This window comes from Gymnodraco acuticeps, unplaced genomic scaffold, assembly GCF_902827175.1.
Source record: "Gymnodraco acuticeps unplaced genomic scaffold, fGymAcu1.1, whole genome shotgun sequence".
NCBI classification, from domain to species: Eukaryota; Metazoa; Chordata; class Actinopteri; order Perciformes; family Bathydraconidae; genus Gymnodraco; species Gymnodraco acuticeps.
In genome coordinates, this window is record NW_022991993.1 from 63,829 (window position 1) to 172,129 (window position 108,301).

Below are 108,301 nucleotides of genomic sequence, written 5' to 3' on the forward strand. Positions count from 1 at the left end.
GTTTGTGCTCAATAATAGAGTCCTTCATGTTATCGAAAGATAAGTTATGAAGAAGACCTTTTTTGAAGTACTATACATTGATAGCGCAGAATAAGTCATGTTATCTAAGATATGTTTAGTACCTAAAGCATAGTCTCTTAATGATGATACTGCTATTATACAACGGTTAAAGGATTTAGATATATCCTAAGAGGAGTACAAAAAGTAGTCTTAATGAAAATTGCCACCTTCACAACAGTATAGGCAATATTATACTACTGGATGCATTACATTAATTTATTATTGCCTCCAGCAGATGTGGGGTTAATTTGTATGTCTCTATGAACAGCTGAAGATCTAAACCCATATTATGACATGGTAATTTAGCCTATTAACAGAATTCAGACTTTTTTCTCAGAACAAACAAAAAAAATTCTTCACATCCCCACGTTTCCCCCCGCAAGGTTATTAGTATCCACAACTGGCCTAGGGTATATTTTAGAGACATAATCTAATGATCTCTCTCTGTTTGCAGACGCACCGCCTCCTCCCCAGGCGCTCACCTGAGCAGAGAGACCGGAGAGAGAGAGACAGACGGAGAGAGAGAGAGAGAGAGAGAGAGAGAGAGAGAGGAGAGAGAGAGAGAGAGAGAGAGAGAGAGAGAGAGAGAGAGAGAGAGAGAGAGATGAGAGAGAGAGAGAGAGAGAGAGAGAGAGAGAGAGAGAGAGAGAGAGAGATGAGAGAGAGACGGGAGAGAGAGACCGGGGAGAGAGCGACAGACAGACCGGGGAGAGAGCGACAGACAGACCGGAGAGAGAGCGACAGACAGCCAGACAGACAGCATGGAGGCCATCTGGCTGTACCAGTTCCGGTTGATCGTGATCGGGGACTCCACGGTGGGGAAGTCGTGTCTGATCCGCCGCTTCACGGAGGGTCGCTTCGCCCAGGTCTCAGACCCCACGGTCGGCGTGGACTTCTTCTCCCGCCTGGTGGAGATCGAGCCGGGCAAGAGGATCAAGCTGCAGATCTGGGACACCGCGGGGCAGGAGCGATTCAGGTTTGGAAATACATATATCATTATACTGGGTTTATTACAAGGTGTTACTCGGTTTTAAATCATGATGTTGCTTTAATATGCCATTAGTTGCACGCACCTGTTTGCCCCTTGAGCTTCATTTATTGTTATGTAAAACATGGCAGCAAAAGTGAAAGTAACAATACTACACTGCAAAAAGTACTACATTTTTTGTTAAGCATTCTACCATTTTATCAAATATATACTCAAAGTATAGGTAAAGGTATTATTATGTTATTAGGTTCCTATAGCTCTTAGAAAGAAGCGTATCCGCATATCTTAATAAGATATGAAGCATAACTCAGTTTTAAGAAAAATATAGTGCATTCTACCATCGTATTTTTTAACTAAATGTACCTAAAGTACGAAAAGTAATGACTCTTTATATTAAAGTTCTTAACATGTTTTGTCAGATTATAAGACCTTTTAAGAGGGTTTATTAGAAACGTATAGGTGGGTGTTCTGAGAATGTAAATCAAAACCATTTGACTTAATGATGATAATTGTTGCGCAACAGGAAGTCAAGCATTACATGTTATTTTCTGGATTTAACACAGAAAGAAGAGCTGACGAATAAAACTGAAACTCAGAACTAAACTAACTTAGTACACAATTCACAGAAATCAGGTCAAGAGAATTCAAAGTGCACAAGTGATTTCTGGGAAATGTAGTTCAGAATCACAGCTAAAAACACAGGTGTCCCAAATAAGGAAATTGTGGTACACAACTTTAATTCTGCTTTTTGGATATTTAATAGTAAAACAGCTGCTTTTAAAGAACTGAAAAGTAGATGAGCTTCTTCTTTGGAAAGACCCGTGGCTGACCTCTGACCTCTCTGCTGAAGTACAAAGATGTATAGAGATTTAAAAGAAAATCCAACTTTACACAGGTTAGATTGTGGACTAGCAACACCATTTTAGTAGATTTCTATATCAGGACTCGCATTTAAAATATCAATCAATAGAAAATGAATTGTATATTCCTCATTCTTCAAAGACATAAAAGGAACTGGTAGTTTGTATCCAAGTATAAGAGATACACCCTAAGTTTTAAAAGAATGGACGTTAATGATATTAAACGCTTCATATTTGAATGATGTAGCCTCGAGGTCTTAAAACTTGAAAAGCTACCTGTGCCTAAATTGTTTGCCCATAAAAAGAGAGAGCAGTTATTCAAACAAGCTTTTAGGTGATACTGGCAGAGAAAACTGCTGGAGGGGTTGATTCTAATTCATAAACACATGACAGTGCTCCTAATAGCCGAAATTAAGAGTGTAAATGGCACCCTACTACTTGCTTTTTTTCACACTGTTAAAAGTATTTTCATATGGTGTTAACGAGATGTTAGGAGACACCTGGAAGGACACCATAATGTCATGATCTCAGCGCTTATATTTAATATTAGTACAGTATTTATAATACAATATATTAATATACTGAATAGGGGCTCTGCACACCCTTGCAGATGTTCCAACTTATAAAAGCTGACTAAATATTTGCTTAAATTGAAAGTAGGCAGAGCTCAAATTGAAATGATCCACATACTGTATGCACCTGCCAAGCACTAAGGACAGTATTGTGATACAAAAGTAGTTTATCCCACTATAAAAGGTGCAGAATGTGTCCAAAATAATTCCTGTTTACTAGGGCTGCACGGTATTGAAAAAAACTGACATTGCGGTTTTTTCCCCCCCTGCGGTATATATTGCGTTTTTTTTAACCTGTTAAACCCCAAAGTCCCGGCGGGTACTTTACTTTTTTTTTCACGACAGTGTCTCAGGGGATCGTAATATTTAAGAACCTATTAATGTGTTATACCAGATTAACGGAAATAATCTCAGCTAACTGACGATACAAACCATTTTTTACCAAAACAAAACACAAGTCTCATAAGAAGCATCTAAATGACCCCTGAGCGAAAAATGCTAACGCACTTTGTCACAGAACTCAAGATAAAAGTACCCTTATTACTTATCGTAGCTGCACATACAAGATATCCAATTAAAGCTGAGGTTCCACAGATTATTTAGGTATATAGTATCATCACTGAGTGATCTGAACTCGGACAGGGGAAGCAAACACAGACATCACAACACGTACCTTTACGTAGCTTCTAGGGGAGATGTCTCACCGTAGCTGTCAATCTGATCAAAAGACAACACGTCTGGCATTAAAACGAGAAAGAAAAAACGCGGCTGAATCGGTTAATCCATAGGTTTTTTCCATAGGCCAAAATAGTTCCAGATGGCAGATGTTTCTTTTCTTCTTGGAAGTAAATATTAATTCACTCCGGTATTGTCCTCCTGTGCCTCGCTCATTTTTTTACCAGTGTTTTGATGGTCTGCAAACTAGCGGGGCGGGGCCTGCTGTGATCTGATCAAGGCAAGGCAAGGCAAGGCAAGGCAAGTTTATTTATATAGCACTTTTCAACACAAGGCAATTCAAAGTGCTTTACAAAAAATGAAAGAGATTAAGAAAATGGCATTTAAAATCAGTCATTAAAAAGAAAAGCTAATAAAATAAACATTAAAAGAAAAAATACATGGATAAAAGTTACAGTGCAGTTTAAGATGTAAATAGTTCAATTAAAAGCAGCGACAAAAAGAAAAGTCTTCAGCCTGGATTTAAAAGTAGTCAGAGTTGCAGCGGACCTGCAGGTTTCTGGGAGTTTGTTCCAGATATTTGGAGCATAATAACTGAACGCTGCTTCTCCATGTTTAGTTCTGACTCTGGGGACAGAAAGCTGACCAGTCCCTGAAGACCTGAGAGATCTGGATGGTTCATAATTTAGCAGGAGGTCAGAAATGTATTTTGGGCCTAAACCATTCAGTGTTTTATAAACCAGCAGCAGTATTTTGAAATCTATTCTTTGACACACAGGAAGCCAGTGTAAAGACTTCAGAACTGGAGTGATGTGATCCACTTTCTTATTGTTAGTGAGGACTCGAGCAGCGGCGTTCTGAATTAGCTGCAGCTTCCTAATAGATTTTTTCAAGAATGATTGTGATTGGTGGTTTGCTGTGCATGCAGGGGAAGTTCTACACACACCAACACATGAACAAATAAGGAGTGAGAGTGACGCGTAGCCAAAACCGGAAGCTGCATACACTCTGGTGGCTACCATTAGCAGCTAACTTTTGTGCTCCGATTTTTACATAAAAATGGAATTATGGATTATAAACAATTGCTTCAAAGCCACAGATACATTATCAACCTATGGATCAACCGATTCAGCCGCATTTTTTCTTTCTCGTTTTAATGCCATTGAACACGTCTTTTGATCAGATTGACAGCTACGGTGAGACGATCTCCCGTAAAAGCTCCGTAAAAGGTACGTGTTGTGATGTCTGTGTTTGCTTCCCCTGTTGCGAGATCGGATCGCTTAGATACTATACTTAAATAATCTGTGGAGTCTCAGCTTTAATCGGATATATTGTATGTGCAGTTTCGATAAGTATCTTTATTTTGAATTCTGTGCTAAAATGCGTTAGCATCATTTTTTTTAAATGAATAAAACCGCACGTCCCTGCGGTGTGAATACCGCGCATGCGCATACCGCGGTTATCGCCATGACACGGTATATCGTTCAGCCCTACTGTTTACACATCATTTTATTTGAGGTATAATAATAATAGCTTGGTTTTATATAGCGCCTTTCAAGGGACCCAAGGTCGCTCGTATGCTTTTTTAGTACCCTCTACGATTCAAATTCAATGATTATGTTAACATTTAAGCCTGTATGATTTGTAGGCAGATATATCTCTGCAGCACCACAATATGTCTTTCAAAATAGTATTACACACGCGTAATTTGCATTTGTCAATGTCAGTGCTGTCAAATGAAGCATCAGAAGAACTGGAAAAATATATCACTTTAGTCAATCTACTCATGAGGCTGTTTTTAATAAAACATCTTTACGCCATTTAAAGGATCCCTAATCCCTAAAACCAAGAGTAAAATATACATAGCGATGTCTTATCATCTAAAATGCAACTTCACACATTCTTGCACACACACTCTCTCACAAACACACACACACACACACACACACACACACACACACACACACACACACTCATCACGCTGACAGAAGGGAACTGGTCTCACCTGTCAGTGTGATTAGTGTCTCCATGGCAACACTGACACACCCCCCCCCCCCCCCCCCCCATCAGATATAAATGTTCCCCCAGAAATGATTTAAACGCGGTATATAAACATGCACCGTTTAAATATGAATGGTGACGGGCAGAGGATGTAATGGATGTATCGCTCGGTGTGAGTTGGAAGGGGAACTGTATGGGTAGAAAGGGAGAGGGAGGGTGGGTTGAAAGGATGGAGACAAGCAGTGGCCGGAAGTGTTGCCGGATATAAATAGGGGTGGCCGTGGTTCGAGGTGGAGTTTTAGGCGTGGCCATGCTCCTGAACCTATGTTAACATTTTAACCTCATTTATTATTATATGTTTGCTTAGAGATGTGAAATATATCAGTAAATACCACACTAGAGGATTCCTGAAGCTGTTACATGGCTTAAAAAAGCGGCTTGCTAACAGGTGGCTAACTGAAATTGCTACACATCGTCCTGTCGAACATTAGCCACCTTTAGCTTAGCGACCTTCATTGATTGATAGCACTATGCTAGCTATTTACTTCTGGCAATTGCACTTTACTTCAGCTATTATAAAAGTGGTTTTAGTATGCGGGCATTATCCTGCTGAACAAAACGTGTAAGTATTATAAACCTGTGTTTGCTACAGAGCTTATTCACTGCAAAAATACGTCATCACTGAACCACTCTATAATAGCACAGACAAGGGTTTTAACTTAAATGTGTCATACATCGTCCCTTCTGCGTCTCTTCTCTTCTGTAATGTAGTTTTAGTTTGGATTTAAGCTTCAAGACAATATACTTTCATGACTGCATTCAAGTTGCCATTGTGACAAAAAAATAACTTATCCAGTAGTGATGTTTCTGTTGGGACTGCTGTAGTTGATGTCTGCCATTTTCTTCCTTCTCCTACACATAACTGCAAAGCCTCTGATCTGAATCCAGCTCATCCCAATATCATCTTAGTCATTGTTTTTCTTTCTGTGTGTTTCTTTCCTTGCATAAATATATATATATATGCGTTTCAGCATTTTTGGATCAAATGAATCACTCGCTGTTTCTGAAATCTTTCCACCTACTCTGCGTCTCTTGCTGTATTTTTCTCCGTCGACTAATCCCCCCCTCTTCGTCTTTCATGACACGTCTGTCCTTCCTGTCTGCTGTGGGAAGATAGATGCATCATGGGGGGGTTGGGGTGCGTTTGTTTGCATGCAGGGTGTCACATCTTGTCAAAATCTAACAGCTATTCTCCTCCCAGTTGGGCTGCAGTGTTGTTTCTGTAAAATCAAACACTTTCATCCCACAGCTCAACGGATAGCAGATTTTTAAAGGTCGATATTGATATTGTTGCAAGTTAACAATGCCTGTACAGTTATTTATTATAGATTAATTGGCAGTGCTGATACAGGGTGTCCGCGGGGTCTTAAAAAGTAAGGCTTAAATGAAGGCTATTAAAAAGTATTAAACGGCATTTTCCAAGGTATCACATTTTGTAGCTTGTTTTCAATAAGTATATAAATGGTCCAAAGAGGTTGTATTCTAGTCTGCCTGAATGTAATCATTGCGTAGGTGTGTAGTGTGATTCTGTGTAGTTTATTGATGGCATCCCGTTGGGTTTGACGTCATCTGAACAGGACATCGCACGCTCACTGCTTGATAGCTTGCGAAGGTCCGTTTACGCCGGTTGCTAAGCAACATCGTTATGAGGAAATGCAAGTCTGCGTCCAAATAGTTGGAAGATAAGGAGGAAGCACAATCAATACTGTGTAGAGTCAATGTGAGGTAAAGTGTGTCGCCAAGGTAACCAGTTAGAACTCCAAGTGGCGATGAGGTCTTAAAATGTGTGGAAAGGGTCTTAAAAAAGGTCTTAAAAGGTGTTACATTTGACTTCAGGATTCCTGCATAGACCCTGTGATATACCATTTCACATTTAGTTCAATTTAGTCAATGCTAGTAGTAGACACAAAAAGTGCATTAAAAATTGAATACATTTAAATTCGTCACAGGAAATTGTCCTTTGAATGAACTGTCAAAGGGCTAGTAATCAGAGTGTAAGTATTATACACATTTAAACTGTGTTATTTCATTTTATTTTGTTCTCCAAAAACATATTTTACACTTTCTTTGGTCCGAAATATACAGTATAATAAACTGACCATTCGTTCCTACATTAAAACCATCTGTTTTCTTTTTTAAATCATCGCAACAAATCAAAACTTGTCTCCACAGTTAGCTAAACGATCATTTAAAGTGTGATCCTTCACACTCCACTGTCAACATAATGTATTCCTAACTTCTCAGCTCCTCCACCCGACACCTCTGCTTCTTTTTCTGTCTTTCACACCTCCTGACATCAGTGTTTCGCTGTGAGAAGCTTTTCCCTTTATCCTGTCCGACTAACCATTTCACTGGATGTCCTTTATCTCTTGTTATCTTCATCCTAAAAACTAATAGCCTACCTACTGTAAGAGAAAAAGTCTAAGAAGCGTATTCATCCGCGTGTTTTTCCTGCTGTAACCTGCAAACGTTAGCATGCATGGCTAGCTAGTTTGCTAACCTAATAGGTTGAAAACACGTAATGAGGTAGCATTACATTTGTCAAAATCATTAGTTGTTCATCATCCATTTCTCCTTAAAATTGAATACATTACATACAAATACAAACACTACAAGCCTAGATCTAACAACTGTCTTTTGTGTCAAAATATAAACGAAATAGGGTTCAATTAAAGTAAAGTTCATCCTACATTTCAGTCCTTTTACTAAATACTAGGACACCTTACGCTGCAATAAGTTGATTTGGTGTACTTGTGACAGGCTTTTCGCTATGTATCAAGTATCCTGTGTTGCCTCTACTTTTGGTCTTTGCCTTCCTCCTCCTTTTTGCACCCCTTCAGGTCCATCACCAGGGCTAAATAAACTAATACCTAAAAGAAAAAGTCTAAGAAGCGTATTCATCTGCGTGACTGTCTGCAAAACCTGCATACGTTAGCATGCACGGCTAACTAGTTTGCTAACTCAATATGTTTGAAAAATGTAATGAGATGGCATTACATTTTTCAAAATCATTAGTGGTTCCTCATTAATTTCTCTTAAAATACAAAATACAAACACTAGCATAAATCTAACAACTTTCTTCTGGGTCAAAGTATAGGCCAAGAAGTCAATTTGATTTGAAGTTGATCCTACATTTTAGACCTAATACTAAATACTAGGACACATCTACGCTGCAATAATTGATTTCATGTATATCTTGTACCGAGTTCATCCCTATGTGTCCAGTGTCTTTACCTTCCTTCCCCTTTTTGCACCCCTTCAGGTCCATCACCAGGGCGTATTACCGTAACTCTGTGGGCGGGCTCCTCCTATTCGACATCACAAACCGTCGCTCCTTCCAGAACGTCCATGATTGGCTGGAGGAAGCTCGCAGCCACGTCCAGCCGCACAACATCGTCTTCCTATTGGTCGGCCACAAGTGTGACCTGGAGGCACAGCGCCAGGTGTGTAAAGTATAAAAGTGAACAAAACAAAGCTTTGTTGAGTTGCTGGGGAAAGTGGCTGTTTTGGATGTTGTGTAATACAGAGTGTTTAAGAAAGTGTGCAGCAGTAAAAATAACCTTGTGTTCACATTTAGATCAAAGGCATTTGTTTGTCGTCTTTGTTTGTTTAATTCTCTTGGGGCAGCTGGCAGACAGAAAGCAAAAATATCACTATGGAAATTAAGACTTGGATGATACTGCAAAACGCTCTGAAGAACAGTGAGTCTAAACTCAAAATGCAATGTTTCAGCAGGGTTCAAAATGTCCAAACTAAGCCACTTCATTCTTATCAGCAAAGTGAACAAGTCTTCATCCAACTAGGAGGGATATTCTGCAAGTTCGAGACAAAAAAAGCTCCTATACCAAGGTGCACTTTGCCTGACATGCACCTTAGCTAACTAAAGAGTTCTGATGAACTAAGTTCTCATGAACCTTTGTGGGAAAAGTACTGCGGTGTGAATGCCATTTTCCTGTGTGTCACAATGACGCATTTCGAGTTTCTTTAATTTGTTGTGAGAAAAGTGCTATATAAATAAACTTGCCTTGCCTTCAGAGGTTTGGTACTAGCTATTCACTGCCCTACCACATTGGGAAGTTTCATCTCATCTCCTTTGGTCTTCTAGGTAACTCGGCAGGAAGCAGAGAAGCTGGCGGGGGCGTACGGGATGCGCTACGTCGAGACGTCGGCCCGTGACGCCATCAACGTGGAGCACGCCTTCACCGAGCTGACCAGAGACATCTTCGCTCTGGTGCGGACCGGAGACATCACGATCCAGGAGGGATGGGAGGGCGTGAAGAGTGGGTTCGTCCCCAATGTGGTTCACTCCTCGGAGGAAGTGACCAAGAGCGACCGCCGCTGTCTGTGTTGATATGGCAAGAGTTTTGGGAACTGAAGATGAAAAGAGGGAAGGGATCCAGGAAGGATTCAGAGGAGAGTGGGCTGAGATGTCAGCCCTCTTGACTTTAACCCTCTGTGGTTCAGACTGGATACGAAAGGAGAGGTTTGAGGACTTTTAATAAAAGGTAAAAACCAGACAAGAACACCTTGAACGTGGGTGGACACAAAAGGGTTGTGCCCATATCTGTTTTATTTCCCAGAGAGGAAGGATAACAGATGCTCATTTACTCACGAGGGCTCAAATTATTTGTTTTGGTTTGGGCATTTTGCTTGAAAATCTCACCCTTAGCATCTTAGAAAGGCCTTAGGAAGAGGATCCATTTGGGTTTTTCGCCAAAATCAATGAGACTAATCTTTCTTTCACATTCACCTCGCCTTCCACTAATCTCTCCTCCAATATGCAATTACATGATCACTTAGGAAATGATCACTTTACGTTGGGGTGCAACATCCTCAGAGCACATATTATTTTAAAAAAGTCAAGTGGGCACCCTTAGATCCCTCGTTAACAAGAGTCTTGTTTATCTTGTGCTGACATTTTGCTCCACATTCCACTATCAGGGGTCAATGGAGGAGTCCTGGAGGGCCTGCGTTTAATGAGGGATTTCCTTTCCTGGAGCTGGGAACACTATTTCAGCAATTAAGGCATCCTGTGAGCTCAATGACATTGACTTCATGGTAATATCCAGTATCATTCTGCTAAATACCGCACTATAATAAAACGTTGTCATCCATCCAGTTCCTAATGGACTCCTTTAGCAGGTTAAGACAACGTGTACAGCTAAACGGACCGAGGTGGACTAACTTACGACACCTCATTGTATGCCTTGAACTGGGGAATTGTTAAGATTGACTAATAGGAGTGTTGGAGCCAGAAAGCACTTTAACAGCCAAGTTTAACTTAACTGTGGAGCCTCGTTTGGGACTACAGACGAACACAGAGATAATGTATTCCTTGAAAGCAAAGAGACGGACCAGACCATGGACTCCAAACAACAAGGGCCACAATATCCACAATGCACGCATACAGGCAATATAATCATGCAAAGAATGTCCAATTGGCGGGCGTTAAATCAACCCAACACAGATACAGGCAGACGGAAAATTACAAGGTTAAACTTTGTCCTGATTCAGTGGTTTACATGCCTTTATGTTTGTGCGCAAGTCAATATCACAAACATTTATTTTCATTTTTAAAATACTTAAATGCAGCAGGTTGATGGTTCATGGTTACTTGGGATTTTGATTTGCCTATCCTTGCTATGATGTCTGTTCTATTTCTTTCTTTCTTTTTGAAATCCATTTATCCACTGTCTTTCCCCCTGCAGCTCATAATTACAGTTACATTTTCCCACACTGTATGCCTTCTTTTTACACGTCTCCAAAGCCTTCTGCTTTATATTTTTACATGAATGTATCAGCAGGGGAAAAGGCGAGGTTTTTACACAAAGAAATGTGTGAACGAGTCAATGCAAAACACTTGGAGAAAAGCGCCGCGCAATATCTTAGAGTGAAATACTTCCAGACATAAGAAAAATGTAATTCAAGTAATGATCTTTAAATTCATTCCAGAAATAATAACACATAAAAGATTTGTGTTTTTGACATTGAATATTGTTTTTTCCTTATAAACAGTTTGCTGTATTATCACCAGTACTGAATACTTAAATACTTTTATCCACAACCACCCACTCGTTTAAAATACCTGCAATAAAATACTCTTGTGTCCTCTATACATCTCTAACAAATATTGTGTTATCCTTATTAATTTGTTTCCCAGTCAATAATGATGTTTGCCTTCTCATATAATATTGTTTTGGGTTCTCATTTCATTTATGAGTCTTTAAATTAACAGTCATAATGCAAAGAAAAGTGCAAGCTGAAAATTAATAGATCAACACAAAAAATAATTAATTATTAATGCAAATATTAAGGTGAGGTGAAGAAATGCTTGATTGAGTTACATTTCCTAATCCGTCTCATGTTTCATGCCAGATTGTAATATCAGACTCCATGACGTAACAATGTATTTTTAACTGTTGTTGAAAACATTGAAATCTTGTCGATTCTGAAAGATTAAATGTTTTTGGCTTTTTCTCTTGGTTCACTGTTAAACGATTGTAATTAACACATCTTAAGTGACAGATTTGAATTATTTCTTGCTGTCATACTGTCTATTTTGTGACATATTGACTGGATAAAGGAAGAGAACAGAGAGAAGTCAGGTTAACCCCAGACAGCTGATTCTAGTAAAACCCAATTCGATCAGTGTGTGAAACATTGAGCCAGCAATTAAACGCTTAAAGACCTCCTTTAATTGAGAGGCCTCTTCTCTCCCAGAAGCTGCTAACTGTCTGCAAGAGGCTGTTAATGTTTTGGCCTCACATGACACAAATACAGTATGTTTCCTTTCAGTAAATCACATGAGGTTTCTGAACTTGAAAGCAGCACTCGTTTCCAGAGGAACTAACTGCACAGGGTGACTTACTGGCACTGCACTGTTCTCAAGAAGGATCTAACTGAGGCTTTCATACACAGAATACATATTACTGCCTAATTTACTGAACATGTCAAGTTAACAGGTCTTTATCAACACACACACAAGCTGAAAATAGGGTGCTGCTGTAACTCTAGTCAAATGTATGTAGAGATTCAGATTGAAAGTCTCATAAGGATTTAGCATTTATTATTTTGTTTAATCTGTACAACAAAACAAGATGTAAAAATGGCATATCTTACTTTTGAAGGGGAATTATGTGCTGGAATATTAAATGAAGTCTTGTCATAGGTAGAGAGTTTCAGATTTTGGACAGAAAATCGCAGTTTACCCGTTTCCAGTCGTCATGCTAAACTAAGCTAACAAGCTGCTAGCTGTAGCTTTATTTGTATCACACACAGTTAGCCCCAAGTTGAGTCCATCATGAAATATTGTTAGATTTCATTTAAAAGGCTTAGCTAGGGTTATTTATGTGACTTAAGTTTATGTTATCTGTAATGCGTGGGGCACAAACTGGGGCTAATTTGTGTTGAAAATTAAGCTAACACTATCAGACAGCTAGCCTAGCAATACAAGTGAAAACAGGGTAAAACGGCGAGTTTCACTCATCCAAACATAGTAAAACAATCCAACTAGAAGCGCCCTGACACTCACTTTTTAAGACTGCTTTAAATTACTGCTTGTGGACCAGCACACTTTTTGCTACCTAGTTTGTGTGCTAATCTAATCTAGCAGACTGCTGTTTGTTGCTTCATATTTACCAACATGCCATTGGTGTCATTTTTTCATATAGAAGCTCATGTGCATTGTCAAATCCTTTAAAGCCTCGTCATTATTTAAAATGTTTTGCCATGTCCATGATGTAAAAGGAAACGTATCTGTAAAGCCTACGGGGGATGGGAAATGAATGTCCATGTTTGTGTGTAATTTCTGGGAGTTGTTAACATTTTGCACATGAAACGCCTCATGACTTTCCAAATTACTCTTTAATTTGACTTTGCACATAGATATGTTTAAAGGGGAGGAAGGGAACATACAGCTGTCTTTTCTACCCTGCCTCTCTGACATCAAAAGCATGAATCTGTTGGGTGACAACAGCTATTCCCTGCCCTCAGTGTAACCCTTCTTCTCACATGAGCCGTGGTACGACAACAACTCATTTATTTTCAACCCTCGGAGATGTACAGACAATATCACTGTCCTCAATCCTGCTGGGTTACATCGGACAGTCTCTTGCTCCGCTCCAGTTATCTCTCAACACACTGAAATGTACTAAAAATAAATAAAATGTGACTTAACTTGTTGTCATTGTGAGTTTTTACACACAAGGTTGTGGCTTTTACCGTTGAGTATTTGAGAGGAAATGTGTTTCATGTAATTTTAAGCCGTTTAAATTAGTCATTTAAGATTTAAAAGTGCTTGACATTAAATAGGAATATCTTACAAGCACACATTTCCAAATGTGCTTGACTTAAAGGAGAGGTGTGATGGCCATTTCCACTGATCATAATTCCATTGTTGAGGTATACTAAAATAGAAAAATACTGTGCAATTTTCCAAACTCACATTGGTTTCGCATATAGCATCTCTTTAAAGCAGGGGTGGGGAACCTTATTCCTCTCAAGGGCCATTTCAATTTTTTCAAGATCCTCCGAGGGCCGTACAAATTATTGACCTCTGCTTAAAAATACTAAAATCACAGCCCATTCATTTGGCCTTTCTTTCATTCTGTACAAAGAAAAAGCAACCTCTCAATCCAGATATTTTACTATGACTCGCGCATGCATGCACGTGCACGGCGTGGCATGACCACCAAAACAGAAAGATATGGACACAAGATGTGTGCAAATGTATTTAGTTTCCTATGCATGGACATGATTTAAGTGGGGGGGGGGACCTAACCTCCTCTAGGGGGGTCCAGGGGCATGCTCCCCCGGGGAGATTTTTTTGTAAATGTTGAAGTTAAAAGCATCAATCTGGTTCACTTTGAGAGCAACATTAGGAGATCTATGGAAACATCTCTCAACACCCAGATGAAACAGAACTGTAAGCAGATTTCTTTTTCTTTATGAATATTTTACAAATCACTCCTTTTAAACTGTATTCTTCTTTATTAATAACAACTTTTTTTTACTGTCATATAGTATTTTATACCTGTTTACTTTATTCTCTTATTTTTGTATAACTATAATGATCATATAAAGATGCGCCTTTAACTCAGTGGTTGTAGAAAAAGCTTCTTATATTCGTTAGCATAGCTAGCTAACCAGATGCTAATAACAACAAAGTTATTGACTGTATGATCAGTATGTCAGATGAACAGATCGCCACTGGGCTTTCAGCTAAAGACACAGCCACGCAACAACTGCGGCATGTGTCCGGCTCCTTATGGGTACTGCAATTTGTGGAAGACCCGGAGCGACGATCTGGTGCTCTCCGTCAGAACTGCACCCCTGTCAGACGAGACATATACCACGTGATGACACATAAGGCTCGTGTTGTGTTCAAGGACCCTGACCTTGGCCAGGAAAAACAGGCACTCGCTTGTTTAATTTTTTTTGCGGTCTAGATTTCTTTAATTTTTTTCTTTTTTGCGTGTGTTTATAAATTACCTCGAGGGCCTTACCAAATGGTCTCGCGGGCCGTATGCGGCCCGGGGGCCGGAGGTTCCCCACCCCTGCTTTAAAGTATGTGTATTCAGCAGTATTCACTTTCTCCACTAAACGGCTCGCTGCCCCCCTTCCCTGTGAGCACAGTGTGCTCCGATTGGTCGGGACCAGTCGGGACATTGTGAATCGCGCTGAGCTCCGTGGAGGTGTAATTTCCTTGTTTAGCGTTACACAGCGAAACACAGCCAAACTCAACCTGAACACACACAAAGTCACAGCCGAAGTAAAAACAATAAGTGTGGCTTGATATTGAGAAAGAAAAAAGTTGATAAACGCTGTGAGAATGGGTCTGCAGAGAGAATGGGTCTGCAGAGAGAATTTCTCCGCGATCCCAACTGTCTGTTATCAGCCTGCAGCCAGGGAGGAGAAATCAGCAGAGCTGCCTGCACTGAGGCTCCGCGGACGTAACGACCCATTTGGTTCCGGCTACCGCATGACCGTATCGCGTCATAGTTCTGGGCGTGGCTACTTGGTGCTTCTACGACACAGCACCCAGGAAGTAAAAAATGGACAATGACGTTTCACCAACGAGGCGTTTTGGGGAGGTATTTTCTGTTTTAGAGTTTTACTCGCTACAGGGTGTACTTTGAGGGTTTTGACTCTGCAGACCGCTTAGATGCATAAAAACCTTCATCACACACAAGGGGACGGGTAATAACCGGAAAAGCATGACATGTCTCCTTTAACTCATTGGTGTTAAAGGATGATACATCAATTAAAATCAATACATAAACAGATATGATTGAAGATAGAATTGTAAAAAAAGTGTTATCTTGTCATGTCACTTTCACGAGAAGGTGGTGGTTCTCTTTTGATCATTAGGATGCAATTACAATTAGCTCCCTCAGTCTTTATCTTTAAACATACTTAGAACAAATGCTTGCTGTGCATTAGTTCTGCACATTACCACTGGGTGGAAGCACTGAGGCATACACTTTGACAACACCATCTGATATCCTAAAAAACTGTCAGAGAAGCAGGTTTCTGCACATTTGTGTTCTGTTAAAATGCTTTCAAATGTTTCCTCTACTAGAAGCTTATTTTGGATTCTCCATCTTAAGTAAGAATCTGCAAAAGGACAAGATGCATGAAAGGAAAATGGTTGATTTTTAGGGGAAGAAGGAAAAGTTATGGAGCTAGAGGAGGAAGCAAAGTACATTTGACTTAATGGAAGAGTACAACAAGCAAATATTTCATTGATATTTTTAGTTTCCATGAGTGAACGTAGATTTAAAATCAGATTTGCAACCCTGTTACTATAATTAAGAGTAATTACAGTAACGTTGTTGCATTTCCTGCAGCTCAATTTATTATCTTTAGTGTTTAAGTAAGCATTATCTACATTGGTGTTAAATATATTACTGTTTAAACCCAGAAGATTGCAACATTATAGTTAGATCAAGAAGTTAATAGACATTATTTAAATTCATTTCTACTAAAGGTCCACCATTGATCGCTGTTAAAAAAGGAACAAATAAAACATCTAATAACATAAGTACGATTGATTCCCGAGCTGGAGGAATACATTTTGTTATGGTTTCCTTCCCGTGTTTCTCAAATACATCAAAGAAAATGTGAAAATAAAGGGTTCATAAAGTGTCCTTAATTTCTTGTATGACCCTTAAATGAAGAATTTGCCAAAATGTCAAGACTTCTTATGAAACCTGAGGAATATACCGTACATATTTAATTGTACGTAAGTTGCTGTAAATAAATGTTGCACTTAAGTACTGATCATGCTTAAATACCACAGGGTTAAAAACCATGTTCTAACCCATCTGTTCAAATCAGAGGAATAAACACACCAGGTGAAGGAGTTTTCTCTTTGCCCAAATGTTCTTCTTTTACTTCATTCATCGTATAGTGAATACAGTGAGACAAATAAATACAGACAGAACAGCGGCTGAGGAGGAGGAGGAGGAAGAGATGGCGGAGTGAAAACTGAACCACTTTGTCATCATCCTATAAGTCTGAATCTACCGAGTATAATGGCAACTGGATGTGTTTCAATAATCAACTCGGGTACAAACAAGTGAGAAAAGGGACAACAACAATAAGCGCAGGTCGGTAAGGAGGGAAAAAGCAGGAGCAGGAAGACGATGCAAGAAAACCCTCATACATACATCTGCCAAAGATAGGAGTAACATACTTAAATCAATCAAAAGAATACAAAAAAATTGCCTTTGTTTTTGTTATTTTTTACTTGAAAAAAATACTTTAAAAAGTAACAAATCAACTGAAAACAGCAGTGGTGGAAGCTTGACGTAACGGAGGGCATATTTCAAATGAAGAGTGATTTAATCTCGATGAGTTAAATCAAACACAACTTTGATATTTGAAATATGCCCTCTGTCCACCGAGCTCTGGGGTGAACACACATGACTTGAAGGGGACTGGGTCTTTATGCGAGTAGAACATAGTTAGCAGACGGGATGTGGACGCTGTCGGTATTAAGACTTTTCTGCAGATTTGAGGAGGTTCTCTTTGCTCCTTCTCTTCACGTCCCAGTTGTAAACTCGTGCCATGTCTGAGGGAGCGGGAGTTGAGGAACGACAGCAGCAGGATGTGGCAGAATCATTCATAATAAAAAACAGTGTTTTACATTTTTATTTTAGAATGTATTGTAGGCAGGATTATGTAAACTGTAAGATCTACAAATACAAAGGCCAGGGTTCATACACTTTTTCACCAATGATTTTCAATGACTTCTCCAGGACCTTTACCTAATTTTCCATGACCAAAAATAATTACTCTTTCTCAGCGTTCCACTGAAAATGGTTTATTTTAACATGGAACAGGAAAATAAGGTCTGCATATGAAACATGTCGTGCCTATCTAAAACAAATCCAATAGTAGCTTACTAGCTACACGCTAACGCAACTCAAATCTCTCACCAGCAAAACACCTCGACAGTTAAATGCCATTTTACGTTTCATTACGATACAGCATTTATCATTATAGTATTACTATTTCGGCGATTGGATAAAATATAAATTATATTTGATGCAACTTTAGTGACATTTCCATGACATTTCCAAAACTTTGGGAAAAATATTGTTTTCCAAAACTTTTCCAGGGCCTGGAATTAGCTTTTTGAATTTCCATGACTTTTCCAGGTTTTTAATGACCGTAAGAATCCTGCAAGACTACATTTTTTTATTTAAGAGGGTTAGGGTTACATTTGGGCTGAAACACTTCATGAGATGCATTGATCAAAGATAATAAAACCACCAGAAATGTTTCAGAAAAAAACAACTGGTTCCAGGTCATTAAAATGTGACGATTGGCTGTTTTTATACATTTTAATATCGACATTGTTTGAGAAAATTGTGATGGTTATTCACTCTGGCATTCATTAATTGACTCTTGAAAATGGGCTGATATTTAAGACAAATTTAAAATCACCTTTAAAAAAGGTTCATTAAAACTGATATTTGTTCCCTTACCTCAAGTATCTAGCCGTGTAGTGTGTACATGTGGGTAACCTGACTCAATTGAGATTTGTTTTACCTAACCTTTAATATATGTTAAACCTTTATGGGGCTTAATGCTTCTGGAACATTTGTGTGTTTTTTTTTACCAAAATAGGAAGACAGTAACTGGGTCCCCCTTACCAGCTGATTGTATCCATCCATCATTGAAGTTTAGCCAGCAGATGTCACCGTTCTCTAAATCAAAAGCTCCTCAACAATGCACCATTTCAACACAAATGCACACCCACCTTCATGGAAATCAATATTAAAACATGAGTTTGTGTTGAAAAATACCTGTAAAAAAAACCACCTCCACAGAACTTAGAATCTGCGGTAAGCCCAACCTGAGTGGACTACATCGTGGAAGGATACTGACTTCGGTGGTGGTGAACTGGTCTCGCAGGAAGTCCAGATCGTCCTCGAGTGTCTCGCAGTTACGAGACGCCGTGGACAGGTTCTTCTCCAGCAGAGCCTGGGCTTCATCGATGTCGTACTCTAACATCACGTTAGCCTTCGGAGGGAAATGTCGGGGTGGGAAGGAGTGAAAGACGAAGAGAGGATTTCAGTTATGGCGTTCTTCGACTTCCCCTCTCCTTTGTCTCAGTAACACAGCTCTCATGCAGGGTCTCAGACCACACATAAGCGCTACTCACCCCTAACCATAGGCACACTTTATCGGTGGGCGGCACTGAAGCCTTGCAGTAAACATTGTCGGCCAACAGGAAGTGCGTGTCCATGGGAGTTTTGGTGTCCTGAGAACAAAACATTATAACAAACGGTCAGAAGGCTGCATTTATAAACACATTTTAATTATTTAGCTGAGCCTGTTTTTGAGAAATGTTTCATTCTAACACAGTGCTTCTCAAAGTGTGGTCCGCGGACCACTGGTGGTCCGTGAGCACCCCCTAGTGGTCCGTGAGTATATTGGTAACATTTCACATTTGAAATAAATACATTTATTTAAGTTTTTCGCACTCTCGCGGGAATATCTCCGCAATGGAACGAGCTTAAGTTTCACTTTCGATTGCATGATATAGCCCAGATAAGCACCTTCATCACACATGTGGCCACTTGTTTGTACAATTTTCAGGCGATTTATAAAAAACGATGTGTTTTTGGATATTTGTGGAGTTAGGTGGTCCGCGAGTGTTTTTTTATTGGTTAAGTGGTCCTTGGTATGAAAAAGTTTGAGAAACACTGTTCTAACACAATGCTCAGATTGATTTACGCTGACACTTGTATCTAATTGACAGCCTTGCAAATGTTTATAAAGAAATATACAAGATCTAAAAAAATACCATTTATATTTAGGTTGTTTTTGCAGCTTATAAATATTTTCTTTTGTTACATTTTAAAGAATGTGAAGCTGAAAAACTAAGAATTTTAAGATAAATATTGGGAAAATTTTGACATTTATCAATCTGGGTTTTTTGGGTCATATAATCCAAACACAGTTTTTAAATAGTAAAAAAAAGAAATACAATTAAATGAAATGCAAGGCAGATACAATATAAAAACATGATTAAATAATTAAAAAATAGCATCAGTTAGGATACTGAGTTTGCTATATTAATGTTAGTTTATAAAAGCAATACACACCTTTTTCTTCTGCATGTGTCGCAGGATTTCTAGCGTCTGTGAGATTTGTGGGATCTGGCTTTTCAACCTGCACATCAAGAAGTAAAACATTTCAGTAAGACGGTCTAGTTTTTTCAGTTATCAAACACTAGTTCCAACTTATTTTATGCGAGTAGGTGAAGTCTCTTTTTGTTGGTGTTACCTGAGTTTCTTCTGGGACAGGTTGAGCTCCATGTATTTGTATTTCTGGTGCTGCTCGTCCAGCTTCCTCAGCGCAGAGTCTGCCGTCTCGTTGCCAGGCTTTTTCATAAAGGAGTCCACATCCTCCTGTAGGACACATCAGAAGAGACGGGACATTAAAACCTAGCCGAGAAATCATCTAGCATAGATTTTAAGTTGGGTCACTTTGAGTTGCCTTAAAACATTTGTCAAAGAGCAGCAAAGGTAGAACGGACCAGGCTCTGTTGGGTACTTCCGATGATATAGCAAAACCATTTTAAAACGACCTCAAACGTTAACATATCATTATAATTTCTATACTGAAAATTGTGCACCTTGGTTAAACAATTCACCAATAAAAAAACTCTTATTTTATATGGGTAAATGTTAAGTCTATATATGAACACTTCAAACGTCATTGTGTCACCAGATCAGGAGGTACATGCTGTATACAGAAAGGGAATGATTAACTGAGGTACTTACAATACAGTACATACAATTTGAGTGAATGTTATTACTTGATACATTATTTTCATGCTTCTTTATACTTTTAGTCTACTACAATGGTGAAACATCTACAGATATAGTGCAATACATTAATGATGCTATCCTAATATCAATCCAAAAACGTCATATATATATATTAGGAAAACACTGACACATTCTACTGTCTCAGTAATTTCACATAATGTTGATAAGTTACTTCTTAATGCATGACGTTAATCTGTAGTGGAGAATTGAAAGTATACTTTTACTTCAGTAACTAATGTCAATGATCCTTCCACAGGATTGATATTTCCTGAAAAAGGGAAGAGGTTGGAGGCAGCTAATGCTAATTGAGTCAGACTGTCATTAGCAGAGCATGTTATTAGGCTAACATGTAGCTAACTACAGTTGTTTAAAAGCTTAGAGGAAAAGAGGTGCAGTAAAATGCAGAAGCAGCTCGCACACAGACTCTGGGATGATGTCCATAGATGGACGTGAGGAGCCGCCCTGCACACACTGCAGGGTTAGCATCAAGCTAACTAGCTCATAGCCAGCATGACGCGCCCACACACAAACCACAACAATAACACTTGTGTTTTCACCCTTCAGACGTGAATGTGGAGTTCTGACAACCTAAAGCAGTACATGCCAGTTTTACGCACCACAAAAATAGCTTCGGGGATCCCGAGATGCTTTTTCTTTGTAGCCTGAACGGCATTGCTGGTATCTATGGTCGCCGCCATGTTGGAGAGAGGCTACACCTTCCTCCTTCTTTACGTACAAGTCTATGCGTCATTGCGTCATTACGTCAAATGCGTAAAACAGCGTAAAGGCAGACCGCAGACTGCTACTATGGTGCTAAAAACCAGAACCAAATGTGGTCCTTCACGACCTATGCTATGTGTAGAATAAAGTGGTGTTTATTGGCAGAGATTTCATGTAATATGAAGTTGAACTATGCTCATTAGTGTATATATAATCACTTAAAACGAATGGCTCACCACTACTACTCAACTTACTATATTATCCATTCATAAAAGTTGCGAATGCTAACTAACTTGTCTTTCATGTCGTGCAAAGAAAAAGCAAGTTTGGTTTTATCTTCGGTGATTCGGAGGTTGATCTGCAGGTAATAATAACAAAGTATATCAACATTCAGGGCATCAAGTAATTACAACGGACTCCAATTCTAGTTAACGACTACAATTGCAGAGGTCCAATGAGATAGATTTTAGTTTAAATTACTATATATTCTCCCCTAAAAGCAGCCTGATCTTTGATTTTAACTATATTTAAATTATTCCAGCATCATGATTGATATATTAAAAAAACTCTAAGGCTTGAGCACCAGGATGCAAAGACAAATGGAAATGTACTGTCTCTGATCCGGATGCAAAGCAGATAGTAAGATTTAAATTTAAAATGTGTTCTCACTGCTTGGACAAATAAAACACATCTGTCTTCAAGCGTTTTGTAAAACTTTATTAATGTCATCACTGAAAACGGTCCTTACATTTGACACTCTTTCAGGGGAAAGGTTGGAGATGCAAACATTATACAATATGTTTGCATCTACTTTCTGGATATTGTACATCTGTTATATAAACTAGCATTACTTAAATATGAAGACACTAATTGAAAGTAGCATACATTTTACAATAATTCTGTTATTTTCTAATGTTTAAATATGTTTTTTTTCAGATATAACATCACCCTAAAAGCACATGTGTCAAACTCAAGGCCCGGGGGCCAAATCAGGCCCTTGGTGGATTTAATTTCGGCCCACAGGATAATTTTTAATTACTATTAGATCTGGCCCGCCGGTATATTGCACGCACACCTTCACTCCATCCTGAGGGTTTCCTCAGCTCAGAGCCCGAGCCCAAACATTGATGACCTTGCACCCAAGATGAGATGCCAAGTATCTGCTTGAGCTAGCATCACAGAGCAGCACACTGAGTTTACATGGATGCTTCCTTCTGCACTTTTCTTCTTGAGACAACAGGGCATGTTTGGTTTTCTCTTTGAGGGAAATAGTTTTTTTGAAGCTGTTGTTGGCCTGTGGGAAAATGTAATCATAAGAAATGACTCGGGGAAAAGCTGCAGATAGAGCCATAAGAAATGAATGCAACTGATTATTTAATGTTGTTTTTATACGTAATAATTTAAGCTTTGTTAGTTCCAGGTTTAATATGTGCAATAAGTTCATTTCAATAAGTTTTGCAATAAACATTGAACCAGTCCGGCCCTCGACTAGTACCCATTTTTTAATGTTGGCCCACTGTGTATTTGAGTTTGACCCCCCTGCCCTACAGGAATATGACCCAAAATCAAACTAAATGTGTGTTTTATGGAACACATTGTAAATCAGGTGTTTCAGTCTGCTCTTGTTTTGAGTTTTCTTCCATCTCTGGAAGCTTCTTCCAGCGCAGTTGAACATCTGTAGTGGCGCCCAGTTTAGTTTCCACCTAGGCATAAAAAGAAAGAGGTATAAAATGCTATATTGAACATATGATCATTGATTTAAAGGGGTTTTGTCAGGGAGGATTTGTGATTTTACGAACAATTGAATGACTCCGTACAAGTTGTCAGGTATTCGTCAAAGGTTAAAATGTGAACAGTCACCGTTTTCAAGATTGAATCCAACACAGCTTGATCCGTCATGTCCACAGAGTCGTCAGCCGTCAGCTTCACTTCAACCAAATACTTTTTCCTTGGCTCTTTAAAAAAGAAAAAAGGGACAATATATTTGCCTATTTAAAGGAATAGTAAAACATTTTCGGGAAGTATGCTCATCTTTACCAAGAGTAGGAGAGTCTATATATATCCTATCGGTTTTGTCTAAAAGTATTTATGCTGCTTTTTATATATGTATTGATGTACAGCACTTTGGTCTATAAATAAAGTTGGATTGGATATGTAAAATATGATATAATGGAAAAATAATGTCCCTATTCCCCTTTAAAAAATCTTAATTTTGTCATATACAATGCATCAGTAGCATTTCTCATCACTACACATATTGAGATGTACCATATCATCATGATATCTTCAAGTCTTCATTAAAAACTCACTTGTTCAACATGGCCTTTGACCCCTAACCCGTCACCGTGCCCCTGCTTCCACTCCTACTGCTTTTTCTATTTGTTTTACCTTATTATTTGCCCTTTTGTTTGTTTGTTCACTATGTAAAGCGGCCTTGGGTCCCTTGAAAGGCGCTATACACAAATGTAATCTATTATTATTATTATATCATACAGTAGGGTTTGATGGCAGAAACGTATTACCAGTGTAGCAGAAGAAGGGCAGTTTTTCAGCACAATCCTTGTCTACTATTCCCAGAGGTTTGCTGTTGACATCTAGTGCGGCACAATCAGCGACTCCCAAGAGTTCCTGAGGTCTCCAGGGTATGAAGGATGGTTCCCTCCCATCGGACCACGCCCAGGACTCTGCATTCAGCCCGATCCATGTCCAGAAGCTAATCGGTAAACCCTGCAGCGCCTCGTTGTCCAGCTGGTTTCTAACTCTGGCCAGGTCTGTGTGCCGCTCCCTGCAGTACGCCTGAGCCGACGCCCAGTCCATGAAGTTGTCATTTAAAACAATCCTCTCAGAGAGATCGGTTGTGGATTCTGCAAATAATAATAATAATAATAATAATAAAGCTTTATTTATATGGCACTTTTCATACAACACATGCAGCTCAAAGTGCTTTACAAAATGACAAATCACAAGTTCAAAACAAACTACAAGAAATTCCCCTCAGATTATTTGTTAAGAACTTTAAAAAGGTACATGCTGCAACATATAAAATGTTATAGACACAAGGAGGTAAAAGGTAGGATAATACAAATTCAATAAAATAAAATAAATAATGGTTTCTTTGGTTTATTTTAAGTGGGTTTTTTAATTTTTCAATGAAATTTAACTTTTTAAACCACTGTGTAATTGTGTTTGGACCAAAGAGCATACTTACCGTTGTAGCAGATGAATTGTCTACGAGTGTTGCATTTGGTAGCAAACCACTCTCCAGTGAATTTTATGACCCCACAATGTGTGGCTCCTTTAGGTTCATCACTCGCCCAGTTCCAGTAGGACGGTTCTCCCTCTTTGTGGTTGTCAGCGTCAGACACTGACCACTCCCAACTTCTCTGCAAACCTATGAAGACGTGTGAGAATTCAGAATCCACGAGACTACCTAGATCCATGAGGTCCTGCTCATCGTTGACGGCGGCCAAATCGGTGTGATATTCCCTGCAGTGCTGACGGGCCTCGAGCCACGTTTTGGACTTGTTGATGAAGTTGTACCGAGGACGATGAAGAGGGAACGCAACGTGGAACAAACCTGTGGACAGGGGTGGAAGAAGTTTTAGGATATTCCTTTAAAGGTCCCATGTCATGCTTTTCTGGTTATTACCCGTCCCCTTGTGTGTTATGTAGCTTGTTCTGCATGTAAACGGTCTGCAGAGTCACAAACCCTCAAAGTACACCCTGTAGCGAGTAAAACTCTAACACAGAAAATACCTGTCTATGCTGCCCCAGAACGCCTCGTTGGACATTTCTCTTTTTACATTGTTTACTTCTTGGGTATAGTGACGTATTTGGGTATAGTGACGTAACGTAACGGCTCCGCAGATTGGTCCAAATTGACCAATCCACGGAGCCGTTACGTTACGTCCGCGGAGCCGTTACGTTTGGACCAATCCGCGGACTTCCTCACACACACACACACACTCGGCGGGACGTTGCGAGGCTCGCTGCTGCGAGGAGTGGGACATTGTGAGCTGTCTCACTGTTGTGGGGTCGGCGAGACAGCGAGGCACCGCGGAACTCAGCCTGGGCACACACACAAACTCCAAGCCAGGGTGTGTGTGTGTGTGTGTGTGTGTGTGTGTGTGTGTGTGTGTGTGTGTGTGTGTGTGTGTGTGTGTGTGTGTGTGTGTGTGTTTAGCTGTGTCTCGCTGTTTGCAGACGGCCACTGGGCTCACAGGGAGGGGGGGGGCAGGAGCTCCAACAAGCCGTTTAGGACAGAGTGAATATACTATACAGAGATGCTGTATGAGAAACCAATGTGAGTTTGGAAAATTGCACAATATACATTTATTTTAGTAGACCTCAACAATGGAATTATGATCAGTATAAATGGGCATGACATGGGACCTTTAATAATATAATAATAATAATAATAAAGATAAGGAAATTGTTGTTCCGGAGTTACAAAAATATAATAAACACAGCAGCATAATAGTAAAACTGTACACTAACAGTGCAGTAAAAAGAGCCATTAAATATCTACAGGAAACATAGACGTCATATAATTATGTAAATATGTAATTATTACCAATATTTAGTAGAAAAAAACGTATTGGCAGATATGTAATTGCACGTTATCATAGTACATTATTAATAATAATAATATTGCACATAGCAGCATTATATAGCAGCGAGTGTTTTGGGTACCACTTTACATTAAGACTACCCTTATAAAGGGTTTATAATTAGGTTATGAATTAGGTTGTAAAAACTTTAATAATTAAGAACCATTTGTAAACCAGTTCTAACATAGTTAGAGCCATACATCAACACAGGCTCACTATTTGGCAAGATGACTAAGCCTTATATTCGCTACTGAGCGAGAATCAACTCGGTGAACAACAGATACCAAGGATGCTAGCTGATGAAGAAGACGAAGTAAGCTAAGTAGCCAATATAAGGCTTAGCAGTACAGATAAATGTGGGCTCACTATTTGGCAAGCAACCGGTCACAGTTGCCCTGTTTATCTCATGTCTTATAAAAGCTTATTAATGATTTATTAAGTGTTCACAACCTAATTAATACATTAATTACAAACTATTCGTAAGGTATGATCCGCAAGCGCATTTTTGGTCGACAAATACAAAATGGATTCACAAATGCCTGATCGAAAGTTGTAAATGTTAAAGAGATATTCACAGATCTTTTTTTTATTTGTGAAAATATTTAGCGTATTTGCAGATCCATTTTACACTTGCAAATTTATTTGTGAGTTTGCAAATCTTTTAAATGCATTTGTGGATGGTGTTTTGCATTTACAAATCACATATTTACACACCAATTATTTTTATGTTCACACAAATAATTATGAGACATATCTATGCCCATAGTCAGGGTAGTCTTATTGTAAAGTGGTACCGTGTTTTGTAATGATGGTAATGGTATTTATATTGCACATAGTGGTGGTGTGGAAGTTCTCAGTTCCCTTTACTGAAGGGTGAAGAGTTATAGCTTGATGGCCAGTACAATTAAGCAATAGCTCACGACAGGCCGTGGTATATCACAGCTAAGGTGTGGTTCGGCCCGACGCAAAACGACCGGACTTCTCTCTGCAGATGTGAGCGTCCTTAACAACGGTCAATAAGTCCTTGCTGCACATTATCCCTACATGTTTCCATCTTAAGTTTTGTTAGTTAGTTAGTTTCGTAACGGACGTAATGTAACAGTTGTAACGGTTGTAGCTTTTCTCAGATGCTGACTTGTTGTGAAAAGTAACTACAATTCTACCCTCATTATATCACGGCTAAGAACCAATCAGATTGCTTGATTTGACTTGTCCGTTTTATAACAATGTATAAACAATGTTTCCCTGCCAATGCTTTTTTTAAGAACATGTATGTCCTAGAAAAGTAGAAAAATATAAGTTCCAGTTATATTTTTACTTTGGACTTTTCTTATTTTTTGAGAGATATTGGAATCAATTGTTTAGCCTTCAACAAGTATTTAATTGAAGCAATGTTAGAAGTAAAGAGGGCAAGACTACCTTCAGAGAAACTGCAATTCATGGTCGCAAACCAATATGTTGGAAACTCCTGGTTGAATCTTTAACAGATTATTGTATTTTATAAACTCATCATGTGTTTTTTTATTTGAAATCTTAGTTTTAAAAGTATCTTGAGTCAAAGTACAAGTACCCAATAAATGAACTTGAATATATATATATATAGATATTCCCTTAATAAGTACAACAATGTATAGACAATGTTTCCCTGCCAATGTCTTTTTAAGAACATGTATGGCCTAGAAAAGTAGAAAAAGTAGAAAAAAGTTCTGCTTGATACATTTTATTTTTACTTTGGACTTCTCTTATTTTTCTAGAGATATTGGATTATTTAGCTTTTGAGGCTTAAGCAGGTGTTTAATTGAATCAATGTTAGAAGTAAAGAGGGCAAGACTACCTTCAGAGAATTCATGGTCGCAAACCAAATGTTGGAAACTCCTGGTTTAATCTTTAACAGATTATTGTATTTTATAAACTCATCATGTGTTCTTTTATTTGAAATCTTAGTTTTTAAGGTATCGTTATCTGTTAAGTCAAAGTACAAGTACGCAATAAATCTATAATGCAGAATGGAAAAGTATGGTAAAGGTCGATAAAAGACTATCTCTAGGCCGTTAATAATCATGCGTTACAGCAAGATGTTCTTCACTACCTCACCTGAGAAGAGCAAAATGCCAAACATTCTTCTATCCATGGTTTTCAATTTCTAAAGGAAAATAAAACACACAAAGAAAATTCAAGACTGATTATCTTCAAAACAAATGAATGGATGATTAACTATGACATCATATAATTGTGATGATAAAACGTACCTGTGATGAAGAAATCAGACGGTCTTTACAAGAGAGAAAGCTGTGAGAGCTGCACAGACACTGACTTAGTAAAAGAGTACTGCGCTCTTTATTTGTATGTAATAAATGCGTGTTACTTAATCCTCCTTGCAAGAGGCGTATGTCCTCTAGCAATGCAAAGCACATGGAAACAGGGTCGCTCTGTCGGGACGGATGCAAAGGTTTTGCAAAACATAAAAGGTTTCTGGGACACGATTTAAATTAGTTTTTTTATTTCAAAAACGAATCACCAGGTGAGACACACAAAACAAACAAGACACAAACGAATATGCTAGCCAAACATGCTAGCTGTAGCATTATTATCATTACATTTGTTATCTTAAATTGTAATCAGCATCCCCAATAGTCTTTGTAATGTCAATGAATGTAATGTAAAGAATTCACTCAAAAGGCTGCAGTGAAACAACAATGCTATGCTAAGCCTGTAGAGTCCACAACCTTTATTATATGTTTATATTCAAGCACAAGTTTGATGATTAGTTTAGGTTTGGCATTTGGCAACATGGCGCACAATTGTCCTGGATTGGAATATTATTTTTCCTTCATTTGAGATCTATCTTCTCTCCAACTAGGACATAGTTTGTCTATAGTTCGGTAGCAACAGTTAAACATTTCTCATTAGGCCTTAAAGGTTCAAATGTCCTTGTATTGAGGTTGTGGTTCATAACGATCTTAATTGAAACTGTTGGTGTACGTACAGTAGAAACCCAGATACCAATACAACTAGACCAAATGTTGAATTCTTAATCCGTTCAGTTGGTTTCTTGAAGCACCAGAAAGCAGTCAAAGCCTCAATATTAAGTCTCATGATTTACCGCTTTGATAACCAATGGCACTGTATTCTTCCCATCATCAAAAACACCCGGGCTGAAGAAGGGGAAGACCCTCTCGGAGAACATACACCCGGTGAAGGTGTAGATGTGAGACCCGGCCTCCACGTTGAAGAACGACACGGTTCCCTCTTCGTAATCCGTGAACACTCCCACCGTCTGAGGCTTCCTCTTCAGGGAGAGAAGCACCGAGGGGGAGTCCAAAGCTCGGTACTCTTCTCTGTTCCTCAGACGCACCGTCCAATAGCCGTTCTCCGGTTTGGAAGTGATCATCCCCTTCCTGTTGATCGACTCTTTGACCACGCCAAGGTCCCAGAAGGTCTTTGGCCCAACTGCAACCTGATGGTCAAAGCAAGACTGTTGAACACCTGAACTTTTGAAAGAACATCCATAACATTCATCTGTCTGCAACTTGTATATAACAATATTCCAATTACTTGAATATAGACTCTCCTTGCACTATTTCTATTGACATATCTACACTGTAGTACAAATGACAATAACAGCCTTGAATCTAGTAATACAAAATGCTTTAATAAGTGCCCTAAACAGACCACGTGTATAATGTTGGAAAGGTCGCTGGTTAGATTCTTCGTTCCCTTCTCTCGAGTTTTATCCAAACTTGTATCTCATGTGATTAATGGAGGGAATGAAAGAAGGAACTATTGGAGGAGCCTGTGACCTAAGATTGTCCTTGACATATCTACACTGTAGCTATGTACACATGACAATAAAAGCCTTGAATCCTTGAATCACATTCGATGGACAATCTTGCACTAATGTACATTCTCAAAATATTGAAGTGACTGTTATTTATATTGATTGTTGTGTTTTTATTTAGGTCTTAATATGTAAAATGTGTCTTTGACTGTGTATGTACACATATTTGCACACATGTTTTTTTTAAATGTTATATACATTTGTATAAATAAACGGAATTTCAATCTCTCTGTCTGTACACACAAACTGGAAGATTGACAATAAAGTTGACTTTGACTTTGAATCCTTGAGAGAAGATTCTGAAGGTTCATTCAACAATTGATCCATCAACCAAAAGGTTCCTGACCTCGAAGTAGAACCTCCCGGACAGGTAGCCTCTCTTGCTCACAACGCAGATAACGGGGTCGAAACGTTTGTGGTTGTCGGGGACGATGTGCAGAAGCTCGCCCCGACCCGCCTGCTTCCCGTCAGCTGACAGGACGATGTTTGGATGGGCGGTTTCTGGGTCTAAAACCACATCAACTAAGGAGATAAGACGGAGAAACGTTTAATTAATAGAAAGGGAACTGCAAAAAACATCACTTCTGCATCCACTTCCTGCTACTGATTAAGTCTTTTTCTGTAGAGTGCAGTTACTCTAACACGGACTGATCAAACTTTTTACAACAATAGTACAGATTTTAATCATAAATAATCGGAGAATTTCTGACTTCACTCCCATAATGCTATTTCTCTTAAGTTGAATATAGAGTTCTAAACCAAATATTATGCATGTTATGGTGGCAAATATACCTTTGAGCAGCCAATCAAGAACTGACCTTCGCATTGGGGGGAAATAACCAATAGGATAGTACCATTGCCACTGCGATCACTTCTACACTACGAGTCATTTACCACTTTTCTCCATGCTTGTATACGTTCAGACGTTTAAGGCAATTAAAGTATCTTTGAAATTATTCAGCTGCCATAATGGTTAGTTTGTAGAAAAATGGGACTGTTTCAGTGATTGCTTTCAGCCCTTATCTCGGTTTCCTCAGGTTTCTGTGACACAACCACAAGTGGGCAGCAAAGTCCTGCCATATTACTTTACCTACTGTATAGCAATCCAATATGTGCATTTCACCTAAACATGGCAATCAAACATCGATTAAAGTGAGGTCCTACCTGCATATCTGTGCATCTTCTTCATCTCTGCCAAGAAGATAATGAGACATTTTAGATATGGAATTGAAACAAAACTTTAGAGAGGCTAAATGAAGACATAAGAAGGATGATGTTTAGTTTCAGTGAGGACATTTTCTACACTTTACCTTCTTTCTTCAGACTATTCAGTTCTTTACTCAGAGTGTTGTCCAGTTTAGACATGGCTCCCCTCACCGTACCCAAACAGAGTTCGGGGTGAATGCCGATCTCCATCCACGCTTTGGTGGGAGGAGAGGACATAAGAGAGGGTGACCTCTATATGAGGGAAACACAGTGAAGAAATGTATACGTTATCATGGTGAAAAAGGTGTTTATGAAGCCTAAACTGGAACCTAAAGATCCAGTAATAACCGTTTATTTGGGAGGATGTTAACCTGTAAGATGTGCAGATGGTCCTCAGAGTCCCTCAGCTCCTCCAGCTCAGTGTTTCTCCTCTGCAGTTCAGAGACTTCCTGTTTCAGATCACCAACGAGCTCCTCTGCTCTCCTCTCGGCTGCTTTCTGCTTCTCTGAGATCTCGGTGTTGACTTCAGTATGTCTCTCGTGGACGCAGCGAATCAGAGAGGTGAAGAGACGGTCGCTCTCCTTCAGCTCCTTTTCTGCGCTCGTCTGGACCGGCATAAGAAATGTAAACCTTAATATGTTACATTTGAAAAAAAGTGTTATTGTGCAATGACAAAGCCTCTCTGCTGGTAAAGACAAGTTGTACCTGCTTCCTTGAGTTTGTTTAAGTGAAATCAATGGCAGATATGAGTTATTTTATTCTAACAAATACAAATATGTAGGCATTTAACTTGATTAGGACTCACGTTGCTGAGCTTCAGACAGTTTTTGATCTCCTCCACTTTCCTCATGTGCTCCTGGATCATCTGTTGAAAATCTGCTTCTGTATTCTTTATTTTTACCTGTTTTTCGGAAGAACAGAAATTGAAACTTTCAGTCGACAGAAAGTACGTTTTTCACCAGCAGAACTAGCAAATGAGACCATTGGACAAACATGTAAAACAGAAATAGGTAAATATGAATCATTTAATTTCCTATCACCAAGGATAAAGGTCCTGACTGACTGTTTGAACACGTTTCAGTACCACAGTTAGATGCCTTTAAAAATATTTGTAGGGTCACCATTCCCCCAAAACAGGTGTAATGCTAGAGCCAATGCTGAAAGGCCTCAAAGCGTCACTCTCCTTTATCTCCATCAGGGGGATGAAGTCCAATTGTATAAAAGTCTATGAGCAACTGACTCTACTTCTCACTTGATTTATTACCACAGTAAAGATTTTCCTAATGACTTTATAGTCTTAATAGCTTGTTCTAACAGTTCTTCTAAACAGTCAATTTTTAGAGAAGTAAGAGTCCTAGTCACAGTTTAGAGTAAAATAGACAATACAGTCACCTCTGCTTATGGTCAGGATAACCTTTGCCTGTATTGTCATGGTTTGCGTCTTTGCATTGACTTTCTATAACTTGATCAATAACACATAGTCTACGTTGAACAGTTTACCTTCCTCTCCGCACTCTCGTCCTCTATCGTGACGGCCTGGTGACCTTTGTGCTCGGTCTCGGTGCAGAACTGGCACACACACTTCTGTTCGTCCCTGCAGAACATCTCCAGCAGCCTCTCGTGTTTCTTGCACATCCTCTCCTGCAGGTTCTTCACCGGATCGATCAGCTTGTGGATCTTCAAGGTGGCGACTCTCTGATGAGGCTCCAGGTGGGTTTCACAGTACGACGTCAGACACACCAGGCAGGATTTCAGCGCCTTCACCTGCATGGAGGTGGCCGCGCAGACATCACACAACACCTCACCTGGTTTGGCTGCACACAGCGGGGCAGCAGACTTACACACTATGAGGTTTCTCAATGTGTCCGCCAGCTCTTTGAAGGCTGTGTTGATGCTTGTTTCAGGACGGGAGATGAAGGTTTTGTTACAGGTGGGACACTGGCAGACATCACTGCTGTCCCAAACATTCTCGATGCAGGTTTGGCAGAAGTTGTGTCCGCAGGGAGTGGTGATGGGGTCGGTGAACACCTGCTGACAGATGGTACACTGGAACTGCTTTTCTGGTAACATGTCACCTGAGGACAGAGATGGCAAAAGTACACACATCCTTTACTCAAGTAGAAGTACAGATACTCGTGTTCAAAGACACTAAGTAGAAGTACTGACTAAACTTCTTTACTCAAGTAAAAGTAAAGAAGTATGGGCTTCGAGTAAAAAGTACCCATAACTAGCAGCTGTTTTAAAGAGTACCTGACCTCCCTTATATTAATAGAACAATAATGTCATTGTTAGCTAATGAATGTTTCCATGCTGAACAACGGCAACATGACAACGTTTCCATTGGTCCCTCTTCTTTAGAGAAGACCAGGAAATGATGGATACACGGATCGTGTTCAAATCAATAGGCACGCAATGACTCTAAAGAATAATGATCACGCACCAAACACACATTCAGACTAAAGGAACCAGCTGTTTGGAAAATGAGAGAAGTAGAAAGTACAGGTATTTGAGTTCAACATGTAAGAAGTAGAAAGTACAGGTATTTGTGTTCAACATGTAAGAAGTAGAAAGTACAGGTATTTGTGTTCAACATGTAAGAAGTAGAAAGTACAGGTATTTGTGTTCAACATGTAAGAAGTAGAAAGTACAGGTATTTGTGTTCAACATGTAAGAAGTAGAAAGTACAGGTATTTGAGTTAAAAATGTAAGAAGTAAAAGTAAAAAGTCGTCAGAAAAATATAGTGGAGTAAAGTACTGATACCAGACAAATGTACTTAGGTACAGTAACAAAGTATTTGTACTATATTGTGAATAGGAAGTTAGGTGCACAGGAACAGATAGAGAGGAAGTACATGCAACGATTGCAGAACAAACACAAAAGTATAGGCTACTGTGTATAATTAACAAGTCGTTTATCTTGAATCTAAATAGGCCTATTCCCTTAGTGCACACATATTTAAAACAAAGTAAGGCTTTATTTACACAGACCTGAGTCATCAAACCTAAAAAGCAGCGCCTCCTCTCATCCTTCAATCCCACAATAATCAGGAAATAGGAAATGAATTAACTATTGGTTCAAAACTGTCATTGTGGATCATTTAAACATTTTGAAGGCAACCACGACAAAGCACACACCTTACATAACAACCAATTTCCATGGTGAACATATATAGTGGCATATTTGTCAGTTTTCAGACTATAAAAGTGCTGGTCCCCCTCTAAACCATTCATCTCTTACCTAAGTAACTTTTATTCACCTGCCAAGTATTTTTAGTTATTTTTTTTCTTTTTTCGAGCGTGTAAAACCAAAGAAAATACAAATGAAGCAAAAGGTGATACAGACATGATACAGTACAATACAAATGAATGCAATAACAAAACGAAATATTTAATTAATAATTGAATAATCTGTAGTATCATTGTCTGATATCAATAAACAACAAAGCTTTAGCTAAGTACACGTCCGAAAAGGGGTCGGAAGAAGTTTACACTTATTTAATCTGAACCCTTCTCCCTTTTTTCTTTTTACATCTTAATATATGTTAACATACAATATAAATGTATACTTATAATCTTGAATAATTTATATAATCATTCATATAATATATACAGGCAAGTTAGGAGAATGGTCTATATATATATATATATATATATATACATATGTACATACACAAATTCATCCAAACACAAATTCATAAATTGAATACAAAACAAGAATATAAACAGTTATGGTTTAGTACCTTGTGAGAATTGTGTCTTTATACCTCTTTTTGAATAGTTTGATGTTTGGACATCCCTTTAGCTCCTCACTCAAATTGTTCCAGATCTTCACCCCACAAACACAAACACAAACACTTCTCTTTGTTGTGTGCACCCTAACATTAGTGAATATAAATGAACCACTAAGTATTTTTAACAACCAAACAGATCTAGTATTTCATATCTCTCATACTTACAGCTGCTTTTCTCCCGTGAAGATGGTCAGTCTCACTCTTGTCCTCTGTGACGGAGCAGGTGACACTCCTGCTTCACGAATGAGTATGAATACAGCTGGAAAATCTAACGTCAACACAGTTATTCATCAGCCCCAACCCTCCCTCTGCCGAGCAAAACACTGGTTTCTCTCTCAGTTCACTACCTAATCTTTAAATAGCAGCATTTATGGCACAACCTTCCATTAGTTAGTGCATTTTACAACGCTCCCATGTTGTGGAAGACATCAGTGTGTGTATATACGATCATGGAAATACAGTAATAGCAGCTCTCACACAGGGAAGTTGTGTGTTTGCCTCATGGGTGTGGTGTTTGAGTCCAATGGTTAACATTTTCCACGTTATGACACACCTGAAACACAGTTTACACCACAGCCTGAACTGAGGAATGCTGTAAGTCGGCCGGTTACTCGTAAAATTCTCCCTTATTTACGCCTGAATCAACACCAAGAAGAAAAGCAGATTAGGTTACAGTTAAGGCCTCTAAACACAACATTACATGTAAAAAACAAAGCAGGAGTGTTACTATAAGGAAACACTTGGAAACAGTTGCTCATTGACAGATTAGAGATCATGTGACAGGTGTGTGATGGGACCTTTAAAAAGTCCATAACGTTCAAACAAGATCTGCTTTAAGTGACATAAGTAGGAGATAGAAATACACAATAAGCTACAAAATGTGCTTAATTAAGTCATGCATTACCTTTGTTGATGTTTATTATGTTGTGGGTCGATTTAAGCTTTTAAGTTAAAGAATAACTTATTTCTTACTTACTTTAATTCAATATATTTTCATAGTTTAGGGTTCCTGGCAATAACAGATCATTTGGAGACACATATCATGAAATTCAAGTGCATGTTCTGTAAATGATCGACTCATTTTGATGAGGAATTTCATGAGAAAGAACCACAAGTGAATCCAAATGAAAGTATGAGAAGTATCAGCTGCACAAAGTATTTATTTTAACAATAATAATCATTTCAAAATGACTACTGGATCAGAAGTTAATTGAATAAATGAATGCATTCGATAGATATTTGAGCACTTCCTGACAGCTCTACTCGGTGGCAATAAAGTACTACTTCTTCATTTCATTCTCTACTTCTTCATTTCATTCTCTCTACCCCTTTCCAAACATAACAAACTAATCTCTTCTCATCCTGCACCTGTCCGCCGTAACCTTCGTTCCCTCTCTCCCTCTACCTTTGCCTCATCGGTGCTCTCAGCCCTCCCTTCCTCGGACTCGTTCCAACTACTACCTCCAAACTCTGCTGCAGAAACTCTCCTCTCTACTCTCTCATCCACTCTGGACTCTCTCTGTCCTCTCACATCTCGGCAGGCTCGTCAGTCCCCTCCTGTTCCCTGGCTAAATGACGCACTGCGTGCTAATAGAACCGTCCTTAGGGCAGCAGAGCGGAAATGGTGGAAATCCAAACACCGTGACGACCTCCTAACCTATCAGGCTCTCCTCTCCTCTTTCTCTGCTTCGATCTCTCAGGCAAAAAGCACTTTCTTTCAAGATAAGATCCAATCTTCCTATTCCAATCCCAAAAAACTATTTTCCATCTTCTCCACCCTCTTGGACCCTCCAAAAGCCCCTCCCCCTCCTCACTTCTGTCAAGCGACTTTGTTACCCACTTTGAAAAAAAGGTTGATGATATTCGTTCTTCTTTTTCTGACTCACCTTTACTCACCGCTGGGTCACCAGACCTTCCTTCCACCAACACACTAACCTCCTTTTCCCCTCTCTCTCCAAGTGAGGTTCTTACCCTCATTACCTCTGCCCGCCCTACCACCTGTCCTCTGGACCCTATCCCTTCAAACCTCCTTCAGACTATCGCTCCTGATATTCTACCGTTTCTCTCCCATTTCATCAACACTTCTCTAACTTCTGGTCACTTTCCAAACAGTCTCAAGGAGGCAAGAGTAAACCCTCTCCTAAAGAAACCCACTCTCAACCCGTTTGATGTTATAAACTACAGGCCTGTCTCTCTACTCCCGTTCCTGTCTAAATCACTTAAACGCGCTGTCTTTAAACAACTCTCCTGCTATCTCCATCAGAACAACCTTCTGGATCTGCACCAGTCTGGTTTCAAGGCAGGTCACTCCACAGAAACTGCTCTCATTGCTGTCACGGAGGAACTGCACACTGCCAAAACTGCATCCCTCTCCTCTGTCATCATCCTGTTGGATCTGTCTGCTGCATTCGACACGGTGAATCATCAGATCCTCCTTCGCACTCTGCAAAAACTTGGAGTTTCAGGCTCTGCACTTTCCCTCATCACCTCATACCTGAAAGACCGCACCTACAGGGTGACTTGGAGAGGGTCTGAGTCCGACCCTTGTCAATTAATTACAGGGGTCCCTCAGGGCTCTGTTCTTGGTCCCCTCGTCTTCTCCCTGTACACAAACTCGCTCGGATCAGTCATTAGCCCGCATGGTTTTTCTTACCACTGCTACGCTGACGACACCCAATTAATTCTGTCCTTTCCCCGCTCAGAGACCCAGATCGTCGCACGCATCTCTGCTTGTCTAGCTGACATCTCTCAGTGGATGTCTGCTCATCACCTCAAGCTCAACCTTGACAAGACTGAGCTGCTCTTCCTTCCGGGAAAAGATTGTCCCACTCTTGACCTAACAATCAACATCGGCACCTCAGTTGTTTCCCTGACTCAGACTGCAAGGAATCTGGGTGTGACCCTAGATAACAACCTGTCCTTCACTGCAAACATCGCTGCTACAACCCATTGCTGCAGATACACGCTTTACAACATCAGGAAGATACGTCCCCAGCTGACACAGAAAGCGACTCAGGTTCTGGTCCAGGCTCTCGTCATCTCACGCCTAGACTACTGCAACTCCCTCCTGGCTGGTCTACCTGCATGTGCCATCCGACCTCTGCAGCTCATCCAGAATGCAGCGGCTCGTCTGGTCTTCAACCTTCCTAAATGTTCCCACACCACGCCGCTCCTCCGCTCCCTTCACTGGCTTCCGGTAACTGCTAGAATCCACTTCAAGACACTGGTACTTGCTTACCATGCTGCGAATGGATCTGGCCCTTCGTACATCCAGGACATGGTTAAACCGTACACCCCAGCGCGTGCACTACGCTCTGCATCAGCCAAACGACTCGCTGCACCCTCGCTGCGAGGGGGACCCAAGTTCCCATCAGCAAAAACACGTGGGTTTGCTATCCTGGCTCCAAGATGGTGGAATGAGCTCCCCATTGACATCAGGACAGCAGATAGCTTGCACATCTTCCGGCGCAAACTGAAAACTCATCTCTTTCGACTCCACTTCGAGCGATAGATTTATTAACAAAGCACTTATATACTAATAAAGGACTGGCTTATCTAAAGCCAGTTGAGTTGCACTTGAAATGTTTGGCTCTATGAAACCTGATGTACTTATATGATTCTGTTTTCTTCAAGGTTGTGTCTTCCTGGTCGAATGTACTTATTGTAAGTCGCTTTGGATAAAAGCGTCAGCTAAATGCAATGTAATGTAATGTAATGTAAATTACAATTCAGTCAGACGTTTCTTTTTGTTGTAATGGGTGGGAATAACACTGCATTAAGTTCACATCTCTAACATGTCATGTGCAAAATCCTGGTAAGTCTGGGAACATTTTCATAATTATACATAATTAGTGGTTGAATTCAACACAAAATATACTTTGGATATGCAAGTAAAGAGAGCGTAAGAGAAAGTATGTTGTAAAGCCCTATTAAATTGTGCACACATGCTCACGCTAATTGACCACTTGACTTTTGCATAATTTAATAATAATAATAAATGATATTTATATAGCGCCTTTCAAGGGACCCAAGGTCGCTGTACATGGTGGACAAACAAAACAAACAGACAATCAACGGGCAAACCAAAGAAATAAATAAAGGAAGCCAGGGGACCAGAAAAGGGCTCGGGCCCGAAGGCCAGGGTGAACAGGTGTGTTTTTAGTGATAATTTGAAGATGTCCAGGGAGGCAGCATTACGGATCTCGGCCGGAAGTGCATTCCAGAGGGTGGGGGCCGCAACACTGAATGCCCTGACACCAACAGTACGGAGGCGAGAGCGGGGGATGGAGAGCAGGCCCGTGTCTGAGGACCGCAGACTCCGAGAAGGGGTGTAGGGATGGAGGAGGTCCGATAAGTACTGGGGGGCGAGGGTATGGAGGGACTTGTACGTGAGGATGAGAGTTTTGTATTGAATCCGGGACTTGACCTGCAGCCAATGTAGGTGGATGAGGGTGGGGGTGATATGGTGCCATGGCTTGGTGTGGGTGAGAAGCCTGGCGGCAGAGTTCGGGCAGAATTTAGGGACTTCCTGTGTTTCCTTTGTCTTTAATTAAATCATCCTGGCAAAATAAACACTATGTAAACATAACAAGCATACAGATTTTACAAGCATTTGTCCGGTGACACATTGGCAGTGGCAATGTCTCAAGATTTAGCAAAAATACACCTTTATTCAACATACAGTAACACAAATACTACAAATCCACATAACAAGCAATCAAAAACGAAAAAGGGTCGCCACTTATTATTATTTTAATTGAAAAAAAATAAAGTAAAAATTTTTTTTTTTATATATTTGTGTTGGGTACCTGGCTGGCGCCCCCTAGCGCTGCGCCGCCGCTATTTGTATATAGGGGAAACACTGCAGGTGCTCCTCATTGTGAACCAGCTGCGCCTTCTAACGATCACCACACCACACTGCACAGGAGACATTATTTGCTTTAATGGATTAACAGACACACGTTAGCTAGTTCAGAAGATCAGCATACATACTATAGGTACTTTTTTGTTTACATTTACACTAATTCAGGGTTAAAAACTATTCTGATCCAAATCCAACAATCAACCACATTCTACTTTGTCATGTGGCTGCTGATAGAAACATGAAGGTGAGTCATGTTGTTTCCCAACGTGCTTTACTCAACAAGCCAGAAATAACTTCATGCTTTTCACATTTCCGTAAAAAATAATTGACTAATTAAAACATGGTTCTACTGATGCTCTGGTTAGCTTGCTAAAACAAACTCTTAGGAACATGCAGCTAATATAGTGCTCATTTGTATTTAGGGAAAACAGTTAAGAGTTAAAGACAATAAGAAGTTAATCCTCTTTAGGGCTGAGAAGGAGAACCAGAATTACACGTTTTGACAAATGTGGGAGGATCTTTGAACCAGTGTTTATTTTAAGAGATCTGTTTTGACTGCATTCACACTGCTAGCAACACACTTAAGGAGCGTCTGTTCGTCCGTCGACACACACAGGTAAAACATTATATTAAGCATATAGAGTACAGAGTATTAGCATATACAACAATATATATCACCAGTCTATGCTTTAGTTTGAACACATTATTGTCGTGAATGCTAACATTTTCAGGAATGTTTTTAAAAGACAAAAGCTTCAGAGCTAGAACCGTCAAAGTGGATATTATAAAGATTGCATTACAATGAACTAAAAAAGGCTAAGTGTAATTTAAGTGGATTTCATATGAGGCACTAACTTTGAAATAAAACAAAAATGCTCTTTTAACCAGTGTTTACGGATAACTTAATCTGTAAAAGACACGAACCAAAGGTTAATACATTTTTTAAGTGAGGTGCTTTTTAACAAAACCCTTTCACCTACATTAAAGGTTATTGCCTATTTATGTAATATACATATCTAGTACTTTTATCTGCACTGTCTCTTTCCTGTAACATTTCTTAAATAGATGATCTGATTCTGATAAAGTACCAGGGAAGAAATGACGTCCTGAGCAGGAAGATGCTCCACTTGTGTGTGTGTTTAATCCACGTGTAGCTAGCTAACAACCACCGCTTTGCACTTTGAGTATTTTTAATGTGAAGACACAATTTAGTTGATCTAGTAGTATCTAATAGCTGCTTTGGATGATGTTGATTTTTAAAGCAACTGCATATAGTATCTAGAGAAAAGTTTAATTTGTACTTTTCTCACATTCCCAACACCTTTAGGTTAAAACTCAACTTTAAGCAACGTTGTTTACATTATAACATGTACAATAAGTGTTGTTACAGCTTGTGTGAGTAAAATAATGTTATTCTCCAGTCAGAAACATGGCCTTTGCGTTGTCCGAGGTTCAGTTTCAGTGCAGCATCTGTCTGGATATGTTCCGAAACCCCGTCTCCATCCCATGTGGACACAACTACTGCCTGGGGTGCATCAAACGCTTCTGGGACACGAAGCAGAAGTTTGAGTGTCCTCTGTGCAAAGAAGACTTCAAAACCCGTCCAGATCTCAGGGTCAACGTAGGCTTGAGAGACATCACCGATCAATTTAAAAAGTATGTGCACATTTTTTATGAATAGATGGCAAAAGTACAAACATCCTTTACTCAAGTAGAAGTAGCCTACAGATACTCCTGTTTAAAAATACTCTGGTAAAAGTACTGACTAAACTTCTTTACTGAAGTAAAAGTAAAGAGGCTTTGAAATGTACTTCAGTAAAAAGTCCCCATAGCTAGCAGCTGCTTTAAAGAGTACCTGACCTCCCTTTATATTAATAGAACAATAATGTCATTGTTAGCTAATGAATGTTTCCATGCTGAACAACGGCAACATGACAACGTTTCCATTGGTCCCTCTTCTTTAGAGAAGACCAGGAAATGATGGATACACGGATCGTGTTCAAATCAATAGGCACGCAATGACTCTAAAGAATAATGATCACGCATCAAACACACATTCAGACTAAAGGAACCAGCTGTTTGGAAAATGAGAGAAGTAGAAAGTACAAGTATTTGAGTTCAACATGTAAGAAGTAGAAAGTACAGGTATTTGAGTTCAACATGTAAGAAGTAGAAAGTACAGGTATTTGAGTTCAACATGTAAGAAGTAGAAAGTACAGGTATTTATGTTCAACATGTAAGAAGTAGAAAGTACAGGTATTTGAGTTCAACATGTAAGAAGTAGAAAGTACAGGTATTTGAGTTCAACATGTAAGAAGTAGAAAGTTCAGGTATTTGTGTTCAACATGTAAGAAGTAGAAAGTACAGGTATTTGTGTTCAACATGTAAGAAGTAGAAAGTACAGGTATTTGAGTTCAACATGTAAGAAGTAGAAAGTACAGGTATTTGTGTTCAACATGTAAGAAGTAGAAAGTACAGGTATTTGAGTTCAACATGTAAGAAGTAGAAAGTACAGGTATTTGGGTTCAACATGTAAGAAGTAGAAAGTACAGGTATTTGTGTTCAACATGTAAGAAGTAGAAAGTACAGGTATTTGGGTTCAACATGTAAGAAGTAGAAAGTACAGGTATTTGTGTTCAACATGTAAGAAGTAGAAAGTACAGGTATTTGAGTTCAACATGTGAGAAGTAGAAAGTACTGGTATTTGAGTTCAACATGTAAGAAGTAGAAAGTACAGGTATTTGTGTTCAACATGTAAGAAGTAGAAAGTACAGGTATTTGAGTTCAACATGTAAGAAGTAGAAAGTACAGGTATTTGTGTTCAACATGTAAGAAGTAGAAAGTACAGGTATTTGAGTTCAACATGTAAGAAGTAGAAAGTACAGGTATTTGAGTTCAACATGTAAGAAGTAGAAAGTACAGGTATTTGTGTTCAACATGTAAGAAGTAGAAAGTACAGGTATTTGTGTTCAACATGTAAGAAGTAGAAAGTACAGGTATTTGGGTTCAACATGTAAGAAGTAGAAAGTACAGGTATTTGGGTTCAACATGTAAGAAGTAGAAAGTACAGGTATTTGGGTTCAACATGTAAGAAGTAGAAAGTACAGGTATTTGGGTTCAACATGTAAGAAGTAGAAAGTACAGGTATTTGTGTTCAACATGTAAGAAAAACAAGTAGTGGAGTAAAGTACTGATACCAGAAAGATTTACTTAAGTACAGTAACAAAGTATTTACTCCACTACTTCCCACCTCTGCTTGCATAATCACACATACTCTCTTAAGCCAATTTGACTTGAACTAAATCTGTTTTGAATCAACAGGTCTATAAAGGGCCAGCCTGAATACAAGCCCGCCCCGCCGAAGAGGATGGTGCAGAGACGACAACAATCGGAAGAAGTTTCCTGTGACATCTGCCAAGGAAACAACATCATAGCGGTTAAGTCTTGCCTCGTGTGCCAGGCGTCTTACTGTGAGATTCACCTGACGCCGCATCTGAGGGATCCACCGCTGATGAAGCACAGACTGACGGATCCGGCCATCTTCGCCACCAGTCACCTCTGCAGGAGTCACAACATGATCCTGGACATGTTCTGCAAGAGGGATCAGACGCCTATTTGTGTGAAATGTAGAGAGAGGGACCACAAGAACCATGAGATCGTCCCCATCGAGAAGGAGAGCAAGAGGGTCAGGGTGAGGAAAGGAAAACACTACAAAAACTCGAAAATCTTGCTAAGTATATTCGTCTAATATCTAGTCAGAATGTGTCTTTACACTAAGACATAATAACTTCAGAAGTGACACTGCAGTGAGATATAGGGTCTTGTTTTTAGACAATGCATCATCTTGTTAAGTCAAATAATCTTATTTTGAGTTGTATCTCAGATGAAAGTTAACGTATTTATTGGAAAATCACCAACTAACATTAAAAAAATGAACACTTTTGAGCATTTGCGGCTTATATTGTAACGCAACATTTCCTAATTCTGGTAAAAATATAGTTCAAAATGAGTTCTCTGAGCTAATTACAAGATGTGATTTATCTAAACATCCCTTCTTATTTCAAGACATCTGACCAAGCTCATTTTCACTTTTTGTACTTATTTCAAAACAAGTTGTTTTCATTATTCTCTCACTTGTTTTTGGAGCAGCATTTTTTCCAGTGTACCTTGAGATTACAAAACATTTCTGCAAAACAAAATGCATTTCCTCATCCTGATAGTTGCCTTACAGCGTTTTCTTGATCATGAATTCCTTTGCAGACTCAGATGAAGAAGATGGAGGCAGAGTTTAATCAGATGGTCCAGGCAAGAAGCAGAAAGCTGGAGGAGATCAACGCTTCGGCAGAGTTGAGGAAAGTAAGTTGAAGGTCCCTTCTTGACTTTAACAAGGGATGTCATCGTTGTCTCTTTGCATTTCGCTTATTTCTGCTCAAGGATAAAGAAACGGAAGCCTCTTCTTCCAGTAGATACTCTGGCAATTTGCATTTCAGAATGCACAATGAAGCTGAAGTTGACTTTGTTGTAGGAACCAGACAACAAGATGATTACAGAGCATTGAAAGCAATGTACTGTATGGTTGTTTAGCAGGAATAGACGATAGCTTGCTATTAACTCTACTGTAGCCATTTATGTCCCGCTGACAGTAGATGAGTAACTTTGGCAATGCCCTGAATTTCATTATCTGTTTTCAAATTGGATTGGAAGTTTGGTTTATGTACAAATTCTGGCACTAAGATAAGATAAGAGATACTTTATTGATCGCAAATTGGGATTTTTTTTGCGTTGCAGCAGCATAAAAAAAAAAAAGGCATTGCACAAGTAGAAATAAACTAAATTAAACATCTCAAAATAGAATTAAAACGGCATTTAAAAAGTAGAAAATATACAGTGGACTGTGAAGATAGAAAATCTATATATATATATACTCTGACAACAAAAAATAAATACAAATAAAACACTATTGACGGGTTTTAGATACAATTCTGAAGTAGGATATTATTTACATTAAGTGTGTTCAATGATCACTACACACGATATTTCCCTTTTGTACTTTAAAATGGAACGGGAAAAGTGGGAAACATTGGTCAATAATTGGCATTGTCAAATAATCATAGAGGAACAATTCAGGTGTGATTAGAGTATGACTGTAAAGCACACATGCCACTAACCCAACTCAGACATAAACTCTGGGTTAACATTCTTCCGATGTGGTGTTATGTAGTTTCACGCACATTGCGGCCTCCTTCTGTCAGAAAATCGAGCTGTCCTTCTCAGTGCAGAAAAAACTCTTAGCAATTATGTTCCAGTCCAAAATCAGACTTCCATTTGCATTATTTGACATTTGAGTTAACTCCAAATTGTGCACATCTGCAGATAAACAAAGAACGGCAGATCCAAACAAGCATTCAGGTGGTCACCGGGGTGATAAGTGTCATCGAGAGAGGCCAGTCTTTGCTCATGGAGGAGATCGAGCAGAAGCACGAAGCGGCTGAGAGGACGAAGAAGGAGTTTATCAAAGATCTCGGGCAGGAAATTAATGAAGTGCGGAAAAGAAGAAGTGAGCTGAAGCACCTGGAGAACACCGAGGACCCTCTTCATCTGCTGCAGGTGAGCATGGCATGGAAACAACCTTTATTCATACTTTCTAATGTATCAAATGAATACAATTGCTGATCATTTTGTCACTGTCTTCCAGAGAGGGCAAAAGTACACACATCCTTTACTCGAGTAGAAGTACAGAAATACTCTGGTAAAAGTAGAAGTACTGACTAAACTTCTTTACTCAAGTCAAAGTAAAGAGGGCTTTGAAATGTACTTCAGTAAAAAGTACCCATAACTAGCAGCTGTTTTAAAGAGTACCTGACCTCCCTTTATATTAATAGAACAATAATGTCATTGTTAGCTAATGAATGTTTCCATGCTGAACAACGGCAACATGACAACGTTTCCATTGGTCCCTCTTCTTTAGAGAGGACCAGGAAATGATGGATACACGGATCGTGTTCAAATCAATAGGCACGCAATGACTCTAAAGAATAATGATCACGCACCAAACACACATTCAGACTAAAGGAACCAGCTGTTTGGAAAATGAGAGAAGTAGAAAGTACAGGTATTTGAGTTCAACATGTAAGAAGTAGAAAGTACAGGTATTTGTGTTCAACATGTAAGAAGTAGAAAGTACAGGTATTTGTGTTCAACATGTAAGAAGTAGAAAGTACAGGTATTTGGGTTCAACATGTAAGAAGTAGAAAGTACAGGTATTTGAGTTCAACATGTAAGAAGTAGAAAGTACAGGTATTTGAGTTCAACATGTAAGAAGTAGAAAGTACAGGTATTTGTGTTCAACATGTAAGAAGTAGAAAGTACAGGTATTTGAGTTCAACATGTAAGAAGTAGAAAGTACAGGTATTTGAGTTCAACATGTAAGAAGTAGAAAGTACAGGTATTTGTGTTCAACATGTGAGAAGTAGAAAGTACAGGTATTTGTGTTCAACATGTGAGAAGTAGAAAGTACAGGTATTTGTGTTCAACATGTAAGAAGTAGAAAGTTCAGGTATTTGTGTTCAACATGTGAGAAGTAGAAAGTACAGGTATTTGTGTTCAACATGTAAGAAGTAGAAAGTTCAGGTATTTGTGTTCAACATGTAAGAAGTAGAAAGTACAGGTATTTGTGTTCAACATGTAAGAAGTAGAAAGTTCAGGTATTTGTGTTCAACATGTAAGAAGTAGAAAGTTCAGGTATTTGTGTTCAACATGTAAGAAGTAGAAAGTACAGATATTTGTGTTCAACATGTAGGAAGTAGAAAGTACAGGTTTTTGTGTTCAACATGTGAGAAGTAGAAAGTACAGGTATTTGTGTTCAACATGTAAGAAGTAGAAAGTACAGGTATTTGAGTTCAACATGTAAGAAGTAGAAAGTTCAGGTATTTGTGTTCAACATGTAAGAAGTAGAAAGTACAGATATTTGTGTTCAACATGTAGGAAGTAGAAAGTACAGGTTTTTGTGTTCAACATGTGAGAAGTAGAAAGTACAGGTATTTGTGTTCAACATGTAAGAAGTAGAAAGTACAGGTATTTGAGTTCAACATGTGAGAAGTAGAAAGTACAGGTTTTTGTGTTCAACATGTAAGAAGTAGAAAGTACAGGTATTTGTGTTCAACATGTAAGAAGTCAAAGTAAAAAGTCGTCTAAAAATAAGTAGTGGAGTAAAGTACTGATACCAGAAACATGTACTTGAGTACAGTAACAAAGTATTTGTTCTCCACTACTTCCCACCCCTGCTTCCTGTGGTAGAGTTTCCCCTCTCTGCGTGCTCCGCTGGCCGCTAAGGACTGGTCTCAGGTCAGAGTTTACTCGGACAACATAGGGACGCTGAGGAGATCCTTCACCAAGCTGGTGGATGTGTGTCAGGCGCTCGAAAAGAATCTGTCTGCAGAAGGTCAGTAACTTCAAGAAATGGTTAGTTATATCCTCAAATAAACACTTTGTAACTGTCTATCAATGAGCGTATTATACTTTATTGTAGGTGTATCACATGATCATTTGTCAAATGATTCACATTGTAACTAACAATTATGTTCTTCTTTTCTGTAGAGATGAGTAAGGCAAGTCAATATGCAGGTATGTTTCTGAATATGTGAAATCATCCCATTGTCACTAATGTTTAGTCCATAGAAACAAACATGACCATAAATAGATACTTAAAGAGAAAATAACCGATTAAAGACTTCTCGTTGAACATTATCCAGAGTTTTTATACATTATATATCCATGTAATAAACATAGCAGACACAAAACTGATCTGAGTTCTGCAGCACTTCTAAACTGCGTGCCAAAAAACAGCTTTTTTCCGCTATTTTCTAGGTTCAGTTTGTTATTTCTGTCTGAATGTATTGGCATACTGTACAGTTATTGTGTGTACATGCAAAACCTGCACCAGAATATTTGTACAAGTGAACTATTGGACTTTAAACCCAATAGCGCTCATGTTTGAACTCTGCGAAGCTGTATGGATCTGTAATATGTTTTAAGGTGATATAGTCTAATTTGGTGAAGTTAATTGAATTTTATCTGACTCACAAATTCTTTCTTTCCTTCAGTGGATGTGACTTTGGATCCAGTGACTGCTTCTGCTTGGCTGTGTTTGTCCGCAGATGGGAAACAGGTAACATGTCATGGACTAATAAGACTAATGACGGAAATATCTGATATATTCCAACACTTGAATGTAAGTGTTGTTGTTGTTGTGGATCTTCAGGTGAGCCTCAGCAGCCAGCAGAAGAACCCCCCCCCCCCCTGACGAGCCTCGCAGATTTGACTCCTGCGTCTCCGTTCTGGGGAAACAAAGCTTCACCTCGGGGAGACGTTACTGGGTGGTCCAGGTAGGAACTCGGACCAGAACCAGATTTATTGCCAATGGGGTTTATATAATTTTTCCAGAATTCAACATTTCTGTATCTGCTTTCATGAGAAATGTAACTTGGGATGAGGGAAATACATTCAGGAAGCATGTTTATGAGGTTGATGATATTCCCTCTACTCTATACTGTTCTCTCCAAGTGTGACCAATTGTCAAAGGTTACAAGGATGTGTTCCTGGTTTATAGATTGGCTGTATTTCAAAATAAAGTTGACCAATGGATATCATCTATAAGCAGGCCCGTATCCAGGATTTCTTGAATACCAAGGTCCAAAACATGCTAGGGGGGCTCGGGGGCAGGCCCCCCCCCCGACATCTTCTTTTGATTTTCATGATCTAGATATCTATTTTCAAGACGACATTAATTCAAATGAATGTCGTCTTCTTCTGTCTGCTCTAATGTAGGCTACGAAGTTGTGAAGCGCCCCCACCACCAGTAAATGGAACTATTACAAAGAACCCTGTTCATTATGTACAGTTATTTCACAACTTTTATTACGGTATATACACCTCGAAAGGTACGGCCATGTCTATAAGTAAAGGAAAGAAAAACACACTTGCACATCCCTTGATATGAAATAATAGCTCTTCAATGCCCCCTTGTGGCTGTAAGGATGTTCTTGGTAACAGGTGAAGACAAGATCATCACGGACTGGAATACATTTCAATCCAACCTTGTCCCCTATTTCTAATCTTGGAGAGGGTGACAGAATACTTAAATTAAGTCCTGTGGGGGTGTGTCCGACTTTTGTTTACAGGCCGCAGTCCGCTTGCATTTAGGAAAAGTGAGCATGGTTGCAGCTTTCATTTGCCTATATTTCTAATCTCAATTCTCTACGTTTGGTTTCAGGTCGGGGATAAATCAGACTGGGATCTTGGTGTGGCGAGGGAGTCCATCAACAGGAAGGGGGTGATCACGGTTCGCCCTGACACCGGTTACTGGGCGATTTGTCTGCGAAAAGGCATCGAATTCAAGGCCTGTGCCGGACCCTCCGTCGCCCTCCATCTCCAGGAAAAACCCCATAAAGTAGCCGTCTTCCTGGACTACGAGGAAGGGTCGGTGTCCTTCTACAACGCAGATGCAAAGACCCACATTTACACTTTCACAGGCTGTCTTTTCACCGAGCCTCTCTACCCGTACTTAAACCCGTGTCTTCATAACAACGGGAAGAACACCGCCCCGTTGATCATCTGTCCCGTTGAGGTAGGGACCCCTACGGAGATTAATCTGGCCTTTTAGGGGTTAGTTAGTTAGTTAGATCCAGCATTTTAGGAGACTAAAGGCACACTTGTTTTGGAGGGAAAAGTCCATGAGAATTTCCTTATCCGCCGTGAGAAAGTTAAAGTTTGACGAACACTATGCACTAGTAAATAATGCCTTTAAAGTGTTTTAGACGTATTATTGATGTGCACAATCACAGCCATCCACATATAACTCATGGATCTTCTGATCCCAGAACAGCCAACTAAACAAATCTGCCCTTTTGCCAAAACCACGTGATTCCCTTAAACAGCCAGTAGGGGGCAATTGCTCCAGTTGTATATAAGTCTATGAGAAAATGACTCTACTTCTTACTTGATTTATTACCTCAGTAAACCTTATCATAATGAGTTTTTGTTCTGGATTGCTAGTTTAGTGTCTTCTTCAATACAGCATGATGTTTATTTTGTAAATGATATTCCAATGAGTAATAAGCTTTTTGGTGGGGCCGACTTGTTTTCGACAGTTATCTTACTCAATATTGTCGGGTGTTGTCCATATTTTTCTCTTAGGAATAACCTTTTTTTTAATGTTTTATAAAAGTAAAAAATGTATTGTAACATTTGGTGTACAGCGTTTGATTGACTTGTTTCAAAAAATCAAGATGGCTACAACCAATTTTTGGAGCACATGTTGCTAACATAAACAGGACTTTGATGTGATTGTAAATATGTTCTGGTTCTGGGACTCAGTTATATAACTTTTTTTTGTAGGATGACAGACAACTGACTTTATTTTTGTAAATATATATTTTTTTTTTTTATTCCCGAAAATGAAACTGCTTCTCACATCTTTCTACAAAAATGTACGTGATCAGGATCTTTTTTTGCATTTATTATTTAAGGAAAACTTTTTTTGTGTGTGCTTAATTGATTATTTTTGCCAACATTTGTAAACACAAATGATCAGAACATGTTTGTTTTTTATGAGGGTGTACAAAGACTGTAAATGCTTTCAAAGTAAATAAATAAAAGTTGTATTCTTTCTAATTTGTGGGTGAAACTTCTTAATCAATTGGAGTCAGGACTCAAAGAGAGACACGATGGAGAGCTGGAGCTTTGATGGCAAACACTGAGGGTTTATTTGGAGCTTCGGCCGGAAAATGCACACGACACGTCACGGGCCACGGTTTGACCACACGGTTGAGATGCCACAATCAATTCTGAAGAACCCTCCTGTAGCTCCAGGTTTTAACTATCAGAGTGTAATAATCAACATTCTTCAACAGATAGACTAAACAGCTGAGGACACTGAATCACATTTGTTGTCGCTTATGGCTCGGGGTCATCTACACCCCGAGAAGGATGCTCCAGGTGTCCCACAACAATAACTGCACTTAACTTGCTGAAATATGTGGGCGAGGTCGAAAAAGGATTTAATGATGAGCATCGTGCTTTCCTTTATGATTGGCAGACAAAGCAGCACCTGTCAAAACACTCAGCATCAGAACTTCTTCAGAAATATGTTCATTTCTAGTCACCGGTTAAGATTTAAAATAGTTTAATATTGACTAAACACCTTAGGGCTTTATTGGTTTCAAAATGATGCAGGTCTTCCAGGTTTTGTCAGTTCATTGCTTTCATCCTGCAGAAGACGTTTAATTGCAGTCTTAAGGTACGAACAGGTTCAATCAGATTCCTTCATGATATGTATTGAGGAAGCAAGTAGAGCTATTCCACAGTTTCAACAAAAACAGGTTCTCTTTGGTTTCAAGGAAACAAATCACAAAGGATAGACTCCTCCTCACATTGTGATTAATTAGCCAAAAGACACATACATTTTGCAGTAATGAACAAGCCTTTACCTATATGGCTGTACTTTAATCAAACTAACAATGATTTGCACAGTACATACCGAGAGCTGCAAACAGACACACTGGATGTGATAGGTTTGGAAAAAAGAGCCCTTAAAATGGGACAGACCTCGTGAGACCCCGGAATTTGGGGTGTATCTCGATTGGCCAGAATATGAGTCCAAGCTGGCATCACTTGTGAAAATGTTTGTGTTGTATGGGAGCTGTTGAGGTACACAGCACAAATATACAGAACTATAAATATGCTTCCTTTTTTAGCCGTGCCTCCTTTGGGGATTCCAGCTGACCACTTTGGTGCAGACTGAAATGTCTCAACACATCTTTGACGGATCTGCACACACTTTGGTGCAGATATTCATGTTTCTAAGAGAATGAATCCTACTGATTTTTGTGACACCAGACTTTACAAATAGCGCCATCATCAGAACAAAACTGTGAGATTTCCATCAGCATCTGGTTAAAAGTCATGTTGGTATTAGCAAACATTAGCACACTAATACACTTAGAATAGTGAACGTGGTGAACATTGTGCTTGCTAAACAGTGTTTTTTGCATATTTACTGTGAGAGTGAAGGTGAGGCTAACCTTAGCATTTAGCTCAAATCTCTTGTGTAATTGACTTAATTAAACCACATCTACATACATTTTTCAAAAAAAGTAGAAATACAGAGTGAGAGAAGCAGTTCAAAATGTTGAAAATAAACAATACATCTAAAGGCCCTGACACACCAAACTGACACCAAAGAACACGTCCCGACGGACCCGATTGTTGTGTCGCCTCACGTCTCCTGTGTCTTGGCCAAAAAGTCGCACTGGAACACACCGCAAAGACTTCAGCCGACGGCCAAGTAGCACGTACGCACTGCACATGCGTGAGTGGCAATAACTCTCCTTACCAGCAGGCGGCGGTAGTGTGTATTCGTCATTCAAAAGAGGCAACAACCGGAAGACAGACTGCGTGATAACCGAGAAGAAGAACAGACTGCGTGATATAAACAAACAACAAATAGCGTGCGTTCCATTTTCACTCTCGTCCATCACAGACTGTTTCACAGACTGTGTCACATAACGACTTATAATTGAAAATATGTTTAGTGCGGTGCTAGAAAATGAAAAAGAATAGCCGTCTGTGTGTGCCTTCTTCACTTCCATTTCGCTTCTCATGCACTGATTCGCTAAGCTGAACAGCCAATCAGAGTGATTTCTATTGCCGACAGCCGTTGGCCGACTGCGGCGGCGGAAGGCGTCGGCACGGCCCGAAAAGACACGACGGTGCTGGACACACCAATCTGAGTAGGGCGACAGGACGCTCATCGACGGCCAGACATCTATCGACGGCCGAAATAGGCTCGGTGTGTTCCTTCTTTTTGGTATCAAAAGAAACAACAAGATAATGGGGTCAAGTACAACTGAACCATAAACAAGACATTTGTAAGCGACAAAGACGTATGAACTTTCATCAAATGAAGACAGACTGTGAAAGGGTTAAAAGCTGAAAAAATTGCCAACACCCAAACCCAACAACAGCACGGTAGATATTTGTGAGTCGCACGGTAGCCTCGCCCTGAATCAAACCTTGCTTTAACCACATTTCTTCTAAATATGATCATAATATACAAAATGAGCATCAAGCTCTAGTGAACACTTGAGACTTAAAACCATAAACTTGTCAGGAAAATCTTGATAAGAAAAAAAAGGGTATTTGTTTGCAACCATTGGAATAAGCCCCCAGTTGGCTTTTAAAGAAAGTTTAACGTTTAAGGCACAATTACATTTGATAAATGTTTTACAAAATGGAGCTAACTTGTGCATGGAGTTTCCCATATTTGGGTATGCTGACTTAATCAAGAATATTTTTAGAGCAGCCAATAGCATTATTAATCCAAAACATAATTACTTGAATTTATTATAGCATAACATTTCCCACAGCTATTTCATTCAATGCCGTCTTCTGAGACTGCATTAATTTGCCAATTTAATTGTATTCACTGTCAACAATTACTAAATACGCAATTACTCGAACCACATCTTAAAATAGTAGATTCATGTAGCAGTGCCAGCTGGAGCACATGCTTACAGTAAGTTGCCATCACATGATGCCATTGTTTTTCTGTGGAGAGAAGGGTGTCGCCCTGTTGGTAATCTGTTGAAGCGTTTCAAAAGCAGCTTGTACCAGCATAGCCCATTGTGTTTCGGATGAAGATGCTTTCATGTTTTCAAGTAAGTATTTGCTTCTGAATAAGATAGCTCAAGCTCATTGAAAGTCTTTTATAGAAAGACTTTCTATGAGTGTGAAAGGTGTATGCGGAAGTATTTGTTTCAACTTGTGCCAAGAACCATTTTTAAAAAGATCGAAATCTGACCTCTGGAACATTAACTCAATTGTTGGCGCACCAAACATCCCTAGGGTTAGGGTTAGTGATTGTTTGAGATACTAACTAGACCATGTTTTTATTTATTTTATTCGAGTGATGTATGCGCCTTCAGAAACATAAGCACGCAAACAGGCACCAGAATAACCCCATTCTGTGTTTCTGTTGAACAGGCTTTGATTCTTTTAAACTCAAATACACAGTGGGCCAAAATAAAAAAATGGGTACTAGTCGCGGGCCGGACTGGTTCAATGTTTATTGCAGAACTTATTGAAATGAACTTATTGCACATATTAAACCTGGAACTAACAAAGCTTAAATTATTGCCTATAAAAACAACATTAAACATTAAATAATCAGTTGCATTCATTTCTTATGGCTCTATCTGCAGCTTTTCCAGAGTCATTTCTTATGATTACATTTTCCCACAGGCCAACAACAGCTTCAAAAAAACTATTTCCCTCAAAGATCAAACCAAACATGCCCTGTTGTCGTGAGAGAAAGTGCAGAAGGAAACATCCATGTGAACTCAGTGTGCTGCTCTGTGATGCTAGTTCAAGCAGATACTTGGCGTCTCATCTCGGGTGCAAGTTCATCAATGTTTCGGGTCAGGCTCTGAGCTGAGGAGACCCTCAGAGTTGAGTGAAGGTGTGCGTGCAATATACCGGCTATACCCCCGCCCTCCGAGCGTCACTAGAATGAGAGAAAATAAATCTAGATTCGGCTTTTAGTGCATTTTACTCTATAAAACAGTTGGTAGTTATGGGTACTTTTTACTTAAGTACATTTCGAAGCCCATACTTCTTTACTTTTACTTGAGCAAAGAAGTTTAGTCAGTACTTATACTTTTACCAGAGTATTTTTAAACAAGTGTTTTGAGGGAACAAAGCTTCACATCGGGAAGACGCTACTGGGTTGTCCAGGTGAGGAAACAAGAAAAAACGCCTTAAGATCTCAGTGTACTTAGACAAAGTTTAGGCATGATAAAAGAGTATGGTACGGGTTTTTTCTGATCATGTTTTCTGTACTTTGTGTTTCAGGTTGCAGATAAATCAGAGTGGGGTCTTGGTGTGGCGAAGGAGTCCATCAACAGGAAGGGGGCGATCCCGGTTCGTCCTGACACCGGTAACTGGGCGATCTCTCTGCGAAAAGGCAGTGATTTCAAGGCCTGTGCCGGACCCTCGGTCGCCCTGCACCTCCAGGAAACTCCCCAGAAGGTGGGCGTCTTCCTGGACTACGAGGAAGGGTCGGTGTCCTTCTACGACGCAGACGCAAAGACCCACATTTACACTTTCAGCGAGTGTGACTTCACAGAGCCCCTGTACCCCTACTTTAACCCGTGTCTTCAAGATGAAGGGAAGAACATCGCCCCGTTGATCATCTGTCCTGTTGAAGCTGTTGAAGGAAGAGTCAGGGAAGACATTACCATTGAGACAGCTTTATGAGGTGTTATAGGAAAGGATGATACCAAGTGATATCAAGAAATTAGGTTTATATATATTATATATGATTCTTTGCACTGTAATAGTATTTAACAGTATCCTGCAACAGGCCAACAATTATTGAGTTGTTATTTGTGTATATGCGTTTACAGCGTCAACGATGGCAGCGTGGTTTCTCACAATTTCTTACATAATTAATTGTTTTCTTAACATGGTTTATCATTTTGTATCATGTAAATGTTACCAGACAATATATTTGGATTTAAATATTGTTGCATGAACTGAGAAACATTATCCCATAGACAAAATGGGAAATGACATCTTGAGATACAAATTGCGAAACCGAAAATAAATGTCGCAAATCAAAAACTGAAATTGTGTCATTTTGCAAATTGTCCATTCAAATGAAATGTATTGAAAGATATGATAAATCATTCCAAGACAAATGGCTGACGTCCCAGTGATGTAGTGTGTTGTTCGGTGGCTTGATACCAATCACAAAATAATGAAATCGTCACAGATGATAATCAGCTGTCTAAGACCTGTTAAAGCCAGCAGATCTCTGCACTTCAAGATCCAAATCCTTTACCCCAAATAAACAATGTCAAATCCGACTAGTGGCCCTCAGACTCGATATATCTTTTGGTTTCTGTTTAATTTCCAAACCTGTGTCAATACTACAAATTGGTTTTGCCATAGATTAGGTTAATGTTGTTTGTTTGGTAGTATTTTGGAAGTATATAAACAACATTTCTAAGAGACCAGTTTGGGTATTCACAAAGCAATTGGTTAATATTAGCAAGAACCATCATTTAAATATCATACAACCAATACAAACCAATCCTTTGCATACAGTTTGGGTTATTTCTTGCTGTTCGAACTTAACCTGTTAAGCCCGGCTGCCCCCGCCCCCGACCGAGGGGGGCCAGAGATATGGAAAATGCACCAAATGACCCCAGAAGTGGGTTTTTTGTTCTAAATCTCTCTAAAAAGGTCAAATGTCACTTTGCATCAATCTTGATACAGGGTACTTATTATATGTTATAGTTTGGATTCCTAAAGCTTTTAGTCTACTATCCCATCATTCAAGGCTGGTTTTCGTAATGTTTTTTTTTTTGGACGGACACTGTAATTTACATTTTTTTACTATGTTCAATCTGAATTTACTTTAAAATAAAAAAAATCTATATTGATTCTGACTTTTCTACATCCAACTCACAGGTTTATCATTGCTTTGAGAAAAAAGATTATTAATTTACCCCTTTTAGAAGTGAAGTTATAGTCATTTGTTCTGGGAATGTCATTTTCGAGCCTGAGACCTGAAACACAGGCTCAGGGGTAAACAGGTTAGGGGTCAATATGCCTCCTCTTGTTCCCCAAAGAAAGGGTATATAGCAGTGTTATTTACATCCTTTCCACCATCCATTCTGTGAGTTGTGAGGGGAAAGAGAGGAGGAGGAGGAGGAGGAGGAGGAGGAGGAGGAGGAGGAGGAGGAGGAGGAGGAGGAGGAGGAGGAGGAGGAGGGGAAGCAAGGACAGTAGGGGGTCGAGGAGCTGTGAAAACAGAAGGACAGTGAGGCTTGTGATATGATTAAACGTCTGCTCGAACACAGGGGTTTCCTGGAAGAGAGAGAGAGGAGGAAATGGGGAAAGAGGGAAGAGGCAGAGGAAACGATAAAGGGAATAGGGAACAAGGCTCTTGAGATGCTTTAACTTTACTGAACATCGCTGGGTGATTTCTGTCGCTGCTGAGTCAACGCTTAGAGTGAAAGGTTGGTATTTTCCATCTTACTATTTTTCTCAAACTATAATATAACGTGTGCATGTTGAAAAGGTTGTTATTGTGGAAATGCTTGTAGTTGGGCGTGTTGTACATCAGAATCAGAAACAGGTTTATCACCAGGTTAACACTACGAGGAATTTGACTTGGTGTTGAGGTGCATACATACAAATAAATTAAAAACACAGTTAGAAAACTATTTGAAGAAACTATAATAACATTAAAAAATATAGTAAACATTTTGTCGAATACAGCAGTATTTACTGTAAATTGAATATGATTGAAATCATATAAATAAAATTTGAATAAAGCGGCACTTATTGTAGCAAAAAAACGCTTAGTCTTTAAACAAATTTCTCGTTATACATTTTGACTCTTTGACTACCATGATATATATATAATGATTAGTCTTCCCTGCAGTGCATGAAGCTCTGTGATCTATTATCTATTCATCGACACTCTATTCATAGTGTAATCAAGGGGGTTTGTTTAAAATAATGCAGATATTGGGATTATTCGCGAGGTGGAGAAAGAGTGGTGATGTTTACCCACAGATGGCCCCTCTGGGGGGGATAGTGAGAGTCCGCTGCACCCCCTCCTGTGTCCAGCTGGCACTCACAAGGCTTCTTCCTGCCCAGAACATTACCTCATCATCTTCTACTTGTTTTCCCCTAGCCACAGTTTGCCCTACCAGTCCTTTACTTGATTTGAATTGTGTAACTTTTTATTTTATTTTAACTTTAATACTTTTTTATGCATGCTTCTTTGTAACATCGTAAGCTGTCTTTGGCTCTTTTTCTGCTGTAACAACGTAAATGTCCCCTCTGTGGGACTAATGAATGTATTCTGATTCTGATCTCAGGTTTTACGTCAGAGAAAACAGACCTTCTGAATAAGACAAACAATTATTGTTGTACAAAGAACTTGCAGTGAACCGTTTCAATGTACGTCAACATGACACAGTTGTTGGATTTTAAGTGTATTCATGACCTCACTTTTTTTGTATTTATGAGATTGCAGGAAAAGTGTACTTTAAATGGTATTTTAACCGGAATATATAGTGTGTACTTTAGGATGTGACATACATTGGCAACATACGCATACACCCGTAACATAGAAAGCTTCTTTAGTAGCCAAGCACCTGTCATGTGATTGGTTGTTAATATACAGAAAATAATTGTGCGATGTTTTGTCTGCTCCTTCAAACAGGCCTGAAGTCTCGACAGCCTCCAAACCAGTTCATTTGGCTGATGTCCATTTTTGAAGCGGTGTAAAGAACTGGATAACTTTCAACTATTCTTATCTGGATTTTCTACTGTACGTGCTGTCATGGGCATCCGCCATCTCGCCAGCTCTTAGACGTCTTTCAAGAGAGACTTTATTTCCACCCGCTGTTGTCAGAGCGGTTACGCGAGGATTAGCCGATTCAATCTAGTCCCATGGGATGCGAGAAATCATTGGTTTAAAATCTTTCAAGGTGAAATTATAATCCTGTTGCTACAGTGAAGTGTTCTTCGATAAGACACTGAAGATTGTGGCAGCCATATTGTCACTGAGCCCCGTAAAACAGAACCAAAAACCACATATTTGGAACTATGCCCTTTCTGTTTCCTCCCTTTTTGCCCTACCTTGCCCCCCGCTCAGTCATTTTCATTGGACTGCTGCTTCTGGTCAATTGGGTGCCCGAAATGGTCAACTGCCAGAATGACACAGAGCCAATGATATTGGAGGGAAAGTGTCTGGTGGTGTGCGACTCCACGCCGTCTGCGGAGCCGTCGGGGAATGCTTTGGGCATGTCAGTGAGGTCAGGAAGCGGCAGGGTTGCGTTTTCCGCCATTCGAAACACCAACCATGAACCCTCGGAGATGAGCAACCGCACCATGACCATCTACTTTGATCAGGTGGGATTCTGTAGGATACATGATTCCAAAAATTGTCGTTTTTAAAGGTCCCCTATTATACTGTTTTTCATCAATACATTATAGGTCTCAGATAGATACAAAACATGTCAAAAACACCAAACGGATCATTGCAACATTACCCATAATCCCCTCTGTTTCAGCCCTGTTTCAAAAGTGCTGATTCTCTGTCTGTTACTTTAGATGAAAATAAGGAGCCCCTCCCCACGCCCCTCTGAGAGACATTTGGTTAAAAAGAACACAATGGTGCTCTAGGAGGAGATTCAGGTGATAAGGTGTGGGGGGGGGGTTACCTTGGTTGGTGATTGGCTAATGGTTACACAAGACAACACATCGTTATGACATCATAAAGTGGCCAAAATCTGATCAGCTCATTTTCAGACAGGTTTATAGAAATGGATCAGGACTAAAAGAGAGAGAATCTTTGTTCCTGAAACTTTCAGAGTCTCTTTCCACAGAGGGGACACATGTTGATGTAGAAGAGACATGAAGAAGAGGGGACACATGTTGATGTAGAAGAGACATGAAGAAGAGGGGACACATGTTGATGTAGAAGAGACATGAAGAAGAGGGGACACATGTTGATGTAGAAGAGACATGAAGAAGAGGGGACACATGTTGATGAAGAGGAGACATGAAGAAGAGGGGACACATGTTGATGTAGAAGAGACATGAAGAAGAGGGGACACATGTTGATGTAGAAGAGACATGAAGAAGAGGGGACACATGTTGATGTAGAAGAGACGTGAAGAAGAGGGGACACATGTTGATGTAGAAGAGACATGAAGAAGAGGGGACACATGTTGATGTAGAAGAGACATGAAGAAGAGGGGACACATGTGATGTAGAAGAGACGTGAAGAAGAGGGGACACATGTTGATGTAGAAGAGACGTGAAGAAGAGGGGACACATGTTGATGTAGAAGAGACGTGAAGAAGAGGGGACACATGTTGATGTAGAAGAGACGTGAAGAAGAGGGGACACATGTTGATGTAGAAGAGACATGAAGAAGAGGGGACACATGTTGATGTAGAAGAGACACGAAGAAGAGGGGACACATGTTGATGAAGAAGAGACATGAAGAAGAGGGGACACATGTTGATGTAGAAGAGACATGAAGAAGAGGGGACACATGTTGATGTAGAAGAGACATGAAGAAGAGGGGACACATGTTGATGTAGAAGAGACATGAAGAAGAGGGGACACATGTTGATGTAGAAGAGACATGAAGAAGAGGATTTTGCATAATAGGTGACCTTTAAGAAGCAACAAAAAAGAGGTTTACTAGTCAATACATATTCATTTGTGAAGGTTGATATGCTTTCTTGTTGGCCATTAACACAGTTTTGCCAAAGGTCCACACAATGGATGAAGTTACTTATCAATGATATTTAAGTACTAAAATGCATAAACACATTTCTGCATAAGTGAGATAAATCACTCTTTCATTGTTTTGTTAAAAACATGGTACAAAAGATTGGATTAGCATGAAGTGGTGTTGTACCAGCGTGTTACCACTCATTATAGAGGCCAATTGATTACAAAATCAAGCAAAAAGGAAAGTAAAATGAACATAGTTATACTCATAATAAACAAAGTTGACAAATACAACTTTTATTGGCATTGGCTAGTTTTTAAATTGATGTTTTTAATCTGACAAAGTTCTTGCTAACTCTAGCTTGGGCCCAACCATTAACTCAAAATCTTGTTTTTGTCCAAGTATCCACACTTTTATTAGCCAACTTAAAAAGGAGTCATACCTAAGGAGGTGGGAGACTTGAACTCTCAGGAAAAAAGGCAGTGGGCTTATATTGTTACCTCTTAACAACAGTTTGGATTAACAATAGCCTGATGAGTCTTTGCTTCTGATTTAAAACATAAATAAAAACGTAGATAGCTGCTCTACAATGTTGGCAAACGTCTACTGCATTATGCAAGACAGTGATTCACTGACTCTACACACGGAAGTACATTGCGTTACTTCAGGTATTTTTAACAACACTTTATGTTCTTGTAAGGTCATAAACACTGGTCTGCATGTGTCGCATTTTAAAAAGCGATTGGCTCGATCTATTGCTAAATATTGATACGGAGCGGTAATGACATTTTATTTTGAGCAATGTCTGGGAGCTGTAAAGGAAAACCAATAAAACCAATCATTAATCACGTCTGTCTGTGTAACTGCAGGTTGTGTTTTCAAGTCTTCTGCCAGAACACCTTGTTCATATCCTCCCTTTCTTGTTCTCCTGGCAATTATTAAGCACCGAACCTTCCAAAATGCTAGATTTGTGATCAACTATTTTCACACTTTAATACACTATTGGTTGGCTCAAGCGTGGTTGTGTTAATAATGATCTCTCTCCTAATCTCCTCTTCTTTTTAGATCCTAGTAAACGTTGGTGGCCATTTTGACCCAGCACGGAGTATCTTTGTGGCGCCTAGAAAAGGAGTCTACAGTTTCAGCTTTCATGTTGTCAAAGTGTACAACCGGCAGACAATACAAGTAAGAACACTTAAAGGAAAGGTGGTGTGTCTTCTTTAAAGTTCCTCCAATGCCTTAAACAACCATTCTAGCATTTTTCCGCCTGGACGCCATTAAGCATATTTCCCAAAATGTCAAACTACTTATTTAAAACTATATTCTAATTTGAATTTTCTTTTTTTCCTTTACTCTGAGAGTTACTCAAACTTGACAAGTGTTATTTGTATTTCCTGGCTAACCCATAAAGCTGTTATTAGAACTGCTCTAAGCGTGTAATAGTTGATTGTTAACAATGTTAATTTAACTAGTCCTCTGCAGGGTATGAAATATATCCTGCCAACGGGCAAACAAAACCTTTTTTACAACGCCAGCATAAGTGGATGAATTAAAATGGGTGTAAAACTACAAACTAACATTGTTATGGAATTCAACAAGTGGTGCTCACTGCAGAGCCATAACCTCTAGCTCCACCTCTCTGGGCCTCTCTATGACAGGAAATTACATTGCCGTAGCAACCACAAACAACTAGTTTAAAGACATCTTAATGGTGGGGTAGGTAGGTTTGAGAAACCGGCTCGAGATACACTTTTTGTTATATTCCATGGAATGCTCTTAACATCCCGATAGCAATGAATATCTTAAGTGCTTTGACAAAAAATCCATAACAAAATGTCATCTGTGGAAGCCGTAGTACTGTAAAAAGCACGACCAATCATCTGAGCCGGCCCGCCTAAAGTAACTGGATGGCCTACCTGCCTGTCAGCCTTCCATCTGTGCACAAACTTATCTCGTACCCTCATTGGTCATGTGCGCGTTCGTGTGTGTTGGAGGAGGGGCTCTGTAAGGAAGTGGCAGATTTCTTCCAGCTGTGTATTTTCAAATTCTAGCGCACTCGAGCTGGTTTCTCCAAAATGACCGACCCCACCTTTAATGCTAGAGTCTATTTAAAGACATTTTAATAAAGACATTCTAATGTTTGTAATTAACGAATGGCATTTTAATGCTAGTCTAGAGCACCCTCTCGAATTCAAAACTCTTACGCAGCGTCCACACGGCGGCGTGCGTTGAAGCTTGCCGGCGGGCGTGTCTGAAACTCGACCAACAACCAATCACATGAATCTCCCGCCCCAGACACACAAGCACGCGGTTTGATTGGCTAGAGCTTGTACTGGCATATGATTTGATTGGCTGACGCTTCAGTCGAAGCTTCAAAAGTTGAACTGTTCTCAACTTTTGCAGCGAGCAACGGAGGCAAAGCGAAGCGACGGAACCACAATGCAGTTTGGCAAAGCGTGACGTCACCCCATTCAAAGTGAATGGGAAGCTGCGTTGAAGCTTCAATGCACGCCGCCGTGTGGATGGGCCGTTACAGTACCAACACTATATATGTAACCCCTCCACTTTTAGATATAGTACATCGAGTTTGACATATAGGCTGTGGCTCAGTGGGTAGTGTGCTGGACTTCGAATCAGAGGATAGCAAGTTTGAGTCCCGCTGCAGTCGGCATGTCGTTGTGTCCCTGTTCAAGACACTTCACCCCAAATTGCTCCTGTGGGGATTGTCCACATTACTGAAGTCGCTTTGGATAAAAGCGTCTAACAAATGACATGTAATATACGTATACTCATTGTTCGAAGTGTTTTTGTTTCTTATAGCTTTTAAGGTTATTTGTATAGTTACATTACAATTTGGTGTATACTTGTCTTTAGCAACAGTTTTTAATGCTAAAGTGTTTCTTTAAAATACTTATTTTTTACTATCCTTATATATTTATTTTTTTACCTACTTAGCCACCATTTTTTTTAGATTGTTTACGTTCGCACCTCCAGATACCAAAGCAAATTCCTTGTATGTGTAAACGTACCTGGCAATAAACTTGATTCTGATTCTGATTCAGATAATCCGTGTTTTCTGACCACAATTTTCCTGCAGATGCCTTTCCCCACTGCTCATTGCGGAGAACAATCTTAAGAGAAACTGATAAATGATCCATGGACAAAGTTTGTCTTTGATATATTTAATAAAGTAATAAAGAAAGTCAATATACAAGTGAAATCGATCCCAAATGTAGGAACAGAGCAACGTCATCCTCAGAGGACAGAGACGTTCTGCAGAACACAGTTTACAGTCACACTATATAGTAGAGAATATCCAACTGGTCCCACCCTTAAAGTCTCTTAGGCATCATCTAAACATCCCCACTATTAAACCATTAAACCCCCTCGTCCTTAACCATTTGCAAATCCCCCTTTTACATTTCCTATTGCCCTCCTGCAATGTAAATCCTAAACACATGTTAAACACATACAAGACTAAAAATACAATTTAACAGTGTAAAAGAAAATCAGAGTATAAGACTATATGTTTTAAATGAGTATATGATCATTTGACACGACACTCACATACTATTCCTCTTCATCTTTCTTCCTCAGGTGAGTTTGGTTCTTAACGGCTGGCCGGTGATTTCAGCCTTCGCAGGCGATCAGGACGTGACCAGAGAAGCTGCCACTAATGCCGGCCTGGTGATAATGGAGCGAGGGGACAAGACTTACCTCAAACTGGAGAGGGGGAACCTGATGGGAGGCTGGAAGTACTCCACGTTCTCCGGGTTCCTGGTGTTCCCCTTGTAGATAAAGGTAGCCGTACGTTATGTTGTTGTCAAAGTCATGTGAAAGTACAAAGGACGAAGCATCAACAGATGCATTGAATACAAAGTGCAGTGATGCATCTTCATATGTATCGGATGGTTGGGGGAGATTGCTCAGCAACAAACAATCATGAATGTATTTCCCAGTTATCATTGTACTTTTATGACTCAGTGTTGTCTGAGTACTGTGTTGTGTCACCTATGCTTGCTAACATGTGTCACCCTGTCATAGCTTTGTGATTTTGTTTTAATGCACGAAATTCAGGGTAGAAAACTTTTATGGCAATAAATAATACTATTGTGTCACTTCTCTTCTCGTCTCAATCTTAGTCTATCCACCTAGCTAGCTTGCCAACTTCATTTCAAATACTTTAAGGGCTTTGAAGTCTTTAAAGTACAAATGCAATGTTGGCAGAGAGTTAACTTGTGTTGTTATATCTCCACGCAGATGACAGCTATGGCAGAGAGATGTATGTGTTTTGGGTTGTGCCTACATACTCACGTAGGTACAGTCGGTCCCTTTCCTGTAAACACGATTACTCAGGAATGCCTGAGGGGAATTTCTTCAAATCTGTCTCTATCCTCAACTTGCATTTAATGATTAACTAATTAGATCTTGGTGATCAAGGGGCAAGGTCACTGAACTCCACAAAACAAGATTTTGGCAATATCAGACATTCCTTTGCCAATACACTCAAATGTCATCCATCCATCTTCTCCCGCTTATCCGTGGTCGGGTCGCGGAGGTAGCAGTTCCAGCAACTCAAATGTGTTATAGAACAAAATGATCGAGTGTGGCCATTTATAACAACCAAAGAGGCTAGGCAATACGCCCTAGCTTCTTAACTAAACACTGACATCTAAGATTATGCTAAAAACTCACCTCTTTGCGCTGGCTGTTAATACTAGTTGAACATGACATTTTGACATTTTTATGTTTCTAGTTATTGTGCTTTTTATCTTGTTTTCAATTATTGTTTTATTATTTGACACCTATTGTGTTATTCTATATTGTATTTGTTGCCTGTACAGCACTTTGGTCAACTGAGGTTGTTTTAAATATATTGAGATTGAGATATGAAAGGACATGCAAACTACGTCCTTGGCAAAGCTGAATTCACCTGCAGTACAATTTACATACGCTCTATAGATCACTTGATGCAGACAGACTGTTGTTCTATAAATAGTACACACCCTGTTGTTAGTCCACGTGTTGTAAGGGTTTCTGAGGGTTTACAGTGCAGAGATTAGACAGACAGACAGACAGACAGACAGACACACATACAGACAAGACAGCTAGCTAGCTAGATAGCTTTTTGGTATAAAACTTAAACTAATTGTATATTCTCCTGTGAGTTTGTCATGGCGGGGACACACAGCGTGTCTCTGCGGTGGTTCCGGTGGCAGATTGGCAGAAGAGGAAAGGATCGGTGCCAGAAACCTGCTGAGTTCACACCGGACCATTCTCTACCCATTAGTTTCAACGCCCGGTGCACAGCAGATGCCTGTGTTTGCACTTTGGAGATTTGTGTCTGGAGTACGAAACTATGTTAATACTTTGGGTCCAAATTAAATGATCACCAGGTTACAAACAACATAAAATATCATTCATAATGTTACCTGTTTTTGAGCAATTAGTGTTCATTCTTTTTTTTCTTTCCCCAGTGACATTCACAAAATGTATTACATGGCTTAGTTGAATACTCGATTCTGATTGGTCAATTCAGAACACGTGACAAGTTGTTAATACAGTAGTACATACCGCTGTCAAGGACTTATTGACCGTTGCTAAGGAGGATCAAGAAAGAGAAAGTAAAAGACGGAGCGCTGGACGTAGATAAACCACCAGAATAAGGTAGAGAGGAAGTAAACACTAACAGGAACACGGTATGGGCTCTGCAGTGTTTAAGGACTTGTTTGTGGATCTGAAACTGTGAACAGATTTGGACAGTGCTGCCGTAAAGTTGTTGTTGTCGCAGTTCCAGCCGTTGGTGCGCCATGGGGGGGGGGGGGGGGGTTTCTCAGCGGAAGAAATACGATCATTTTTAAGTCGATAAAATCATTTAAATTAATATTGGGAGTCGATTCCTTAGTTTGTTTAGTATATGGCCGTGTAATAAGCGGGATAATGTGCAGCGACTTGGTCATATGGGGAAAAGAACACCCTTCAAGCTGATCAAGATCCCTCCGCTTAGCATATTACATTTTTGTATTTGATTCGATTTATTTTGAATGTGTAAAACAATAATACAAAGATTTAACATTTTCTTAATTAAAGAAATACATTTGTTATTGAAAAACATAAAACAAAAAATAAATAAACAGAAGAATAAACAAACAAATATGCAAAGAAATATATAAAAGAGGTAAATGGTAATCAAGAAAAGATAAAATAACAAACCAAAAAAATAAATAAACCGTAAACACCCAGTTATGATTAAACAATTTCATCCATGATCTTGTTAAAATCATGTCCTTACTGTATACCTTTTTTAAAACAGTTTTACGTTAGGACATCCCTTGGAAAACACTTGTTTTGTTATATGTGGTGGATCACACACTTACAGCAGCAACAGAAGTGTTTTGTTAGGAATATATGGATAAACACATTTAAATGTCGATGTAAGACGCTATAGCTGAACAGAAACACCTGCAGACGCTCGAGGAAATGGTACATGTCACCAAAATAACATTTAAATACAGAAATGTAGGGACTGTATAACAATTAGGGCAGTCGGGACATTAAATGTAATTTATCTTTAATGCAAGACTTTAAAGGGGACCTATCATGCAAAATGCACTTTGTGATGTCTTTTATACATAAACATGTGTCCCCGGTGTGTCGGGGAACTCACGCAGCGTCAGAAAATAAAACCCTCTCTCTTTTCCTCCGTACCCAAATCTCTAAAAACGGGGGAACAACGGAGCTGATCCAGATTTGCGTCCGATATGACGTCATATCGGCGGCGGAACCACAGCACTATCAGAAACAATGCTCGACTGTTTTGGACGTAATATGGTCGGTGTTCACATTAGCATGGCTAACACTCAGAGCTAACCTGTACTGGAGAGCATGTGTGTGAAGAAGCAGGAAATAAAAACTCACCTTGTGGTATAACCGGCAAGAGAGAAAGCCTTTGAGTTCCATACTGTTTCAGAAATAATCCTTGATCTAATAATCCTTGCGTTTCATCACCGCAGCATTTTAGACTGTGGGTGTTTCTCAATGTCGAGGAAGGCTGCTCCAGAGCCACTATTTCAAGGATGCTACATCATCGAGTCCCGCCGAAGGACTGTTCCAATGTCCAGGATCCTTGAAATTCTACCGAGGCCGGCGTACTTCGTTGCGGGAAATTTTGAGGATGCACATGTGTATCCTCCGCGGTCTTAAAATCCCCACAATGCTTTGCACACGGACCAATTTCCAAATCTTTGGCGGAAATCACGCTCCATTTAAGGCGGGGCCTCGCATATGACGCACACCTGTTAGCCTGTTCCACCATTCTTCGTTTTCCGAGGCTAGGAAGGATTCTTGCCTCGCTTCTGAAGGACCTGACTCGGAGGGACATGTCCTACCAAGGAAGCATCCTCAAACACCCAGTATCTGCCAGGTCCCGCATGAGCCTGCCCCCCTCTTATTTTTTTTATTTAGCCTTTATTTATACAGGTGAAAATCTCATTGAGACACAGGGTCTCATCCTCAAGAGAGACCTGTTTATACCCAGAATCAGCACTTTTGAAACAGGAAGTGAAATAGAGGGATATGAGGCATGGCTAGAATGGGTGATCTGTTTGGTATTTTGAGCAAAACACTTAATAGACGTGTTTTTTTATATATTTTTATATATCTGAGACCTATGCTATTGCCTAAAAATAGCATGATAGGTGACCTTTAAAATATGTACATAAAACAGGGGAATGGGGCCACATCCTCACATTTGAGAAGCTAGCTAAATGTTGTTGAATCTTTGCGGAAAAGATTACATATTAATGATAAAACCATTGTCAGAAATTGCTGATAAATTACATTTTCCAGCTCTTTCATATTCACCAATCACGGTCAATGTAATTTTCTTCTAACACTGATCAAAAACCCAAATATTTTCAGATTACTTTCCTTTAAAAAAAAAGAAGAGAAATGCAGCTAATTCTCACATTTGAGAAGCATAAAAGTGTAACACACGAATAAATAAAATTCCTGCTACATTTGAGTAAAACATATAATTTTATTAACACCTTTGAGTTATAGTAAACAATCATTTTCAACTAATACATGAATCTCCATGTTCTTAATGTTTATACTGGTAATATCCTCTTACGTACCTTAATTAGGATTAAAGGATAGCTCTTGGAACTTTTTATATATTGTTTAATTGTCAACAAATCCATTAATCCCATCCCAGACAAGATAAGTATCCTTCAAGCTATTATTTTTTAGCATACTACCAAATAATTTCACATTAATATCCCAAACATGCTTGTTCCAACACTTCATTGAAGCTACATCATGCTACATTAATTTCAACATGCTGGGAAACATTGTGCAAATACTTCTGTTAAAATTCCCCTTTCTGTTTGATTTTTTTGATTATTTCGAAACGTTTATACAGCTGTTGAAACATTTTCTCGGCTGCAATTGATCGATGACATTGTAAAAATATACCCACAAAGGGATGCATTAGAATAAAAGAAACCAACAGCATTTGCACCTTATCCAAAAACATAGATATTTACAGTATAGTTTGATGAACAATATTTTAGTATCCTAACACAAAATTCCGTATGGCGATTTTTGGCACCGTGAACTGTGGATATCTGTTGACACAGTTGAAAGAAAAACCACATGACTTGGCCCTCATGTATAATGCTGACAGGGCAAAAGAGAGGTGTGACATTTTTCATCATTGGTTTAAAATGTTCTACGAGAAGAAGCACAATAAATACAAAAAAACCCTCTCTATTACAGCCTATAAAAGAAAAGTCTTATTTGAAAATAATTAAAAAAATACAGCTATTCATTCAGACAGGGAGCTTCACTTACAAAACATGACCTTCCTGTTATGTAAGAATGGATAAATCATGCATGGAGAACTGTTCAATTAGAGAACTAAGGATAAAAAAGCTCCATGTGAGTTTATCCTCCTGTCTTGTCCCTGGAGTTTCCTGCTGATTGCGGCTGGAAGTCGACTGTAGGGGGCGCTGTTGGGTGCCGTTTCCTGGATTCATTGATGTACATGGTGTTGTTGTCGCCAACCTGAAGTCCGGTTACATTGCTGCAGTGCACATGGACTCCAGGTGCAGGGCGGAAACTGGAAGATTCCGGGGTCGAAGATTGACGCTGCAGATACAAGAATTAAAAGAGCGAAAAACATCAGCAGTTGAAGTTGAAAGAGGATTCTGCTCATGTTCAGGTTCATATTTGTATTTAGTGTCTCTACTGTGACATGTCGTCTTTTATGAGTCTTTCATAGAAGGCAACAAAAATGATGTATCAAGAACTACTGTAAATGCTTTGAAATAGGAAAAGTGATGAGAACTGGTGAGAATGGAGTGTGGGTGTCTTTGGGGAGGCACTTAATGGATGTCCTGTTCTGCTCATTTTCAGGTTAATTTTTCTAATGTGACATGTCTCCATGCTTTAATGTTCAAAAAGCTCTTTATTTTTCTCATACTGCCTGTGCTGCAGCACCTCTTTTCACCCTCTGTCTGAAACCAGAGCTCAGTCTGCTCTGATTGGTTAGCTGGCTGGCTCTGTTGTGATTGATCAACCGCTTAGAAATGTCCCTCCCCTTAGCCTATCCCGTACAATGTGTTGGAGCGCTAGCCAATAGAAGCGCGAGTGTTACATAGTGATGTCCCTTTAGAGCAGTGATTCTCAAATGGGGGTACGCGGACCCCTAGGGGTGCGTTGGGGTACTGCAGGGGGTACGTGAGCTAAAAAAAAAAAAAGGTTAATAAAAAAAATACCATGCATGATTACAAAAATAATCTTAGTACAATAAATTAAATAGAAAACACAATTTTATATAAAATATTCCTAGAACCACCTCATATAAACATGTAAAATGTGTGTATTGATAGTTTTTCATAATATATAATTTTGTTCATTGGTTTGTTAAACTTCAATTGAAAAACTCCTTGGAAAAATCTGTTTTTAAAAAATGTCGTTATGTTCTTTTTTTCATGCATAAAGATGAAAATATCCTTAGTTTGTTGTAATTAATGCATGAAGGAGTTACTAAATCACACTCTGATGGAACATCACTATATTGGAATTATTTATATAGGCTTTTTCTATCACAAATGTCCGGGGTCGGTCAGGGGGTATTTGGCTGAGAAAATGTTTAAAAGGGGGTACAATACTGAAAAAAGTTTGAGAAGCACTGCTTTAGAGGGAACTTTGGGATGGTAGCCTTTGCAAACCATTTTCTTGCACAACAACCTATTCAACACACTACAGGGAAGTGAAAAACCCCATAAAGCATAACATAGGTATATTTAGAGGTTTGTTTCAAGTCTCCAATAAGTGCCGTTTTCATGAGAATTGATCTGAAACGCTTCAAATGACATCGATACTGAACAGAAGTATTTTCTGCCTTCAAGTTACATTTTTACATCAACAACTAGTTCATATCTTTCAATTAACATGGATATTCTACAGAAACTCTGAGACGCAAGTAAAGAATAAACGTTAATTCTGGGAAAGCAAAATGGTTTTATCTCCTGTGTTAATGAGTCAAGAACTGGTAAAGAAAATTAAAAGCAGCAAAAACCTACCAGGTAATTTGGAGACAGGTTCTGCCTGAAATCTGTCTGGGAAGGTTTTTCTTTTCTTTTTTGAGACGACGTCCCAGTTGAACAAGACGGCGGTGAGGTTTGAATGGGGCACACAGAAGACACTTTGTCTTTAGTCGATGGGCGGCCCACTTCATCGAAACACACGCTTTTAGGTCGAGGTTTATCTGAAAGGGAAGATATTTTACTACAAACATCAACCCATGATTTGTTTGTAAGTTGTTTTTGCAGCTTTTACGAAAACTTCCTTTTTACCTTGGACTCTTGATTTGTCTCTCTGATCCCAACGACCAGCCATTTCCTGTAACAAGTGAGTTAAAATTCCACTGTAAACACACCATTAAAACCACCTTTAATGACCAGTTTTGCATAAAGCCAATAACTGTACAATAATTCGTTTTTTCTCACTACTTTAATGCAAGTCAAGTTAATCATATGCTTGATAAATATGTTGCCACAAGGATTATGACGTTTAGTTTCCTATTATCTTCATATTTGAACTCTATGCCCTTCATTGGGGGTTTTACATTCGCTATGTTCAACACTCTGCAAAACTTCCCTGGGTCAGCAGGAAGTGATACGTGTAACATTTTCCTGTGACAGCAAAAAACCAACATGTGTAGAATCAGCACAGCATTAGCCAATTTGGGACAACTGTGTCTCACAGACCACTTTGGGATTGGTTTAAAGACAATCAATGACATAAACACAGTGCAAGAAGGAGACTGAATGATGACATTAAAAGTGTTGTCTGTTAAAGATACCCACATAGCAGGGGCGGACTGGGACTACAAATCAGCCCGGGACTCTCGACCGGCCCACTTCGGTACCGCCGGCCCACCTCAGTACCACAAGTAATTATCGCTAGTAAATTGTCAACGGGGGGGGTGCTAGTGACTTATCCGACCGGCCCACCTCTGTGCCGCAAGTAAATACCGCTAGTAAATTGTGGACGGGACGGGGGGGGTGCTAGTGACTTATCCGACCGGCCCATATCGTCCGACCGGCCCACTTCAGTACCGGCCCATCGGGATTCGTCCCGAACGTCCCGATGGCCAGTCCGCCCCTGCCACATACTATTTTGAAACTAGACCTTTCTGTAAAGCTATATCCAACATTTCTGGGTGTTAAATACAAGGAATGTATCTTAATTAGAGTAGTTTAAAATCGTCTGAATCTCACCTGAACTGGCGGGCGACCTGTCGGCACACTGTTCACTTCTTGAAAACATTCCCTCGCTGTAAAAAAAGAGGCCAAATATAATGATGTAAAATGTGAATACCGGTGCTTTAAAATGTCTCTTTTAAAGTTGAAGAAACCATATTTGTAAGTGGTGGGTGAAAAAAAAGTGAAAGCAGACCTGAAGACTTGCTTATGTGAAGACGGTCGATCTGCTCACTCAATCTTTCTGGTTCCCTTTGGTCCTGGAAAGAGGAAGAGAAAGACGATGGTTACAAAATATTGCTGCATCATGTCAACATGAGTCCTAAGAAGAGATTTGACCCTCACCTGATTTACCAGCACTTTATGGACAGCGTCATTTATTCCACTTTTGTGCATCTTATACAGGTCTTCGGACTCAGTTGTACACTCTGCAAACAACATAGAGAAAATATGTGTAAGATTTGTAACCATTTGAAAATTAAAACCGCATTTAACCTTTAGGTTACCTTTAAGACTTAACCTGTCATGCAATTGACAATATATTTAAATATACCCAGCATCCAATAGAATTACTTCAAAACTTTTCCAAAAACATTTATATATGCGGAAAAGTATAATGCCAATGTGAAGTTTTTCATTTTCAAGTTTACATTTCTTTTGTCCCCAATGGGCTTCCATAGTTTTATTTTTTTTACCACATTTGTCTTTATTTCAGTGCAAAGCTTCTAACAGAGGAGTTTTACAGTGAAAAAAGTCAAAGTTTATTATCAATTTCTGAAAACAACATAGAGAAAAGATGTGTAAGTCGAGGCTGTTAAAGGCAACATTTCCTGTGACATTTCAACGTACTGCTTTAAAGGTCACCTAGTATGCAAAATCCTATCCTAATCCTAATTTATACATCAACAAGTGTTCCCTCTTCTTCATGTCTCTTCTACATCAACATGTGTCCCCTCTTCTTCATGTCTCTTCTACATCAACATGTGTCCCCTCTTCTTCATGTCTCTTCTACATCAACATGTGTCCCCTCTTCTTCATGTCTCTTCTACATCAACATGTGTCCCCTCTTCTTCATGTCTCTTCTACATCAACATGTGTCCCCTCTTCTTCATGTCTCTTCTACATCACCATGTGTCCCCTCTTCTTCATGTCTCTTCTACATCAACATGTGTCCCCTCTTCGTCATGTCTCTTCTACATCAACATGTGTCCCCTCTTCTTCATGTATCTTCTACATCACCATGTGTCCCCTCTTCTTCATGTCTCTTCTACATCAACATGTGTCCCCTCTTCTTCATGTCTCTTCTACATCAACATGTGTCCCCTCTTCTTCAATGTCTCTTCTACATCAACATGTGTCCCCTCTTCTTCATGTCTCTTCTACATCAACATGTGTCCCCTCTTCTTCATGTCTCTTCTACATCACCATGTGTCCCCTCTTCTTCATGTCTCTTCTACATCAACATGTGTCCCCTCTTCGTCATGTCTCTTCTACATCAACATGTGTCCCCTCTTCTTCATGTATCTTCTACATCACCATGTGTCCCCTCTTCTTCATGTCTCTTCTACATCAACATGTGTCTCCTCTTCTTCATGTCTCTTCTACATCAACATGTGTCCCCTCTTCTTCATGTCTCTTCTACATCAGCATGTGTCCCCTCTTCGTCATGTCTCTTCTACATCAACATGTGTCTCCTCTTCTTCATGTCTCTTCTACATCAACATGTGTCTCCTCTTCTTCATGTCTCTTCTACATCAACATGTGTCCCCTCTTCTTCATGTCTCTTCTACATCAACATGTGTCCCCTCTTCTTCATGTCTCTTCTACATCAACATGTGTCCCCTCTTCTTCATGTCTCTTCTACATCAGCATGTGTCCCCTCTGTGGAAAGAGATTCTGAAAGTTTCAGGAACAAAGATTCTCTCTCTTTTTGATCCATTTCTATAAAAACCTGTCTGAAAATGAGCTGATCAGATTTTGGACACTTTATGATGTCATAACGATGTGTTGTCTTGTGTAACCATTAGCCAATCAGCAACCAAGGTAACCCCCCCCCCCCCATTATCACTTGAATCTCCTCCTAGAGCACCATTGAGTTCTTTGTAACCAAATGTCTCTCAGAGGGGCGTGGGGAGGGGCTCCTTATTTTCATCTAAAGTAACAGACAGAGAATCAGCACTTTGGAAACAGGGCTGAAACAGAGGGGATTATGGGTAATGCTGCAATGATCTGTTTGGTGTTTCAGACCATCAGAGACATGTTTTGTATATATCTGAGACCTGTGATATATTGATGAAAAACAGTATAATAGGGGACCTTTAAATAAAGGAGTTTCCTTACTAAGGGCAGAGGGCCTTTCTTTGGGGTTTTGGTGCCAGCATCCCTGCATTAGCTCCATCAGCCCCGTCAGACCTGCCATCCCAGCGGACAGAGCCGGGATCTCGGTCAGTGATGGACGGTCTCCCTCCGGGATGCGAAACCGCACAAGGCTGGACTCAGCATCTACAGTGGAAAGGCAAGTTTATTTATATAGCACCTTTCAACACAAGGCAATTCAAAGTTAATTCATTCATTAAGAAGTAGTGTAGAAACATATTAAAAACACAAATTTAAGAGCAAAGATAATAAAACATGAATAACACAGGTCCATGAACACAAATTGTCAGCCTGGATTTAAAAAGTAGTAAGAGTTGCAGCCGACCTGCATTTTTCTGGTAGTTGTTCCAGAATAGTTCTCTATCTGTGTTTTTACATTTTTGTTTTACTTTAATGAAGGCACCATGACATCAAGTCAAATTCCTCGTAGGTGTCAACCTAAACAAACCTGTTTCTGAGATATTTGGAGCATCATAAGTGAACTTCTCCATGTTTGGTTCTGACTGGGGACAGAAAGCTGACCAGTCCGTGAAGACCTGAGAGTTCTGGATGGTTCATAATTTAGCAGGAGGTCAGAAATGTATTGTGGGCCTAAAACCATTCAATGCTGTATATAGAATAGAGTAGAATAGAATCGGACGGATGAAACCCTCTTTGATGGTCACACATGCAGAACACACAGTGGGTGTTTCTCAATGTCGAGGAAGGATGCTCCAGAGCCACTATTTCAAGCATACTACGTCATCGAGTCCCGCCGAAGGACTGTTCCAATGTCCAGCATACTTGGAATTCTACCGAGGCCGGCGTACTTCGTAGCGAGAAATTTCGAGGCTGCACATGTGTAGACTCTGCGGTCTTAAAATCCCCACAATGCTTTGCGCACGGACCAATTTCCAAATCTTTGGTGAAAATTGCGCTCCATTTAAGGCGGGGCCTCTCATAAGACGCACACCTGCTAGCCTGTTCCACCATTCTTCGTTTTCCGAGGCTAAGGGAAGGATTCTTGCCTCGGAAGACATGTGCTACCAAGCAAGCGTCCTCGACATTGAGAAACACCCAGTGAAATTTGGCCTCTGCATTTAACCCATCCTAATACCAGGAGTTATAAACCAGCAGCAGTATTTTTAAATCAATTCCTTGACATACAGGAAGCCAGTGTAAAGACCTCAGAGCTGGAGTTAGCCTTTCCCAGTGCTGTTCATTACTGGACAACTTACATAAAGGACTGTTCTAGAGAGACACATGATATTTTCTAACATTTGGACTGTCCATGTTGTTAACCTATTATCTTTTCGATCCATAAACACAACCACCTTTCCCTTCTCCATGACGTTCTCCAAGGTTTTTCCATTAATTGTTGCGTTTCTTGGGAATATTTTTCTGTAGGCTGCAGAGTCTAAGGACAGTGTGTGTTGTATGCTGCACGCACTGTCGACAAAAGTGTATTTTGTGATATTTGGCTATAAAAATTGATTGTTTGAAGGGATAAAAATGAGTGATTCGAGCAGAGGTAGTAAGAGAGGCTAAAAGACACAATGTTCACTTACATGGGTATGGTTGTTTCCCTGTGACGATGGACCATAAGAGAATACCATAACTGAAAGAGAGACCATTACATGCCAGGATTAATATTTATATTTGAACCAGGACACATGTTCAATAACAATAATAAAGAACCAGACAATTTGGAGTCAAGTTTGGAAGTATTAAACGCAGAGGTGGGAAGTAGTGGAGTACTTCGTTACTGTACTTAAGTACATTTCTATGGTATCAGTACTTTACTCCACTACTTATTTTTCTGACGACTTTTTACTTCTACTTCTTACATGTTGAACCCAAATACCTGTACTTTCTACTTCTTACATGTTGAACCCAAATACCTGTACTTTCTACTTCTTACATGTTGAACTCAAATACCTGTACTTTCTACTTCTTACATGTTGAACTCAAATACCTGTACTTTCTACTTCTTACATGTTGAACACAAATACCTGTACTTTCTACTTCTTACATGTTGAACTCAAATACCTGTACTTTCTACTTCTTACATGTTGAACTCAAATACCTGTACTTTCTACTTCTTACATGTTGAACCCAAATACCTGTACTTTCTACTTCTCACATGTTGAACCCAAATACCTGTACTTTCTACTTCTCACATGTTGAACCCAAATACCTGTACTTTCTACTTCTTACATTTTGAACTCAAATACCTGTACTTTCTACTTCTTACATGTTGAACTCAAATACCTGTACTTTCTACTTCTTACATGTTGAACTCAAATACCTGTACTTTCTACTTCTTACATGTTGAACTCAAATACCTGTACTTTCTACTTCTCACATGTTGAACCCAAATACCTGTACTTTCTACTTCTCACATGTTGAACCCAAATACCTGTACTTTCTACTTCTCACATGTTGAACCCAAATACCTGTACTTTCTACTTCTTACATGTTGAACACAAATACCTGTACTTTCTACTTCTCACATGTTGAACCCAAATATCTGAACTTTCTACTTCTTACATGTTGAACTCAAATACCTGTACTTTCTACTTCTTACATTTTGAACTCAAATACCTGTACTTTCTACTTCTTACATGTTGAACACAAATACCTGTACTTTCTACTTCTTACATGTTGAACTCAAATACCTGTACTTTCTACTTCTTACATTTTGAACTCAATACCTGTACTTTCTACTTCTTACATGTTGAACACAAATACCTGTACTTTCTACTTCTTACATGTTGAACTCAAATACCTGTACTTTCTACTTCTTACATTTTGAACTCAAATACCTGTACTTTCTACTTCTTACATGTTGAACACAAATACCTGTACTTTCTACTTCTTACATGTTGAACTCAAATACCTGTACTTTCTACTTCTTACATGTTGAACACAAATACCTGTACTTTCTACTTCTTACATGTTGAACACAAATACCTGTACTTTCTACTTCTTACATGTTGAACACAAATACCTGTACTTTCTACTTCTTACATGTTGAACTCAAATACCTGTACTTTCTACTTCTCACATGTTGAACACAAATACCTGTACTTTCTACTTCTTACATGTTGAACACAAATACCTGTACTTTCTACTTCTTACATGTTGAACTCAAATACCTGTACTTTCTACTTCTCTCATTTTCCAAACAGCTGGTTCCTTTAGTCTGAATGTGTGTTTGATGCGTGATCATTATTCTTTAGAGTCATTGCGTGCCTATTGATTTGAACACGATTCGTGTATCCATCATTTCCTGGTCTCCTCTAAAGAAGAGGGACCAATGGAAACGTTGTCATGTTGCCGTTGTTCAGCATGGAAACATTCATTAGCTAACAATGACATTATTGTTCTATTAATATAAAGGGAGGTCAGGAACTCTTTAAAACAGCTGCTAGTTATGGGTACTTTTTACTGAAGTACATTTCAAAGCCTCTTTACTTTGACTTGAGTAAAGAAGTTTAGCCAGTACTCTACTTTTACCAGAGTATCTTTAAACATCTGTACTTCTACTTGAGTAAAGGATGTGTGTACTTTTGCCATCTCTGGTTAAGCGTTTGAATACGAGTACCAAGGAGTCTGATTGGCTGCCGTACCTGTAAATATCAGAGGCTTTGGTCGGGCTGTATGATAAGATAAAGGCCTCCGGCGGCATGTAGCTGGTCGTCCCTCCTTCCTCCCCGCTGGACTTCTTGGAAACCCTCGTGGTTTTTTGATCCCGGGCGAGGCCAAAGTCTGTGAGCTGGAGAGAAAATATGTGCAAAGAGAGAAGGTAGGTGGAAGAGCACAAGATTCAAGACTTGTATTGTCATGTACATAGCTACAGTGTAGAGATATGAGGATCTTACAGAAAATTATGCGTTGCTGCAGATCATGTGGACACGGGTACTATATACCCAAAAAAAGCTAAAAATGAGGACTCACCTTGGCGTTGAGAGCGCAGTCCAGCAGCACGTTGCTGGGCTTCAGGTCCAGGTGCAGCAGGGGGGGGGGTCAGGCTGTGCAGGAAGTTTATACCCAGAGCGATTTGATGAGCCAGTCTGAAGACCAGCTGCCAGGGAAGAGTGCCTAAACTTCCCTGTGACAGAGTTTCCATTGTTACATGTATAACTTGTTAAAACAATAATATCCTTTTGTATTACATGTATATTTTCCACATAACTTTTTAATGCTATTCTATTTCAGAAATATTTTGGACTGTTTATTTCTAGTGTCTTAATTTCTCTTTCTCATTGCCTTGTTTTTTATTCTGCTGCATTTCCCAAATCTTTTCAAAAACATGTACATATGCGGAAAAGTATAATGCCAACGTGAAGTGAACTTTTTCATTTTCAAGTTTGCATTGTCCGTTTTTTTTGTCCCCAATGGGCTTCCATAGTTTAATTTTTTCTTTACCATATTTGTCTTTATTTCAGTGCAAAGCTCCCACTTGTGACAGGGGAGTTTTACAGTGCCACTTTAAGTGAGAAATGCGGGATAAATATGACCCCGGGAGGAAACCGAGAGAGGGCTATGAAATCGGGAGTCTCCCGCGAAAATCGGGAGGGTTGGTAAGTATGGTCCATTATCATCTGGCCGGGGACAACACCTGGGAATTAGCAATGTTGGCTAAAGCTGCCCCATTGACTGTTTTTGTGACAGTTGATCAATGGGGACTGTCCACGACACTATACACAAATAAACTCAACTAAACTATAAGGTAGTACTTCTTCCACCAGTGTTTACCTGCAGGGAGGCCAGGGATCCTCTCTCCATGTACTCCATCACCAGACCCAGCTGAGTTGACCTTGAGTTGGGGGGTAATCCTTTAAAGACCCCTCGGACCTGAATAACGTGCGGACTGCTTGCCTGACGCATCATTTCGATCTCACGGAGCAAACTGTCATTCTTCCTGTGTGCGTATTTGTGTAATTATTAGTAATATGCAACATTATTTAAAGGTCCCTACTGTTTTTCATCAATATATTATAGGTCTCAGATATATACATGTCTCTGAAGTGTTTGGCTCCAAACACCAAACAGATCATTGCAGCATTACCCATAATCCCCTCTGTTTCAAAAGTGCTGATTCTCTGTCTGTTACCTTGGTTGCTGATTGGCTAATGGCAAGCCAACAAATCGTTATGACATCATAAAGTGGCCAAAATCTGATCAGCTCATTTTCAGACAGGTTTTTATAGAAATGGATCAGGACAAAAAGAGAGAGAATCTTTTTTGTATAAAAAACATGAAAAATTGAATTTTGCATAATAGGTGACCTTTAAGGCGAGACGCCACCAGCAAAAATGTTTCTACAGAGTTTGGAACAATTTGTCTTCCATAACATATCTCTTTTTAGACTTTAGTGGAAAGAAAAACATGTCAATTTGCATCTGTATATTTGTGGTAAATTCTCCAAAAGTTAGTTAGACTATGCTTAATGGGCAAATTTGAACATTTAAGAAAAAGTAAAAGATAATTATCTCAAAGTTAACCCTCTGGAGCCCACGATGCCCCTTTGGAAATCAACTGGGGAGGTTTCATGGCGACACATTTGAGTTTTTTTGCCCTTACCTGTAGTTCCTTGCAAATTGTATGCAATTTTTACAACATGTTATCTTTAAAGTCTGACATCTCCACCACAGAAACTGGTGCAAACTTTCAAGTTTCATTCCAATATCTATCCTTAGTTAATAGTTTATACAGAGGGGTCTTCATAGTCTGATTTATACAACATTATTGTAAGTAAATGGGAAAAATAAAGAAATGTACGGTTGTTGTGACACGAAAATGTATACAAATCAACTTCGTAAAAGCCTTTGACTTTAACAAAATGAAACCTGGCTTTATCCAATGTGCAGATGATATATTGGATTAGAGTCAGACAATGGCTCATTTGCATAATTGACCATGTCTCATAAAGGTCACCTATTATGCAAAATCCACTTGTTCATGTCTCTTCTACATCAGCATGTGTCCCCTCTTCTTCATGTCTCTTCTACATCAACATGTGTCCCCTCTTCTTCATGTCTCTTCTACATCAACATGTGTCCCCTCTTCTTCATGTCTCTTCTACATCAACATGTGTCCCCTCTTCTTCATGTCTCTTCTACATCAACATGTGTCCCCTCTTCTTCATGTCTCTTCTACATCAACATGTGTCCCCTCTTCTTCATGTCTCTTCTACATCAACATGTGTCCCCTCTTCTTCATGTCTCTTCTACATCAACATGTGTCCCCTCTTCTTCATGTCTCTTCTACATCAACATGTGTCCCCTCTTCTTCATGTGTCTTCTACATCAACATGTGTCCCCTCTTCTTCATGTCTCTTCTACATCAACATGTGTCCCCTCTTCTTCATGTCTCTTCTACATCAACATGTGTCCCCTCTTCTTCGTGTCTCTTCTCCATCAACATCTCTCTTTTCGTCCTGATCCATTTTTATAAAAACCTGTCTGAAAATGAGCTGATCAGATTTTGGCCACTTTATGATGTCATAACGATGTTTTGGCTTGTGTAACCGTTAGCCAATCAGCAACCAAGGTAACCACCCCCCCCCCCCACCTTATCACCTGAATCTCCTCCTAGAGCACCATTGAGGTTCTTTTTAACCAAATATCTCTCAGAGGGGCGTGGGGAGGGGCTCCTTATTTTCATCTAAAGTAACAGACAGAGAATCAGCACTTTGGAAACAGGGCTGAAACAGAGGGGATTATGGGTAATGTTGCAATGATCTGTTTGGTGTTTGGAGCCAATCACTTCAGAAATGTGTATCTGAGACCTATAATATATTGATGAAAAACAGTATATAAATAGGGGGCCTTTAATTACTCACCCGTCGTCAAAGTGAAGCAGTTTAATGGCCACATCGCAGGCCCACTCCTGATGCCGGCATTTATAGATTTTCCAAAACCCCCCCGAGCCGATCACGTCCCAGCCCGACAAACTGGACTCTTTAATAACTATAGTCTGACAGGACAGTGCCATGGTTCCCTGGAGGAGGAAGTGATATCAAATGTAAACACTTTGCTTCCATAGAAATGAATTCAATTGTTCCTCAGCTTTAATTCCTGGATTTCACAGTGTCCACTCTTCCCTAAAGGGCCTTTAATCTACAATCTGGGGGGAGGGGTTTAAGGTCACAAGGTTTACACATTGTTCACAAGTTGGCCAGGCATGCTGACTCTGATATTTTTAGGGAAAACGTGTTTAAATATCATTATTTTTACAAAGGAAATTGCTTTTTACAATTTACACTTCCAGTCATTATTGAATCACATTCATTAAATCAAGAAATCTCGGCCTAGGATTAAATTGTAGCATTTGATACATTTTAGAGAGACACACATTCACATACAAACAAGTCTTCTTTGGATGTTTCTGTTGACTTGATAATAAGCTTCATTTTAAAGTATTAATAAATCAGTTTGAAAACGAAATACAGTCATAAATATAATATGTGCACGGTGCACCTTATCATTACAAATGTATCTCTTGTATTTTTTTTAGATATGATTAACTTCCTTGGAAGAATAAATATATCTTCCTACACACATAACAATCATTTAAACTTGAGCTCTGTCTCTTATTCTTAAAAAATCGATTGTTTGGTTCATAAAATGACAAAAAGGAGAGGAAATGTACCATCATTTCTTGTTTGTCACGAAAAATCTAAAACCCAAAGGCATTTAAATATATGAGAACCTAATATTGTGAATAATATATGTTATACTAAATATATTTGCTTGTCTCTCATGTGTTTTTTACACACATACCGTGGTTTCATACCGATGGACACATGTTACAGGAATTTAAACAGGAAACCACATTCTAGTTCAGGAAGCCTGTCAAATGCACAAATGCTCACTTGTGCTTATATAACGTATCCATTATACTATGGCTTAGTTTAAAAAAGGTTAAATACACCAGCTAAACACATCAGATCTGCATTAACACGACACACATGGCCATGAGAGAAATAACACAAGTTAAAGGTGGGAGCAACAACAAAAAATGTTTTCTGATGAACTCAAACCACAGAAACACTAACAAGAATATCAAGGTGTTTTTTTTCAAAATGGGGAAACCACTCACCCTTAGAGATATACAACCGGTGCCTATGAAGGTGAATGAGTGTCAAAGTCCGGTCGTTCATTAAGAGACTCTCTTCTGACAACAGCAGCTCTTCAACATGAGAAAAATCCAGAAGTGAAAGTCACTTCCACTTCTGCTCTGCAAACAGGCACGTGTGGTGACGGTTTATTAACCCTGTGAGTGTAATATTTTTTTATTTCCGACAGTTTTTTGATTATGATTTGATTTGTACTTTAATTAAGGAACATTGAGTGCGCTTGGTTGTAACACATGTTAGTGTAGTTACAGTTTAAATATCTGAAATGTATGAGAAATCTGATTATTTAGGCACCATGATCAAATTGTAGTTAAAAATCTTATTTAAAATGACTTTATATTTTATATATTTTGAGTACCTGAAATGGTTTTAGGTTTCGCCAGCAGAGGGCAGAGTCTAAAAAAAAGGTTTACAGTAAATGGGTAGGGTTTATTAAAACCACTGACTATTACCTGGAATACGTGACGCAATAGAATCACCTGCTCTGCAATGAGGTCACTTGACACTACAGTTTCATGTGACCTTTACTGTGCTCTTTACTGTATTATTTGATAACTTTAAGTAGTTTCAGATTTATAATACATAATAGGGAAATCAATTATGTATATATTAGGACATAACTTTAATGATCCTTGAGTGCAAATTCCCCACAAAAGTTAAATAAACACAATTTTGCAGGACAAAAAAATGATGATAGTAAAATATTAAATATCTAAAAATAAAATAAAATAGGATACAATAAAATAAACACATATATAATCTGATAATGAAAATGTTGGAAAAAAAGTCAATATTACAATTTAAATGCTAAATGTCACCCTGACAGTAATGCCCGGATGTAGGAGATGACAAACCACTTTCTGACTTTTACACAGACAACTAAGGAAGTAAACAGATGAAAGTTACAAGATAAAATATGTTTCTAATCTACTGAATAAGGACGTATCCAGCAAAAACGTGTTACAAATTAAATAAAGTCTCTTTTTAACAAAGCTCCTCTGTTATTGAGTCAACCAAGGGTTAAACAAAAATAAAGTCAGAAAACCCCCGCTTCTGACGTCAGTGGAAATCCCCACTTGAACCCAGTGCAACATAACATTTTCTATAATAAAATGACACTTTCAAACGTTTTATGAGCTATAATAAAACTCATATATGTAAAATAAATGCAGATGAAGCTACCAGTAAGGAAATATGTGTGATTTTGGGGGATTTATAGACATTTTAACACGGTAAAATGGTCCACAGGTGCATTTTGAATGTGTGTGATTGTTGGGAAATATCATGTTGGTGTTGCAGCGACTTTATTCCGTCTCTGTCCAGAAGAACCGCCCTGGATCAGATGAGCTGTTGTTTCGTTTGGTTTCGGTTTGTCTTCGGGGTTTTTCTGAGGCTTCCTCATCCGGTCTTTCTTCCGTCATTTTATTTCCACAATCCCCTCTTTCTCTGCTTCCTCTGCGATCATCTCGCTTTATTTTACGCGCAGTGAACTTCGCTCCGATACGTATGTTGTTGTTTTTATGATCCGCCTCCAACACAGCAGCTGGAAACGAAACTCGGGAGGAAGGATCGAGCTCACGTAAGAAAACAACACGGAAAAATGTCATATTTATTATATTTAAATGCTCTTTTAAAACCATAACATGTCTTCGATCTGCTTCCTTCCTCTGTCTCTGCTGAAACACGTGTTTTTATGAGCATATGTGCGTCAAAACACTCCGTTTTACCGGGCCATGTTTGGTTCTTTACGCTCGTTACACCATTTCTCTCCGTGTTTTCTGTGAATCGAGTGTGGTTGAAAAATAGCAGCAGGCAAACAAGATATATTAATAAAAACACACACTCTTGTTTATATGGTTTAAAGGCAGAGGTGGAAAGACTACTCAGATCTTGTACTTGAGTAAAAGTAGAAGTACCATTTTATACCAGTGCGTTTAAATGAGTGTTTTTAAATATCATTTCATAATATGTTTCTTAATGCTCTTAATGTCTATCATTTTTGTAAAGCACTTTGAACTGCCTTGTGTTGAAGTGTGCTATAGGCCTATAAATAAACTTGCCTTGCCAGAGTGTAGTAATACTCCGTTACAGTAAAAGCCCTGCATTCAAAATGTCACTCAAGTAAAAGTCCAAAGGTATTATCATCAAAATATAGTTAAAGTACCAAAAGTAAAAGTAGTAATTGTGAAGATTGGTCCATTTCAGAATAATAGTGTTCTCAAAGCTGGTAAAGGTGCAGCTAGTTGTAATGACTTTGTATACTGCAGGTAGAATTTACTCCAGGTGGAACTAAAGTCTAATTTAACACTTGATTATATTTCACATCATTCATCACATCTGTCAAGTAACTAAAGGTATTAAATACATGTAGTGGAGTAAAAGTACACAGATTTACCTCTTGAGTGGAGTAGAAGTACAAATTGGCAAAAATATTAGAGTAAAGTCCCTCAAAATTGTACTTCAGTACAGTACTTGAGTAAATATATTATATCACTCATAATAAGCTATGAGTGGAGAGACACTGCAAGTGTGTTTACATGTCTTAAAGGTATTCACATCAGGGCAAAGTGAGGGAAAGTACTCGTGTTATGCTTCTTAAATGTAGTACATCAGTGTATTTTTTACTCCACTGCCTTATTTTGACAAGTAAAGTTACTCAGAGTAAGATTTAAATGCAGTGGCAGAGAATAAAGCAGTGCTATTGTTTGTTTGGACAACCAGCAGCTTAGCAACTTGGCTTGGTAAATATTAGAGGTTCAATATGGGGCCAGCTCTTTATACAGTACATAATACAATGTTTGCACTTATTTTATACAGTAAAACATAAACAATACATTTGCATAGCACTGCATGAGTAGGCGAAACCAAACGTCTGTATTATCTAATGCCGAGGGGTCCTGGATAATACGAAGAAGCTTTAACAGTATACTATGGTTGTTAATTATGATTATTGACATCAGTATTTTAACATGTTAAAAGATGTAATAGCCAAAAATAAACAAGGACGGATAAATATGGCTATAGGGCAATTATTGAGTTTTAACACAACATAATGCAACACAAGACTACATATTTGAGTAAATCCACGAGGAACAGGTAACAACAAAAGCAAATCTGCGTACAAAAAGTAAGAAAGTAGGTCAACTTATAGCACACTCATAAAATGTATGCTGTTGTGCTTTATTCCTGGTAAACATTAAGACATGAGACCACGAAGCAGTCTTAGTTTCCCCCCTTGTGTTCACTCTGTGTTTGATTCATGTTTTGCAGTATGTCGGACACTTTGAAGCTTATTTGAGACCAAGGCATGGACTGTGAGCGGAGTGATGGAGGTGGAGAAGCAGAGGTGGAGGATGAGTTTGCGTGTGCTGGGATGCTTCGTGGATCTCTGGCCTCGCTGCACGGCACCGTGGAGCGGATCTTCAGGGTGACGTTTGGGATCGGAGCGGACGATTTATCGATGGACAACAACGGGCAGATATGGCTGAAACTACGAGGGAGGAGCAACGACGTAAAATCGGCAAAAGTACGTTCAGATCTCTTTATTTACAGATCCAGTGGTGGACGAAGTGATCTGATTGTGCGTGGATCTTAGAACAGCAAACTCCCTTGAAATGTTTAAAAGCTAATTTAAAACCCATCTTTTTAATATGGCTTTTCATTTGGGTTAACTTTCCATTTTTCTTTCTAGTATCATTGTCCATGTTTTACTGTCATTTGTTCTAATGAAGCGCTTTACTCTGCTTTTGTTTAAATAATTGTGATATATGATATGATATTTGGGGGGGGGGGTTACCTTGGTTGCTGATTGGCTAATGGTTACTCAAGCCAAAACATCGTTATGACATCATAAAGTGGCCAAAATCTGATCAGCTCATTTTCAGACAGGTTTTTATAGAAATGGATCAAAAAGAGAGAGAATCTTTGTTCCTGAAACTTTCAGAGTCTCTTTACACAGAGGGGACACATGTTGATGTAGAAGAGACATGAAGAAGAGGGGACACATGTTGATGTAGAAGAGACATGAAGAAGAGGGGACACATGTTGATGTAGAAGAGACATGAAGAAGAGGGGACACATGTTGATGTAGAAGAGACATGAAGAAGAGGGGACACATGTTGATGTAGAGGAGACATGGAGAAGAGGGGACACATGTTGATGTAGAAGAGACATGAAGAATAGGGGACACATGTTGATGTAGAAGAGACATGAAGAAGAGGGGACACATGTTGATGGAGAAGAGACATGAAGAAGAGGGGACACATGTTGATGTAGAAGAGACATGAAGAAGAGGGGACACATGTTGATGTAGAAGAGACATGAAGAAGAGGGGCCCCTGTTGATGTAGAGGAGACATGAAGAAGAGGGGACACATGTTGATGTAGAAGAGACATGAAGAAGAGGGGACACATGTTGATGTAGAAGAGACATGAAGAAGAGGGAACACATGTTGATGTAGAAGAGACATGAAGAAGAGGGGACACATGTTGATGTAGAAGAGACATGAAGAAGAGGAGACACATGTTGATGTGGAAGAGACATGAAGAAGAGGGGACACATGTTGATGTAGAAGAGACATGAAGAAGAGGGGACACATGTTGATGTGGAAGAGACATGAAGAAGAGGGGACACATGTTGATGTAGAAGAGACATGAAGAAGAGGGGACACATGTTGATGTAGAAGAGACATGAAGAAGAGGTGACACATGTTGATGTAGAAGAGACATGAAGAAGAGGGGACACATGTTGATGTGGAAGAGACATGAAGAAGAGGGGACACATGTTGATGAAGAAGAGACATGAAGATGAGGGGACACATGTTGATGAAGAAGAGACATGAAGAAGAGGGGACACATGTTGATGTGGAAGAGACATGAAGAAGAGGGGACACATGCTGATGTAGAAGAGACATGAAGAAGAGGGGACACATGTTGATGTGGAAGAGACATGAAGAAGAGGGGACACATGTTGATGTAGAAGAGACATGAAGAAGAGGGGACACATGTTGATGTGGAAGAGACATGAAGAAGAGGGGGACACATGTTGATGTAGAAGAGACATGAAGAAGAGGGGACACATGTTGATGTAGAAGAGACATGAAGAAGAGGGGACACATGTTGATGTAGAAGAGACATGAAGAAGAGGGGACACATGTTGATGTAGAAGAGACATGAAGAAGAGGGGACACATGTTGATGTAGAAGAGACATGAAGAAGAGGGGACACATGTTGATGTAGAAGAGACATGAAGAAGAGGGGACACATGTTGATGAAGAAGAGACATGAAGAAGAGGGGACACATGTTGATGTGGAAGAGACATGAAGAAGAGGGGACACATGTTGATGTAGAAGAGACATGGAGAAGAGGGGACACATGTTGATGTGGAAGAGACATGAAGAAGAGGGGACACATGTTGATGTGGAAGAGACATGAAGAAGAGGGGACACATGTTGATGTAGAAGAGACATGGAGAAGAGGGGACACATGTTGATGTAGAAGAGACATGAAGAAGAGGGGACACATGTTGATGTAGAAGAGACATGAAGAAGAGGGGACACATGTTGATGTAGAAGAGACATGAAGAAGAGGGGACACATGTTGATGTAGAAGAGACATGAAGAAGAGGGGACACATGTTGATGTAGAAGAGACATGAAGAAGAGGGGACACATGTTGATGAAGAAGAGACATGAAGAAGAGGGGACACATGTTGATGTGGAAGAGACATGAAGAAGAGGGGACACATGTTGATGTAGAAGAGACATGGAGAAGAGGGGACACATGTTGATGTGGAAGAGACATGAAGAAGAGGGGACACATGTTGATGTGGAAGAGACATGAAGAAGAGGGGACACATGTTGATGTAGAAGAGACATGGAGAAGAGGGGGACACATGTTGATGTAGAAGAGACATGAAGAGAGGGGACACATGTTGATGTAGAAGAGACATGAAGAAGAGGGGACACATGTTGATGTAGAAGAGACATGAAGAAGAGGGGACACATGTTGATGTAGAAGAGACATGAAGAAGAGGGGACACATGTTGATGTAGAAGAGACATGAAGAAGTGGATTTTGCATAATAGGTGACCTTTAAACTTGAGGGTTAGCCTCCTGAGCACTTAAAAGGTTTGTTTGAAACAAGCGAGACCTGCGCAATTTCGATCAACGTCTTGCTCGTGCGTTGCATGATGGTTAGTCATTTTGTCCGACTTGCTCTGGAGGCCCGCCTACGTGAGACGTTGAAATCTCGCGGGACAAAGACGCCCGCAGCCTTGAGAGCGAGGCGCGGCGAGGCGGCGCAGTTCCTCCTCCCACGGGCTGCGGAAGCGAAATGCTTGATGGGAAACGACTCGCTGGTATCTCGAGCTGAGCGCTCATTGGTGGTTTTTACCACGTGCTGTTGATGAAACTCTCCAATTGGCTCGGCAAAATTTTGTTGTTGTTTTACGTCGTGCACTTCCATTCACATTTTTCATCATATATTTTATACTATACTTGCACTGCTTACCGTTTTCATACTTTATATATCTTAGCATATTCATACACACTGTTCATACTGCTCACAGGCTGATATCTAGTGTATTCATACCCCTCACTGTTTATTCATCGTTCAATTCATTCTATATTTTATTCTGTAGATTGTGTACATTACTTTTCACTTTACTGCTTGTTGCACCTGGTTAGAAGCTAAACTGCATTTCGTTGTCTCAGTACCTGTAATATGTGCAATAACAATAAAGTTGAATCTAATCTTGAGCAGGAACAAATGTATTTACTTAGTACATATCTGACATTAACGATTAAACACATGTGTGCATTCTTTATAAATGCAAACCGAGTCAAGCCGACTCCGGAGGTGGCGGTATGCACCTTAAAGTTGTTTGCAATCCGCCAAAAAACCGAAAGAAGAAGAAGAAGACGAAGCCGACTCCGAGCTGTCCGACTTCAGGCGAGCTTTTTGAGACCTCCCCCGGCTGCGATCGGCTATTCTCGTCTACTTTCGAGGCGAGCCGCAGCGCGTCTCAAACAAGCCTAAAGACTCATGTCTGCGCTGACACAAGGAGCGTTCAGAGTGACTCACAAAAGGAGAATGGATTGTGTTGGTGGTCATTGTTACTCGTTGAGTGCTGAACTGAGCAACATGTGACTTGCACAATAACAGGACAATAACAACCAGGTCATGTTTCCTGTTTACTCGAGAGACCCAACTCTGTCTGACAGTAAAAAAATAAATAATGAAACAACCTAGAAACAATCGTTTTTATCTTTAAATCTTGTATTTTATAGTTTTTTTCTTACATTATATTTTGCTATCTAACAACGGACTATTTTAAATCTGCTTTATTTAATATTATTGATTTGACACTACATCTAAAAAACACTATGTGCCAATAGAGTTTGCTTATTTGTCATGTAGGTGTACAGTAGATGTTCCTTTATACAGTATATATTGTTAATAATAAGATAAGATATACTTTATTAATCCCAAATAGGGACATTTCTTCATTGCAGCAGCATGTAAAAGAAATATTGCACATAATTAGAAGAAAATTAAAGAATTAGTGTTTAAAAGTGGCATATTAAATAAAATATACACGTAAAATGTACAGTGAAAAAAGATAAACCATCAAGCATCTTATAACAATAATAAGAATAAGAACAATGAATTTGAATGCTATGATAATTCTTCCCACCCCATAATGGACACATAATATTTACATGATGTACTAATACTGCAGTACTTTCACCACTGTTACAGGAATACTTTACCTACACGATAATGTTAATGAATATTTCTGTTTTGTAGTTATTTGTGAAAGGGCTGGTGAACCAGGAGGAGCAGAAGGAGCTCTCGTACCCCGGAGCGCTGCACTGCATCTTCAGTGGAGCCAGAGGGCTGTTCATGGACTGCCTGACCAAAAGCACCTCCGCACATATAGTGGTGAGTGTTGCATGCTGGGTAGAGATGGCAAAAGTACACACATCCTTTACTCAAGTAGAAGTACAGATACTCGTGTTTAAAAATGCTCTGGTGAAAGTAGAAGTACTGACGACACTTCTTTACTCAAGTGAAAGTAAAGAGGCTTTGAAATGTACTTCAGTAAAAAGTACCCATAACTAGCAGCTGTTTTAAAATGTCATTGTTAGCTAATGTGTTTCCATGCTGAACAACGGCAACATGACAACGTTTTCATTGGTCCCTCTTCTTTAGAGAAGACCAGGAAATGATGGATACACGGATCGTGTTCAAATCAATAGGCACGCAATGACTCTAAAGAATAATGATCACGCATCAAACACACATTCAGACTAAAGGAACCAGCTGTTTGGAAAATGAGAGAAGTAGAAAGTACAGGTATTTGTGTTCAACATGTAAGAAGTAGAAAGTACAGGTATTGGGGTTCAACATGTAAGAAGTAGAAAGTACAGGTATTTGAGTTCAACATGTGAGAAGTAGAAAGTACAGGTATTTGGGTTCAACATGTAAGAAGTAGAAAGTACAGGTATTTGGGTTCAACATGTAAGAAGTAGAAAGTACAGGTATTTGTGTTCAACATGTAAGAAGTAGAAAGTACAGGTATTTGTGTTCAACATGTAAGAAGTAGAAAGTACAGGTATTGGTGTTCAACATGTAAGAAGTAGAAAGTACAGGTATTTGTGTTCAACATGTGAGAAGTAGAAAGTACAGGTATTTGTGTTCAACATGTAAGAAGTAGAAAGTACAGGTATTTGTGTTCAACATGTAAGAAGTAGAAAGTACAGGTATTTGAGTTCAACATGTAAGAAGTAGAAAAGTACAGGTATTTGTGTTCAACATGTAAGAAGTAGAAAGTACAGGTATTTGTGTTCAACATGTGAGAAGTAGAAAGTACAGGTATTTGTGTTCAACATGTAAGAAGTAGAAAGTACAGGTATTTGGGTTCAACATGTAAGAAGTAGAAAGTACAGATATTTGAGTTCAACATGTAAGAAGTAGAAAGTACAGGTATTTGAGTTCAACATGTAAGAAGTAGAAAGTACAGGTATTTGAGTTCAACATGTAAGAAGTAGAAAGTACAGGTATTTGAGTTCAACATGTAAGAAGTAGAAAGTACAGGTATTTGTGTTCAACATGTAGAAGTAGAAAGTACAGATATTTGAGTTCAACATGTAAGAAGTAGAAAGTACAGATATTTGAGTTCAACATGTAAGAAGTAGAAAGTACAGGTATTTGTGTTCAACATGTAAGAAGTAGAAAGTACAGGTATTTGTGTTCAACATGTAAGAAGTAGAAAGTACAGGTATTTGAGTTCAAAATGTAAGAAGTAAAAAGTCGTCAGGAGAAATAAGTAGTGGAGTAAAGTACTAATACCAGAGAAATGTACTTAAGTACATTAACAAAGTATTTGTACTCCACTACTTCCCACCTATGATGCTGGGTAATCAATAGGCTACCGTGTTTTCTATTTTCCCAATAAGGCAGGAGAAACGTAAAAGTGAGAATATGTATTATACGACTTTAAACCTAAATATCCTGCCTTCCTAAAAGTAAGCTCAATTAGCTGTTAGCATTACTTGTTAGCATCGTGACCATGGATGTGAAGATAACTATCACAAATGATTTTTATATCAAACGAAACTCAAAATGTGATATTTATTAGGCTAGTTTTGGAGTTATATGTGTGTGTGTTGTGATTTTTTAGAAGGAATGTATTTACTTTGGACTCAAGAGGGGATCAAATCAAATCAAGTTTTATTTATATAGCATATTTATAAACGATTTTTGGTGCTGTACATATAATAAAATAGCCTACTTTCTTGTCTACGTGTTAACATTTACAGGGTAATGACTCCTAACAGGAATTCACTCTTTTCTTTTATTGCACAAATCCCCTGCCAGTGTCATTTTTAACTAGTGTTGCAATAATGATATTGACTAATAATGTGGTACCTTGCATTATTAATCCTCCAAGATTTTACATTATTTGTCAATGTCATCAGCTAACAATGTGTCATACCCGCTATGAAGTAACAGATGCCTCCTCATGTAACTGTGATGTTGCAACTGGGAATTTATAAGCTATTTTTAGTAGTTATTGCAAACATTTCCTGGGAATCCCTTTTTAATGTGTCTCAACTTTTCATAGGAATAACCAGTAAAGGGTTTATTAACTCGACTCATCTGGTTATTTTATTCCAAAGACATGATGGGCTCACTTAGATGTCAATATTCTAAAGTACCAATGTTTACCTATGTGAAAGTAGGCTCAAGAGAGTCATTTTAGGTGAGTTTGTAGGAGAAAACCCCCCAATCCCAACAGTTTAGATGTGTAAACATGTGTAATCAAAATGAATGGGTTAAACTCAACATCAGAAACAAAGTATTAGCCACATACAGCTTTAAGAAATCTGTGTGGGTTACAATGACCTTATGGAAAAGATGCCTACGCCCCCGACTGCTCATTAAAATGCAGCTTTTTTTCCAAGAGTTATCTCCAATGCTTGGTTTGCTTGACCACAATTGTTTGTGTAAAAATAAACCAGTACAGAGTAAACGCTAATACTAATAACACTCAATAGTTCTGTATTGAGGTGACTGTGGGATCTCTTCGAGTCTGTTTGATTACTTTCACATTCAAACATTTTATATTTAAGTAAAGACTGTGTTGAGATTAAAATACCACCACACCCTCAAACCAGTACTTCTTAGACCTTGCCTTCAGATCTTGCTTTGTCTTAAATCATTGTAAAATCCTGGTTTATAGGATTATAAACTTCTAAATGTCTCTTATGTACATTGCCTTGTTTTTTATGCTACCTACCTACCTACCTACCTACCTACCTACCTACCTACCTACCTACCTACCTACCTACCTACCTACCTACCTACCTACCTACCTACCTACCTACCTACCTACCTACCTACTACCTACCTACCTACCTACCTACCTACCTACCTACCTACCTACCTACCTACCTACCTACCTACCTACCTAACTAACTAACTAACTAACTAACTAACTAACTACCTAACTAACTAACTAAAAAAAATAAAATTCTGTTTTTCTTTAATCTAAACCAGGTTGGCTCTACCGGATTCCTGCTTATCTCCGGTCTTGCAGAGCCGGTTGTTCGAGCCTACTCCCTCATTACAGACATGGTGGAGCGGTACGAAGGCACACAGTCCAGACGCTCTGAGACTACAGACAGAGGCATGGGCGAGACTCTGGATTCACGGCGGGCTTTCAAAAGCCTGGTGGAGAATTGGGAGGATAAACACATCCTGGATCTTCTGGTTCTCCCGGCATTAGTGAAGGAAATCCTGCTGGAGTTGGTAATAGAATCGGGGCTTGGATCAAACCCTACTCCAGATCTTACAGATGGAAACGCTGGGGCTAGATCACTCGAGGATTCGGGGGTTAGATGGGACAAACCTTCGTCCGTTACGTACAAACTCCCAGAGTCTCCTGATCGTTGGGTTGAAGGGATGACTTCAGCTTCTGGTAAAGACTCTGCCGCTTCCTCATTCCAGTTGTTGTCTTCAGGGTCCCGAGGATTGGCAGAGGGTGCTGACGAAAGACTTCTGCTTTCTCCACAAGAGGTTGTAGGACAAAGCGAAGCAGCATCAATAAGTACAGAGGTGAAAGACGTACAAGGGGAGGATGAAGAACAGGAAGTGCTGTTGTCAGTGGGAAACAAAGAGTTCTTGCTTCTTTTAAAGTTCTTCACAGCCATGGGGTACACAGAGGAGATTGTTAAGAGAGTCCTTGCCCGAACGGGACCTAAAGAGGCGTCACAGATACTGGACGTTGTTCAACAGGAGCAGAATCGCAGTGACCATGAGGAGGGGAAGAAAACTCAAGACGGCGATGAATCCAACCGAAGCGAGAGGAACCGACCTTGCGAGACAGAGCACAGAGAAGAAGAAGAAATGGAAGTATCAGGAGGAGATGTGTTGATGAGTAGTTCCGAGTTCAATGAAGCTGGAGCAACGGGAAGAGATCGACCCAAGGAGAAAGAGAAAGGGCACGAGGAAGACTTTGTTCTGGGGGTGGTGAAGAAAGCGGCAGCCAGCTGTGGGTACACGGAGCAGAAAGTGACCAAACTCTACAACATGTTGCCGGATGGATCCACTCACCAGCTGATCCTGGAGCTGCAGAGAGAGGAGAGCAAAGAGTTGGTTGCCTTAGGTAAAGTACCAAGAGAGATGGACGATGTGGTGATAGAGAAAGAAGAACCAACAGTGCCACCATCTGAGGACAAAGCAAAGGAAATGGAGCTTTTATGCCTGCAGTTAAAAGAAAATCTGATGATAAAGGATGGGGAGAAGTGCCGAAATCACCTGAAGCCGAGTTCATATTCTATAAACACACAAACTCGCCATATCAAGTCTGCCTTCCTGAAGTCAAAGGGCCACCCATGCCCACATATCCTTCATCTTTTGATCATCCACCCACCTTTAACCAATCCAACATACAACATGGTCGAAATCACTTATGGCAGAATCCATCAACGTCCAGACAAAAGCATCCAACCCAAGAACCTGCCCTCAACTCAAAGCCCCATTCCTTCAAACCCTTAAAACAAGCTTTCCAAGTTCCTCAAAACCCCATCTTCCCAATCCATGATTTGCCTCCCATCAAAGCGAGGGAAAAGCAAGGCTTCATGGCCGCTTCCTCAGTCGTGGTGACGGGGGAGCAGCGTTTCCTGGAAGGCCTTCAGATGCCTTTCGATCTGAAGCTAAAAGACCAACCTGGTGACCCAAACGTGAGGACGATCGTCATCGACGGGAGCAATGTGGCGATGAGGTAGGAAATAATTGATCTGAACCGTTTAACTTCCTAGAACTCTAGCTCTGTTTAACTCTACATTTTGTGTTTCCAGTCACGGGTTGGGTCACTTCTTCTCCTGTCGAGGGATCGCTCTGGCCGTCCAGCACTTTTGGGATCGAGGCCATCGTCACATCAGCGCCCTGCTGCCTCAGTGGAGACAGAAGAGCGACCCTAAAAACAAAGGTATCACTTCCTGTTCCTCAGCGGTTCCTAACCTTTTTCATCTCAGGGCCCACTTAAGAATCAAAAAATTGTTCGCAGCCCACATTCAACCATAAACAATATGGAGGCTAAATAAAGTTCCGATTGGTCAATTCAGAACATGTGACACGTTGTTAATCCAGTAGTACAGACAGACCGCTGTCAAGGACTGTAATGACCGTTGCTAAGGAGGATCGAGAAAAGAAAGGCGGTTCAAATAAAAAAAAAAATCTTAATAATGAAAATGTTTCCACACAAATCATAATGTTTTGCAAATTAATTGCCGCGGCCCACAGGTTGGGAACCGCTGATATAAACCTGATATTTGAAATGTATGTTATGGAAACTAACGTATTGACGTGTAACAGGAAAAATATCACTCGACACCGGCTTGAGAATCAATGATTAGGTCACAATGTATTCTTGCAAGAAGGAGCAGATTTAAATCCCCTACAGAGATTAGCTTCAACTCAGAAAGTCACGTTACACTTATATAAAATCAGGTTGGCAACAGATGGGGAAAGACAGCAGTCTAACCTGGAATGTTGTTTTTTGCCCACTTAGGAAATGCAGGAGAGAACAGTCTCTTTTCCTTGGATAAACAAATGAATCGAGTCGTGCACCTAAGACAGGAGGCACCTGCAAGGTCATGCACAGTTCCAACAGTATAAGATAACAGTAGCAAACAGTGCTTTTCCCCTACAACGTGTACATTATTTTCATCATGAATTAGTCTTATAATTACATAATATCATTCAATTTGGGCTGTAAAATGTCAAACATTTCTTTAATTCCATTTAAGTGTCTTCAATTTGTTGTTTTTCTCTGACTAACACCCCAAAATAATCAATTTCCAATCACATGAAACAAAAAAACAGGAAAGCACAACATTTGAAAGGCTATATCGAGGGATTCTTTACACTAAAAATGTATATCAAAAAAGATTTTATCATTTTATGTAGATCAGGTAACCCAACAATGGATTAGTTATAAAATACATGTTTATTTATTATTTAGATGTACATGTTTCATCCCATTTACTGCATATAATGTTGCATTTTAAAATGTGATATATTAGAGATCATAATATACAAAACATATAATGTAAAGTTGACAAGATTTATAGAAAACTGAAACCCCAATAAATAATACAATAATAATACATAATAATAAAACATGACACTTGTATAGCACTTTTCTAAAAACTCAAAGACGCTTAGACAGAGAATAAAACAAAAAACGAAGAAAAATACAAAACAGAAAAGAGGGGGGGGGGGTCAGAGGTTGAATGCAGTGTTGAACAGGTGGTGATTTGTTAAATGCAGTGACAATATAAGTGTCCTTTAAAAAAAGTATGAATTAATTGAGTTTCTAGATTCTCTTTCTAACATTTCGGACGCTTGTTTTTGCAGTGTAGCTCTCATCGTTCAATGCGTTGTGTGTTTTGAAATGACGAAGGCTCTTCCATGCATGTGTGCTGCTTTATATTTGATGAAGCGCAGACTAAACACGGCTCTGGTTGTTCGTCCTCTCAGAGCAGCACTATCTGACCGAGCTGCAGAACCTCGGCCTGGTCTCCTACACCCCGTCCAGAGAGGTGCAGGGCAAGAGGATCAGCTCCTACGACGACAGGTACACACCATCTTCAGATCAACACTAATAACTTAAACAAGTTAAGTAAATACAGAAATATTCAAAATCAGTCATTATTTGTATTTCAGTCAGACAACTCACGTGTTTCTTTAACGTGTTTATTAGAAGCAGCATATAGTTGAGTTTGGGCCTCATCACTCCACAGATATACATAGCACCATGAGTGATGATTAAATAACTAACCCCCCGAGCCTACAGGTGGGGTGGAAGCAGGGTGGAAGCTGGGGTGGAAGATGGGGTGGAAGCAGGGGTAGAAGCAGGGGTGGAGGTGGGGTGGAAGCTGGGGTGGAAGCTGGGGTGGAAGCTGGGGTGGAAGCTGGGGTGGAAGCTGGGGTGGAAGCAGGGGTGGAAGCAGGGGTAGAAGCAGGGGTGGAGGTGGGGTGGAAGCTGGGGTGGAAGCTGGGGTGGAAGCTGGGGTGGAAGCAGGGGTGGAAGATGGGGTGGAAGCAGGGGTAGAAGCAGGGGTGGAGGTGGGGTGGAAGCTGGGGTGGAAGCTGGGGTGGAAGCTGGGGTGGAAGCAGGGGTGGAAGCTGGGGTGGAAGCTGGGGTGGAAGCTGGGGTGGAAGCAGGGGTGGAAGCAGGGTGGAAGCTGGGGTGGAAGCAGGGGTGGAAGCTGGGGTGGAAGCTGGGGTGGAAGCTGGGGTGGAAGCAGGGTGGAAGCTGGGGTGGAAGCAGGGGTGGAAGCTGGGGTGGAAGCAGGGGTGGAAGCGGGGTAGAAGCAGGGGTGGAGGTGGGGTGGAAGCTGGGGTGGAAGCTGGGGTGGTGGTGGGGTGGAAGCTGGGGTGGAAGCTGGGATGGAAGCAGGGGTGGAAGCAGGGGTGGTGGTGGGGTAGAAGCAGAGATGTTCACAAGTCTTTTTTTGCAAGTCCAAGTCAAGTCTCAAGTCTTTGTGGGGTGAGACTTGATCAAGTCTCAAGTCTTTGGTCACGAGTCCAAGTCAAGTCTCAAGTCTCTAAAAAATAAAAGTCTCATCATGTCTCTTCTGGTTGTAATAAGCCTTCTATTGTCTGCTGCTATCCAGTCTGTTAAGAATATTGCACAGCTATATCTAAGACATTCAAAGCATTTACTGTATTATTATCACTCCTATATCTATTAGCATACAGTATCAGTACTGATTAGTTGTTATATGATCATCACTTTAAACAGGCCATTGCAATATGAGGACAAACATCACACTTTAGCTAAATGCAAACAACTTATAAGCAAAACACTTCAGAATCAGAAATCAGTATCACAAATACTTTATTAATCCCCCGCAGGGAAACTGTGTTAAAAGTACTTCAAAGTAAACATTTGTTCTGTGCCATTTGCAACTAAAAAACTATTGCTGCAATATTATCTGAAATATACTGAACTGGTGATATTAAAACATGACCTGTTCCAAAAGAGATATCTACCATTAACACCATTTACCAGCCAGATGCTGGTAAATCATGCAAGTGGCTGGTACTGTATGTTGCACGCACCAGCCACAAATAACAATGGCAATCTATTGAGTGGCTGGTAACATTTCAACATTCACTAGGCTAGCCATTTGGCCAGTTTGACCTCTGCAGCCGTATTGTTTAATTACACTGGGTCTCTAATGACATCTTTTAAGTCTACTATAAATAAACATATTCCTCTATCCTCTCACTCAAACCCAGTGTAATGGTAACCTGATAAACCTGTAACATTAACGTTACGTGGTCAACAATAAACCTGTAACCTGCCTATAAACCAACAGATGTATTTATGTATGTAACTATGTATTTTTCTACGTTTAACGTTAGCCAGTAGATGGTGGCAGCGGAACGTAATGATTAACGTTACCGACCTTTTTTATGTCATGTCAAGAGTTGGATGTCAACGCCACTCAACGCAAACAAGTGTGACAAGCAAACATTCACTCATCTTTTCAAATATTCAGTTACAAAGCTAGTAGCAAGCTAAGTTAACATTACATAGCTGATGCTGAGCTAAACATGTTTGCTAACCGTCCATATGCGTTAATGTGACTGACCTCTCCGGGTGAGTTTTCAAGTGCCTGATGACATTTGACGTTGTTGCACCAGCATCCTTGATTTTAATATTGCAGACTTTGCAGTGTGCGCTCCTTTTGTTGCTGCCGCCGGCGTTTTGTTCGAAGTGTTTATAGTTGAACCTAATTACAAGCGGTACAGCTGCAGGTGTGCCTCCGGTCGCCATGGTGTTACCATGATGTTAATGTTAATGTTAAAGGTGGGGTAGGTAAGTTTGAGAAACCGGCTCGAGATACACTTTTTGTTATATTCCATGGAATGCTCTTAACATCCCGATAGCCGGCCCGGCTAAAATAACTGGATGGCCTAACTGCCTGTCAGCCTGCCATCGGGGCACAAACTTATCTTGTGCCCTCATTGGTCATGTGCGCGTTCGTGTGTGTTGGAGGAGGGGCTCTGTGAGGAAGTGGCAGATTTTCTCCGGTTGTGTATTTTCAAATTCTCTAGCGATCTCGAGCCGGTTTCTCAAACTTACCTACCCCACCTTTAATACGCCAAAAATAGAAAACACAATGATTGTTCACGAGTCCCAAAACACGAGTCCAAGTCGAGTCCGAAGTCTTTTGAGCAGAAGTCCAAGTCAAGTCTGAAGTCTCTGTGTGTGCGACTTAAGTGCGACTCGAGTCCGAGTCACAGACTCGAGTCCCCATCTCTGGGTGGAAGCAGGGGTGGAAGCTGGGGTGGAAGCTGAGGTGGAAGCTGGGGTGGAAGCTGAGGTGGAAGCTGGGGTGGAAGCTGAGGTGGAAGCTGGGGTGGAAGCAGGAGTGGAAGCTGGGGTGGAAGCTGGGGTGGTGGTGGGGCAGGCGAGCAGCAGCGACGTGGAAGTAGCTGCAGCAATAGCAGCAGCAAGCAATGCATAGAGAGATATCTGGCAGGTTAAATAGAGCGGCATATTAAGGAGAGTCTGTTTGGTTGGTTGTAGAGTGGCACGGGGCGTTATGTATGAATGCAAGTGCTCGAGTTGACTGCCTGAACTAGCTCGCAGGCGTCGCCCCATTTGTAGATTTTCTTTAGTTGATTAGATTTATTTCGAATGTGTAAAACAATAATACAAAAAAATTATTATTATAATGACATTTAACATGAGAATTATTATATTATACCAAACTAAGCAGTGTCAAATTGATATATAAAAATATTACTGATTCTAAATGATATACAAACAAATAATCTATTTACACATCCGAGGAGGGATGGGAAGAAGTTTACACTTATTTAATCCCACCCCTTCTCCCAAAAACTAAAATATTAACTTTTTTTCCCCCCTTTCTTAAAGAAATACATTTATTATTGAAAAACAAACAACAAATAAATAAATAGATAAATAAACAAACAAATACATAAAAGAGGTAAATGGTAATCCAGAAAAGATAAAATAACAAACCAAATAAATAAATAAACCGTAAACATGTGTTTTTGCTTTTAGGATTTTTGGAGATTTTTCACCAGCAAGCTTAACCCATTATTATTTAGACTACAGTATATTTTGTTGCATTTTAAGTAGCTCCTGCATCTCCTTTGTGCATTGCATTTGTGGAAATAGAACGCATTCACACCACAATCAAAATGTGATCTTTTTTAATATGCCATCTCTCTGGTTCAAGTATATTTGAGCCTCGTTAGGATCAGGTTGCAGCATGGGGAATTGGGGATATGCATTATTGTTGCTATTCGGTCATTCATCACTTTTTAAAAGCCCCACTGTGTGGCGTCAACAATCTAAAGATGTAAGGTTTGTCTCAAGGCTGTTTTTAAAATATGTATTCCCGCCTTTTTCCACAGATTGATGCTGCAGCTCGCGCAAAAATCAGACGGAGTGATCGTCACTAACGACAACCTGAGAGACCTTTCAGACGAGTCCCTGGTGTGGAGGGAAATCATCAAAAAGAGGTTATTAAAACAACTAAAGTGACATTTCTGACTATCTTTCTCTGAATATAAATACATCTTAGAACAGCAAACTCCCATGAAAGGTGCTACACAAATAAAGCCTATTATTATGTCTTCTTTACGCTCATTTTAAATCTCCTTAATACCACGTTTCCTCCCCTTTCAGACTTCTTCAGTACACGTTTGTGGGGGATCACTTCATGGTGCCGGACGACCCTCTGGGCAGAGGAGGGCCTCATCTGGACATCTTCCTACGCTCAGATCACAGGTACAACGCACACAACACACACACACACACACACACACACACACACACACACACACACACACACACACACACACACACTCATATAAACTAACCTGTTTTATTGCAAATACATTCTATCGTCTTATTGCTTTTTATCAATACATTTTCTGTGTAGATGTCCGCCTTCTCTTCAATATCATTGAACTAGATGGTGCTCAAAACGCCAGAAAAATACATTTAAAAAAAACTCAACAGCAATGTTTATTACGAGAAACCATGACCCAGTTTTTCAAAAGCTTCATTCCCCAACTTTCTCAATGCGCCATTGGTGTTTTTCTTCGACATTTGAGCACCTAAAGCTGAGTATTGATAGAAGAGAAGAAATACATTTCTATAGCTGATCTCTCCAACACTCAAACCAAAACAATCTGGACTTTTTATACAACTAGTGGAATCAGTGATGATGATAATTAAACACGACTATATGTAAGAGGAATATGTACTTTTCGTAGAGGTTGTTGGGTATATTTTAAGGGGAAAAGTCCCTTTTAATCCATCCAAGCATATTTTTTTCTGCTTTTTTTTTGCAGGGTAGCTCAGAAACTATATATCTCTGTGTTTTCTGAATCAATGTTTCAAATATTTGTATTGAGAAGAAGCATACAAGTGGAAGCAATAGTACAGACTTCTTTGGGGTGGAAATCAGACTTCCTTTTTTGTGTTTTCTGAACAAGTCCTTTTTTCCTCACAGGACCCCAGACCCAGGAAACCACTCTTTTGCCGGTGTTGCCACAGCTTTCCCTTCTTCCAAAGCGCCGCGCTCCCAAACCGAGCTCCTGAACTTCCGCGACCGAACTCCAGGTGGAGGAAGCCGGGGAAAAGCCAGAGGACATGGAAAGGTGTGGGACTCGGGACACCAGGGGAGACATTTTGGGGCTTCAGAAAGGACTCTGGAGGAAACAGCCAGTTTGAAAGAACAGCTCTGTCAGGTTTTCCCCGATCAAGACAACATGGTGGCGCTGGTTCTGCAGAGCCACCCTTCAGAGACGGACATGAACGCACTGTCTGATCTGATGTTGGAGCACTAGAAGGACTCTTTTAGTCTTACAAGTTATCGATGTTTAATTCCTGTTAAACTTAATTCCTGACTGTTTTTACGCTGAAGTGTGGCTTGTTTTAAGTGATGTGATTGTGTTTCGTACCAAAGCAACCACAACAAATCCCACTAGTCATATGGGTTTCACAAGAAGTCAGCTTGTGAAACTTTCTGTTGACTCAGATAAGATTTTCTGCTTTTTAATACAGAATCTTAATCTGATGTATTCCCTACTCCATTTAGCAAAGTTTTGAGAGGCAAGTGAGATGACAGATAAAAGAAATAGACAATTTATGACTCAGGGACAACGTTTTTTAACAGGTGAAATAGCTTTTGTCAGAACCATTTTGTCCGATTGAGCAGTTTTATAAATCAGACTAAAGGCATCTTATCTTCGATTCATAATCCCCGCATCTACCTCACTTCTATCCCATCTTCCTGCACAATTAGAAAAGTATTTGTCTGTTGCTGTTGAGAAGGCCTTACACTTACTTACGTACATATGGTTTCCCCAAAAATATCCCATAGTGGTCGGGTAGGGATTCATCCTTTTGAAACAAGCAAAACTAATGACATTCTTAGCAGCTTCTGATGTATTTTGTGTTTAATTCACAAATAATAATAATAATAATACATTACATTTAAGTAACGTGTGCTAGTGGATTGCCGGAGCTGTATTAGATTAACATTACCATGCTTATTGTAGTTCTAAGTGCACTGCCTTGCGGCCTGAAGCACATCCTTGATGGAGCATAGTGTGGGCTGGACAGGAAAGGAGTGAGCAGAGGGTCGAGTTGTCCATTCTTGTTCTGTTTTCTGTGACTATCTTCCTCACCCTCTCAGACTTTCAGTTGCGCGTGCTACCATGGAAACTAAACAATGGTGTAGCTGTATTAAAGTCCGAGTGGAAACAGTCCTGAGTAAATGTAAATCTGATTTAGTCAGAAATCGGGAGAAATGCGGGAGAAATATGACCCCGGGAGGAAACCGGGAGAGGGCAATGAAATCGGGAGTCTTCCGCGAAAATCGGGAGGGTTGGCAAGTATGCTCGCCAGCTGTAAATCACCGGCGAGCTGATTACCTAGTTAGCCTTCAATGTATACAATTATACTAAAGAAAGGGTAAGGGGGGCCTCACCTCCTCATCTGAAGTGCAAATGCGGCACAATAAGTGTATGCGCGCCACAGTTTCTCCGCCGCTTCGAGGTTCCCCCTCCCCCCCAGCTCGGGACACACAGGGCCTCACCACACAGGGGCGGCCCTGTAGGTAAATCACTTCGACTTGGTCATTTTAAAAGTAGCTCCCAAGCTGAAAACGTGTGGGCACCCCTGGCCTACAGCTTCATAGAGCCACTCAAGTCTTAAAGTGTGAGTCTTTTAATGTCTTAAAAAACACATCCAATGCTCTTTAAAACATCCGCCTATCAACACCTTTATGAGGGTTTTTCATCCAGCAGCAATATTAAACTTTCAGTCATTTTATTTTGTGTTATTGTTCAAAAACCAGCACTTCCTGTTTGCCCTTTGAGCAAATGGAGTTGGAGTGATTTTGGTGGTTTGATGGTTTCATATCTTTTAATCTAACATTAGCAATCGGTTGTTGTTTTTTATTTTACTTGCTAAACTTCATATTTCAAAGCTACATAGCAGTCAATAATTAATCAGAATTATTTCAAGGGGTTTATTGTTGTTTTTCACCGTGTTAGATGTTATTTTCCAATGCTAAAATAATATAAAATCATCCTTACAATATTGTGTACACTCAATTTTATATATTTGTAATTTATTTTAAACCGGTTCGATGCTGTTTTGATCGTAGCTCTGATCGTACCGAGTGTCTGTGCTTCAGGAGGAGAAACAAAACGAGTTAATTTTTCATCCAATTCTTCGACTGAAGATCAGATCTTTAATCAAACCATTCGAATGCAACTCGTTCATCAACTGTAAGATAAAATAGCCTTATTGGTTTGTTTTATATTTGTATATTTTAAGAACGTAATGCTGACATCTGCCTATATTTCTGTATTAAAGTTTTCTTAATTCCAAGTATAAAATGTGTGTAGAGTGTTTTCATTATTCTCTGTCTCTGAATTGGTTATTTCAGTGTCTTCTATCCTGGAATTAGATGTTGAAGAGCATGTCAAATATAGAAAATGTTGTTATAACACTGAGCCTACTTGTATTTATATTTAAAGACTGATTTGGAGCTAAAACAGGGAAGTGGGTTGATTTTAAGAAGATTTAAACAACTATATAACTTAATTTAGGTCTTTTTAACATCAATTTTGGAGATGTATGACCAAAGTTTCATCTACTCTTCATGAATTAATTTCCTTGTGAAGCTGGTCGGTCCGTGTACTTGTTGTCAATTTGTTTTTTCGTTTAAGCCAAAAAACGAAAATACAAGCCTTTTTTCGTTTTTGTTGTCTGTACCAAAAGACGGATAACGAGAAAACCTAGTAAAAAAAATCCGTGTATCTACCGTCCAATTGTTTTTCTTTATTAAACACGTAAACGGAAGAGCGTTTGAGAGGCCTTTTTGCTTTTTACCTTACTAAATGGTGAAATGGTCCTTGGAGCGAGGGGCGGGGCAGTCAATAGAGCTTCGAAAAATGTGTCAAATTCAACAAAAAATGTTTTGTGAGTGAAGGCCAGAGCTAAATTATAGATTGTTTGATTGTGTAATTACAAGGTGAGAGAAAATAAATCCACATCCTCCTATGAAACGTATTTTATTTCCTTATGTTATATGAATACTTACTTGCATTAGAACATTTGCATGTTGAACTACATGATATCTTCCCCAGCCTCAAGGAAATACAATCAAATAAATTGATTCATAATTTTAAAAAATTCATAAAAATGTATAAATTAATAATGTTGTGTGCAAACATTTCAAATTTAAATATAAAATTATGTTTACTTTTGAAATGATTTCTCACAAAAACCTTTCGAAATTATAGTAAATTATTAAAAAAGTTTTAGTCAATATACGTTTTTCTGCCTAAAATAGTTGAATGTAAACTATATCAAACACCACATGGCAATTAACTCATTTTTGCCCGCTATTTAAATTGACTTTGGTTAGTTAATAAAAATATTGATATTATATATATATATATATAGCATATAATTGATGCAGTCTTTCTGAACACTGTTTAAAAAAAATACTGCAAATGAAGAATATTAAAAAAAAATCTGCACAGAGAGTGCACTTACAGCAGTTGAAAGGATTTGTGAAAGGATAAATGATTCATGGGCTTCCATGGCTCTAGTATGGGCATTTTATGGTTGCTTGTATAATCCTCAGATAGTGGTTTGTTTAAATAACTAGTGACATTTTAATAAATATTGCAAAAAAGGGCTCCAAAAAAGGCATATAACCTTGCTCTTCAAGCACCACAAGATTCATAGTTTATAAAGTACAATTCTGGGCCATTGATTGTGTCATTTCTCCAAACACATACAGTAAAAATGCCTGTTTTGAAGCCTTAAAATGGTGCAGGGAAAAGGACTTTACATTGTATTATACTTAAAGACAGGGCTATTCAGTTAAGAGAAGAGAAAAAGGAAAGCAAATTGTTATAATGGGTGATTTAACATTAATGACAGACATAATATGAGGTCCTTGGCGCTCAGACTCTAGAGGGTCATGTTGTGATCATGGGGCATCACCCTTACTGCATCAGGACAATATCATATGGAGTCAGACACTGGAAGTGTGCTGGAGGCTGAGGCGTTGACTGGGACTGATGGAAGGATGAGGCTGATGAGACTGAAGAATCTGCAAGGAACTAACTAGCGGCAGAGGAATAGTTATATAGTAAAAGACAGCAGCATCATAAGAGGGCAACCATGTGACAGAGTGTGTCACTTTGCTGAAGGATATTTGTGACCAGCTATCCAGGCCAGACTCTAAAGACTTTCCAAGGTGTAAAATGCTGCTGCCGGAGTACTGACTGGAAATATTGCTGATATCATGTCTACCATATCCTCTTAAAATACTCTGTCCAACAATATCAGTCTCATGAAGAAAGGTTTTTTAACGCTTATTCAAAATAGCAGAGAAACATGCATTCTTGTTCTCAGGAGGGGACATTAACAGAGGATTGTTGGAAAAGTACACAGTAAGTACTTCATAGTTGTGGGGGTAGTTTCACTAGTACTGAGTCCAACAGGATCAATCTCACGAAGAACTAATGGCAACAAAAACTAATTCCCTCATCAAATTTAGCAGAAGTGGCTTGATTGTGTTCTCAGCAGGGGACTTTGACAGAGTATTTCTCAAAAAACACACAGCAAAAGTACTTAAGTAATAGGCTAATACAAAGTCAAACAGTATCAATTTCATTAAGAACTAATGGTACAATTATATTTGTATCACTCATCAAAGACAGCAGAAAACATGCATAATAGCCTACTATGGAGGGGACTCTGACAGAGGATTACTCACAAAGTACACAGTAAAAGTACTTCATTTTATTTCTGGTAGAAGTCAAACTAGAACCGAGTCCAACAGTGTCACTTTCCTTAAGAACTTGTGGTAACAAATATTTGTATCACTCGTCAAATATAGCAGGAATAATGAAGAGCAGCTGATTTGAAAAAGCAAACTCGAGAGGCGGCTGAGTGACCGCAGTGCAGAACCGCTGTATAGTTTAAATCTCCTAACAATGTTGTCTATTTTAGACATCGCTAAATTCCCCTTGTTTATAATAATCACCGTTCCTTCAGTAGGATACTGTAGTGATTACATGTGTGATTTTAGCAAACGAGTGCTTTTGTTTTGAAATCACTTCCGTGAGTTTGGCCCCGCCCCTCGCTCCAAGGACCATTTGACCATTTAGTAAGGTAAGAAGTAAAAAGCAAAAACGCCTCTCAAACGCTCTATGACTATGGCTCTAAACTGCTATGAAGCTGACAGCTGAGTTAGAACAGAAAGACATGCAGGCCATAATCACTAGATGCTCAAAAGAGGAATGTGTGTGTAAAGCTTACATTAACTGAATTGAAACTTGAAACATGTCTACCCTACTTTTATAATTTTCGAATCAAATCTATCGATCATAAATCTATCGATTAGATTTAGGATTATAGAATTATAAAAGTAGGGTAGACATTATCCGGCTGAACAAAACGTGATCTGTCTCTTCAATGTGTGTCGACAACCACAGACCTTATTTCCAGCTATTTTACAAAATCCTATGGAGAAATTGCATTGGTTTTTGGCGAAGGAACCGGAAGTGGTAAAATGCTAACTTACTTCCGGGTTTTAGGACGCGTCACTGTGGCACTCTATAAATTAATAATACATTTTATGGATCACTCTAAGTAGTTTGAGCACACATATTAAACAGAGTAGTAGAGTACACATATGACACAGTTAGCTGGGACATTATTAATAAGTATTGGAAGTATCTAGCTTAGTTTTGCTCTGACTGTAAATGCTGTGTTACTTATGTACTCTTTGAATAACTCAAGATTAAATTGAGCTAAACATTATTTACAGGCACTGGACTGTGGTAAATATTACATACATCCCAAGTAGTTATTGTACATTTGAAGACAATATATTTCCATTTATTCATTCAGATAATTAATTGACAATAAATTAAGCATAAATTGTACAGCTGTTAATGACAATGTCCACAAGATGGCGCCATTCAACACAATTCACTCTGGAAGTACACAGGTAAGATTACGGTAAATATAGTTGTATTGTGTTTTTAAGGATACATCCATGTTTCGACTATACGTTTAAAGCCCTAAATGAGAACATCTTTAATAGTTTATTTATTTTGAAGACTGCGTTTATTCATATGTTTTATAGTAAAATGAATGAATTAAGGATTCAATAAGATTATTATTTGAGTGAAGTCTGTAGTATATTAACTCAGTGAGCCTCTTTGATTGCTTGCTATAAGAGACATTTAGTGAAGATCACTTAACTAAAAAGAGCCTATGGGTAAGATCTTTCTCAGTTAAGGTTGTTTCCAAAATGGTAGAAAAATAAAGTCGTTCTGCATGAATTCATCTGCACATTTTTGAGACTGCTTGTTTTATTTCTATGTATTTTAACCCTTCTTTTCATATTTTGTTTACCGTCCTTTTCTTCCTCTTTGCTTGTTCAGAGCATAATAATAATTGAATAATTGTTACTACCCAATGCATGTGTGTATCTTCACAGA

General features: G+C 39.4%; 7 protein-coding genes across 7 annotated transcripts; 4 read left to right on the forward strand and 3 right to left on the reverse strand.

Moving 5' to 3' along the window:
- Window positions 1-701: 701 nt before the first annotated feature.
- LOC117536373 (ras-related protein Rab-39B) lies at window positions 702-13,391 on the forward strand. The gene is made up of 3 exons (XM_034201214.1): window positions 702-1,036; window positions 8,479-8,659; window positions 9,322-13,391. The coding sequence occupies exons 1-3, from the start codon at window positions 822-824 to the stop codon at window positions 9,565-9,567; spliced, it is 642 nt and encodes a 213-aa protein (XP_034057105.1). The 5' UTR covers window positions 702-821; the 3' UTR covers window positions 9,568-13,391.
- Window positions 13,392-16,579: 3,188 nt separating this feature from the next.
- Window positions 16,580-21,314, reverse strand: vbp1 (von Hippel-Lindau binding protein 1). Its single transcript, XM_034201209.1, has 6 exons — window positions 21,181-21,314; window positions 20,016-20,140; window positions 19,835-19,901; window positions 18,889-18,987; window positions 18,608-18,746; window positions 16,580-17,289 (listed from the first exon to the last, which is right to left on the reverse strand). Exons 1-6 carry the CDS (start codon window positions 21,259-21,261, stop codon window positions 17,213-17,215), a joined length of 588 nt encoding a protein of 195 aa, XP_034057100.1. The 5' UTR covers window positions 21,262-21,314; the 3' UTR covers window positions 16,580-17,212.
- Window positions 21,315-28,407: 7,093 nt separating this feature from the next.
- LOC117536377 (E3 ubiquitin-protein ligase TRIM39-like) lies at window positions 28,408-34,974 on the reverse strand. Its single transcript, XM_034201218.1, has 8 exons — window positions 34,894-34,974; window positions 32,438-33,012; window positions 31,743-31,838; window positions 31,309-31,542; window positions 31,042-31,189; window positions 30,896-30,922; window positions 30,078-30,253; window positions 28,408-29,350 (listed from the first exon to the last, which is right to left on the reverse strand). The coding sequence occupies exons 2-8, from the start codon at window positions 33,005-33,007 to the stop codon at window positions 28,979-28,981; spliced, it is 1,623 nt and encodes a 540-aa protein (XP_034057109.1). The 5' UTR covers window positions 33,008-33,012; window positions 34,894-34,974; the 3' UTR covers window positions 28,408-28,978.
- Window positions 34,975-39,869: 4,895 nt separating this feature from the next.
- LOC117536370 (E3 ubiquitin-protein ligase TRIM39-like) lies at window positions 39,870-55,140 on the forward strand. The gene is made up of 11 exons (XM_034201210.1): window positions 39,870-40,208; window positions 41,014-41,248; window positions 42,914-43,283; window positions 43,853-43,948; window positions 44,966-45,199; window positions 46,889-47,033; window positions 47,189-47,215; window positions 47,695-47,766; window positions 47,864-47,976; window positions 48,864-48,975; window positions 54,612-55,140. The coding sequence occupies exons 2-11, from the start codon at window positions 41,022-41,024 to the stop codon at window positions 54,902-54,904; spliced, it is 1,689 nt and encodes a 562-aa protein (XP_034057101.1). The 5' UTR covers window positions 39,870-40,208; window positions 41,014-41,021; the 3' UTR covers window positions 54,905-55,140.
- Window positions 55,141-56,447: 1,307 nt separating this feature from the next.
- On the forward strand, window positions 56,448-64,033 carry si:dkeyp-74b6.2 (cerebellin-1). The gene is made up of 4 exons (XM_034201216.1): window positions 56,448-56,673; window positions 57,891-58,582; window positions 60,984-61,103; window positions 63,516-64,033. The coding sequence occupies exons 2-4, from the start codon at window positions 58,277-58,279 to the stop codon at window positions 63,711-63,713; spliced, it is 624 nt and encodes a 207-aa protein (XP_034057107.1). The 5' UTR covers window positions 56,448-56,673; window positions 57,891-58,276; the 3' UTR covers window positions 63,714-64,033.
- A 3,903-nt stretch (window positions 64,034-67,936) lies between these two features.
- LOC117536371 (receptor-interacting serine/threonine-protein kinase 3-like) lies at window positions 67,937-82,300 on the reverse strand. The gene is given in 14 exon segments (XM_034201211.1): window positions 67,937-69,068; window positions 70,508-70,692; window positions 70,781-70,826; window positions 71,708-71,763; window positions 71,886-71,949; window positions 72,035-72,117; window positions 74,030-74,191; window positions 75,613-75,662; window positions 77,677-77,822; window positions 78,005-78,070; window positions 78,072-78,158; window positions 78,806-78,971; window positions 80,895-81,052; window positions 82,154-82,300. Coding segments are annotated over 13 exon segments (1,467 nt in total). The 5' UTR covers window positions 81,047-81,052; window positions 82,154-82,300; the 3' UTR covers window positions 67,937-68,864.
- A 1,160-nt stretch (window positions 82,301-83,460) lies between these two features.
- Window positions 83,461-104,167, forward strand: khnyn (KH and NYN domain containing). The gene is given in 10 exon segments (XM_034201217.1): window positions 83,461-83,769; window positions 85,461-85,716; window positions 89,999-90,133; window positions 93,254-94,448; window positions 94,451-94,979; window positions 95,056-95,186; window positions 96,740-96,836; window positions 100,664-100,771; window positions 100,938-101,039; window positions 101,770-104,167. Coding segments are annotated over 9 exon segments (2,853 nt in total). The 5' UTR covers window positions 83,461-83,769; window positions 85,461-85,497; the 3' UTR covers window positions 102,107-104,167.
- The last annotated feature ends 4,134 nt before the right edge of the window (window positions 104,168-108,301 follow it).

What these genes read in the sequence shown, in the direction of transcription:
- LOC117536370 (XM_034201210.1), top strand. Translation starts at nt 41,022, where the DNA reads ATGGCCTTTGCGTTGTCCGAGGTTCAGTTTCAGTGCAGCATCTGTCTG. An exon ending in AGGAGAGCAAGAGGGTCAGG is followed by an intron (nt 43,284 to 43,852) that starts GTGAGGAAAGGA and finishes ATTCCTTTGCAG; the next exon opens with ACTCAGATGAAGAAGATGGA. An exon ending in GACGTTACTGGGTGGTCCAG is followed by an intron (nt 47,977 to 48,863) that starts GTAGGAACTCGG and finishes GTTTGGTTTCAG; the next exon opens with GTCGGGGATAAATCAGACTG.
- vbp1 (XM_034201209.1), bottom strand. Translation starts at nt 21,261, where the DNA reads ATGGCGGCGACCATAGATACCAGCAATGCCGTTCAGGCTACAAAGAAA. An exon ending in TCCCCGAAGCTATTTTTGTG is followed by an intron (nt 20,141 to 21,180) that starts GTGCGTAAAACT and finishes TGTGTCCTACAG; the next exon opens with GAGGATGTGGACTCCTTTAT. An exon ending in CTGTCCCAGAAGAAACTCAG is followed by an intron (nt 19,902 to 20,015) that starts GTAACACCAACA and finishes CTTGATGTGCAG; the next exon opens with GTTGAAAAGCCAGATCCCAC.
- LOC117536377 (XM_034201218.1), bottom strand. Translation starts at nt 33,007, where the DNA reads ATGTTACCAGAAAAGCAGTTCCAGTGTACCATCTGTCAGCAGGTGTTC. An exon ending in ACTGTCTGAAGCTCAGCAAC is followed by an intron (nt 31,543 to 31,742) that starts GTGAGTCCTAAT and finishes ATGCCGGTCCAG; the next exon opens with ACGAGCGCAGAAAAGGAGCT. An exon ending in GAATAGTCTGAAGAAAGAAG is followed by an intron (nt 30,923 to 31,041) that starts GTAAAGTGTAGA and finishes TCTTCTTGGCAG; the next exon opens with AGATGAAGAAGATGCACAGA.
- LOC117536373 (XM_034201214.1), top strand. Translation starts at nt 822, where the DNA reads ATGGAGGCCATCTGGCTGTACCAGTTCCGGTTGATCGTGATCGGGGAC. An exon ending in GCGGGGCAGGAGCGATTCAG is followed by an intron (nt 1,037 to 8,478) that starts GTTTGGAAATAC and finishes GCACCCCTTCAG; the next exon opens with GTCCATCACCAGGGCGTATT. An exon ending in ACCTGGAGGCACAGCGCCAG is followed by an intron (nt 8,660 to 9,321) that starts GTGTGTAAAGTA and finishes TTGGTCTTCTAG; the next exon opens with GTAACTCGGCAGGAAGCAGA.
- si:dkeyp-74b6.2 (XM_034201216.1), top strand. Translation starts at nt 58,277, where the DNA reads ATGCCCTTTCTGTTTCCTCCCTTTTTGCCCTACCTTGCCCCCCGCTCA. An exon ending in TGACCATCTACTTTGATCAG is followed by an intron (nt 58,583 to 60,983) that starts GTGGGATTCTGT and finishes TCTTCTTTTTAG; the next exon opens with ATCCTAGTAAACGTTGGTGG. An exon ending in ACAACCGGCAGACAATACAA is followed by an intron (nt 61,104 to 63,515) that starts GTAAGAACACTT and finishes TTTCTTCCTCAG; the next exon opens with GTGAGTTTGGTTCTTAACGG.